The sequence below is a fragment of the Perca fluviatilis genome, chromosome 11, assembly GCF_010015445.1.
Source record: "Perca fluviatilis chromosome 11, GENO_Pfluv_1.0, whole genome shotgun sequence".
NCBI classification, from domain to species: Eukaryota; Metazoa; Chordata; class Actinopteri; order Perciformes; family Percidae; genus Perca; species Perca fluviatilis.
The window spans coordinates 5,694,533-5,838,711 of record NC_053122.1 but is presented as its reverse complement, the minus strand read 5'-3'; the positions used below and the strand labels follow the sequence as shown (position 1 = coordinate 5,838,711).

At 39.8% G+C, this 144,179-nt stretch overlaps 5 protein-coding genes and 3 pseudogenes across 5 annotated transcripts in view; 7 read left to right on the top strand and 1 right to left on the bottom strand.

Annotated features, from left to right (window-relative positions):
* Positions 1-1,695: 1,695 nt before the first annotated feature.
* LOC120567976 lies at positions 1,696-10,173 on the top strand (annotated as a pseudogene).
* Positions 10,174-26,349: 16,176 nt separating this feature from the next.
* Positions 26,350-28,386, top strand: LOC120567975 (GTPase IMAP family member 4-like). Its single transcript, XM_039815118.1, has 2 exons — positions 26,350-26,405; positions 27,488-28,386. The coding sequence occupies exon 2, from the start codon at positions 27,661-27,663 to the stop codon at positions 28,255-28,257; it is 597 nt and encodes a 198-aa protein (XP_039671052.1). The 5' UTR covers positions 26,350-26,405; positions 27,488-27,660; the 3' UTR covers positions 28,258-28,386.
* Positions 28,387-45,127: 16,741 nt separating this feature from the next.
* On the top strand, positions 45,128-45,943 carry LOC120568548 (annotated as a pseudogene).
* Positions 45,944-49,294: 3,351 nt separating this feature from the next.
* LOC120568547 lies at positions 49,295-50,489 on the bottom strand. Its single transcript, XM_039816132.1, has 3 exons — positions 50,449-50,489; positions 50,066-50,348; positions 49,295-49,933 (listed from the first exon to the last, which is right to left on the bottom strand). Exons 1-3 carry the CDS (start codon positions 50,475-50,477, stop codon positions 49,295-49,297), a joined length of 951 nt encoding a protein of 316 aa, XP_039672066.1. The 5' UTR covers positions 50,478-50,489.
* Positions 50,490-53,705: 3,216 nt separating this feature from the next.
* Positions 53,706-97,984, top strand: LOC120567972 (annotated as a pseudogene).
* LOC120568546 (reticulocyte-binding protein 2 homolog a-like) lies at positions 92,644-114,979 on the top strand. Its single transcript, XM_039816131.1, has 6 exons — positions 92,644-92,668; positions 102,998-103,071; positions 105,995-106,057; positions 107,731-108,641; positions 112,920-112,977; positions 113,686-114,979. The coding sequence occupies exons 2-6, from the start codon at positions 103,020-103,022 to the stop codon at positions 114,618-114,620; spliced, it is 2,019 nt and encodes a 672-aa protein (XP_039672065.1). The 5' UTR covers positions 92,644-92,668; positions 102,998-103,019; the 3' UTR covers positions 114,621-114,979.
* Positions 114,980-120,494: 5,515 nt separating this feature from the next.
* znf622 (zinc finger protein 622) lies at positions 120,495-133,108 on the top strand. Its single transcript, XM_039815113.1, has 7 exons — positions 120,495-120,626; positions 124,143-124,716; positions 125,767-126,054; positions 126,237-126,399; positions 127,603-127,718; positions 128,040-128,183; positions 131,829-133,108. Exons 2-7 carry the CDS (start codon positions 124,149-124,151, stop codon positions 131,954-131,956), a joined length of 1,407 nt encoding a protein of 468 aa, XP_039671047.1. The 5' UTR covers positions 120,495-120,626; positions 124,143-124,148; the 3' UTR covers positions 131,957-133,108.
* Positions 133,109-139,471: 6,363 nt separating this feature from the next.
* march11 (membrane-associated ring finger (C3HC4) 11) overlaps positions 139,472-144,179 on the top strand; it is a 15,025-nt gene continuing 10,317 nt past the window's right edge. The window contains exon 1 of the mRNA XM_039814557.1: positions 139,472-140,503. Within this exon, the coding sequence (XP_039670491.1) occupies positions 140,156-140,503 (348 nt within the window). The 5' untranslated portion in view covers positions 139,472-140,155. The remainder of the gene's footprint in view (positions 140,504-144,179) is intronic.

The window sequence follows — 144,179 nt, the reverse complement described above, 5'->3', positions numbered from 1 at the left end:
ACTCGAGTCTAAGCCAGACTGGAATCAGCTGTGGTTGGCCTCACTTTAACCAACATAAATCAGCTGTGTGTCAATTTTTCAATTGTCTTTTTTTTTGCTTAGGATATGTTGTTTTTGAACTAATATCATTGCAGAAGCAGATGTTTTTATACTGTATCTAAGGTTTGGATAATTGTTTTTCTATTGTGGGATGTTGTGTGTTAACATTCTCAGAATACTACACAAACAATCCATCATTTTGTTGGGAGGTATAGCTTGTCTGTTAAGAAAATGGTGCGTTGTGGGAAATGTGTTCAACTGACTGCATATTGTGTGAAAAAGACATGAAATATGTGAATTGTATGGCCAAAAAAGACTGATGCTGTGCAAATTGTCTTTAGAGTTTTGAAAATGTGACAAATGTTTGGACAAATGCTTGTTAGCTACTGAAAAACTGTAATATCTAAGACAGCACTGATCTTTTTGCAAAACATGCATTCAGGAAATTATATATGCAAGTCAAAGGCAAGACTAAAACTGACTGTTTGGCTATTTCAAAAGAATGGCATTTCTATATGAATCATTAAAATGAAAACTACATGAAACTCTCTGTATAAATGTTCCACTATGTCTGCACCAGGTAGTCTATAACTGTGTGTGTCGGCTTTGCTGCTGAATAGATAGTGAACAGTGGCTTTTACAGCTTTTTCTTTGAAAACATTGTCCTGCTGCTGCTTAAAACCATGCTTTGAAAGTGGTGAGAATCAATCTAAAAGTGTTTTAAAACTAGCATCTGTTGAACTACTGACTGGGTTTGCAGCACACATGTTCATCTCACATCATGTTGTGAACAGAGACTAAGAACTACAATTCAAACGGATGGCTAAACTGTATATGCACACCTTTATTTTTTCCATTAAAAGAACAGGTGGCATTTCTTGTAAATGCTGATGAGAGGGTGAACAGGGTTTGCCGTTTACAGTGAACAGAAGGGGAGAGTGAAAATGCAGGAGGACTGGATATTCAAGCTGTGCTAGATTATATAAATAAAATGGGACCACAAAGGGTGTAAAGCATTTTAGCTCAGTCATTGAAAGGTTGAACAAGAACACAACACGCTTAAAGGGAAAAGAGGAAAAAAGGGGGAAGAAATAGCGAAGTGAACAAACACAGTTCACAGTTTGCAAATTCCCTCGTTCTGGGAAAAGAATCAATCCGCAAGTTCTAACTAGATCATCGCCTTACTATTACAGCACAGAAAAACAAGGAACAATGAAAATGCAGTAGTACATATCCAAACTGTGCTGGATTAAAATGATAAAGCAGCAGCTGACTAGCTGAATGTACTAACTAACTGTATATTGTTAATTAAATGTGACACTTGAATTTGTATTTGTCTGTTCCTGAAAACAAAAGTGTCTCATGTTGTGTGTTGTGTGTAGACTGTGTAGACCTACTGTAAGTGACATATACACTGTTTTGAATAAAATTTGTTTAAAATTCATACATTACATAAGTACAATTATATTACACTATAACTTTGGGCTAGGAAAAGGGGCTAAATGACAAACTTTGCTTTATTCAATGTATGATGAATGTATAAAGCAGCCTGTGAACTAAGCACATAAACACCTCATGTTTTGGGATTTTATGGGTGTGGTTTGCTGTAATGAAGTTTTCAGATAAGAAGCATTGTCGCAAACAGACTCTCAGCCTTCTTTCTGTACTGACTTCTAAAGCAGCACATCTGCATCTGCTCTCTACAATCCAAACATGGGAAGCCTATTCAGCCTACTCATCCTATTCAGCTTATTCAGCAGATATGGTAAGTTAATATCTAACTGTAGGCTATTTATAATTTCTAATAATCTATTTATAATCATCTACTGATGACACAGGTGACATTGGGGCATGTATATGTATCTCTTTTGCAGTCTACACTCTAAAATAAGCCAATCGAAGCCCAAGTTATAAACTTAAGTTAGTCTTGAGTTAGTAATTTAAACTCACAATAATCCAGATTCATATTTTACTCACCAAATATCATGATTACAATATGATGCAATAACAGTCATTACATTATCCAGCATTATATTTATTAGAATTTAAAGTCTACCTTTTAATAGATGCAAGTTGGTTTGGTTAAGTACATTGTGCTGATAATGACTCTTTCAGGACCCCTCTTCATTAATCGCTGCATAGTGTTTATACTGTGTACTAATAGGTTTTACTTAAGATTTTTGTTTGAGTAACTTGTTCTACCACTGTCAATACCAACATCAACAATTTAAAATGATTTAGTTATATAGTTTACATTTAAGTTAACCTTTAGTCAAAAAAGTTGGAGAATTTTGTCCACTCTTTTTTTAATGTAGCTTCATGTCCTGTCAAAATATATATTTGAAAGTTCCAATTAATCTAGTCTCGCCAAAACGCATTTTTATTTGTAATTTTTGTCCAACCGATTTCGCATACAAGATTTCATCTGATATATTTTACTTTTATCTGTTAAAAGATCCTAACAACTAAATTATTTTCACTTTTTTAACTGTTCAACTGATGTGGCAGTTTAGATAAGAGACATTCAACTTTTCAGCTATATCATCACCCAACGCAGCGTACCTCAAACCAAAACGGTCCAGAGGCAATACGTGCTGCTCATTACGCCTCATATTTGTTTGTTGTGAAGCAGGAGATCCCCACCGGAGGCGCCCGAGCAGGACGCCTGGGGACCCGCCGGAGGCGCCGAGCGCGATCCATAAGCCGGGAGGCGCCCGCGAGACGGCCCGCCAGGTGGCCCGCTGGGGACGCCTCCCCACAATAACGGGATGGCTGAGGTTAGGTTTAGGAAAAACTTACGGGAAAGGGCGCCTTAAACGCCGGGAGAGCGCCACAGTAACATGCGGGGACAAAACGCCACACGCAGTTACGCCATCCCCGGAAACAAAGCGCCGCACGCGGGAGCGCGATCCCCCGTTCGCCGAGTTAAAGTCCTGTGTTGTTTGACCCATCCACCACCTCGACCAACCTCCCTTGCGGGGATTTTCGGCTTTATCACTCACTACTAAATTGCTGGGCACACAAATATGCCTCCGTTTGAAATGACATTAGTTCACATTTTCGTGTTGTCCACCACGTAAAACCGACAAAAACGTCTCCGTGAACACGTATCAATAGATTCAAATAACGTCACATCTACATGAACTGGAGACTGTGCTGAATGATCCAACTTCAACTGTTCCTTGTTGAACAGAACGTTTCTCAAATCCCCATCTGACTTACTCTGTATTATACAAAGAAGTGCTCCTGTTATTTAGGATTTTTTAAAGATTTGTTTTTGGGGCATGTCAGCCTTTAACAGAAAGTAACGCTAGATATGAAAGGGGAGAGAGAGGAGGAAGACATGCAGGAAATCATCCAGGTTGGACTCCAACCCTGGACCTTCTGGTCGAGGCATACACCTCTATATATGTTTCGCCTGCTCTACCAACGGAGCTAACCTGGCCACTGCTATTTAGGCTTTCTAAGCAGCTTACAGTCGTAAATGTTTTTGAAGACCCAACATGTGATAACTAGATAAGGTAAACACTAAAATTTCAAATACCAACTAAGTTGCCCATGTTGAAGTTGCACAATACCGTGCATGTTGAAAGAGCTGAGTTTTCCATCCCATCAGAATTGACCAAATATAATAATAAGGAGCTCAGGATTGTGATGGTGGGGAAGACCGGAGTTGAGAAGTCATGAGTAGCCCGCTGCAGATGGCTTTGTGGCTGAATTCAGGTTCCATGTTTACTCTGTAGAACAGAGTGCTGCATGCCCATTCAGGCTCTGGTTCAGTTTTGTTTTATTCACAGAACATTAATATTGAAGTGCATCCTGGTTTATGAATTGACTAAATTCACTGTGCTGGTACCCAGCACTTCACCTATGTAGCCAGATCGATGAACGATCTCGAGATATTCGAATGACAGATGGCCGCATGGACATACCCACAGACAGAGATTCCTTACTTTAATAGAATTACAGTAATACATAAAACATTACAAACATATATTCAAATCTAACCTAGAAACATCCCACTATAGCAAATTAAAGACACAGCTTTCATTTCACTCTAACAGCAACATTGTTTTTATAGATGATTAATGTCTTCATATCAGGAAGTGTTGTTGCAGAAACTGACTTTACTTCAATTCTTTCAGCTCAGCAGCAGCATCTGCTTCTCTCCAACCCAAATAAGGACTGCAAGGAGCCGAAAATGGTAAGTCAACTGTATTCATAACTGTTTGTAGCTCCTTGTCTTTGACTGTTTTCACTAATCTCTTTTATTTAACGGAGACACAGGTAATTTAGCTAGACGATGATCTGTCTCTAAATGTGAATGGTGGGAAGCCCATAGACATAGCAATGAGTAACATCTCGTAGTCCATAAACTAATCCAAGACATTCCTTCTAAATCTGAGCGTATCTTGTTTCCAGTCTTAGTCAAGGGACCTAGAAACGTAAGCAACTTGGCTTCCAGCTATCAGCTCTGAGTCCATCCTTCGACACATCTGTTGAAATCTTCTGTCTCTGTTGGGATCATAATACTTCAGCAGCACGGGTGCATTTGTCAGTGCGACCTTTAGAGCATTCCATTCTCGCCATTTCTCGATGTCCACTTGAACTCATTGGAGTCATGGAGAAGTTCTCTCAGTTGGCTGTTTCACTGATAGCTTCGTATGAACTCTACAAAGCTGATCATTCCCATTATTCTGAGCACACCTTTCGTCAGCGGGGCGTGCCCAAAATGGCTTTTATTTTCCTTTCATCTGGCTCTATCCCCTTGAGGGAATACTTATCCTTGAATACTTCGCACACCAAATTGGTGTTTCCATTTCCATGGATTAGTCCATTCTCACGCACCCCTAAGCACTTAGTCGGCCTTCATTGTGCTCTAGTAGAGTGCAGCCCCAGGACGTCATGCATCATTTCCACATGGCAACGGACCCTTTCTAGGCCCCATCAGGCCGGGCTGGTCCACGTTCGGGATGATATATTTCAGATGCTGAGATTGTTAAACGGCATTCTCAGGAATCTATACCTGAGGGAGACACCAACGGTGCGTGACTCCCCTTGCCCTCGTGATACAACACACACAGAGAACAGTACGCTTTTGTCCTTTACTGTCACTTCCAGTCTCCACTGATCTTTGCTTTCTATCTTCTTTTTCCGTTGTAGTCTTTAAAGTGGTACTGTTTTTCTTGATTATTTTTAGCTTTTCTTTCATGGCCTTTAATTTCCTCAGTCGTGCTGATGAGTTTGCTTGTGCCTGTGTCAATCTTAAGCATAAGAACTAAAGCTCCATTAATTGTCAATGACTTACAATCCATGCACTCTTCTTTTTCTAAGTGCCTAGCATTTTCCTCCATGGCATAATTTTTATATTGGGTTGTCCATGACACCCATGCCGATAAAGAAAGTATCACTTAGGTCAGTTTCTTTCAACTAGCCCTTCACTGACTTGTCCTTTGACATGCATTGTCTTGGTAAAAATAATTTTTCCATTCCAATTCAGTATCTTTCTTCATAGGACAGGGCACCTGCCAGTCAGCGGTCTTCGCTACCACAACATTTGCAGGAGTATGCTGCTGCATCTTCAACCACGTTTTTGTGGTTGTATGCCTTTTTCATCTTATTTTTTGACAACAGCTATCTAGGCACTGTCATGCCATGGCATTCCATTCATTAAACGTCTTTGCGTGCTGTTGGGCTACATCTTCACTTGTATCATAGGGCTGGGGCATTATAGACCAAAAGTCATATCCCACAACACACAAATTATAAATGAACCCACGAGATACAACCTCAAATCTGTAAACAAGGGCACCCTCATGATATTTTGTCTTGACCAACCTGCCCCTCTAAATACACCCCAGCTGTCTTTAACCAGGATCTCATGGGGGTCGGTTCAATTTTGTTTTTATTCACAGTATATTAATAATGAACGATTATACTGTTTACAAATTGACCCAAATTCATTGCATCATACCAAGCACTTCACCTATTTAGTGTAGTGAAGATATCGGACGAACGGTTCCAGATATCCAGATGGACAGATGGCAAATGCACATACAGTACAGGCCAAAGTTTGGACACACCTCTTCTACTCAATGCGTTTTCTTTTATTTTCATGACTATTTACATTGTAGATTCTCACTGAAGGCATCGAAACTATGAAATGAAACATATATATGGAATTATGTACTTAACAAAAACGTGTGAAATAACTGCGAAAACATGTCTTATATTTTAGATTCTTCAAAGTAGCCACCCTTTGCTTTTTTATTAATAAGGGAAAAACTTCCACTAATTAACCCTGACAAAGCACACCTGTGAAGGTAAAACCATTTCAGGTGACTACCTCATGAAGCTCATTGAGAGAACACCAAGGGTTTGCAGAGTTATCAAAAAAGCAAAGGGTGGCTACTTTGAGGAAGTGTGTCCAAACTTTTGGCCTGTACTGTACCCACAGTCAGAGATTCCTTACTTTAATACAATTACAGTAAATACAGTAGTTAATTTGTAAAGTGGGAGGTCCAGGGAGCGCAGAGGGGTAAAAATTCCCCTAAAAACGCATCGAAAACGCGCCAAGATTTTTGTGGAACTCTCGGAATGGGAATAAAGACTAATAAGACAGATAACAACATTGAACACTACACAAACACAATTTATTATTTTTCATTTAGGCCGATTCATTTTTCATAGTGACAAAGAGGTGCGGATCCATAAAAAAGGTTCCGATCCAACCGGTCGAGTTGCCGCAACATGTTCGCCTCAAATTAAGCCCTGAGTAAATACATAAAAACATTAAAACATATATTCAAATCTAACCTGTGAAACATCCCACTATAGCAAAATTAAAAGACACAGTTTTCAGTTCACTCTAACACCATTGTTTTATAGATGATTTAATGTCTTCATATCAGGAAGTGTTGTTGCAGAAAAAACTGACTTTGGTTCAATTCTTCAGCTCAGCAGCAGACCTGCTCTTCTCTCCAGAACCCAAATATGGTCTGCAAATATGCGAAAATGGTAAGTCAACTGTATTCATAATGTTGCAGCATGTATCTGAATTTTTATTTAAAGATGTATCGCATGTTATAGCTCAAAGTAATAAATCAACTTCAACAGTTCTTAGTTGAAGAGAATGTTTCTTAAACCCGAACATTTCTTTGACTCACTCTGTCTGCACAAGTCCTCCCAACCATAACGGACGATATGGGTTCGTATGATCCTACCATCAGAAAACGACCCACGAGGGAGTGTTTCATAAATTTGCACCCCTAGCAATGGTGGAAATACGACAACCTCATATCTAAACCAGAGAATGTTGCTCGAACTAGGGTTAGGGTTTTGAATGTAAAGGTCACGATTTTAAACACGTCTTTAATGTGAAATAGTTGCAGCTTGGTTATGTTTAGGCAATGAAAACTACTTGGTTATTTTCAGGCATCACAACTACTTAGTTAAAGGTATTGTGGAGGATTTTCCCGAATTTTAGAAAAGAACCCGCCTCTTGCTTTTGAAAAAATGCACATACGCGCCACACTCTACCTGCTCCCCGAGGGAATGCCTATTAAACGTGTGCACGAGTGCACCGTTTACAAGTTGCTGTCGGCATGGCTCATACAAGCTACTTTCCAAAAGAAGATTTACACTTTTTCACAAATTGAGATGTTTACCGGTTCTGCTGGGTGCGCACTTTGTGCCAGGGCTAGCATCGCTAATCATAGCTTACATCAACTTTCACTAGCAGTGATTTTAAATGGATTTCTCCAAATAGCACGCCAAACTTTACCTGTCGAAAGGTAGAAACTTCACGACTGAGGCATCAGTGGGAAGCGCCAACCTGTGCTTTTAGCGCACGCCCGTGTGAAATATTCTCCCAAAAGCTTCAATGCTTCAATGAATGGCTGAAAACCGAGCGCAAAGCTCACAACACATATACACCTGAAGGCATAAGGGACGTGTAATGTATCACGGCCTTACGTACACATAGCACCAGAATGATTGACAACTAGGAGGACCAATAGTCTTGACTATACCTTTAAGTTTAGAAGAAGATAATGGTTTGGGTTAAAATGATGATACTTCACTTGATGGAGGTGTGGGGTTTGATGCTGTCCCTCATCTCCTACTTCATACGCCTGACGAACCTATCTTTTCTCTTCCTGCTTTCACTGGTTGAAGCCTGAAAAATACTGTAAAACAAATGAATAACATAACTAATTCCACTGGTGGGACTGTTGAGCTCTGTCTCAGACCGATACCTCGGTTCAGCCTGGTCCTCATCCTCAGCACGTACCTTTTCAGTCGTGGGAAAATACTTTCAATACTCATCTGGATTTAAGCAGCAAACATTCAGTGTAAGAGTAAAAAATGACATAACATTTATAATACGTTTATTGATTCACAGCTGCTACATATAGTGTTTTGACCCGACGCCAACCCAACTGCATTTTACCGCAAACTTGCGCATCAGTTCACTTTCTAAAGCTGGGCGCAATCGCTTGTTTGCTAAGAGTCGGTCGGGATTATGAATGTAAGATTGTGTAAAGGTGAGATAGATACCAACCTTCGTGGACTTGTGAATTTCGCCTAGCGGCTTCTCTCCATGATGGGGACAGAGCTGTGTGTGTGTGTGTGTGTGTGTGTGTGTGTGTGTGTGTGTGTGTGTGTGTGTGTGTGTGTTTGTGTGGGGCGCGAGACATCAAGTGACAGAGAGACGGAGGAGAGCAGGGAAAGGAAATGCAAAAGAACGTATTTTAAATAGCGTTAAAAAAAAAAAAGAATAACGAAACGAATCGCGGCGGCCGATGTTGATATTGAGGCGGACCGCCACACAATAGTCCGTGGGGGAAACACAGCATATTTATTCCCTTACTTTCTTCTTTGCTCCCCCTATATAATTACGTCATTAGAAATGTAAATATAACTCATAACTGCTGCTAACAAATGGCCTCATGGCCCTTCGTCTGCATTATAAAAGTAGGTGCTTCTGTTACATAGTCTACCTAGGCAACTTACAGTCTTAGAAGTTTTTCAAGGCTCTATGTAGTCGACTCCATCAGGTAAAAAATGTACTTCAACTGTCCATGGTCAGAGTTGCCCATGTTGAAGTTGTATAATCTGTTGAATATCAAAACGTTTTGAAATTTGTTTTTCTACCATCAGAACTGACCAGATACAATAATGAGGAGATCAGGATTGTGATGGTGGGGAAGACCGGAGTTGGGAAGAGGCCACAGGAAACACCCATTCTGGGAAAACCGTGACTTTAAATCAGAGTTTTCATTTGACTCTTTGACTAAACACTGTGTTAAGGCCATCGGTGAAGTGGATGGACAAATGGTTGCTGTAATTGACACCGGGTCTGTTTGACACCAGCACTGATGAAAAGGAAACCATTAACAATATTGCCCAGAGCATTTCTTATGCCTCTCTCTGGACCTTACATCTTCCTGGTTGTTATCAAACTGGGCAGATTCACAGAGGAGGAAAAGAAGACGGTGCAGAAGATTCAGGAAATCTTCGAGGAGGAAGCAAACAAATACAGCATGGTTCTCTTTACCCATGGTGACCTGCTCAAAGGGAAACCTATTGAGGAGTTATTGAAGACTAACAAAGAGCTGCAGGAACTTGTGGACAAATGTAACGGCCAGTACCACGTCTTTAATAATGAGATCAAGGATCATTCTCAGGTCAGGGAGCTGCCTGACAAGATCAGATATATAACAGAGAAGAACGGGAGGAAGTCATTACACCACTGAAATGTTCCAGGAGGCAGAGAGGAAGATAGAAGAGGAGAAACAACGCATCCTTAAAGAGAAAGAAGAGCAAACGGCAAAAAAGGGAAGAGGAAATGAAAAAGAAACTAGAGGAAAAGTATGAGCTACAAATAAAGGAAGCGGAGGCTGACAGAGAGAGGATGTAAGTGTTAGCTGCGGCTCGTGAGAGAGAGTTGGAGGAGGAGAGGAAACAAATATAGAGAAGAGCAGGGAAATGGCCAGAAGGGAAGCTGAGAACAGTAATCCAATAATCAAACTGATAAAACGTTTCTTCAAATTTTTCTTTGGGTAAAATAAGAAATTTGCTGGTTTGCAGGTGAAATTCTGACTTGCTGAAAAGCAGCAGCTTTACCAAACTGTTCTCTCCCAGCCCTTTTTTGATTTTCCTGTGTAGTGCTTCAATGTCAAATGAACACAACTAAATTCCACAGGTTAATAATTGTACAAGATGATCGATCCATATTTAGAAGTGCCACAGCTTGGAAAGATCATGTTTCTATGGTGATCGTGAAATAAATCTGATAATAAATGACATACTGACATCAGTCAGAGGTTAAAGATACTAAATACAGGACATGAAGGTCTCCTTCCATTTAATGTGACACAGAACCAGGTAGAAACATACAGAAGGAAACAGATTTTTACACACAAACTTCTTCATTCATTTTATTTCATTTTATGTAACTGTGAAACAATAACTGTAAATGGATGCCACCGAGCTGCACTCCTGTGACGACACAACCTTTGTACAGTAGCCTCCTCCACTGGCCTGGAAGAACTGTAAAGTCTGAACGATACAGCTGGTGAGAAATTAATTAAAGGACAGAATATGTCCAAAAATAAAATAAGAGGGGGCTTTTTGAAATTACTTTAAAATCTATTCAAAAAATGTTAAAGTCATTGCTAATTTAAACTCTCAATAACACAATCAAATTATTAAATCTCACATTAAGGTGTAGTTTTATTTTTAAGGTGAAATGTTAAAGTATATATTTAATTAAACCAAAGTAGACCGGAATACAAAAATTCACATTTCTATTCCATTTATTCTTCCACATTGCCATTTTGGATTTTGTTGTTTAAAAAATATTTTTACAATATTCTAATGTAATATTTAAACATCAGACATTTATAAAATGTGATGCCATCATATCACAAGACATTGAGACTATATTTCTCATTGTTATGTTTTCCTTTCATTGCAGCTTTGATTTTTTTCTTTACTTATTTCATTATATTTTAATATGTCCCTCACTGACTTACTGTTTTTCTTTAATGGAGCCTCCCAGCATTAGCATTTTATACATATATTCGTATAATCAGTTTGACAATAAACATCAAGACTCTTTGTTGTCAGCAGTGTTTTATAGGTGTGGTGTTTTTACATGAAGTCTTTATATAATGAAGTTTCTCTTCAGACAGACTGACTTTACTTCTTCAGCTCAGCAACAAAACTGATCTTCTCTCCTTAACCCAACAATGGCCAGCAAATATGCCAATAAGTCAATCAAATTTATTCATAATGTTGGTTGTAACTTGTATCTAAACAAACATTTATAGATGGATTGTATGTCATAACATGAACCAATCCCAACAGTCTTAAAGGGGAAAGTGCTTGAATTGAAAAATTCTTTTTGAAATTCTCAGTTTTTTGTGATTCATTCTGCATTATTTATAGAGGTGCTTCTGTTGTTTGGCCTACCCTTGCCTAAAAATTATAACATTCATGAAGGAGGATTTATTGCAGTACTGCTGTATTAGACTGTGTTAGTTTGTGGCAGGTGTTCCTAATAAACAGTCAACTGAGTGTAATTTAACTAGGTAAGGTAAAAACCAAACTTCAACTGCCCACTGTCAGAGTTGCTCATGTTGTAGTTGTATAAACTGGTTCAAAAAGTTTTGCAATTTCTTTCAGCCTTCCCATCAGAACCGTCCAGATACAATAATGAAGAGATCAGGATTGTGATGGTGGGAAGACGGAGCTGGAAAGAGTTCCACAGGAAACACCATTCTGGGAGAAGTATATTTTAAATCCGAAGTTCTCCCCTAACTCTATGACTAAACACGTGCGCTTAAGGCCATTGGTGAAGTGGAAACACAAAAGGTTTCTCTTATTGACGCTGCGGGTGTTTTTGACACCAGTATTAAGAAAAAGGAAACCAAGAAAAATATTTCCCAGAGCATTGCTTATCCTTCCCGCCCTGCCTACATCTTCCTGGTTGTTATCAGACTGGGCAGATTCACAGAGGAAGAAAAGAAGACGGTGCAGAAGATTCGGAAATCTTTGGAGAGGAAGCAGACAACTACAGCATGGTTCTCTTTACCCATGGTGACCTGCTCAAAGGGAAACCTATTGAGAAGTCATTAAAGGACAGCGAAGAGCTGCAGGAACTTGTGACCAAATGTAACGGCCAGTACCACGTCTTTAATAATGATGAGTTGAAGGACCGTTTCAGGTCAGCGAGCTGTTCAACAAGATCAGAAGTATAACACAGAAGAATGCAAAAATGCATTACACCACTGAAATGTTCCAAAAGGCAGAAAGGGCGATAGAAAAGGAAAAACAACGTAACCCTTAAAGAGAGAGAAGAGCAAAGCACCCAAAAGGAAGAGGAAATGAAGAAGAAACTAGAGGAAAAGTCAACAAATGGCAACAAATAAAGGAAGCAGAGGCTGACAGAGAGAGGATGAAAGTGTTAGTTGCAGATCGTGAGAGAGAAATGGAGGAAGAGGTAACATTTTTAGAAATGAGCAGGAAAATAAGACCAGAAGGCAAGCTGAGAATAGTCATCCAATACTTAAACTGATAAAAGTTTTTGGGAAAATATTGTTATACCCTTTCTAGGGATGAAATAAGAAATTGCGCTGGTTTGCAGTAGAGATTCTGACTTGCTGAACTGCAGCAGATTTACCAAACTGTTCTCTTCACAGCCCCTTTGGATTGTCCTGTGTAGTGTGATTTATAATATTAACAGTTAGTTTATGGGTGTTAATAACTGTGTGAGATGACCATTAAATGTTCAGCAGTGTCTCAGAAGGCGTTGTACAGGTATGGTAAAATGATTCTGTGATTGGAATTAACTTTCATTGTTCAATAAAGGATGTACAGGATAGCTTCTGATTATTCAAGTCTTTCTAAATACAATATACACATGCCACATATGCTTTAAGAAATTAAGTTTTTGGTCACTGTAATAATTCCTTCAGCATCATACCCGGAATTTGAGGCAATCTGTTGTAAAGTGACTAAACTATTAGTGATGGGGGACAAAATCCTTAATCCTCGATCCATTTAAAAAATAAAATAATTTATACATACATATATATATATATAACTACATTTCACAGGTTAATAATTGTAGAAGATGATCGATACATGTTTAGAAGTGCCACAGCTTGTAAAGAACATGTTTCTATGGTGATCATGAAATAAATCTGATAATAAATGACATACTGACATCAGTCAGAGGTTAAAGATAATAAATACAGGACATGAAGGTCTCCTTCCATTTAATGTGACTTATGTGTCACACAGAACCAGGTAGAAACATACAAAGAAAACTGATTTTTACACACAAAACTTCTTTATTCATTTTATTTCATTTCATGTAACTGTGAAACAATAACTGTAAATGGATGCCACCGAAGCTGCACTCCTTTGAGAAACAACCTTTGTACAGTAGCCTCCTCCACTGGCCTGGAAGAACTGTAAAGTCTGAACGATACAGCTGGAAAGAAATTAATTAAAGGACAGAATATGTCCAAAAACTAAAATAAGGAGGCTTTTGAAATTACTTTAAAATCTATTCCAAAAATTATGACCTCATCGCTAAATTAAACTCTCAATATCACAATCAAATTATTAAATCTCACATTGAGGTGTAGTTTTATTTTTAAGGTGAAATGTTTAAGTATATATTATATTTAATTAAACCAAAAGCAGACCGGAATACAAAAATTCACATTTCTATTCCATTTATTCTTCCACATTGCTATTTTGCATTTTGTATGTAAAAACTATTTTTACAATATTCTAATGTAGTATTTAAACATCAGACATTTATAACATTTAATGCCATCATATCACAAGACATTGAGACTATATTTCTCCTTAGTTACGTTTTGCTTTCATTGCAGTTTTGATTTTTCTTAACTTATTTCATTATATTTTAAAATGTCCCTTACTGACTTACTCTTTTCTTCAATGGAGCCTCCCAGCATTAGCATTATTGTATACGATATACTTGTATAACCAGTTTGACAATAAACATCAAGACACAGTGTTTGATGCTCTTTGTTGTCAGCAGTGTTTATAGGTGTGGTGTTTTTTGCTGATGTCTTTACATAAGGAAGTTTCTTTGCAGACAGACTGACTTTACTTCTTCAGCTCAGCAAGAAAACTGATCTTCTCTCCTTAACCCAACAATGGCGGCAAATATGCCAATAAGTCAATAAACTGTATTCATAATGTTGGTTGTAACTTGTATCTAAATAACCAGATTGATTGCATGTTATAACATGAACCAATCCCAACAATTTTAAAGGGGAAAGTGCTTGAATTGAAAAACGTTTTTTGTGATTCATTCTGCATTATATAAAGAGGTGCTTCTGTTTTTTGGCCTACCCTTTCCTAAAAATTATAACATTCATGAAGGAGGATTTATTGCAGTACTGCTGTATTAGACTGTATTAGTTTGTGGCAGGTGTTCCTAATAAACAGTCAACTGAGTGTAATTTCTATGCCTCTGTTTAAGGCCCTATATAAAGTCAACTAGGTAAGGTAAAACTAAACTTCAACCCACTGTCAGAGTTGCTCATGTTGTAGTTGTATAAACTGGTTCAAAAAGGTTTGCAATTTCTTTCAGCCTTCCCATCAGAAACCGTCCAGATACAATAATGAGGAGATCAGGATTGTGATGGTGGTGGAAGCTGGATAGAGCCCCACAGGAAACACCCATTCTGGGGGAGAGAATATTTTAAATCAGAGTTCTCCCCTAAATCTTTGACTGAACACTGTGCTAAGGCCATTGGTGAAGTATTGTTGGTGAAGTGGAAAGGGTTTGTGTTATTGACACTCCGGGTACATTGTAAAATAGCCCCCTCTACTGGTCACTGTAAAGTCTTAACGATACAGCTGGAGAGATAGTTATTGGCGAGCATAATATGTACATAAAATTAAAAGGCTTTTGAAATTATTTTAAATTTATGTAAAATTGATAAATTTAAGTATAATTTGATGCTCAAAATAGAATTTTTCTCATGTTGAGGTATAGTGTTTTATGACACAATGTTAAAGCACATATTTAAGTAGACCAAAGTAGACCAGAATACAATAATTCACAATTTAATTTCCATTCCATTTTTTTTTTTTTGGATTTTGTGTGAATACTGATTCTAAAAAATCTACACCATTCTAATGAAGTCTGTAAAAACCAAAATATATAAAATCTGATATAATGAGACAATAATCAAAGGTTAAAGTTTCCCTTGTATTGTTAATTAATGCAGGGCAGGCTTTGAAATGGTAGAAAAATGGTTTAATCTGGTAATCAGTATAGTGTTCAATGCATTTAATGTCAATGGAAAACAGAAAATTTCTCAAATCTCCAGCATTGTTTTGCCCCCTGTTTAAATTATATTAGGGCTTAAATTTGAGAGCGGGAAATTTGATGTCTTCCAAACTTACAAAAATACATACGCATTTTCACCAGAATCTCCACTGGCTCCCTGTTCCCTTAACGCATCCAATTTGAAGTCCTCCTCATTACTCACAAAGCCCTCCGTCACAGGGCGTCAGTTTGGTTTGTAATGTGCTGAGGACAGAGACGCATTCGGAAGTGCATTTTCAGAAGTGCTGGGTAGGCTACAATGACGCATGTAGCTTAATAATGTAAATTAATAAAAATGTATACAAAAATGTGATTATGTCTGACCGCGTTCTATGAAGAAGAAAGCCTTTAGTTTTCAAAAAAGAATTAAACATATGACCCACTATGTTCTGCTTCATGTATCCATGTTGACATTGTGACATGTCGTGCCATCAGATTCAGAGAGAGAGGAGCTGCGCAGGATTAAAAAAAATTGAATCTGACAATCTTTGAGAAAGACAAACACAAACAGCAAAAAGTCCCTGGCTCCTTGGAGATGTGTAGGAAAAAGACAGTTTATCCGGGTTAGCGCCAAGTTAGTGGTGTTGAAGTGCGAGCAGGCGGCTGAGCTACACGCACCATCCCGTGGAATAACGGTGCAGGTGCTTCAGTCATATTGTGCAGCACAATATTTGTAGTTCTGCACCACAGAACGGGGGGCCTCTGGGCAGGGATAGAGATTGTTGTGGATTTGTTGGAATCTGTCGTCAAGAATTAGATGTTATGAACTTTTTTTTTTCTTCTTTTTTTTTTTAACTAAATTGAGCTCGAGGTTTTCCAAAAAAAAAATTGGTGGGTACAAAATTACTTATGACGAAATGTATGCATGCCCACGTCCCCCCCCCCAAAATCGATGCCTTTGCCCTCCGTAGAACCAGGGATCCTACCCACATCACAGACCTGCTCCACCACCACAATCTCCTCCGTAACCTCTGACACAAACCTCTCCCCACAATTTAGGGACGGACCATACCTGGGGAGACAGAGCTTTCACCATGGCAGCCCCCTCCCTCTGGAACTCTCTAGCCATACACATCCATGACTGCACTGACCTGGACACTTTCAAATCACTTCTCAAAACTCATCTCTTTAGAATAGCCTTCACCCTGTAATAACATCACACTTAACCTACTGTTAGCTGCTGGTTTCATAATTTTTATCTGTGTATTATGTTTATTTTTGTGTTTTGTGTTGTTTTATTGCTTCGCCTGCTTTTATTATACTACATGGCTTTACTGTAAAGTGTCTTTGAGTACTTTGAAAAGCGTTATATGAATAACATGTATTATCATTATTATAATTATTAAAACACATTAAAGCATTTTTATAATGACTTACAAGTTTAAGTATCATAATACTCGGATAATTGCTTGTCAATCACTGAATACCATTCGTAACACATTCTCCAGTTTCATTACCTTGACCTCAGTGTGTGTTTGTAATCAGGAATTACTACTGTTGTGAGGAGCTGCTGACTTTTTGGGGGACAAAATTCAAGTCCCGACAAAGTGATTTATTTAAATCTAGTTTCAAGACTTGATTTAAAGTCAGGGTTAGGCAGATGTTAGGATTAGGATTAGTCTAGGTCTTAGGGAATACATTCAATTTAATACAATGTCCCCTTAAGTGATGGAAACGTGTGTCTGTCTATCTGTGTGCGTCTGTGTGTGCGTGTGTGTTGTGGAACATGAACTAAATTTCTTTAAAATTTCATTTGTTAGCAGTGGTAAGTTGTAACTGAGTACATTTACTCACACAGATGCATCAGTAATAATTATCCCATATTATAATATAACACTGACGGGGTACTTCTGTCACCTAATGAGTATTTTTTAACATTACAAGTACATTTTGCTTTTCTGTATTTCTTCTTCATGAATGCAGAACTTTCTGTTTTCTTTCATCCCTGGATTATCAGCCACATGGAGGTGCTTTAATTCAAGGTGTTATATCAACTATGATCTTAAGCCTTTTAACACTACCTGGCCAAAATTAGGTCACACATTTAAACTCACATATAATATCTCAGAAAACAATGATCTTTTGTAAAACATACATTTGGCATTTAAGAAATGTCTGCAGTTGGCTGCAGTCCGGCCATTTGAGCAGTTTAAAGAAAAGAGTAATTTTAGTGAAACTGACAGTTAGGCCATTACAGGCTTTTTAAAGAATAATACATTTCTACATAAATCCATAAAATAAAAACTACTTAAAATTGCCAATATCAATGCTCTACTATGTTCACCAGCTAGTCTAACCGTGAGTGTCTGCTTTTTGCTGCTGAGAATGCCGTGAACAGTGGCTTTTACAGCTTTTCTCTGAAAACACCTGGCTGCTAATGCTGAAACGATGCTAATAAGAGGGTGACAGTCAAACTCAGTTGTGTTTTCAAAGAAGCATCTGTTAAACTGCTGACGGGGTTTGGAGCACACATGTTCATGTAACATCATGTTGTGAACAGAGGCAGACTACAATTCAAAGGGATGGCTACACTCTATATGTGCACTTCATTCAAAGTTGTGTCATTTTTGGTAAATGCTGATGGGAGGGGTGAACAGGTATTCCTGAAAATAGAAGGGATGATGAAAATGCAGGAGGACTGGACTTTCAAGCTGTGCTAGAGTATAATAATGAAATGGGACACAAAGGGTGTGAACCGTTTCAGTCAGTCAGAAAAGGTTAAACTAAATCATAACACAAGAGTGAAACGTAGCAGGGGAAAGAAATAGTTAATCAATACAGCGTGCAAAATCTTCCACTTCTGGGGATAAAACTCAACTGTGGGTTCTGTCTGGATGGGTGATTTACTTGTACAACACTACTATCTGTGATATTTAGATGATTGCTGTTGTTTGACAGATGTACAATACATATACTGTATGTGTAAAGTTATAGCAAACTACTGTATAACTTAACTTTGGGCTAAGAAAAGGGGCTCAAGGACTTAAACTTTGCTGTCAATACTTTAGCTTCTATGTATAAAACAGCCTGTGAACAAAGCACATGAACACCTCTAGTCTGCAATCATAGTGTTCTATGGGGCGTGGTTATTAGAATTTGGTTTTCATATAAGAATATTGTTGCGCAAACAGACTGTCAACTCAGAGTTTTTGACAACATGTGATATAATAACTCCCAAAACAACATAATGGAGCCTTCTATTTGACTGTGATACGGGCCGCATCATGTCGTTTTTTGAGAGTAGCATTTGTTGAACTGCTGATTGAGTTTGCAACACATATGTTGTGGACAGAGACTAAATACTACAGTTCAAAGGGCTGGCTACACCCATGTGCATTTTTTATTTTTGGCAACTTAAAAAAGAACTGGTGGCATTCCTCCCATGATGGGAGAGGTGAACAGGGTAAGCTGTTTATAGTTAAGACATGGAACAATGAAAAGGCAGTAGGACTGGATATTGAAGCTGTGCTAGATTACAAAGATCAAATGTGACAATCAAGTGTGTGGACCATTTAAGGTTTGAATTAAAACAGTAAATAAAATAAATATAACTATAAGTTAGCCAATAAAGAGAGTCAGCTCAAACACAATTATGTCCAATACAGAAGCAGCCTGTCTATAGTCTGATGTTGGAAACACTTTGACAAAGTTCAGGCTGAACTGTAGGTGCTGGTGGGATCAGTGCCGCACTGACTTTGGAGCAGTTATAACACATTAAAATTAAGAGAAGAAGCAGCTGACCGCTGAAGGTGCAGTCTAACTGTAAATTGTCAATAAAATGTAAACAACTAAATTTTTACTTGACTTTATGGAGTGTTTGTGGCTGAAAATACACACTTTCCCACCAATTTATTTCTATATTAATTGTTTTAAGATTAATTGTAAATAACCTACATATAAAACGTTCTGATGTAAAAGCATTTATTTAATCAGTGAAACATTGTAGCAGAACACAGTGACTCAGTGTAAAGGCACTTTGATGTCAGCAGTGTTTTTAGGTGTGGTTTGTTGTATGATGTCTTTCTAGTAGGAGGTGTTGTTACAGACTAACGTGAATTTACTTTTCGCCCAGCAGCAGACCTGCACTTCTCTACATAACCCAACAATGGCCAGCAAATACTCCAAAAATGGTAAGTCGACTGTTTGCATAATGTTGATTGTAACTTGTATCCAAATATATGTTTTTTGTGGTTAACATGTTATAGTAATTGACTGATCTCAACAGATTTTAAAGGGGGCAGAGCTTACATGGAGAAATGGAATATTTCTTGAATCCATAGCATTTTAATGAGTTTAGATTTCAGTTTTTGGGAGGTGCAACATTGCTTATATTTGTTTTAAGTAATTTATCATGATGCTACATGTTTTTTCCTTAACTAGTTAATGATATTAAGATGATTCAGAGCTAGCCAATCACAACCCTGTGGGGCTCCTGTTAAAGACTAAATTTAACATTTTTTTTTTTATTTAAAAACAAACTTATAGTCTTAAATGTTTTTAAAGAGCAACGTGGAGTTAAATTTGTTTTACAACTGTTTACACACGTTGTCAGAACTGTCTCCCCTTTTCAAAAGTCTACACACAATTCCCAAAACTGCACACAAAATGCAAAATGCCTCATATCTCCTTCAAAATGAGGTTTCAAAAATCGTGTGACACGTAAAGATGTTGTGTGTAAACTGTAATATGTAGGGTACAAGTATGTAAAGTACAAACTAAAAGTGCAATTGATTTTTCAGACCATCTTGAGCCCATCCCCCAACTGCCCTGTCAAAGTTGCCCATGTTGTAGTTGCACATTGTAAGGTGAACCTGAAGCACTTAATTTGTTTTTGTCCTTCCCATCAGAACTGACCAGATACAATAATGAGGCACTCAGGATTGTGATGGTTGGGAAGACCGGAGTTGGAAAGAGCGCCACAGGAAACACCATTCTGGGAAAACTTTGCTTTAAATCAGAGTTTTCTTTTAACTCTTTGACTGAAGAATGTAAAAAGGTCTTTGGTGTAGTGGATGGGCAATTTGTTTCTGTTATTGACACCCCAGGTCTGTTTGACACCAGCATTGATGAAAAGCACAGGACAGATATTGCCCAGAGCATTTCTTATGCTTCTCCTGGACCTCACATCTTCCTGGCGTTGTTATCAAAATAGGCCGATACACAGAGGAAGAGAAGAAGACAGTTCAGAAGATAAAGGAACTTTTTGGTGAGGATGCAGAAAAATACAGCATGGTTCTCTTTACCCATGGTGATCTGCTCAAAGGGAAACCTTTCGAGGAGTTATTGAAGGACAGCAGAGACCTGCAGGAACGTATGGCCAAATGTAACGGCCAGTACCACGTCTTTAATAATGAGGTCAAGGATCGTTCTCAGGTCAGGGAGCTGCTTGACAAGATCACGAAACAGAACAGAGAAGAACGGAGGAAGTCGTTACACCACTGCAATGTTCCAGAGGGCAGAAAGGGCAATAGAAGAGGAGAAACAAAGAATCCTTAAAGAGAAAGAAGAGCCACGCGCAGAGAGAGGGGAGGAACTGAAGAAGAAACTAGAGGAAATGTTTAGAAAACAAATGAGAGCAGAGAAGGCTGACAAGGGGAGAGAGAGAAAAGCTAATGGTAGCTCATGAACAAGAAATGGAAGAGGAAACAAAGCAACTGATTGAAGTGCAGGAAAAGCAAGCTAGACAAGAAGCTGAGGAAAGCACTGGGTGCTTCGAAAATATAGTTTTGGTTGCATCAGCATTAGCCTTGGGTGCTGTTTTTATTGTGAAAGCAATAATATAGCTGTATTGATAATTGGCTGGAACATGCTGCATCTTATCCAGTGAATCCTCCTTTTTGTTACAGTTTTGAAAATGTTACTGGTTAATGGTAATTTAGATATTTAAAGTGTTGGTTTGTTGTGTATGATGCCACTTAGTCACCTGGATACTGGCTCTCTTTTCTCCAAGAATCACAACTGAAATATGAGTCTGACTTTGTGGACATTTTATCGTTAATATCATGGGTGTGGCTTAATGTCCTCTGCTGTTAATAATTGTACAAGATTATCCATACATGTTTAGTGGTGTCACAGAGTGTAAAGACTTTGTTGCTAAGCTGATTATGAAATAAAGCTGATAATAAATAAGTAATGCTGTACTGACATTATTCAGAGGTTAAATATAAACACAGGACTTGATTCCTGCAGTTTAATGAAGCTTCAGTGTATGAATGAACCAGGTGACAGAAAGGAAAACAGAATTTTATAGATAAGCTTGTTTCGTTTATTTAATTTCGTTTTATGTAACTGTGACACATTAACTGTTCATATATGCCACGAGCTGCACTCCTGTAAGGACACAAACACTGTACAACAGCCTCCTCTACTGGCCAGGAATAGATGTGTAAATGACAGCTGGAGAGAAATTCATTGGACGACAGAATGTGTACAAAGAGTAAAATTAGAGGGCTGTTTTTATTTATTTTTTAAATCTATGTAAAAATGTGAATTTATGTATTATTTTAATGTTTATCGTAACATGTTTAAGTACATATTATAGCTACAAGTACAGTTTGTGTGAATATTGATTATAAAGTACTTCTATACTATTTATTTCTATACTTAATTCTCAATACTATCCTAAATGAAAACTGATATCCTAGAACGTATGTAGTAAACTGTCACATACATGAGACAATAATCATATCTATATTCTTTTTCCAATGTTCTGTTTGTATTTAAAATGATAATTATTAAACTCGTTTAACAGTTTAGAACATTTTGGTGGCTTGAGCCACCAAACCATGTTTCACAATGGCCGCTCTATGGCTCTTCAGAGTTCTGTCGGTGACATCAACAAGACTTTGTCCATGTTTTAAACAGTCTATGGGTGTATCTTGGTGGCTTTTACGCGCACTTCTTAAGTGAGAAATTTTGACATTTGGTTAAAAAACATGTTGTTTGGGAACGGAACCAACATCCATTAATAAATGTAGGCTAATTAAACTCAAGAATGTGAGAACAGTTTTTTAACTCAGTCCGAAGTTTCATTTATTTGACCTCAGTGTGTGGTTAATGTATTGCCCATGTATGTAGAATTTTTTTTTGTGATAAAAAAAAAAAAAAATAAAAGGAGTTGTCTGGGTTATTTTTGTAGAAAAAAAAAAAAAAAAAAAAAAAAAATAAAATATATATTAAAAATATAAAGGGGGGCAAAAAAAAAAAAAAAACAACCCAAAGACAAAACATAAAATATTTTTTTTTCTAAAAACAAAAAAAAAAGAAAAAGGTTTTTTTTTAAAAGTTTGTTCACAACTTTTGGAAATGAAAGTGACATAGAGGCAGAGGTGGGTAGAATAGCCAAAAATTGTACTCAAGTAAAAGTACTGTTACTTCAGAATAATATGACTCAAGTAAATGTAAAAAGTAGTCATCCAAATAATTACTTGAGTAAGAGTAAAAAAGTACTCGGTGAAAAAACTACTCAAGTACTGAGTAACTGTTGAGTAACGTCTGATTTATTTTTTAACACAAGCATTCAATCAGACGGACAAAAATACAAAATAATCATATTTAGGGAAATTATAGTTCATCCAATCAATAAAATAAATTTAAATTAATTAATTAATTATAAAATAGCTTAAATTAAAATAATCCAGGTAAATTCAAGTACTTAAAAAATAATATCAATAAAATAATAATACATAAATATAAATAAGCACAAGTAACACAAATTTCCAAACCTTTACACTTTATTTTACCAGACTCTGCAGGCAGAACTAGAACAAGGTAATGGAGCTGCTGTTTGGTACTTTTACTAAGGTAAACATGCTTTCAATCACAAAGGTGGATCACTTGTTATCGGGTTCAATCGCCGTGGTAACTTATGCTGGACGCCTAACCTGGTCGGGAGCAGGTTAAGTTGGAGATCAGAGATCAACCGCCTACTGACCAATCAATACTCCTACACTGATAACGGCTTCACCGTTCTTAGAAGATCAGGTGGAGCTCGGTGCGCGGAAAAAAAGAGAGAGGGGGGGAGAGAAAGAGAGGGGAAAAAAGAGGTGCGCTCATACAAAAAATATTTAGAGCCCGACCGCCCCGTTATCATTCCCTGATGTCGATATTTGCCGTGTGTAATGCGCACAGCGGTTTTATGTTTTTATATTTTTTATTTGCTCTCACGATCGCTTCTCACTGCCAGGGTTGCAACTGAAATAAAAAGCTAAAGCAACGACAGTTTATGGAAAGCAAAGTGTAATTATGGTCAGATCTTGTGCCTGACTGATGGGGAAGTGATATTGATAAGAGTTGTGCGCATCTACAGCGTCGCCTATTTTTTTTTTTTTTGCCAGCTTTCCTGTTTTAAGAAGCAGCGACTGGATTGCGTTTTGCCTGTAAAACCGTGTCTGTGTTCATTTTTATGTAGAATTATAGTTTGCTCTTCTTATGTAAAATATGTGGCTATTGTCGGTCATGTTGTGCAAACATCACCTCTTGTGAACAGGCGCCGCTGGATCGGGAAACCCTGGGTTGGTTGAACTGGTTGATAACCACCGTCATGACACAGTTTATGCGGGACCGCGGTGGTTAGGTTAGTGAAGCCGGGGAACTGAAAGAGATCCAGGGCATGTTGATCTTGCTTCGTAGTACAGGGCTCGGTTCCTCCTCGTCTGTGACGTTTCTGTCATTGCCATTTTTGTTTTGCTGCGACTGTAAAAGCTAACCCATCCCCATTGCCCATCCCGCTGCTAAGTTTGAGTATGGTGACGAGATTGCACAACTACGTTTGATTGGTGAAACACAGTCACGTGGTAGAGGCTTTAGCGGAAGTCTCTCTCTCTGTCAAAATAAAACATTAAAATGAGGCGTACGCTGGGGGATAAAAACAATGACGCGTAGAATACCAAAGAGGTAAAAAGAAAAGTAACGAGCTCATTGTAGCCTAATGTAGCGGAGTAAGAGTACAGTTTCTTCTTCACAAATCTACTCAAGTAAAAGTAAAAGTATAGTGATTTAAAACTACTCCTAGAAGTATATTTTTTCAAAAACTTACTCAAGTAAATGTAACGGAGTAAATGTAACGGAGTAAATGTAACGGAGTAAATGTAACGGAGTAAATGTAACTCGTTACTCCGACCTCTGCATAGAGGAGAATGTGTCCGGGACTGAGGATAATGTTGAGGAGTACCCTGATTATGAGGCATCGTCCTCTGAAGACAATGAGACTCTTGGGGTTGACCCTTCAGTTGTCTCTCAACCAACAGCCACGTTACACGTTACCTTCCAAAAATGGAAAATTATTATGATCCCTCTCCCACGTGAAACGACAGGATAGACTTAGTGCTGCTAATGTGTTGCAAAAAATGATTCCAGGCCCCACCAGATATGCTGTCAGCCATGTCCATGACATCAAATTAGCATTTGAGCGCTTACATAACACCATCAGTTGGAAAGATGTGGATGTGACAGACCTCCATGCCTACATTGGATTGCTCATTTTGGCAGGAGTAAACAAGTCAAAAGGTGAAGCAACACTGGAATGCTGACACTGGAAGGGCAATATTTCCAGCCACTATGTCTCTGAAAACATTCAATGTTTTCTCCCATGTCATCCGCCTTTGATGACAGAGAAACGAGGCAGGGCTGACAGGACCGCGACAAATTGGTCGCAATACAGGATGTATGGGACAAGTGGCTGCAACGATTACCCTTTCTCTACAATCCAGGCCCCCACGTGACTGTGGATGAATGTCTGTGCATTTCGTGGCGCTGTCCCTTCAGACAATACATACCTTAAAACACCAAAAATTCTTTCTTTTCAATTTAACTTGAATCAGTGAGATTTTGTAGTGATTTTCATGTTTCAAAGGTCACGTATTAGGTATTCTGTGTGTGTGTGGTGTGGTGGTGGTGGGGGTTATTAATTTAATGATTAAATAAGGTAATGTCTCCAAACTTATCTCAGTAATTACTTGTCTCCTGCTAGTTATACTACAGCACTTACTCTAAAAAAAAAAAGTTAAATTTAAAATGTTTTTGTTGCATCTCTTTCGGTGTTGTAATTTGTAGACGTCCCTAAGCACTTCGTCTTACTGCCGGCAGCAGCAACAACAGCAGAGAGCAGAAGCCAGCAGGCAAGTGTTCATAAACCTCTGGTGTACTTACAAACTTTCCAACATGTAACATGTTGTGAACAGAGACTAAAGAATACAATTCAAAGGGTTGTCCAAACTCGATTTTGTACATTGTATTTTTGGCAACTTAAAAGAACTGGTGGCATTTCTTATAATGCTGATGGGAGGGGTGAACAGGGTTTGCTGTTTACGGTTAAGACAAGGAATGATGAAAATGCAGGAGAACTGGATATTAAAGCTGTGCTAGATTAGATCACCAGGCAAAGTTAACCAACAAAGATCTGTTGAAACACTAGTATGCCAAATACTGAAGCAGCCTGTTTATAAGTTGTTTTTGGAAACATTTTGACAAATTTTAGAATGAACAGTTGGTGCTGACAGGATCAGTACCGCACTGACTTTAGAGCAGTTATAACACATTAAAATGAAGCAGATGCTGCTACATACAAATGTATTTCTCCCCATTTTAATTTTTGTGGACATTGTTTTATTAATTAATTGTCAATAACCCACATTTAAAACATTTTCCTGTAGTCTTTAAAACACCAGACATCTACAAAATTTGTAGACATTGAGTCACAAGATATTAGGCTACACTTCCCCTCTTTCTGTTTGTTGATAAAGGGCAGAATTTTATACTTTCATAAATGACAGAAAGAAAGGATTAAAACATCATGCTGTTGCAGAACTAAAGACACAAAGTTCAATGCACTTTGATGTCAGCAGTGTTTTCTAGGTGTGGTTTGTTGAATGATGTTTTTATATAAGGAGATGGTGTTGCAGACAGACTGACTCACATTACTTCCTCAGCTCAGCAGCAGAACTGTTCTTCTCTCCCACTATGGCCACAACATATTCCAGAAATGGTAAGTCTACTCATATTGTTGATTGTAACTTTTATCTAAATGTATATCTACATGTGGTTAGCATGTTATAGGCCAAAGTAATTGTCTGATCTCAACAATTGTAAAGGGGTAGTGCTTAAATGGGAAAACAAACACAATATTTCTAGAAAACCCAGCATTTTAATGAGTTTAGGAGATTTTCAGTTTTTTGGAGATGCAGTATTTCTTTTACTTGATTTTAAAGGTACGATATGTAGTGGTTTCCTCAAAGAACAACAATGTATTTACTAATAGTAAATGCATTTACAGAGTGCTTAATAAAGAAAACATACAAGAGGATAACATAAAGAGAATAAGCCTGTTTAAAAGTTAGGTATTTCTTTGACTTTTAAGAGTCCACAGAAACAGCAGACAGGAAGGGTGGAGGTAAAGCCATTACACAGTCTTGGTGCTACTGACTCAAATGATCAATGACCATGGGTTTGTTGGAAGCATGGAATAGTCGGTAGATTTAACATATTAGACTGTAGGAGCAAACCAACAAAAATGGTTGAAGTAGCTCAGCCACATATACAGGTTACTTACTGTGCACATGCTCTGTTGTAAATGGTTCATACAAAAGCATTCCCTTTCAAGCATCACTTATGGCCAGGTAGAAGTGTGTGGTGGTGTATGTGTCTGAAGGGAACTGGCCCTGTGGCAGGATAATCTCATTAATGTTTATTTTGGTGAAGTCGGGACATTTTGTGGGCGTGGCCAAATAGACTTTGGGCCAGTAAGGCCATACTCACTACATATTCTACCTTTGAGTGATTTATCATGAGGCACTATGTTTTTCTTTAACTCAGTTAGTTATTATTTAGGGGTAACCAATCAGAACCTTGTGGGGGCTCCTTTAAAAGACTAAATTAGACAATTTACAGTCTTAAATGTTTTTCAAGGCCCAACATGTGGTCATGTAAGGTAAAAATTAAACTTATACTAGATTTTCCAATTCATTTTGAGCCCATCCAGCCAAACCGCCCTGTCAAAGGTGCCCATATGGTAGTTTTACATTGTTTTGAATACCTAAAGCATTGTTAATTTTTTGTCCATCCCATCAGAGCGCCCAGATACAATAATGAGGAGATCAGGATTGTGATGGTGGGGAAGACCGGAGCTGGAAAGAGCTCAACAGGAAACACCATTCTGGGAAAACAGATACTTTAAATCAGAGTTTTCTTTTGACTCTTTGACTAAACACTGTGCTAAGGCCATCGGTGAAGTGGATGGGCAAATGGTTGCTGTAATTGACACTCCGGGTCTGTTTGACACCAGCATTGATGAAACTGAAACAATTAAAAATATTGTCCAGAGCATTTCTTATGCTTCTCCTGGACCTCACATCTTCCTGGTTGTTATCAAACTGGGCAGATTCACAGAGGAGGAAAAGAAGACGGTGCAGAAGATTCAGCAAATCTTCGGTGAAGAAGCAGACAACTACAGCATGGTTCTCTTTACCCATGGTGATCTGCTCAAAGGGAAACCTATTGAGGAGTTATTGAAGACTAACAAAGACCTGCAGGAACTCGTGACCAAATGTAACGGCCAGTACCAAGTCTTTAATAATAATGAGGTGAAGGACCGTTCTCAGGTCAGGGAGCTGCTCGACAAGATCAGAAACATAACAAAGAAGAACGGAGGAAGTCATTACACCACTGAAATGTTCCAGAGGGCGGAGCGGGCGATAGAAGAGGAGAAACAACGAATCCTTAAAGAGAAAGAACAGCAAATATGTAAAGAGAGGGAGGAACTCAAGAAGAAACTAGAGGAAGAGTTTGAGCAACAAATGATGGAAGTTAAAGCTGACCGGGAGAGAATGAGAATCGATTAAGGGCAGCTCAGGAAAGAGTAAAGGATGAGAAAATAACACAACTGAGAAATATGCAGGACGTTTTGGCTAGATCAGAAGCTGAGGGCAGTGGTCAAGTGATCCAACTGCTAACTCAAGTAATTTTACAGATAGGGCTTCCTTTTTTATGAAAAAAGTTTTTAATATGTGATTCTGCACTGCAGCAGCTTAAGTAGCTGTTTTGACTAAATAATAATCACATTCCAGTTTTTGGATTTATCCATTGTGCCTGATCTGTAATATAAGCAGTTACATAATGCAAAGTTTATTACGTAAACATTTGTCCTCCAGTATTCCTTTAGGAGCTTGCTATTGTGCTCCATATTATTGTAATCAAAGAAAGTTTGGGATAAATGTCACATATTTTAAATAAAATGTTGGCCATATTTTTAATGTGTGAATTTAATACTTTTGCCATTTTACTCCTTATATGGCATCCTTGAGGAATCTGGGAGTTGAGGGTTGAGGTCATTTATCTACTCTAAGTAACATGTGCAGTGCCACAGAAGCATCCTGGGCTCCTACCATTTTTATTACATGTAAATGACCATTATAACTTTAAAGTCAATCAATAAAAATAGGATTTTATAGTCAAACCCTATTTCATTTTTCAATTTAATGCTAATACGTGAGTGGATTTCGTAGAGGTTTTGTGGTACCATGAATTGGAAAGAGTTACCTCTGTACATACAAAAACAGCTTACTGCCAAAAGTTAGATGTTTAAATTAAGTTTATCTTTCTAGTTTTTTGCTGAAAAACATATTTAACTTTGTTAACATTGTACAATACTTAACATTCTGTGTGGTTTCATATCATCTGATTCATCATGTTAAATAAATCACACTAAATGTCACAGGTTAAAACATGTGCAAGAGAATCCATGAATGTTTAGTAGTGATGCAGGTTGTCAAGAATATGTTGCTATGGTGGTCAAGAAATAAAGCTGATAATAAATGAGTAATGCTTTACTGAAATCATTCAGAGCTTAAAGAAAATGAATAAAGGACTTAAATCCTGCAGTTTAATGTGTGACTGGAGTGTAAAGTCGGCCCTCATGGAAGCATAAAAAGAAAACAGATTTTTACACGTAACTTTATTTCTTAAATTCAATTTTCCTTTTACGTAACTGCGACATATTAACTGTTTATTAAAGCCACCGTCCGCGGGTTGGTGTGTTAGGGCCTTTAGTTCCTACCTGACTGACTGACTCCATGTGTACTAAGCATCCCTTGTTGGCCAAATACTGTATCTAGTTTTGTCATTCACATAGCAATCACACTGAACTGAATTTGGCATCAACAACCAACAACATGACTTTGAATACCTTATTCTAAACCAATACATACATTTAAACAACTGGTATTGGCATTAACATGCCTCCCGAGACTACTGCTTAGACTACTTCTGTTTTGATTATGTAGACTTTTTCTTTTTCTTTTACGGACAGTTAAGTCAGGTTGATTTACTATAGTAAAACTCATAGCAAGGATTCATGCTACTTAATATTTACAACAGTTAGATTTTCCAGAGGCTGCATCTGTCCTGACATGTATCTATTCCTGTGCTAGATTCCAGAAATAGCACCAGTGAAGCAAGTCCCACCCAAGAAGATGGAGAAGCCAACTAGTGCTCAGGATTTCTTTGCCACTAGGGAGGTCCAACTTGAATGTATTAATTTTTTTCTGGCATTGTCATGTGATGCTATTTCATTTATTGTTTTTATTTTATTTTAATTTGTGTGTACGATTTTAACATGTTTGGTTGGTAAAATAAATGTAAATTCAAATCAGAGCATCTTCAGTGTCTGGAATGAATTTATTCTTGAGTCTATAAGGTAACAATAATATAAGATTACCTTGTTTGAAATGGGTTTGGCTAAAAGAAAGAATTATTTGGGTTTTGTCTACACTACTAGGTATGTATACTATGTTGCTTGGGAATAGAATTGCAGTACTAAAAGAAACTAAAATACAATTTTCATTAAGTAAAAGTCATCGGTTTCGTCGACTAAAACTAGACTAAAATAATCACGGATAATTCTGACTAAAACAAGACTAAAATCCTCAGACTTTAAATTCGACTGAAACTTGACTAAAGAGTAAGAATGTGACTAAAACTAAAATGACAGCTTGACACAAAGACTAGACTAAAATTAAAACAGGCCTACCAAAAACACCACTAGTGACTGTGTAAATGTGTGTCCCCACAACAGCAGCAATACATGTTTAGAAACTCACTGTGGTCAAATAAATGAAACTGCAGACTATGTTAAAATAATGTATTGGTGTTCTTGGGTTTAATTACATAAAGTACATTTTGATCATGCATTTTGGTTCTGACCCACCAAAATACTTTGTGAACCAAATACAAAAATTCAAAAAGTTTCTCACTTAAGACCACTGCCATCATGATACACCCATAGATTTTATAAAATATGGACAAAGTCTCTGTGACATTACCTAGAAGTATCTGAAGAGCCATGGTGACATCTTGGCAGTGTCTGACTCTACCTAAGTCCTGGCAAATTCTAAAATGGGCAAAGATTTGGCGCTGGATGCTATAAGTAGTGAAGTTCACATTGCCTTTACTGAACAGTGGATGTAAAATATACAGCATGTTATCCAGCCACACCAGAGCTGTATTAGGTTACTGCTAAAGGTAACTAAACATTTCATACTACTGCTGCTTCACATTAAAAGCATTCATAATGGCTTTTATTGTGAATCAGTCACAGGAAGGCAATGTGTTTGTTGTTATGGTTAGTGCTAACTGTGATCATTCAAATGTGTCTACAAAGCCATTTTTTGACAATAAATCAGTTACGATAGCAAGCTACTAAAGGATGGTTCTACATCTTGGAAGACAAATGTCAAACATTACAATCTAAATGAACTGCTAATGTTAGAAATCAGGCCTAATGATAAAAACCAAACTGGAATGTGAATATCAATTCAGCTCAAACTACACCCCAGAACAGGATGCGTGTATCAGCCAGTACACTAAACACTGAAGCTACAATGTCAAGTACATCATCTCTTTTCCGGCCTCGTCTCTAGCTTGCTTTTTCTGGTTCTCTTTTAGTTTCTTTATTTCCCTTTCCATTTCTCTTTCATGAGTTGCCCTTAGCTCATCCAACCTCTTCCCATCAGCCCTTTCTTCCCTAATTTTTTCATTAAACTCTTCCTCTAGTTTTGTTTCCAGTTCCTCCCTCTCTCTGCGCATTTGCTCTTCTTTCTCTTTAAAGATTTGTTGTTCAGACTCTTTAATCGCCTTCTCTGCTTTCTGGGACATGTCGTTGGTGTAATGGCTTCCTCCGCTCTTCTCTTTTATAGCTTTGATCTTGTTGAACAGCTCCCTGACCTGAGAACGGTCCTTCAGATCATAATTAAAGACGTGGTACCTTCCGTTACAGTTGGTCACAAGTTCCTGCAGGTCTTTGCTGTCCTTCAATGACTTCTCAATAGGTTTCCCTTTAAGCTGGTCACCATGGGTAAAGAGCACCATGCTGTATTTATTTGCATCCTCTCCAAAGATTTGTTGAATCTTCTGTTGTTTGACGGATTAATTCAAGATGGAAATGTACTATGTTTTTAACACATTTCTATCATGCTATAAAAGGAAGGAATCTTTGTATGTCTGTCGGCAGAATGCTATTTTTAATATCTGGAGAATTGTTCTTCTGATCTACTTCATACTTCATACATACAGAACTATATTTTGCAAACACATTACATTTTGAACACGAATTAAAACTCGCAGAAAATTATTTTGTTAGAGCAAACAAAAACCTATTCTGTGCTCAATAAATGTAATTGCATGTTTGCTATTATCCATGTGAACATGCAATAATACATTTTGTGCCACAAAACAACCAATCGGAGACTTAAAGGTTAATTATGATTGGCTGTTTGTCTCTAATTAGATTGCAAGTAGCAGGAAACAAAAATCTAGGAGGAACAGTCTTTTTCAGTCAACACCTGTTGGTCAGAATACTGGTACAGCAAATACTGACTAGAGTGGAGCTGTTTGACTAACATAACTGGATTAAAAAACATTCAGTCAGTATTTTGTGACTTAGATATATCACAGAAATGTTTTAATATTTGTGTACTATAATGTCGCTTTTATTTGACTCATATCACCTTGTGTGACTAACGTTAGTTTGACTCATCCTTCACAAGCAATCTAGCTAACTTAGCACACAGCAGCCGACATTTCATCCGAACAGGCCTCGTAGCACTGTAGCTAAGTTAGGTCTCGCAATGTGAGATTGAACATTATTAAGCTTGTCACACTATAGCCACATGTAAAGTAGTTTTTAATACTTTGGTTAAATTACCGTGTTTTATTAACCTGAATTATGTTGATATATTAGCTTGTGAAGGAGCTATTCATTGCTAACGCTAATTTATCTAAAAGCAGAAACTTTCACCAACTACTGCCAAGATATGGTTTCACTGGAGACCAGAGAGGTGTTGACTTGCCACGTGTTCTCATGTGTTTGCACTGTGCATAGTATATCCTTATTTTTATAAATGAAACCATATCTTGGCAGTAACGCTTAGTTAGCTACTGCTTTTTGACATAAATTAGCTAACGTTAGCAACGGATAACTACTTTGCAAGCCAATAAAATATGCAGTGTAATGTGCTGGCAAAATATACAGTAGTTATCTGTGCTCAAAACATAAACTTTTCGCTCAGGAATGAGGCACATATATAACACCATACTTAAGGAGATATGGAAAAACACGTAGCTGCGTTATAAATTACTTAAAATCAAGTAAAAGCAATGTTGCACTTTCCAAAAATTGATCTCCTGAACTCATAAAAATGCTGGGAAATTAAGAAAATATTCAGTTTTACCATTTAAGCTCTGCCCCTTTAAAACCATCATTTATATAATGTAAATAGATACAAGTTACAATCAACATTATGAATACATATGACTTACCATTTTTGGCATGTTGGTTGCCCATAGTTGAGTTGTAGAGAAAAGAGAAAGTCTGCTGCAGAGCTGAAAAGTAAAGTCAGTCTGCAACAACACCTCTTTATACTGTGTTACGACCCCTCCCTTTTCTGCTTGCTGTTGACTTCTCTGGCTTCCCTGACTGATGGGCCATTCACATTGTATGCGCGGCATGCGCTGCGCTTGCTGCTAGGTTGCGTCCTATTCCCAAAATATCATTGTGGTGCTTGTCGCCGGGCTCAGCCAATATTCTCCAATATGGTCCGCTGCGGCTTGTGGCCGCTCCGCCCCGCTCACTTTTAATTTGCTAATATATAATACATTGAACTGCAAACAAAACAAAACTTCAAATATGTATTTAAAAAATAAATAAATATCCGTAGTATAATTTCAATCCCTCTCACCACTGCATAGATGCTTGTAAATGTATGCATTTGACTTTGTTTTAAAGATGTGGGGTCAGAAGTGGAGGAAGAAGAAGATATTCGTGACAGGAGGAAGGAAATAACAGGATTATTTGGCAATGGGAAAGAAACAGGTGACAATGCCTTGGTTAAGGGAGTTTTTCCCTCGCCACTGTCACACTAAATGCTTGCTCTTAGGGGAATGACTGGAATTGTTGGGTCTTTGTAAATTATAGAATGTGGTCTAGACCTACTCTCTATCTATCTAAGTGTCTTGAGATAACTCTTGTTATTTTATACTATGAATAAAATTGAATTGAATTCAATCATTTGTTGCTAATAACATTTTATTTAAAAATAAAATCAAAACATACAGTATGTATGTCACAAAAGCCAATTACTTACAGTAAGGCTTAAGCAGAACATGTTTGGCACAGTTAAAACCAACAAGTAAGTGTTTTTTTAAAGTGAAGTTAGAAAGAATATCAATCAATAGAGAGTCAATAGACAGAGCTGTTAACTTTCTCCAGGTCAAACACAGAAAATTGTTAAGAGTCAGGAAATAATGCAGGACTGCCTGATTAAAACTACTTGATAAGACAAAATAAAGCAGATAGGTTTTATGCTTTGGACTAAATAATATAACTTTGAGTTTATTCTCATTCTGCTGTAAAAACATTTTAGTCAACCAGGCGCCTGGAGATGATAATAATTGGTTAGTTTATGGTAATTATTAGGCTCCAAAGGTACATACTGTAGGTAAATCTGTACCTGTCCCTGTCTATTCTTGTTTTGCACAAGATAATATGTTGTGCGCACAACTAGGATAGTAAATAAATGAAGGGGAAGGACCGAATCAGAGGATTGGTGAAGTCACAGTAATTAACAACATAATATCATTATATTTTGATAACGTTTTGACTTATATTATACTAATGAGCTATAACACTATTTAGGAGAAGATAAGTGAAGCTGGACAGGCTTCACAGCTACAGACTGTTTAGATTCACTGTTTCACCTGTTGAACATGTCTGGACTGTGGGAGGAAGGAAGTAAACCCACACGGACATGGGAGAGCATTGACTGTACTGTAAGTAAACACAACCACATGCAAACACATGCTGCTGAACACAGAAAGACCCCCGCTGGTTTGAAACCAGAACATTCCTGCGGTAAAAGTGCTGAACACTGAGTCAACCAGTGATGAACCTGCTCTTCTCTCAGGAATTCCCATCTCTCTTAAGGTCACTCAGTTCTTTGTGCTTCTGCTCACATAAGAGTTACCTGGGAGGGTTTTGAAGGTGCTGAGATTGTTGCTGGTTTGCCTCACCTTTTTTCACACAGCATGATGTTCTGAGAGGTTGGGTATTGTATGCAGCTTTAACCGGCAAAACAAGTTTGTCTAAGCCGCGCAAGCTTGTGTGTGTGGCATGCACTCCCACCATGATCCTGCATCACTTGGAGTTGTATAATGGCTGCTGCTGCTGGCAGCTAGTGTGTCCACTTTTATTTCTTGGGCTTTTGTCTGGAAGGAAGAAATATTGTAGTGTTTGGCTTGTCCCACCCTAACTTGTTTTAACCAAGTGTTATACTTGGAGAGTTAGGGGAATTCTTACACCATATTCAAACAACTGAATGCAGAGTGGCTCTGTGGATGGCAGTAACATTCAGTCGGTACTGTAAACTGTCCAAACGGACATATCTCAACAACTACTAAATGGAATGAAATGTGGTATGGTTCCCAGAAGATGAATTCTAATGACTTTGGTGATCCCCTGACTTTTTATGTTATTATGTTTATGATTGACACGTTTGGTGCACACATAGCTCAGGGTGTCTCGAAGGTCACAGCAAGGTCACAGCTTATTGGAGGACAAAAAAGGTGGGTGACAGCACCTGTGTCTGTTGCATGGGTGAGTCCTGGTAATGCAACTACTGTCTGTGTGTGTTCTCCTTTTCCTGGGCTGGTCACGATAGAGTACATTTGAGTAGAAGGCTCTCTCTAGGTCGAAGCACTAAAAGAAAAAAAGAGAGTAAATAAATTCAGCAAGTACACATTAATTACACCCCTTGTTCACACAAAAGAATAGTAATTGTATTATTTATTTGTTACATAAAACTAATTTGCCTTTTTCAGATGCTCAGAGCTATTTGTCAAAAGTTCAATGACAAAGTAAATGTCCTGGGGACCATGTATCAGTGTGTACATACAAAGTAATCAGTTCTGTTTCTTCTGGTGTTTAAAATACATCTGACAATGCAGTAATGATGTTGTGAAATGTCATGTAGCAATAATAATAAAGCCAGATATGCCAGACTGCATTATTATTTACGTCCTCTGTCCCAGCCCTACGTGAGTTCTATTACAGTATTATCACACTTATGAATGCAGAACTTTCTGTCCTTGTTTATCAGCCACCTGGAGGTGCTGTAATTCAAGGGTTTAAAATCAACTATGATATTTATCCATTTCTCTGTAACTGGCCAAAATTAAGTCACAAATTTCCACTCCATATCTCACTGATCTTGTGCTAAGCATACATTTGGCATTTTAGAAATGATTGCAGTTGATGGCGATATTTCGTCTACTTTGGTTTACTTCAATATGGACTTAAACATTGTGTCATAAAAACTAGAAATGCTCTGATACCATTTTTTGCTTCCCGATACTGATTCCGATACCTGAACTTGCGTATCGGCCAATGCCAATACCGATCGCGAATACCATTGTGTCATATATTTTATTATGTTTTAACAACTGTATACTACTATCCCTGTATGGATGTGTTATGATTTCTATCTTTGTTGTCGGTCTGGCTCAGGTTAAACTCTTTGTGAAACATGAACAAACACAAACAATGAATGCCCCAGAACTTTCTTTTATTCTCACTGTACAGTCATTCCTGGCCAGTGGAGGGGGCTATTCTACAATGTCTATGACCTCACAGAAATGCAGCTTGGTGGCATTTAGTTTGGTTTATTTAAAACAAGTACATCAAACTAACAGGTCAGACAGCAGGTCAGACAGCAAAACAATAATAGTATAGAAATTATACATAACTGAAAACTAGGAAGATACTTAAACTTCTAACTTTCCTAAAAAGCAAGTTGTGACTTATTTCAAATTGCGGCAGCGGTTTTCTTATGTACAAAGGCAAATTATTCCAATTCCTGCTACTACAGAACTTAAAGCAACAGGCACTCGTATTGGCAACATATTTTATAAATCCTATTCCTATTGACCTGTTGACATTAAAGTTATAATATTTTAGATTTTTGTGAAATCAAACACTGTTTTTGATAATGTGTCAGCATATTTTCACCATTCAACGTATTAACATTCTTCACCTCTCTCGTATTTTCCCCTATTAGTAGTTGAGTTCACATTTGTTCAAACTGCCTTTACAAACATAGTGGATGAAAAATATACAGCATGATGTCCAGCTCTCCTCCAGCCACATCAGGGGTCTCATTTATAAAACTGTGTGTAGGATCCTTACTATAAGTGTATGCGACGCGAAAAAAGTCAGATTTATAAAACCGTGTTATGCGCACATCTGTAAGCAATGTTCTCGTTATAAATCAGAGATTACCTACCCGATGCGTACGTGGATCAGCCTCTTATCCCGGCCCTGCACCCATGTTTAACCATAAATAGTCAATGCAAAGCACCTCGTGAATGCTGATCAGTATGTTAATGACCCTGGCAGTTGTTACACCGAATCATGATGACTGGTGGAGAAAAGCTAAATACTTCTCAGACGTTCAGGGAATTGCTGCAAATTTAATTATAATTTCGGCCTGTTCTTGCATAGCCTGGGAAACCTCATCTATAACTACATTTATTAATAATACGTCTAAAACAGCAGGCGTTACTGCACTCGGGGACAGCTTCGATATACCAGACGTATTAACAGAACTATATATTATATCCAAACAAGCCTTAGTGATAAAGTTGAAGATTATATATAATATTTATTTTTTAAAAAACACTTAGCTGTCTGACATTTTCAAGGGCGTAAATCCAGGGTCGGGGGTCAGGACCCCCATCTAAAGGTTGTCCCTCCCTAGAAATATCATTAAAACAATACAAACCCCACAAAATGCTTTCTAAGTTTAGAAACATTTTGAGTCCCCCCTCCGTTGCCTCACAGTGGTTTGGTCCACTGCCCGCTGTAAGTTACCGTGCGTTCATGGACATCGGAAAAAGCGGAAAAACGTCACCATTCACATAACGTCCTGTGGGAATCAGAGGTGGGAAACTCGGGCTGGATTTTGATACCGAGTTTCCCAGTTGGTGACGCGTTGTTGACAACTGATGTCTGATGGAGGCGACTTTGGTTCACTGAACATATTTTAATGACAATAAACTGTTTATTGTGGACAAATGCCTCTGCCAAGAAACATACACAGACATAATAAGTTTCAAATTATTCACAAATAGGCCCATGTATAAAAACAACACATTATCCGTGTCTTTTCCCGTTGGTTGTCCTGCAGATAACACAAACAAACACCTGGCGATGTGCTGTTTGGATGCTCAGCTCGTATAAGAAAACAGCAGAAAATCTTTTGTTTTTGTGGCCTCCATGTTTTCACACACCTGATGCTCGTCCTCGACGCAACCGTTGGTGGCAGTCATGCAAAAAGTTGTTATGCCAAACGCCGATATAACAGAAGAAGAAGAACACGCATCCCGACCATGTAAACGCTGCCAGTCGGAAAAACAACGTAACCCGGGGAACGGTGCCTGTTATTCCGAGGTGGCATGAACGCAGAAGTTAGGCTCTGCAATCGACTCACAGTCAGATCGATAGTGACAGGAACGTAGTAAGTAGGCGGTTCAAGGCTATTTTATTAACATGAAACATCGGATGAAGTTTTTCTTTCTCAAATAGAAATAATGCTGGGTAATTAATGAATTAGTCATGACAAAAAGTTCTCCATATTAGTGTAATATAATGTAACATTACCTGGCTAGCTTATAGCTTGTTGGATAGAAATGCAACCACTACACTACAAACGTTACCACGGCGATGAGCCTAACGTTATGTGTGTGAACTGATATTAGGGTTAATATTGTAGATCTACAGTTGTGTTTTGCTCCATATGATGTTAAGTGGCTGATCAGTTAAGTATATATCCTCTGTCCCAGACGAAATCTAATATTTATGTGGAGGACGCAGATCATTTTATTATTATAATATGACCGCGTGGTGAACCTATGAACCTAACTCATATTTAGACATCTGACGTTAGCTAAAGATTTGTGACAGAGAAAAGAAAAACAGAGGCCTACACCAAAACGCCAAGTAAGTACAATAAGTCCTCATATCAAGACAATTTGGTAACATCTGTATAAGAATGGGTACTATGGAAATACTAACATCACTATGTTACAGGCAAAGGAGACAGAAAGAACTGAGGAACAGGGAGACCAGAGACAGTCAGGTGGAGAGTCTCAGGGAGACCAGGGACAGCCAGGTGGAGAGTCTGAGGTAAGTGTGTTGAGTTTAGTTCATATTTTTGGAGGTGTGTGGCTGTCAGGGTTACCAGATGAGCTTTACCAGTGGCTCACTCATTTACATTATGATCAGCTAATTTAACAAGTGTACAAAAGCATTGTATTTCTTTTATATGGGGACACTTTTTCAAAATAAGTCATTATGTTTTAAGGTATTTTTGTGGCTTGATTACAAACCACTTAAAAATAAATACATGGTTTTAAAGAAGAATATTTTGGTCAATTTAGTCAGCTTTTTTATCGAATCAAGAGAAACACTGAAAAGAAGGATAATCGTACGTCTCCATGCTACACTAATGATAGTATTAAGGCTTCCTCTGTGTACACATGTCCTCTCCAAGTATAATTGAGGCTGTATTAATTGTGTCCCCTTCAACAATTGCTCTTCAGAAATTTTATGTTTATTGTCCCCCACTACTGTTAGATCAGATTTAAGCCCATGGACATTTCCCTCTAGAAACAGCCGGTTGCCCCCAGAGTGGCGTACCTGTATTTGGACCGTGATAGCATGGTACCGGTGGGTTGCCCTCTCTACTGGACCCAATTCAGTACATAGATCCAAGAGCTCAGCTTTAGAAAATCTAAGTCGGCATATTAGCCAGTCATCATCATGGTCCCTGAAGTCTCTTTTTCTCCTGATTCTTCCATTGGCGTAGTCCTCCTGCAGGGCCAGCAGTGCCATCATGCAGCATTACGCACAGGTTCACGCAGTATTTATACGTTTACAACAATTTGTGATTGTTAACACCTTGCCAACTAGGGGTGTCAAAGCAGCCGGATTATGTTATCTGTATTTGTATTTGTTGAGGGGGAAAAGTATTTGTATTTGTATTCGAGTAAAATTCCAAAATAGGCGTGAAAATTCCAGTTTTTTGCATTACACTTCTAATTTACGTTAAAGTGTAAGTATTCTTTAATTATATCCATTATAATAATTATGCCAGCTAATATAGGTGATTGAAATTGACTTGCAGGGCAGAACATGGCTGTGATGATGATTTGGTGCTGGTGGGGGATTTGTGCTTGTGGGGGTTGGCAGACAGTACCAGGAGGAGAGGATGCTTTAAGTACATGTGACTATGCATAGCAGATGTTGACAGATGTTTGATATCTCTGCCTCTGCTTATTTGACTTTTGCACACATTACATATTACTTTGGTTTGATATGCAGCACTGACTGTAAAATGCTTCCACACAGAACAAGTTTTTTGGCTGGTGGAGGACCAAGAGATGGCTCAGCAGCAGCCACACTCTTTCTATTTGGTTGCCCAAATCCATGTGGGGAAGTTTCAGCTAAGTTAATGAGTGACGGGTAGCTATGCTAAGGTTAACTAGCCTAGCCTATAGTCTACATTTTGCTGTCTGCAAAAGACAGAGTAAATTAAACGTACCATATAACTCCCACAAGTGCATACAATTCGACACAACTACACAATCATTTTTTAACCTTTTTAACCGAACATTAACGTTACTCTGTCAACAGACTATTGTCTAAATGACCGAGGCTAACAGAGCTACGTAAACAGAGCGAACATGAGAGCACCCGACTGCAGACGTCAATAACGCAGCGGTAATGGAATAATCTCTCGATCAAAACTCAGCTTCCCGAAAGTTATAAACTGCCTCCGGAACCCAGTTATTGTACGAAAAATCTATTCAACAAAAATAGTGATGCAGTGAAGTGTTTTTCCCTCCGCCGAGCCCTCTCTGTTGCTGTGTGGAGCAGCCTGTGTCAGTCACCTCTTTACTCTTTTTCCCCGACTCCTGAACGTCACTCACTCATCCGGCATGCACTGCCGTCTCATGAGGAAACGCATTTTTTCATATAAAGTTTTTCTTGTTCCCGAATACAAATATTTTTTAAGTATTTGTTCGAAATAGAATATCGTAAAAACACGTTATTTGTGCTTTTCCGAATACCGCATTCGGGTTCGGCTCCACCCCTATTGCCAACACAGCATCAACTAGTGGTATCCCCCCCCCCGAGATACAATTTGAAGACGAAAGAAAGTGTAATAGGCAAACACACTTTTCTTTATCGAGGTTTTGTCACAAACAGTATTAAAGTTCGGACTGATAACGAGGACATTAAGGGTAACGATTGCGCGAGAGCTTAACAGCTGTATTTTCAGTCTTTGACATTTGATGATATATGCAGAGTTTAGTTATTTACACTGTGCTCTGCCGTTATCTAATGCTAGGGTATTTGATGCTATCCTGTATTCCATGCAGTCGGGCCATCTCCTCCTCCTGTGCTCCGTAGCGGACAATGTGGCGAGACAGCGCCGATTAAATATTAAGACCAAATTTTTATTAAAGATTTGAGTTGAAGGTGTTTATGGAACACATTTTCAGCCCCGTTTTGTGCGTATGCCACGTTTATAAATGAGACCCCAGGATTTCTTTGCCACAAGGAGGTACAACTTGAATGTATTAATTATTTTCTGGCATTGTCATGTGATGCTATTTGATTTATTTTTATTCTGTTTTTATTCATTTAAATTTGTGTGTGTACTTCTAACATGTTTCGTTGGTAAAATAAATGTTGCAAATTCAAATCAGAGCATCTTCTGTGTCTGGAATGGATGTATTCTTGAGTCTGTAAGGTAACAATAAGATAACCTTGTTTGAATGGGTTTGGCTAAAAGAACATTTTGGTTTGGTCTATATTACTAGATACATATACTATGTTGCCTGGGTTAAATAGAATTGCAGTACTAAAAAACAAAACTGAAATACAATTTTCATTGACTTTAAAAAATAAAAAATTAAAAATAAAAGTCGGTTTTCGTCAACTAAAACTGTACCAAAATAGTCATGGATAATTCTGACTACAATGCTCAGACTTTTAGTCGACTGAAACTTGACTAGACTATAAAGAGTAAGAACGTGACAGCAGCAATACATGTTTACAAACACACTGGTCAAATAAATGAAACTGCACCATAAACTATAAACTATAAAATAATGTATTGGTGTTCGAGTTTAATCACATAAAAGTACATTTTGATCATGCATTTTGGTTCTGACCCACCAAAATATTTTGTGAACCAAATTTAAGAAAAAAAAAAAAAAGTCTGTGACATTACCTTTAAGTTTCTGAAGAGCCATGGGGACATCTTGGCAGTGTCTGACGCTACCTAAGTCCCAGCAAATTCTAAAATGGGCAAAGATTTGGCGCATGGATGCTATTAGTAGTGAAGTTCACATTTGTTCAAATTGCCTTTATAAACATAGTGGATGAAATATATACAGCATGTTATCCAGCTCTCCTCCAGCCACACCAGGGGTCTCATTTATAAAACTGTGCGTAGGGATCCTTACTATAAGTGTATCGACGCAAAGCCCAAATTGGCATACGCCAAAAAAAAAGTCAGATTTATAAAACCACGCGTACGCACACCTGTAAGCAATGTTCCCTTTATAAATCACAGATTGACTACGCGTGCGTGACGGGATCAGCCTCTTATCCCGCCCTGTACACGCCCATTTTTAACCATAAATAGTCAATGTAAAGCACCTCGTGAATGCTGATCAATATGTTAATGACCCTGGCAGTTGTTCTTCGTTACACCGAAACATGCCGAATCATGACGACTGGCGCGAGAAAAAAGAAAAGAAAAAACTCTCAGACGCCGGGAATTGCTGCCAATTGAATTATAATTTCGGCCTGTTGGCACAGTGTAGGGAAACCGCATCTATAGACTACCTTTATTAATAAAATCTTCCAAAACAGCAGGCATTACGGCACTCGGGGACAGCTTTGATATACCAGACCTATATAAGATTTAACAGAACTATATATTATATCCAAACAAGCCTTAGTGATGAAGCTGAAGATTATAAAATTTATTTAAAAAACACTTAGCTGTCTGACATTTCCCTCTGGAAACAGCCGGTTTCACCCAGAGTGGCGAGGAACTGTATTTGGACCGGGATGGCCACGGTTCCGGCGCCTTCTCTACTGGACCCAATTCAGTACATAGATCCAAGAGCACAGCTATATTACTATTACAGCTACATTAGGGAATTTAAATCTGCATATGAGCCAGTCATCGTCATGGTCCCTGAAGTCTCTTTTTCTCCTGATTCTTCCATTCCGGTCCTCCTGCAGGGCCAGCAGGGCCATCATGCAGCATTACGCACGGGGTCACCGCAGTATTTATATGTTTAGTCTACAACAATTTGTGATTGTTAACACCTTGCTAAAATCACAGCAACAACTAGTGGTATCCCCCCCCAAAAATACCCAATTTGAAATCGAAATGTAATAGGCAAACACACTTTTCTTCATGCAGGGTTTGTTATAAACAGTATTACATTTTAGACCGATAACAAGGACATAGAGCTTAACGATGTGCGCGAGAGCTTAACGGCTGTATTTCCAGACTTTGACCTTTGATGATATATGTGTAACGGAGTAGAATATACTTGGTTTAATTAATGGCAAAAGCGGGCAACAATGCCACCTATTGGCACGGTGGTAGTTATGACATTGTGTTTACGGAACTACACAGAGTGATGCGGAAGCGCCAGTGGTAGGTCACGCCGTCTCCGTCCGGGTTAAATTAATAATTTTGTGAGATTTCAAATGTTCATACTTTGTATTTTACCATGTAATGTACATATATTGACGTTAGCTATCTGTCTTGAGCCCAGACTATAAACTATCTAGTCTTTAAAATGATATTTTAGAGACTTACTGAAACGTATACTTGTCAGTGTTAGCCTAGCATAATCATTTGCATCTGTTCCGTGTTTTGTTTAGACGGTTATCCTGAGACCAATGCGATTGACATACCACTGCTGTACTGTGTTACAGGTAATATCCTATGCATTTCTGTGTTAGTTTTCATGATGTTTCATTGCAATTATTGTCCGTTCGCGTGGAGCAGCTCTTTCTAACTGTTAAGTAGCTCACGCTAGTTTGCGCGCTCATAGTTAGTGAAGCGGCCTGTTGATTAGGTGTGTATGACGTATACCTGTGCTGTGTTTATGCTTACCTCATGTTAAATGGCGAATGGGTTTTTCTGCCTTTTGCTTATATTATAAAATGGATTACTGGGTGTGTTTTCACCAATATAATGTCAGTACATATGGAGATATATTTGATTGTGCAAATGTGAATACAATGTAATCCAAGGCATTGTAATGTATTAGAATATATTAGGTAATATCCACTATACGATCACATCCAGTTATGAAATCACACAGAGTGATGCGGGAAGCGCAGTGACTGTTATCCTGAGACCAATGCGATTGACATACCACTGCTGTACTGTGTTACAGAGCAATAAGGAAGATACAGTGCAATAAAGACCCCTGTAATCCACCTGGCTGCCTGTGATGTGTAGGAGCAACAGTAGTGTGGAGCTGCATTTCATCACATACAGTTGTGACCCGTCACATATGCACAGTTTTAAAGATAGATATTTAGTTATTTACACTGTGTTCTGCCGTTATCTAATGCTAGGGTATTTGATGATATCCGGTATTCCATGCAGTCGGGCCATCTCCTCCTCCCGGCTCCGTAGAAGGACAACGGACGGCGGCGACAGCGCCGATTAAATATTAAGAACAAATTTTCATTTAAGATTTCAGTTAATGGAACAGTTATCACTGAGTACAAGCGAAAATAACACTGCTGGATTTAATCTTCATGGTAACGTGCGATGATATGGAGTGAAAAAATGTGCGAGGCATCAATATTTTTATTTTTTTTACCTCTTATAGTTATTCCCATTTACTTTTTGCAGTCTGACTTCAGTTCACCACCTCACCATCTGCGTCGCCAATTCCTATTTTGTCTCCATAATGCGTGCGCATGGTTCAGAGTTTGCGCGTGGAGGACCGCACATTCTCCCGCCAAGTTTGTTTTTATAAATCACAACCTTTGCGTGGATGTGTGCGCACGCACGCTTTCAGCCCCGTTTTGTGCGACGCCTACGTTTATAAATGAGACCCCAGAACTTTAAATCAGAGTTTTCCCTTAAATCTTTGACTGAACACTGTGCTAAGGCCTCTGGTGAAGTGGATGGACAAAAGGTTGCTGTTATTGACACTCGGGTCTGTTCGACACAAGGATTGATTATAATAAAACCAGTAAAGATATTGCCCAGAGCATTGCTTATGCTTCTCCTGGACCTCACATCTTCCTGGTCGTCATCAGACTGGGCAGATTCACAGAGGAAGAAAAGAAGACGGTGCAGAAGATTCAGGAAATCTTCGGAGAGGAAGCAAACAAATACAGCATGGTTCTCTTTACCCATGGTGACCTGCTCAAAGGGAAACCTATTGAGGAGTTCTTGAAGGACAGCGAAGAGCTGCAGGAACTTGTGGACAAATGTAACGGCCAGTACCACGTCTTTAATAATGAGATGAAGGACCGTTCTCAGGTCAGGGAGCTGCTTCGACAAGATCAGATATATAACACAGAAGAATGGAGGAAGTCATTACACCAGTGAAATGTTCCAGAGGGCAGAGAGGAAGATAGAAGAGGAGAAACAACGCATCCTTAAAGAGAAAGAAGAGCAAATGCCAAAAGGAAGAGGAAATGAAGAAGAAACTAGAAGAAAAGTATGAGCAACTAATAAAGGAAGCAGAGGCTGACAGAGAGAGGATGAAAGTGTTAGTTGCAGCTCGTGAGAGAGAGTTGGAGGAGGAGAGGAACAAATATAGAGAAGAGCAGGAAAATCGGGCCAGACAGGAAGCTGAGAATAGTAATCCAATAATTAAACTGATAAAGCTATCTGGAATTTCTTCTTTGGGTAAAATAAGAAATTTGCTGGTTTGCAGGTGATATTATGACGTGCTGAAAAGCAGCAGCTTTACCAAACTGTTCTCTTCACAGTCCCTTTTTGATTTTCCTGTGTAGTGCTTCAATGTCAAATATACACAACTAAATTTCACGGGTTAAAAATTGTACAAGATGATCGATCCATATTTAGAAGTGCCACAGCTTGTAAAGATCATGTTTCTATGGTGATCATGAAATAAATCTGATAATAAATGAGTAATGCTTTACTGACATCAGTCAGAGGTTAAAGATACTACCGTATTTTCCGGACTATAAGTCGCACTTTTTTCCTACTTTGGCTGGTCCCGCGCGACTTATAGTCAGGTGCGACTTATATATCAAAATATATATAATTTAACATGTTTTATGTTAATTCATACTGAAAACATTACCGTCTACAGCCGCAAGAGGGCGCTCTAGGCTTGTGACAACTAGAATGCTTCTCCTGAAGACAACTGAGAAAGAAAAGAGATAACAAACTGCAGGTAGTAAAATATGCAGCCGAAAAACGGTAATCGAGCAGCAGAAAGAGAGTTTGAAATGAGGGAGAAACTTGTGAGGGACTGGCGAAAAGGTGACTCTTACTGCAATGAAGAAATCAAAGAAAGCTAATCGGCTAATCGTGGGCTGAAAGCAAGACGGCCAGAGCTGGAGGAACGAGTCGGGAGGGGCTCGTTCACGGTGCAGTTACTTCTCCACGCCTTTTAATCCATCCATGCTCCACGCCCTGGTAGCTAGTTCTGGGTGCTATTGTATAGTTCAATAACTGTTAATGTGTTACGTTAACATACCGGACACCTACCGTATTCAGTGTATTATTCTGTGTGCTATTGAGTAGTTGAATAACTCTTGTATTTATATTCTAAATAAATGCGACTTATAGTCCGGTGCGACTTATATATGTTTTTTTCCTCTTCATGACGCATTTTTTGACTGATGCGACTTATACTCCGGAGCGACTTATAGTCCGAAAAATACGGTAAATACAGGACATGAAGGTCTCCTTCCATTTAATGTGACTTACGTGTCACACAGAACCAGGTAGAAACATACAAAGAAAACAGATTTTTACACACAAACTTCTTTCATTCATTTTATTTCATTTTATGTAACTGTGAAACAATAACTGTAAATGGATGCCACCGAGCTGCACTCCTGTGACGACACAACCTTTGTACAGTAGCCTCCTCCACTGGCCTGGAAGAACTGTAAAGTCTGAACGATACAGCTGGAGAGAAATTAATTAAAGGACAGAATATGTCCAAAAACTAAAATAAGGAGGCTTTTGAAATTACTTTAAAATCTATTCAAAAAATGTTAAAGTCATTGCTAATTTAAACTCTCAATAACACAATCAAATTATTAAATCTCACATTGAGGTGTAGTTTTATTTTTAAGGTGCAATGTTTAAGTATATATTTAATTAAACCAAAGCAGACCGGAATACAAAAATTCACATTTCTATTCCATTTATTCTTCCACATTGCCATTTTGGATTTTGTATGTAAAAAAATTTTTTTACAATATTTTTTTCTTACTTATTTCATTATATTTTAAAATGTCCCTTACTGACTTACTGTTTTTCTTTTAATGGAGCCTCCCAGCATTGGCATTTTATACATATATTCTGTATAATCAGTTTGACAATAAACATCAAGACTCTTTGTTGTCAGCAGTGTTTATAGTTGTGGTGTTTTTACATGAAGTCTTTATATAATGAAGTTTCTCTTCAGACAGACTGACTTTACTTCTTCAGCTCAGCAACAAAACTGAACTTCTCTCCTTAACCCAACAATGGCCAGCAAATATGCCAATAAGTTGATAAACTGTATTCATAATGTTGGTTGTAACTTGTATCTAAACAAACATTTATAGATGGATTGTATGTCATAACATGAACCAATCCCAACAGTCTTAAAGGGGAAAGTGCTTGAATTGAAAAACGTTTCTGAAATTCTCAGTTTTTTGTGATTCATTCTGCATTATATTTAGAGGTGCTTCTGTTGTTTGGCCTACCCTTGCCTAAAAATTATAACATTCATGAAGGAGGATTTATTGCAGTACTGCTGTATTAGACTGTATTAGTTTGTGGCAGGTGTTCCTAATAAACAGTCAACTGAGTGTAATTTCTATGCCTCTGTTTAAGGCCCTATATCAAGTCAACTAGGCAAGGTAAAAACTAAACTTCAACCCACTGTCAGAGTTGCTCATGTTGTAGTTGTATAAACTGGTTCAAAAAGTTTTGCAATTTCATTCATCCTTCCCATCAGAACCGACGAGATACAATAATGAGGAGATCAGGATTCTCATGTGGGGACTTGCTGACCTTTTGGGGACAAATTCAAGTCCTGACAAAGTAAAGTATTAAAATCTAGTGTTAAAACTTGTTTAAGGTCAGGGTTTCGACTTCGGCCCTTTGCTGCATGTTATTCCCCCCCCACCCCCCTCTCTCCCCTTTCATGTCTTTAGCTGTCCTATAAAAATAAAGGCCTAAAATGCCCAAAACATAATCTTAAATTTTTCTTTTTACATTTATTAGCAGTGGCAAGATGTAACTGAGTATATTTACTCACACAGGTGCATCAGTAACAATAATCAAATTATAATAACACTTACAGGAGTCATTCTGTCACCTATAGACATTTTTACATTTGATTTTTCATTTCTTGCGAAACATTTTTGAATGCAAGACTCTTTCACCTATGTATCAGCCACATGGGGTGCTGTAAGTTAAGGTTTGAAATCAACTATGATCACAAATTTAAACTCACATATACAGTTTTTTCAATCGCACAACGCTTACCCATTCCCTCGGATACTTTTTCTAAACTCTTAACACAGACTGACACCTACAAAACACAACTGGCCAAATGGATAATTTTTTTTCTCAAAACACATTTTGTTAAATATATACTAACTCCATTTCAAGACAGAACACATGTTTCTCTGCACACACTGACTTTACCAAAACACTGGAAATCTGACTCAAAATGAAATTATTCTGTCAAAGAATAAAACTTGTTTTCACTTCACAAGGTACATGCAGTCAGTTAGACTAAAGTTCTTGGTTGGGAACTGTGTGTCCACATGTACAATAATGTTCACATTCAAACACATTTCAGTAAAAAGCAAATTAGGTTTTTTTTCCTTACTGTTTACTAAAGGAAGTACAGTAGAAAGACAGTATACAGTAATAGAACAGAACAAGTTTTACAGTAATGCTTACAGTGAACAAAATATCCATGAAACACAAGAGCATTCTGTAAAAAAAGAACCAGCAAAAGCCCAGATAAAAAAGGGGAACAAAAAGCACAAAATGACTGTATCTAATCCCTGCGATCTTCAGGGTTAGGCCACATGTTTTCATCAACATCACAGCTGATATCATCCAAGGCGATGCACCTGGGATAAAACCACTTGGCGTGTCGGGTCCACCCTTGGCAATCATGACCTGTGATATCCCTGCATCCAGCATCCATGGCTTCAAGGAGGGACATCTGGTCATAAACCTTCCACCTCCATGCAGAAAAGAACTCCTCTATGGGGTTGAGGAAAGATGAATAGTGTGGAAGGAAGAGACTTACCAGTCTTGGGTGGTCTTCAAACCATGTTGTTATTGCTTGTGAATGGTGGAAAGCAACATTGTCCCAGGAAATGACAAAGGTCCTCATGTTTTCACCCTCCTGATCCTGCTCTGGTACCAGGCGCTGGTGGAGATCATTGAGAAAGGCGAGGAGGCGCTCGGTATTATAGGGTCCAACCTGACATTGGTGAAGGAGTAATCCTGCATTTGCCATTGCTGCACACATGGTAATGTTTGCCCCTCTCTGTCCTGGCACATCAACTGTGGCCCTCTTTCCAATTATATTTCGTCCACGTCGACGCCTTTTGGACAGATTGAATCCTGCCTCATCCATGTAAATGAATTCATGAGGGGCCTGGTTGGCCTCCAATTCCATAACTCTCTGAAACAAAGTTTATGTATATCATGTCATTATTGTATATCATACTGTACTGTAACCTATTACTGTGTAGGTTATCTACTTGCAAAGTGCAAAGCTTATAGGACTGGACATTGAGTTGAATATACACTATACCTGGACATATTGTGGTCGTAGCTCCTTGACTCTCTCACTGTTCCTCTCAAAGGGAACAGTGTAGAGCTGCTTCATCCGCACTCTGTGTTTAGACAATGTCCGCGTAATGGTTGGGAGGCTGATGCTTTCGATATTGTTAAATATCTCATGGTCCTCCACAATTCGAGCTTGAATTTCACTCAGTTTTATTGCATTATTTGCAACAACCATTTCTACAATGGCAAGCTCTTGATCATTATTGAGGAGCTCTCCTCTTCCCCCAGAGGGTGGAAGACGTTGCATTCTTTAGAGGGACAAAAGAAATTCAACATATGCATTATTGTATGACCTTATTGACATGTCAAGTGAGAATAGAAACAATCCATGTAAAATGCAATACTTACCTGTTGGTTTGTTGAATGATTGCCTCCATATAATGGAGGCAACCGTTGACTGCCTCAACTTGGGTTGCCCTCTTTCACCAGCCTCTCTTAGTGAAAGAGCGTGGTTGATCACATGGTCAGTGATAGTGGCTCCAATCTCATCACTGACTACTGTTCTTGCAGCGCTTGGAATGGCACCACCACGCATTCTTACACCTCTACCTCGCCCTCTCACTGGGCCTGCTCTTCTCCCCAGCCCTGCTCCTCTCACTGCTCCTCCCACTGCTCCTCTCACTGCTCCTCTCACTGCTCCTCCCACTGCTCCTCTCACTGCTCCTCTCACTGCTCCTCTCACTGCTCATCTCACTGCTCCTCCCACTGCTCCTCTCACTGCTCCTCTCACTGCTCCTCTTACTGCCTCACTGCTCCTCCCACCGCTCCTCACTGCTCCTCCCACTGCTCCTCCACTGCCCTCCCACTGCCCATCTCACTGCTCCTCTTACGTTCTCCTACTGCCCCTTCACTGCCCCACTGTCTCACTGCCCTCCTCACCGCTCCTCTCACTGCTCCTCCTCACTGCCCTCTCACTGCCCTCCCACTGCTCCCTCTACTGCTCCTCTCACTGCTCCTCTCACTGCTCCTCCCACTGCTCCTCTCACTGCTCATCTCACCGTTCCTCCCACTGCTCCTCCCACCGCTCCTCCCACTGCTCCTCCCACTGCTCCCTCTTACTGCTCCTCTTACCGCTCATCTCCACTGCTCATCTCACTGCTCCTCCCACTGCTCCTCTCACTGCTCACTCACGCTCCTCACTGCTCCTCCTACTGCTCCTCCCACGCTCCTCACTGCCCATCTCACTGCTCCTCTTACTGCTCCTCTTACTGCTCCTCTCACTGCTTCTAACTGCTCCTCCTCACTGCTCCTCTTACTGCTCCTCTCCACTGCCCCTCCCACTGCTCCTCTCACTGCTCCTCTTACTGCTCCTCACTGCTCATCTCACTGCTCATCTCCGTCTCTTACTGCTCCTCTCACTGCTCCACTGCCCTCCTCACTGCCCTCCTCACTGCTCCTCTACTGCTCCTCTTACTGCTCCTCTCACTGCTCTCTCACTGCTCCTCCACTGCTCCCCACTGCTCCTCTCACTGCTCCTCTCACTGCTCCTCTCACTGCTCCTCTTACTGCTCCTCTCACTGCTCCTCTTACTGCTCATCTCACTGCTCCTCTTACTGCTCCTCTTACTGCTCCTCTCACTGCTCCTCTTACTGCTCCTCTCACTGCTCCTCTCACTGCTCCTCTTACTGCTCCTCTTACTGCTCCTCTCACTGCTCCTCTCACTGCTCCTCTTACTGCTCCTCTCACTGCTCCCCTCACTGCTCATCTCACTGCACCTGCACCTCCTTCTGCATCTCTCACTGCTTCTGGACCTCTCCCTCCATCTCTCACTGGGCCTGCTCTTCTCCCTGGGCCCCTTGCTCTTCCTCTTCCTCGTCCAGACATTACAGTGTTTGTATTTTTCTGTTTCTGTTTCCAAACACATCACTCCTCAAAGTCCTTCTTTTATAGTAATTGAAAGAAATAACCCCTGCCACTGAGTCTAAGCCAGACTGGAATCAGCTGTGGTTGGCCCACTTTAACCAACATAAATCAGCTGTGTGTCAATTTTTCAATTGTCTTTTTTTTCAGCTGAGATATGTTGTTTTTGAACTAATATCATTGCAGAAGCAGATGTTTTTATACTGTATCTAAGGTTTGGATAATTGTTTTTGCTATTGTGGGATGTTGTGTGTTAACATTCGTAAATACTACACAAACAATCCATCATTTTGTTGGGAGGTATAGCTTGTCTGTTAAGAAAATGTAAGCGTTGTGGAAATGTGTTCACTGACTGCATATTGTGTGAAAAAGACATGAAATATGTGAATTGTATGGCCAAAAAAGACTGATGCTGTGCTAATTGTCTTTAGAGTTTTGAAAATGTGACAACTGTTTGGACAAATGCTTGTTAGCGACTGAAAAAAACTGTAATATCTAAGACAGCACTGATCTTTTGCAAAACATGCATTCAGGAAATTATATATGCAAGTCAAAGGCAAGACTAAAAACTGACTGTTTGGCTATTTCAAAAGAATGGCATTTCTATATGAATCATTAAAATGAAAACTACATGAAACTCTCTGTATAAATGTTCCACTATGTTCACCAGGTAGTCTATAACTGTGTGTGTCGGCTTTTGCTGCTGAATAGATAGTGAACAGTGGCTTTTTACAGCTTTTTCTTTGAAAACATTGTCCTGCTGCTGCTTAAAACCATGCTTTGAAAGTGGTGAGAATCAATCTAAAAGTGTTTTAAAACTAGCATCTGTTGAACTACTGACTGGGTTTGCAGCACACATGTTCATCTCACATCATGTTGTGAACAGAGACTAAGAACTACAATTCAAACGGATGGCTAAACTGTATATGCACACTTTATTTTTCTCCATTTAAAAGAACAGGTGGCATTTCTTGTAAATGCTGATGAGAGGTGTGAACAGGGTTTGCCGTTTACAGTGAACAGAAGGGAGAGTGAAAATGCAGGAGGACTGGATATTCAAGCTGTGCTAGATTATATAAATAAAATGGGACACTAAAGGGTGTAAAGCATTTTAGTCAGTCATTGAAAGGTTGAACAAGAACACAACACGCTAAAGGGAAAAGAGGAAAAAAGGGGGAAGAAATAGCGAAGTGAACAAACACAGTTCACAGTTTGCAAATTCCTCTCGTTCTGGGAAAAAGAATCAACTGCAAGTTCTAACTAGATCATCGTCTTACTATTACAGCACAGAAAAAACAAGGAACAATGAAAATGCAGTAGTACATATCCAAACTGTGCTGGATTAAAATGATAAAGCAGCAGCTGACTGCTGAATGTACTAACTAACTGTATATTGTTAATTAAATGTGACACTTGAATTTGTATTTGTCTGTTCCTGAAAACAGTGTCTCATGTTGTGTGTTGTGTGTAGACTGTGTAGACCTACTGTAAGTGACATATACACTGTTTTGAATAAAATTTGTTTAAAATTCATACATTACATAAGTACAATTATATTACACTATAACTTTGGGCTAGGAAAAGGGGCTAAATGACAAACTTTGCTTTATTCAATGTATGATGAATGTATAAAGCAGCCTGTGAACTAAGCACATAAACACCTCATGTTTTGGGATTTTATGGGTGTGGTTTGCTGTATGAAGTTTTCAGATAAGAAGCATTGTCGCAAACAGACTCTCAGCCTTCTTTCTGTACTGACTCTAAAGCAGCACATCTGCATCTGCTCTCTACAATCCAAACATGGGAAGCCTATTCAGCCTACTCATCCTATTCAGCTTATTCAGCAGATATGGTAAGTTAATATCTAACTGTAGGCTATTTATAATTTCTAATAATCTATTTATAATCATCTACTGATGACACAGGTGACATTGGGGCATGTATATGTATCTCTTTTGCAGTCTACACTCTAAAATAAGCCAATCGAAGCCTAAGTTATAAACTTAAGTTAGTCTTGAGTTAGTAATTTAAACTCACAATAATCCAGATTCATATTTTACTCACCAAATATCATGATTACAATATGATGCAATAACAGTCATTACATTATCCAGCATTATATTAGAATTTAAAGTTCTACCTTTTAATAGATGCAAGTTGGTTTAAGTACATTGTGCTGATAATGACTCTTTCAGGACCCCTCTTTCATTAATCGTGCATAGTGTTTATACTGTGTACTAATAGTTTTACTTAAGATTTTTGTTTGAGTACTTGTTCTACCACTGTCAATACCAACATCAACAATTTAAAATGATTTAGTTATATAGTTTACATTTAAGTTAACCTTTAGTCAAAAATGTTTTTCGCAGAATTTTGTCCACTCTTTTTTAATGTAGCTTCATGTCCTGTCAAAATATATTGAAAATTTCAATTAATCTAGTCTCGCCAAAACTAATATTTATTTGTAATTTTTGTCCAACCGATTTCACATAAGATTTCATCTGATATATTTTACTTTTATCTGTTAAAAAGGTCCCTAACAACTAAATTATTTTCACTTTTTAACTGTTCAACTGATGTAAGCAGTTTAGATAAGAGACATTCAACTTTTCAGCTATCATCACCGACCACAGCGTCCTCAACCCATAAAATGTCCGTATAGGTCAATTGTGCAAGCTGCTCATTACGCCTCATATTTGTTTGTTGTGAAGCAGGAGATCTCAGGGCTGCAGTAATTATTAATATATATTTATAGATGGATTACATGTCATAGCTCAAAGCAATGATCCAACCGTCTCACGCAGTTCGTGTAAATGTACACGTTATTTTAATCTATTTGTGTTCACGGAGACGTTTTCTTGTTTTTACGTGTAACTGTAATGTTATTTTTACGTTAACTGTCACGTTATTTTACGTGTAAATGTCACATTATTTTCGGGAAAGGATGCCGGAGGCGGCAAAAGGTTGCTCCATAAGCCGGGAGGCGCCAGACGGCCCGGCTGGGGACCCCGGGGCGGCCAAAAGGACGCTCCATAAGCCGGGAGGCCCGGGACGCGCCGGAACGCGCCACTGGGGACGCCCACAATAACTGGATGGCTGAGGTTAGGTTTAGGAAAAACTTACGGGGAAAGGGGCCGTTAAACGCCAGGAGACACGCCACAGTAACATCGGCGGGACAAAACGCCACACGCAGTTACGCCATCCCCGGAAACAAAGCCGCGAACGGACGCCGATCCCCGGCCCGCCGCGGTTAAAGTCCTGTGTTGTTTGACCCATCCACCACCTCGACCAACCTCCCTACGCGGATTTTCGGCTTTTTATATCACTCCCTACAATTTCGTGCTGTGGCCACGAAATATGCCTCCCATTGAAATACATTAGTTCACATTTTCGTGTTGTCCACCACGTAAAAAACCGACAAAAACGTCTCCGTGAACACGTATCAATAGATTCAAATAACGTCACATCTACATGAACTGAGACTGTGCTGAATGATCCAACTTCAACTGTTCCTTGTTGAACAGAACGTTTCTCAAATCCCCATCTGACTTACTCTGTATTATACAAAGAAGTGCTCCTGTTATTTAGGATTTTTTTAAAGATTTGTTTTGGGCATGTCAGCCTTTAACAGAAAGAACAGCTAGATATGAAAGGGGAGAGAGAGGAGGAAGACATGCAGGAAATCATCCAGGTTGGACTCCAACCCTGGACCTTCTGGTCGAGGCATACACCTCTATATATGTTCGCCTGCTCTACCAACGGAGCTAACCTGGCCACTGCTATTTAGGCTTTCTAAGCAGCTTACAGTCGTAAATGTTTTTGAAGACCCAACATGTGATAACTAGATAAGGTAAACACTAAATTTCAAATACCAACTAAGTTGCCCATGTTGAAGTTGCACAATACTATGCATGTGTAAAGAGCTGAGCCATCCCATCAGAATTGACCAAATATAATAATAAGGAGCTCAGGATTGTGATGGTGGGGAAGACCGGAGTTGAGAAGTCATGAGTAGCCCGCTGCAGATGGCTTGTGGCTGAATTCAGGCGTCTCCATGTTTACTTCTGTAGAACAGAGTGCTGCATATTTTGCCCATTCAGGTCGGTTCAGTTTTGTTTTATTCACAGAATATTAATAATGAACGTATCCTGTTTATGAATTGACCCAAATTCACTGTGCTGGGTACCCAGCACTTCACCTATTTAATGAGAAGTAGATCGGATGAACGGTTCCAGATATTCGAATGACAGATGGCCGATGGACATACCCACAGACAGAGATTCCTTACTTTAATAGAATTACAGTAAATACATAAAAACATTACAAACATATATTCAAATCTAACCTGTGAAACATCCCACTATAGCAAAATTAAAAGACACAGTTTTCATTTCACTCTAACAGCAACATTGTTTTATAGATGATTTAATGTCTTCATATCAGGAAGTGTTGTTGCAGAAAAACTGACTTTACTTCAATTCTTCAGCTCAGCAGCAGACCTGCTCTTCTCTCCAGAACCCAAATAAGGACTGCAAATATGCCGAAAATGGTAAGTCAACTGTATTCATAATGTTGCAGCATGTATCTCAATATTTATTTAAAGATGTATTGCATGTCAAAACACAAACACAGGACTTTTACCCCGTGTCCCCATTGTGACGTTTTCCTTCGTGTCCCACGTGTGGCGTTTCCTAAACTCAGCCGTCGCTTCCTTCTTTTACTAAAGCCAACCCGCGTGTCAGGTTTCATAAACTCAACCATAGCGATAACCAGTCTTGGGAACGTTACTTTAAAAAAGTAATTAGTTATAGTTACTCACTACTTGTTCCAAAAAGTAACTGAGTAACTGAATTACTCTATAATAAAAGTAACTCGTTACCAGGGAAAGTAACTATTAGCGTTACTGTTAAAAAAAAAGTTGCTATATGTCAAAGAATTTGGATTTTTTTGAGCAGTTTTCACAACTCAGTTGAAATAAGTAAAACAGACAGGTGTGTGTACATAACTTTCGATATTTATTGCACGTCGACAGACAGCAAGAGGTTTATCCTGCACTTCAAGTATTATCTTTGTAAGAAAAGTAAACAGTTACACCATATAAAGTGCATTTAACTCTAGCAAATTAAATCAAACTCTCTCAACCTGAGACAACTGGTCAACAACCTGTACTTCCAAGGGTTTTGTTCACAACAAAAGTAAACTTTCCTCCGAGTCCTTCTTTGCTAGTGGACGGGGCTATGCATCTGTGGTGGAGGTATCGGTGTTTTTGGCCACTAGCTTTGTAGATGCGGTTCGTTGCTTCATTAAATTAGAGTTGCTTACAACAGAAGTCGCACAAAGTTTCGCCGTCCTGGACATAATGTACACATTACATGCACGTTCTTGCCTTTGACCACAATGAATTTGAAGTAGTGCTTATATCTCCACCTTGAAAACGCCAACTTTTCATCGGATTGCTCCTGACTCGCCATCTCTGCTGCTTCATCGAATCTCTTTTAGCTGTTGTGTGTGTGTGTGTGTGTGTGTGTGTGTGTGTGTGTGTGTGTGTGTGTGTGTGTGTGTGTGTGTGTGTGGGCTGGCATGTGTGTAAAAACACTGGCTCTGATTGGCTACCATGAAACATGACTCTGCTTTATCCAATCATAATCGCTTACCTCGTTATTAACCCACCTCCTCACTAGCTGTGAGCCAGTGGTGCGTTCGGATTACACAGTTTATTCAATCAATGCATACTAACGCACCGCATTTAACGTCCAGTAACGTTAACGGCATTGTAACGACGGGAAAAGTAATTAGATTACCCCGTTACTGAAAAAATCACGCTGTTACCTAACAACGTTCTTTTAAATGGCGTTATTCCAAACACTGGCGATAACACGTTCTTCTCGCGAAAACACACAAGTGGAGTGTATGTTTACGTGTATACAGCGTAGACATTCAGAGGGATAGCTCAAAATGCGTACAGATAACACGCCACTTGGCTTAAGAAAGTCGGCGTGCATGTTTGCGTGAAGTCAGGATGTCACGTTGCTGTACAAGTCCTCCAAACCATACGACGATATGGGTCGTATGATCCTACCATCAAAAAACTCGAAAGAGTGTTTCATAAATTTGCGCCCCTAGTGATGGTGGAAATATGACCTTATGAGGTTAGGGTTTTGAATATAAAGGGTTATAAAATATAAAGGTCACGATTTTAAACACGTCTTTAATGTTGTGAAAAAGTCGCAGCTTGGTTAAGTTTAGGCAATAAAAACTACTTGGTTATTGTCAGGCACCACAACTTCTTAGTTAAGTTTAGAAAAAGATCATGGTTTGGGTTAAAATCAGATGTTACTTCACTTGATGAAGGTTACACACGTGGCGCTTTTTTTTCTTCGGAACTTGAAGTCCTTTGTTTGTTTGACCCATCCACCTGCCCATCCTACCACCTTATTCCTTAAAATTTCTGCTGCCGGGGCGCCTGGTAGCTCACCTGGTTAAGCGTTCGCCCCATGTATGGAGGGTCAGTCCTTGCTGCAGCGGCTGCAGGTTTGATTCTGGCCTGCGGCCCTTTGCTGCATGTCATTCTCCCAACCCAGTCTCACGTCAGTTCGTGATGGCATTATAAAAAAAAATTAATTTTGGTTTTATACTAATGTATTTCAATGAGAAGCATCTTACGTAATCACATCACGAAACTTTCTGCCACTCGGCTGCAGCAGAGAAGCTGGATACAGCTTTGATATTATTGTTATTTTTAGCCCAATAATCGCTGTTTTAATGAACATTTATTCACCAGATCTTATCACGGTTTATATGTATTTCTTTTAATGTTATTATTTCGGTCTATTTCGGCAAGGGAAGCTGGATTGCTTTGTTGTTTATTGATATTTTTAAAACTATAACGCTACATCTTTCATCATGTATTTAGCTGTTATCATGGTATGCATTTCTTTATTTTAATAATATTATTTCGGTCTTATTACCGGTAAATATTACAGTAAATAAGACAGAACAGTAAGCTACGATATGAGCCGAGCTGGGCGCATTCAAAGCCGATGTCCCATGATGCAATGCGGGCATTCATTCTCAGAATCAGACGGCGATCAGCGGGTCTATAACGCCAGTATCGCTTCAATGTACGTTAGGGATCATGTAGAGCGTTGTTATAGCGACTACAACAACGACGGGGTGATCAGGACCCCGACGCCAATCTTCTTCTAGCGGATTTATTGATAGCTCTCCTCCAGAGGGAACAGAACTGCGTCCATGGCAACGCTCTGCTATGCATGGCAACGGTGTGTTATACTTAGCAACGGTCTGTTATCAAGAAAATAACAGACCGCATTCTAAATTAGAATATAAGCAAGCCATGTAATAAATATATATAATCAGTAGTTTTGTCACCAGCAACAACAAGTTGCTCAGTTTTGTTCCAGTAAGTTATGCATCGTAATAACGTTTAAAGAAAATCAGCTGTCAGCATTCAGCATTTGCCTATAGCTTGCAAAATGGTCCCTATGATAAGTGAAAATTAAAACCTTGTCGTAGGACTATAGCAAACAAATCTTTGGAAAGGTCTCAACCTGGAGAGTAACATATGTCAGTCTGGAGCGCATACATTACTCCTGCTTTGAAATATTGACCTCTGAACCTTGAACCCAGTCCATGTTTGAAGGCTTGTCATTTAGCAACAGAAGGTGCTATACACATAAAACCAGCTGTTACAAAAAGCTCTGGACCTCAGCTATCATGTAGATATGGTCTCCAAAGTTTATCCACTGTAAGCACTGTCAAATAAGGTAACAAGCTATTTTCACCTATTTAACGATTCTATTTTTAAAATCTGATGACACCAGTGTGTTCTCCATCGCAAAAAACCTTAGGGTGTATCCAGAATTCTACACTACCAACTTCTACTTATGAGAAATATACCAATATATTTAAACACTAGGGGCCCTATCTTGCACCCAGCGCAATTGACTTTGTACACCGACGCATGTATCATTCCTATTTTGCACCCGACGCACAGCGGACTTTTCCCTCCACAGACGCACGTCGGTAAATTAGGGAATGTATTTGCGCCCCCGGGCGGTTCAGCGAAAAGAGGAGGCGTGTTCGGCGCAAAACGTTCTCTCATGCTATTTTGCAGTTTCAGAAAACAAATCCGCCACTGACCAGGAAAAACCTGGTCTAAAGTAAGTCAGCGCGCAATAGCGTTATTCAGATTCTATTTTAGGGGCGCATGCTTGGCCATAATGTAGCGTGTACACAACGCGATACCCTTCTCTCATCTAAACAAACGCAGCAGTTCCCATTTTTGCAAACCATACATAATTACAAGGAAAAATATTACTGAAAATGCGCTTCAGGTGTTTGGATAGATCAGGAGGCACTTTTACAGTACAGTCCTCAAAAAGTCGCAGCATTCTTTGTGGCTTGTTGTGTTTTACACATTTCCATGAATCATGGATGTGTTGATGACATAAATGAGGAAATATTAGAGGACTTAAGGAGACGTGATGTTGAACTAAGACGGGATTGGACACTCCGCCGGAATTCGGCCTGGGAGTAATGGCGACGTGCACTCCTGATGGAGCGGGTGGACGGAGATGGAGTGGGGGAAGAGGAAGGGCACAACAGGAGCGCAGGTGCGTTTTGGAGGCCCACGCTCCATGGCTGCAGCAATCCTCTCCAGACTTGAGGAGATGCGTCCGAGACGCCGCAAGCAACCGCCACCCGGTCAAGATGGGCATTTATTACTTTGCCACATCCGGACAGCTGCGCTGGCGTGCGCCAGGCAAATCCGCCGTCATAATAGCAATCCGCCATGGAACAATACGCCTGCTCTTAAAGGGAATGTGAGATGACGCTCTGATTGGTTATTTTCACGTTACGCCCAATCCACACCTAGCTACTTCAGACCAACCCATTTTAGATTTGCGTGGGGCGAAGAGTCATTTATCCCGCCGGTAAAATAGCAACAGCGGCCGAGATCCGCCCACAAAGCTACGCGTTTTTTGCGTTTGCTACTTGCGTTTCCGATCGTTAAAATAGGGCCCTACAACTCCCACTATAGATGCTGCCCAGAATCTGTTACAAAGCTTGAGCACTTGTAGTTCTTCCGGGTGAGTGGGAGGACGTGTTCGGCTTCTGTTTCTGCCGTCTGCCGTGAGTGGGCTTCGTTCCATTTCAGATTGATGCGCCCTCCGGCCGAGCCCACCAGTACATGAGACAAATACATGAAACTGTATTTTATTATTGATGCTATCTTTATTGTTTAACTCCTCAAATACAACGTTAGACAAAAACATCACTTACGAATATTATGTATTTGTATCTTTTCTATCTGCCCGAACGTTAATTACGACGTCACTTCCGGAGTTTTCAGCTGATTTTTTAAAACGTTATTGCGTTGCATAACTTACTGGAACAAAACTGAGCAACATGTTGTTGCTGGTGACAAAACTGATTATATATATTTATTACATGACTTGCTTATATTCTAATGTAGAATGCGGTCTGTTATTTTCTTGATAACAGACCGTTGCTAAGTATAACACCATGCATAGCAAAGCGTTGCCATGGACGCAGTTCTGTTCCCCTCTGGAGGAGAGCTATCAATAAATCCGCTAGAAGAAGATTGGCGTCGGGGTCCTGATCACCCCGTCGTTGTTGTAGTCGCTATAACAACGCTCTACGTGATCCCTTATGTACATTGAAGCGATACTGGCGTTATAGACCCGCTGATCGCCGTCTGATTCTGAGAATGAATGCCCGCATTGCATCGTGGGACATCGGCTTTGAATGCGCCCGGCTCGGCTCATATCGTAGCTTACTGTTCTGTCTTATTTACTGTAATAATTACCGGTAATAAGACCGAAATAATATTATTAAAATAAAGAAATGCATACCATAATAACAGCTAAATACATGATGAAAGATGTAGCATTATAGTTTTAAAAATATAAAAACAACAAAACAATCAAGCTCCAAAAATAAAATTAATAAAAAAAATACATATAAACCGTGATAAGATCTGGTACTAAATGTTGATTAAAACAGCGGTTATTGAGCTAAAATACCAATAATATCAAAGCTGTATCCACTTCTCTGGCCGGTAATTTGAGAATGATGATGTTTACGTAAGATGCTTCTCAATTAAAAATACATTATTAGTATAAAAACGTGACCCCAACACGTAAATCTTCACAATAACGTAATGGCATCACGTTCTAATAGATTTCATTTCGTAATCACATCACGAACTGACGTGAGACTGGGTTGCATTCTCCCTCTCCCCACTTTCCTGTCTTAATCCTAAAAATCCCACAAAAAATCATCTTAAAAAAAAACAAATGACGCTCAATATTTATTCCCTTACTTTCTACTTTGGTCCCCTCCTAATTACGGTAACTAGAAATGTAAATATGGGTCATAACTGCGCTAACACAAATGGCCTCAGGGCCTGTTTCTTGAGGACAGTCTCGTCTGCATTATGAAAGTAGGTGCTTCTGTTACATAGTCTACCTAGGCAACTTACAGTCTTAAAAGTTTTTCAAGGCTCTATGTAGTGCGACTCCATCAGGTAAAAAATAAACTTCCACTGTCCACTGTCAGAGTTGCCCATGTTGAATAATCTGTTGAATATGAAAACGTTTTGAAATTAGTTTTTCTACCATCAGAACTGACCAGATACAATAATGAGGAGATCAGGATTGTGATGGTGGGGAAGACCGAGTTGGGAAGAGCGCCACAGGAAACACCATTCTGGGAAAACCGTACTTTAAATCAGAGTTTTCCCTAAATCTTTGACTGAACACTGTGCTAAGGCCTCTGGTGAAGTGGATGGACAAAAGGTTGCTGTTATTGACACTCGGGTCTGTTCGACACAAGGATTGATTATAATAAAATCAGTAAAGATATTGCCCAGAGCATTGCTTATCCTTCTCCTGGACCTCACATCTTCCTGGTTGTTATCAAACTGGGCAGATTCACAGAGGAAGAAAAGAAGACGGTGCAGAAGATTCAGGAAATCTTTGGAGAGCGAGACAAATACAGCATGGTTCTCTTTACCCATGGTGACCTGCTCAAAGGGAAACCTATTGAGGAGTTATTGAAATACAGCGAAGAGCTGCAGGAACTTGTGGACAAATGTAACGGCCAGTACCACGTCTTTAATAATGAGATGAAGGACCGTTCTCAGGTCAGGGAGCTGCTCGACAAGATCAGATATATAACACAGAAGAATGGAGGAAGTCATTACACCAGTGAAATGTTCCAGGAGGCAGAGAGGAAGATAGAAGAGGAGAAACAACGCATCCTTAAAGAGAAAGAAGAGCAAATGCGCAAAGGAAGAGGAAATGAAGAAACTAGAGGAAAAGTATGAGCAACTAATAAAGGAAGCAGAGGCTGACAGAGAAGAGGATGAAAGTGTTACTTGCAGCTCGTTGAGAAGAAATGGAGGAGGAGAGAAAAAATATAGAGAAGAGCAAATAATTAAAGTGATAAAATATCTTTTGGGGTAAAATAAGAAATTTGCTGTTTGCAGGTGAAATTCTGACTTGCTGAAAAGCAGCAGCTGTACCAAACTGTCTTCACAGCCCCTTTTTAATTTCCGTATGTAGTGCTTCAATGTCAAATAAACACAACTAAATTTCACAGGTTAATAATTGTACAAGATGAGTGATACATGTTTAGAAGTGCCACAGCTTGTAAAGAGCATGTTTCTATGGTGATCAGGATGCAAGTGTTAATTGCAGCTCGTGAGAGAGAAATGGGAGGAGGAGAGGAAAAAATATAGAGTACAGCATGAAGACCCGTTTAAAGTTATCGCCAAATTCCTTAAAACACTAAATGTCAAATAAACACAACTGGTTAATAATTGTACAAGATGAGTGATACATATTTAGAAGTGCCACAGCTTGTAAAGAACATGTTTCTATGGTGATCATGAAATAAATCTGATAATAAATGACATACGGACATCAGTCAGAGGTTAAAGATACTAAATACAGGACATGAAGGTCTCCTTCCATTTAATGTGACTTACGTGTCACACAGAACCAGGTAGAAACATACAAAGAAAACTGATTTTTACACACAAACTTCTTTATTCATTTTGTTTCATTTTATGTAACTGTGAAATAATAACTGTAAATGGATGCCACCGAGCTGCACTCCTTTGAGAAACAACCTTTGTACAGTAGCCTCCTCCACTGGCCTGGAAGAACTGTAAAGTCTGAATGATACAGCTGGAGAGAAATTAATTAAAGGACAGAATATGTCCAAAAACCTAAAATAAGGAGGCTTTTGAAATTACTTTAAAATCTATTCCAAAAATTTTGAACTCATCGCGTAATTGAACTCTCAATAACACAATCAAATTATTAAATCTCACATTGAGGTATAGTTTTATTTTTAAGGTGAAATGTTTAAGTATGTATTTAATTAAACCAAAGTAGACTGGAATACAGACATTCACATTTATATTCCATTTATTCTTCCACATTGCCATTTTGGATTTTGTATGTAAAACTATTTTTACCTCAGACATTTATAAAATTTAATGCCATCATATCAATAGACATTGAGACTATATTTCTCCTTGTTATGTTTTTCCCTACATTGCAACTTATATTTTTGTCTTTACTTATTTCATTATATTTTAACCCTGTTTACAAAAACTTTCTATATCATAAGTATGAAAAAGAACGTTGAAAAAAGTGACAAAAACGCATGGGACAAAAATCAACAAGATTTTTTTTTAAACGCTGAAAAAAGTGACCAAAAAATTGAAAAAAACATCAAAAACATCGCCAAAGGTGACAAAAATAGTAAAAGAAGTGATACAAAAATTGGAATACAATCGACAAAACCGTTGGGAAAAGTGTCGAAAAATAACAGCTAAATGTTGAAATTTCGACTCAGAAAAACACAAAGTTGCATGCTTGATAGGAAGTCAACACAAAGGTTAACATGTCCCTTACTAACTTACTCTTTTTCTTCTTCAATGGAGCCGCCAGCATTAGCATTGTACACGTATACTTGTATAACCAGTTTAACAATAAACATCAAGACACAGTGTTTGATGCTTTTTGTTGTCAGCAGTGTTTATAGGTGTGGTGTTTTTACATGAAGTCTTTATATAATGAAGTTTCTCTTCAGACAGACTGACTTTACTTCTTCAGCTCTGCAGCACCAAACTGAACTTCTCTCCTTAACCCAACAATGGCCGGCAAATATGCCAATAAATCGATAAACTGTATTCATAATGTTGATTGTAACTTGTATCTAAACAAACATTTATAGATGGATTGTATGTCATAACATGAACCAATCCCAACAGTCTTAAAGGGGAAACTGCTTGAATTGAAAAACTTTTCTGAAATTCTCAGTTTTTGTGATTCACTCTGCATTATTTATAGAGGTGCTTCTGTTGTTTGGCCAACCTTTGCCTAAAAATTCATGAAGGAGGATTTATTGCAGTACTGCTGTATTAGACTATATTAGGTTGTGGCAGGTGTTCCTAATAAACAGTCAACTGAGTGTAATTTCTATGCCTCTGTTTACGGCCCTATATCAAGTCAACTAGGTAAGGTAAAAACTTCAACTGCCCACTGTCAGAGTTGCCCATGTTGTAGTTGTATAAACTGGTTCCAAACGTTTTGCAATTTTTTCACCATTCCCATCAGAACCGTCCAGATACAATAATGAAGAGATCAGGATTGTGATGGTGGGGAAGACCGGAGCTGGAAAGAGTTCCGCAGGAAACACCATTCTGGGAGAAGTATATTTTAAATCCGAGTTCTCCCTAAATCTTTGACTGAACACTGTGCTAAGGCCTCTGGTGAAGTGGATGGACAAAAGGTTTCTGTTATTGACACTACAGGACTGTTTGACACCAGTATTAATGAAGAGAAAACCAAGAAAAATATTGTGCAAAGCGTTTCCTATCCTTCTCCTGGACCTCCCATCTTCCTGGTCGTCATCAGACTGGGCAGATTCACAGAGGAAGAAAAGAAGATGGGTGCAGAAGATTCAGGAAATCTTTGGAGAGGAAGCAGACAAATACAGCATGGTTCTCTTTACCCATGGTGACCAGCTCAAAGGGAAAACTATCGAGGAGTTCTTGAAGGACAGCGAAGAGCTGCAGGAACTTGTGACCAGGGTATGAAATTAACATTTCTGCTTGTTAATTTTGCAATTAGCAGGTAACACTGTCAATCAATGAGAATTGAGTGATTCAGATGGGAAACTATCGGTAAGCAGGGTACGCGGCGGTTGCTTATTTTAAAGTATTTTATTCCAGACGTGAGCATCTTGTCAGCTGTCGCAGCGGGCGGGGCTGTTGCTGCGTTTCCCGCGACTGACGCGCATACACACACACACACTCACAAAACAAACACACACAATCACACACACACACACACAATAACCACACGGTGAATGCAGGAAAAAACGCAGATGAGACCTACAGGATGACCTAAATTGAGGACAGCTACTTTATTGTAAGTGCAATGATAAGTTAAAGTCCAATATGAAACCGCATGGTGTGAGTCCCAGCCCAGGATAGGAAATTAACTAACAATGTAAAGATCAACAAGCCACTGACACATATGTTCATATTTGATTCATTCAATAAATTATTATTTTGTGTCTTAAATCCACCAGCCGTTTTCATATTATACCAACATCATCATCCTGAGCCATTTTGGTAAGGTTCCTAGAAAATCTCAACCCAGAGTAATTAATTAATAGTACTAATTATTATTCTCCCCAAAAACAAGTTTCCTTTTTATTTATTTTTTTATTTTTAAGAACTATACAAAAAAGTTGCAACTTTTTGCAACAACTCATGTGTCATGGTCCACATTCACCAGTGTGTTGTTGTTGTGGTGCGCGTAGGGCTACTCCCTGAGGCCCGTTCCAGGTAGGAGGTTTAACAAACTCTGAGTCTAACCCTGATGTCTGAGTTGATTTACCCTGAGATGGGAAACTCTGAGTTTTCGGTTCCAGAACAGCTGATATGAGTTGGTTCAATCAACTCGAGTATGTTCACTCAGAGTTACGCGCATGCACATAAGGCAGTATGAATGGAGCCATGATTCTACGATTCACCATGGTAACAACCACAAACAAACGGTCGGCGGAAATACCCATGCGCACAAACAGCGAGTTTGAACCATAGATATTAACTGTCTATGGTTTGAACATGTATTTCGTTAAAAAGCAAGACAGCGGCTGCTGCTGCAAAAGAGAGAGAATTGGTGTTGGAGAAAATTGTTGCTCGAAGTCAATGCGCGCGCGCATTAACAGTGTATTAATTTCATATTTAATCACAGTTAACTTTACTGGTGAAAACTGGAAATGTAGGCTACACCTATAATTTTATTTAGGTGCAATCCTGCGGGCGAAAAAGTAAACTATACTATTCCCATTCTGAGGCTGCAGGACCATGATCATTAACAGAATTATAAGTATAATCATTTATTTCTTTTTATTTGCTCTCACTGGTTTGTGTCCAGGGAACAAGTTTAAAAAACGTTTCAGAGCGATCACACTTTTCTGACGGCTCTACATACAGTGGCTTTACTATTACAGTATGATCCGCTGCTGTTATAGGCCTAAAGAAAACTGCTGTTTGCAAAAAACGTAATGCGACACAAAGAATCTGCTGGGATGTTAAAGCCTGTCCACGATGTTGAACTAGTGGAAGGATAAGGTATCATATCTAATAGACTGTGATAAAAAATACCTCTCAAATCGGTTATGTGGAAATGAACAAAACATCCAGTCGGGACTCAATATCATCTCCCGACGTAAACTCTCTGTGAATTAATACAGCTTTTTCATCAACGGGATCGTCGACAAAAGGACATGACATGTTTGAAAAAAAAACATTTTAGTCTGCCTAACATAAACCAATACGTTTTTTTTATTCATGCAGATAAAACTGCATTAAAATGCGCCTGATACAGACTGAATGAATGAATGAGGAAATGAGTTTCTCCTCCCTCTGAGAGGGTGGAGACTGAGAGAAACTCGAGGTTTCTTGAAGAAAACCTGCTCCCGACCAGGTTAGGTTCACAGACTCAGTTACCATAGTAACTGACTCCGAGGTTAAGTTACCTCTTTTTCTGGAACGGAAAACCCAGAGTTTCCCTCATCTCAGGGTTAACCAACTCAGAGTTTTCACTAAACCTGCTTTCTGAACGGGCCTCTGATTTTGTCAGTCCTCTCATCTCTTACAGTGCCTTGCGAAAAGTATTCGGCCCCTTGAACGTTCGACCTTTGGCCACATTTCAGGCCTCAAACATAAAGATATAAAACTGTAATTTTTGTGAAGAATCAACAACAAGTGGGTCCCAATTATGAAGTGGAACGAAATTCATTGGCTATTTCAAACTTTTTAACAAATAAAAACTGAAAAAGTGGGTGTGCAAAATTATTCAGCCCCTTTACTTTCAGTGCAGCAAACTCTCTCCAGAAGTTCAGTGAGGATCTCTGAATGATCCAATGTTGACCTAAATGACTAATGATGATAAATAGAATCCAGCTGTGTGTAATCAAGTCTCCTGTATAAATGCACCTGCTCTGTGATAGTCTCAGAGGTCCGTGTAAAGCGCAGAGAGCATCATGAAGAACAAGGAACACACCAGGCAGGTCCGAGATACTGTTGTGGAGAAGTTTAAAGCCGGATTTGCATACAAAAAGATTTCCCAAGCTTTAAACATCCCAAGGAGCACTGTGCAAGCGATAATATTGAAATGGAAGGAGTATCAGACCACTACAAATCTACGAACACCGGCCGTCCCTCTAAACTTTCAGCTCATACAATGAGAAGACTGATCAGAGATGCAGCCAAGAGGCCCATGATCACTCTGGATGAACTGCAGAGATCTACAGCTGAGGTGGGAGACTCTGTCCATAGGACAACAATCAGTCGTATACTGCACAAATCTGGCCTTTTTATGGAAGAGGTGGCAAGAAGAAAGCCATTTCTTAAAGATATCCATAAAAAGTGTCGTTAAAGTTTGCCAAAAGCCACCTGGGAGACACACCAAACATGTGGAAGAAGGTGCTCTGGTCAGATGAAACCAAAATCGAACTTTTGGCAACAATGCAAAACGTTATGTTTGGCGTAAAGCAACACAGCTCATCACCCCTGAACACACCATCCCCACTGTCAAACATGGTGGTGGCAGCATCATGGTTTGGGCCTGCTTTTCTTCAGCAGGGACAGGGAATATGGTTAAAATTGATGGGAAGATGGATGGAGCCAAATACAGGACCATTCTGGAAGAAAACCTGATGGAGTCTGCAAAAGACCTGAGACTGGGACGGGAGATTTGTCTTCCAACAAGACAATGATCCAAAACATAAAGCAAAATCTACAATGGAATGGTTCACAAATAAACATATCCAGGTGTTAGAATGGCCAAGTCAAAGTCCAGACCTGAATCCAATCGAGAATCTGTGGAAAGAACTGAAAACCTTAAGTATTAACTTAAGGGGGCTGAATAATTTTGCACGCCAATATTTCAGTTTTTATTTGTTTAAAAGGTTTGAAATATCCAATAAATTTCGTTCCACTTCATGATTGTGTCCCACTTGTTGTTGATTCTTCACAAAAAATTACAGTTTTATATCTTTATGTTTGAGGCCTGAAATGTGGCAAAAGGTCGAAAAGTTCAAGGGGCCGAATACTCGCAAAGGCACTGTATATGCAGTGGCGTAACGAGCCAACACAGGACCCCTATGCAGTATTATCAAGGCTGAACCCCTTACTACAGCACGTGATGACGGGCGCATGTCCACGGTAGGCTTCCATGAACAGGACAGGACAGGATCATAGAGACACAGCAAGTCCTGTTTTTCACCTTTTATGAGGCAAAAAAAGTGGCTGGTAAAAGCCAAAGTGGCTGGTGGTCAAAAAAATTAACTTCATGCCCTGCTTGTGACCAAATGTAACGGCCAGTACCACGTCTTTAATAATGACCTGAAGGACCGTTCTCAGGTCAGCAGAAATTGCCAAAGACAATGCAACAATCTCTTATTTCGTTAATACCAAAAGATCACAAGGATCCAGAAAACCCCTGCATCATACAGACCATTATCAATTCAAAATACAGATTCAAAGATTTTAGCAAGTGTTTTGGCAATAAGATTAAACAATGTGATACATAAATTAGTTTCTAGCGATCAAACAGGCTTCATTAAGACGTGACAGTCTAGCGACCAATGTAAGGCGAACTGCTTGGGATATTTACAGTATGTAGCCAGAGGTGGGTAGAGTAGCCAAAAATTGTACTCAAGTAAAAGTACTGTTACTTCAGAATAATATGACTCAAGTAAAAGTAAAAAGTAGTCATCAAAATAATTACTTGAGTAAGAGTAAAAAGTACTTGGTAAAAAGTACTCAAGTACTGAGTAACTGTTGAGTAACGTCTGATTTATTTTTTAACACAAGCATTCAATCAGACGGACAAAAATACAAAATAATCATATTTAGGCAAATTATAGTTCATCCAATCAATTAAATACATTTAAATTAATTAATTAATTACAAAATATCTTAAATTAAAATAATCCAGGTAAATTCAAGTACTTAAAAATAAAATCAATAAAATAATACATAAAAAATAGTATCACAAGTAACACAAATTTCCAAACCTTTACACTTTTTTACCAGACTCTGCAGGCAGAACTAGAACAAGATAATGGAGCTGCTGTTTGGCACTTTTACTAAGGTAAACATGCTTTCAATCACAAAGGTGGATCACTTGTTATCGGGTTCAATCGCCGTGGTAACTTATGCTGGACGCCTTAACCTGGTCGGGAGAAGGTTAAGTTGGAGATCAGAGATCAACCGGTGTAAAAGCACCGCCTACTGACCAATCAATACTCCACTGATAACGGCTTCACCGTTCTTAGAAGATCAGGTGGAGACTGGTGCGCTGGAGAGAGAGAGAGAGAGAGAGAGAGAAAAAAAGAGAGGGGTGCGCTCATACAAAAAACATTTAGTGACCGACAGCCCGTTAAAGCCCATGTTGCAGTTAACCACCACTGTTGATTAATAGGTACATATAGCACTCAATATATGTATATCATTGTTAAAAATGTCTCCAAATAGTGTTAAAGGCCAGTTTTTGTCAGGTTTTGTCGTTTTTGGTATTAGTGTTTTTCTTCCGCATCGGCGGTATGACGTCACGTTGGGGAGACGTGTATCAGCCTGGTACTGTAACTATGGTGACTGACTGGGATGAGGAAGAGGGTTTTACTGTCCGTGAATAGCACCAAGTGAAAGTCAATGTTTTATTTATATCTAGTGACAGTGATCATGTCGTTAGTTCAGATAAGTACCGGTAAACTTATCTAGATCCAGAAAATACAAGGCATCATGCTAGTTATGTGCTAACTTGCCAGTCCCACCTGGAAATCCCGATGGTTGTAAACACATAGATATGATTGATATCATGATTAAATATCTCACGTTTTGATGGTAGGCTACTAGCTCCAGTAACAACATATTTGCCTGGTGTTTATTTATTCAGGGCTCTCAAGTTTTGAACAGAGTTCAGAGTGAGATTTTGGCGGCAGGGGTTTGGGGGGGGGACGGAGTCTGATCTGATAAATGACATAAATGTAGGCCTGTGTTCGATTGAAGAAATTCTTAGTCGAATAACACTCATTCAATTGTATCGACTAATCGATTAGTTGATTTAAACGACAGATCTGTAAATCTGAGTTTCTCTGCAAAGAGTCATGCAAAATGATGCATATATTTGCATATTTAAACATAACATTTCAGAAACCGTGTAATACAACAAAAAATTGCCTTAATGAAAGTAATCAAAGTAGGTTTCACAGTGATATCTCTTAGGTAAAATGTCAACCCTTAATTCTTGTGTTTACTAGAGATGTGCTCGGACGTTTCTTGGAAATAAGTCATTCAGCATGAAAAAGTATCAAACATGACTAATGGACTAAAGAGATCTAAGTTGACTAAGACCAAAACCACCGATTAGTCGACTAATCCACTAACAGGGTTTCTGCAGGTATCAGCAAATCTCATTTCATGCTTTTTCATGCCCTTTTCATGCCACTTTAAACTAATTTCATGCCCATGTCCAACTGCAGATTAGGGCTGCAGCTATCGATTATTTTAGTAATCGAATATTCTACCGATTATTCCATTGATTAATCGAGTAATCGGATAAGAAATACTTAGTAAGAAATACTTACCAAACAGCAACAGTAAATATTTATTATTGCTGTTTACTAAAAAAGGAAACCTGTCGCTTGTATATATACAAAAGACTGGTTTCCTTTTAGAAAAAAGCAAACATTTTTATTGCCAAATTCCAAGACCCTTAAAAGAAATACCAGGGCTCCACACTAACTTTTTGCCTTGGTTGCACTGGTGCGCCTAACTTTTTATTTAAGGTGCACCAGCACAAAATTTAGGTGCACCCAAATTTTTCCTCGCGTACGCCCGTAGCGCTGAATGGCGATACACGATATATAGCTCTGTATTTTTTTTACAAAGTGGGCTAAATGTTCAGTTTTAAGTCAAAGCCACTTTTCACAGGCGCTCTTTTATTAAAACCGATGGTGATTAAAATAAAAATCAAAGACAGGGTTTCCTTTACCAGTTTGAAAATATACACCAGCAACACATGTAAATGAAAGTTATCTAAAATAAATAGCCTAGGATATATATTAAAAAAAATTATATCTGAGAAAGCTCCTTCATAAGCTTTCAACAACAATAACAGACTGATTAAAAGAGAAAGAGGCCCGGATAGCTCAGTTGGTAAATATAGAGGTTTGACTCCGACCTGCGGCCCTTTCCTACATGTCACCTACATTAGCGCGTTGCACCAGTCTTGTGTAGGCTATGAAATGTCTGTCTCGTCACTGCGGCGCCATTTTTATGAACTATGATCCAGCAGGCTCCGTCTCTTACACGCTATTACTCAACCAACTGAAGCTAGTTGCATTTAATAACTTCTATATGTGTGTTTCGCCATGGCTGCCGCAGGTAACAGAGTTACCAGCGGAAACACTGGTACCAATACAGGTTTCCCTCTCATACATAACAATATACAGCTGTGTTAATAACAATTAAAACTGTAGACAAATGTCGGAGTTTAGGGAGTTTGACGCGGACCGGCGTGGGTCTCTCCATGTTGCAGGTGAGCCGGCCGTGTGTGTGAGTGAATGGGGAGGGGGCTGCGTGGAGGAGAGATCCAAACAGAGGCACGGCTTTCCAGAAGGAACGGGTCATGTATCGCAACATTAAACCATATCCATATAAACGACATCGGCTCCGTTAATGGAGAGGCAGCGGATGCGAGGGACGTTAGGTGCACCGGTGCGACCTAGGAAAAATCTTAGTCGCACCCTTTCAAATTTTGTTCGCATTTGCGACCAAATTGGTACTCTCGAGCCCTGAATACATTACAATAGTACATTTTGTGGCCATAATGTTAATATTTTCACCCAATTCCCCCTTCTTGCCTCTGGCTCTTTACACTGGATATGCAAAAGAGCTGTTCACTGACCAGAGGGTTTACAGCAGGGCTACTCAACTACACTGTTCTGGGGGACACATTTTCAGAAGCCTAATACACAGTGAGGAGCCATTATAGATATATCTATGGTGAGGAGAAAGAATAAAGAATGCATGATGACTTCATTATTAAGTAGCCATGCTGGGGAGGAGCCGGTTTGTCTCCGCAGCAGCGCTACATTTCCAAAGATTAGAAGCAAACTAATAAAAGTTACACTACCAAACCGACAGCTTTCATTTTAGCTTGGTAAAACATGGCTATTAGCAGAGTAGCATGCTGTAGGCTAGTTGTGTAAACAGCGGGTGGACGAGAGCAGCAGACGTTAGCTACCTTGTGTCGGTTAGCTCCGTGGAATGGATGAGTACACTGGAGGTTTGTTACAGAGGTGATGTAGCAGCATGTTTGCAGCTTAAAATGATCCCAAACTTTCTGTTGTTTTCTCTCGTCTGTCTCGTCAGTCAGTCTTGTGTTTATGTACTGTCTGTTCTTGTGTTGTGTCCGCAGAAGCACACACACCTCTTGTGCGCTAGTAATAATCATCCGTGCGGAAGATTTACGACTTCGTGCACCAGCCGTAAAAAAAAAGGCAATTAAAAAGGTTTCGCCTGTCAACCATTATGCTATACTTCTGATCGAAATTAGATTTCGATGTTTATATAATCAAAATAAATCGTGAAAAACAATGGTTTTTATTCCATCAAGTTTACATATTTTTTAATGCCTTTGAACATCGAAGTTCATGCTTTTTCATGCCATTTCAGGCCTGAATTTTCACAAAATCTATTTAATTACTTTTCATGCTTTTTAATGACCCGCGGAAACCCTGACTAAAGAGGGAGCAGCCCTACATAAATTGCGTACAAATAATTTTTATTTGTATTAATTCGAGTATGTCTGTGTGTGTGTGTGTGTGTGTGTGTGTGTGTGTGTGTGTGTGTGTGTGTGTGTGTGCGGCGCCAATAATTAATACTATCAATTGTCTGGATACAATATAATGAAATAGCCTATAGGCCAAAGGTTTTCACAATGGAGCCAGGGAGGTTGTGCAGTAAAAATAAAAGGAAAGAAAAACTAAAAATATTCCAAATTATTATGGGTACTGTTATAAAGTATTATTGGTAGGCCTAAAATGGGTATCTTTATAATAATATAAAACTGTCAGAGTAGCCCTGCAGCCGATTCAACATGTAGCTATAATAATAATAATAATAATAATAATAATATAATAATAATAATAATAATAAAAGCTACCCAGTGTTTCCTCTATGTTGATTTCTGCCGCCACAGTATCAGAAATAGGGCAGCCACACAACAGGGTTTCCTGTTCCTATGTACATGTAGTATATAAAGTCATAATTCCACGACTCTACAGAGCCGTGTGCTCTACTGAACTCAAGCCAACTGTCATCCGCTCTCTCTCCCTCAACTGGAACAGTGACAGGACGTCATCACTCGCCAAGTCATGGCAACCAGATAAACAACAGGGCGAGTACACCGAGTACACTTGTCAATCAATCTCAGGCAAAGTCAGAAACAGCGACGAAAGCCGTAACAGAAAATCCGCACTCACTCACTCAGCTGAAGCGTGGCAGGCACTAGCAGCGCCAGGATTTTGATTGTAGGTGGGCCTCCAGAAAACTGGACGGGCCAATTAAAATAAGCCAAATGTATTCAGGTTCCCCCTGCTTACAGACAGCCAGACACTAATAACGTTAAGACACTACTTGCCTTGCTGGTGTGACGGTGTGGCTACGGGAGGACTTGATGGGGAGAGGGCGCCGAGCAGGATGGTAAATCGTCATGTAACCGCAGCGTTACTTAAAATGTCCTCCTCCTGCTCCCCCGGAGAGTTTCTTGCTGAATTTAGATGAAAACAAGCTGCTTTGCTTCGCTTTGCGTTTCATATTAGCTAGCTAATAGCTACACTCTGTGTCTGTCTCATTGAGCTTGCTTGAAAAGCTTGCGCACAAACGTCATTCATTTCATTGGATCACTTGCTGGTAACGACGCAGCCTGTGGGCAGGCGGGTAGAAGCTGCTGATTGGCTGAGAAGCTTTCACTCAAAGCTTTCCTCAGGCTGCTTATTGGATGAACTGCTAGATGGGTCAAAATGGGCGGGCCCGGACCTAAAATGACCAATGGTAGCGCCGCGGATGGTGGCAGGGCGTTCTGAACTCTATGGGGAACTCACTTGATTCCTCTACCTGTTCCACTGTTAAAAATAGCGCGGCGCAACTTGGTTGGCGTTATCCTGGTAATTTCTCTGCGTGAGAAATACAAGGTGTGGCGTGTGAACGGGTTGAAATGCGTGAGACTTGAGAAGCCCCTGATTTATTACTTGGACGGGGATGCTGTTCAGCTTTTCACAAGTTTAGACAGCTAGCTAACGCTACGCCGACGTTTCGCTAACGTTAGCGCGCAGCGTCAGCCTAGCCGGCTAGGTAAATATTACAACTGCCTTCAGAGTTTCCTATATCTGCGTCCACGTTGTCAACATAAGACTTGTGGCGTTACTGCTTCTTTGTACCATAACTTTATTGAATGAAACGTTAAACAGATTGACTGCTTTTAACAGCAGATGTTGATTGTGGGCAACATACTGTTGCGGTTAGCTCCCCGAAACTACTGCCGATTGCCGAAGTTGCTGGCTGGCTACGCAACGTTAGCTAATCCCGCTAGCATACCTACAGGCTAACTATAGCCAGTTAGCTTTGTGTGTAAGGTTACAAAAAACACCTATTTCGTAAGAGCAAAGCTTAAAGTGATGGTTCGGAGTAGTTTCACCCTAGGGTCCTTTGCACCATGACCTCGAGCCAAACACCCCCCCAGAAGCTTTTTTCACCTGGGTCGAACATTGGGAGAGTTAGCGTAGAGTAGCGTTATCAGCTGAATAGCTTAGCGCAGAGGCTAATGGATCCGAAGTGTCTCTTAACATTACCCAACTAATAATGCCCGAAATGATACCAAACGTCTACACTAGTACAAATAGGTTATGCACTCATAAAACGATGGATTGTAAAGTTTGTAAGTACACCAGAAGTTTATGAACACTTGCCTGCTCTCTTCTGCTCTCTGCTCTCTGCTGCTGCTGCTGTTACTACCGGGCAGTAAGAGTGCTTAGGGACATCTATAAATTACTACACCGAAAAGAGATGCAACAAAAATATTTATTAATTTAATGATTAAATAAGGTAATGTCTCCAAACTTACCTCAATTATTACTTGTCTCCTGCTAGTTATACTACAGCACTTACTTTAAAAAATAAGTTAAACTAAAAAATATTTTTTGTTGCATCTCTTCGGTAGTAATATTGTAACGTCCCTAAGCACTCGTCTCACAGCACAACAACAACAGCAAGAGAGCAGAAGGCCAGCAGGCAGGTTATTTACATAAACTTCTGGTGTACTTCAAACTTTCCAATCCACCTTTATAGTAACCTTTATATACTAGTGTAGACCTTGGATCATTTTGGGCATTATTATGGGGTAATGTTAAGAATTTGACACTTCGGTATCCATCTACCTTCAGCGCCTGCGCTACTCAGCGGCTAACGCAATACGCCTAACGCGCCCCAATGTTAGACCCAGGTGAAAAAGCTTCTGGGGGTGTTTGCCTCGAGGTCATGGTGCAAAGGACCCTAGGGTGAAATTATCTCGAACCATCACTTTAATATTTCATTCAATAATAGCATGATACAAAGGAGCACTAACGCACCGTCTTGTGTTGACAACGTGGACGCAGTCTCAAGGCAGTTGTAATACTGGTATTTAACTAGCAGTCTAAGTTCGGCTAACGCGCGTTGCGTTAGCAAACGTCGCGAGCGTTAGCTAGCTCTTTAAACTTGTGAAAAGCTGAATAGCATCCCCTGCCCAAGCTGCCTTTCACTTCCCCCAACATTATTATACACACAATAAAGACACATGGACTCGGTCGAGACCAAAAGCCATATTTTGCCAGATCAGCGGCAGAAACCGTGGACCGGACAGTGAACCGAGACGGGGCTTTCGCTGTCGTCTCCCTAACGTGACGTCATGCAATGCATTGTGGGGGAAAGACAAACCTGTAAAATAGTACCTACTTTTCGTGTTATATTCTGTTTTTGGTGATACCTACTAACATCAAATACATGAATAACAGTTTAAATGTTTATTACCAACAAGCGAATTATCACAAATTCGTTGGAAAATTAAACTTGCAACATGGGCTTTAACATTCCCTGATGGGTATATTTGCCGGTGTGTGAATGACGCTACCGGGTTTGAATTATGTTTTTTATATTTTTATTTGCTCTGGGGATCGCTTCCACTGCCAGGGTTGCAACTGAAATAAAAGGCTAAAGCAACGGCAGTTTATGGAAAGTACAAGTGTAATTATGGTCAGATCTTGGTCCTGACTGATGGAGAAGTGATACTGATATATAGCCTAAGAGTTGTGCGCATCTACAGCGTCCCGGGCTATTTTTTTTGCCAGCTGTCCTCCTGTTTTGGGAAGCAGCGACTGTATTCGCGTTTTTCCTGTAAAACCGTGGTCTGTGTTCTTCGTATTTATGTAGAATTATAGTTTTCTCTTCTTATGTAAAATATGTGGCTATTGGTCATCCCGCTGGATTGGAAAACCCTGGGTTGATTGAACTAGTTAACCAGCGTCGTGACACAGCTTGTGGGACCGCGGTGGTTAGGTTAGGTGAAGCCGGGGAACTGAAAGAGATCCAGGACATGTTGATCTGGCCTCTGGCGTGTTCCTCCTCGTCTGGGTCTGCATTGCCGACAGCTGATTGTGACATTGCCATTTTTGTTTTGCTGCGAATGTAAGCTAACCCATCCCGCCGCTGAGTTTGAGTATGGTCAGCGACGGCAGACTGCACAACTCCGTTTGATTGGTGAAACACAGTCACGTGGTAGGGGCGCCTTTAGCGGAAGTCTCTCTCTCTTCTGTCAACATAAAACATTATGAGGCGTACGCGGGGAATAAAAACAATGACGCGGAGAATACCAAAGAGGTAAAAAGAAAAGTAACGAGCTCATTGTAGCCTAATGTAGCGGAGTAAGAGTACAGTTTTTCTTTACAAATCTACTCAAGTAAAAGTAAAAAGTATAGAGATTTAAAACTACTCCTAGAAGTATCATTTTTTCAAAACTTACTTAAGTAAATGTTACGGAGTAAATGTAACTCGTATTACCCACCTCTGCATGTAGCATATAAAAAGAAAAAGCAGTGGTCATTGCATTGGACGCAGAAAAGCTTTTGATCGTGTGGAATGGAAGTACTTATTTAGGGTTTTTAAAAGAATTTTCATTTAATGAAAGTTTTATCAACTGGATTAAGCTATTGTATACAAACCCTCAGTCGCTCTTTTGATTAACGGAACTACATCTGAGACATTCTTGCTGGAGAGAGGAACAAAACAAGGATGCCCTCTGTCCCCTCTCTTATTTAATTTAATTATTGAACCATTGACGGTATTGATAAGAACGAGCGAGGAGATAGAGGGCATTGAAACAGAGAGCCGTTCCCACAAGATATCGCTTTATGCCGATGATGTACTTTTATTTTTGAAGAATCCTAATAAATCCATCCCTTCACTAATAAAAATGATTGAAAACTTTAGTAAGTTTTCAGGATATAAAATAAATTTCGACAAAATCATTAGCCTTTCCGTCGGCGAAGAATAGGCTCATCAAGCTATCATCCTTTAAAAGTGACCAAAAAGGATTTACATATCTTGGTATATATTTTAGTGCAGATTCACTTTCTCTTTTGGACCGTATAGCTATAATTAAAATGAATGTTCTCCCTCGCCTTTGTATGTTATCCAAATGCTACCTATTTATATTCCATCCAAAATATTTACAAAAATACATAGTGCGGTAGGAGTATTTGTGTGGAATAATAAAAGGCCAAGGATGGCACTTTGAAAGCTTCAACTACCAATCAAAAAGGGAGGACTTGGCATCCCAAATTTCAAATTTTATCATTGGGCCGGACAATTAAAAATTCACGGCAGAGTGGATTAAAAAAGCCATTTCTGCTTTCCAGATTTAGAAGGTATAGGTCTGGATGGGGTTCAGAACACCTTCCGTTTATATGTTTCACAAAAGTATATACCAAGATTAAGCACAATTATATACTGAAAAATATCTGTCAGTGCGCTGTTCGAATATTTTGGGCTTGACAAATACCCATTATTGGCTCCTATTGCTAATAATCCAGATTTTAGACATACCTGTATTGATGCTGGCTTTAATGAGTGGAGAGAAGCTGGAATCATAAGAATATTAGATGTTTATGCAGATAATGCTCTGAAGTCTTTCCAACAATTACAGTATGAGTATAATATCTCTAGGTCCACTTTTTCGATATCTACAAATAAGAAGCTATCTTATTTCTATTGAATACTATAAACAAGGCGGGAAATTAAATGTGCTTGATAGCATTTTATTAAAGGCAGCTGCATTGAAAAATAAAACAATGACATATATTTATGACCAAATTACAGCAAATAATAAAGTTTTAATAAATATTAAACAAAGCTGGGAACTTGACTTTGGTGTTACACTGGAAGACCAGATATGGACCAAAGTATTAAATCATGCAAGACAAATTACTAAATCAAACAAATCATATGAAGTACAATATAAAATTATCAATAAGCTGCATGTGACCCCCTTTAACTCAAGTAAATACGCCACACGTACAAAATTTTGTCTTAAATGTAAAAAGGGATACAGGAACCTATTTCCACTTAATATGGTCCTGTCCTTTAATTGTATTATTCTGGTCTTCGGTTGTTTATGAAATTGAAAAATCTTTTGGGATTAAAGTGCCACTGGATCCCAGCTTGTGTATCCTTGGTGTAAATAACTGTGTGCGGAAACAAAAATAATGTCTATAATGCTATATGCTGCCCCTTTCCATTCTTCATGTTTGGATTAAAGAACACTCTCCTACTTTAACTCTTTACGTGGAAAAAACTTCTGTCACTGCTACCATATGAAAGAAGGTATAATGTACTGGATGGAAATCTGGATACTTTTGTAAATGATTGGTCTCCCCTTAAAGATTATTTTGGCCATGAATGGCAAGCAATAACATGCATTAATATGGATTGAGAAGAAGAAATCCCCCAAATAATGTACTTAAATATGGTCTACGGTCTGTATAAAACCTGTGTAGAGAATGTATATATATATATATATATATATGCGATGTCTGTGTATACATGAAGTACAACATTTACACTGCTAATCAACTAAACGGCAAGTGTAGTAGACCTGTAAAAATTATTATTATTATTATTTTCTTTTTTTATTTATTTATTTATTTATTTATTTATTCTTTTTTTTTGCTCTCTTGTTTTTTTGTTTATGGTAAGAAGAAAAATGTGAAAATAAACAATTTAAAAAAAAATAATAAAAAAGAAGTTCACTAAAGAGTCTAAAAGCTACTTTGCTGTGTCGGAGTTTTATTCTAGAACATTACAGAGAGAAGTTAAGAGGCAGCTCATGCACGGGCGTCGGGACTGGGGGTAACACCCGATACTGATAACCAGGGCCCAGGGGGAGAGAGGGCCCTTGAAAAGTCTGTAATATATTTTATTTCACCTGGATATTTGCATTTCCTAATTAAATTTCATAATGCGTGTCAGATGAAATGTAAAGTTAGTGTATAGGCTGAATAACTTGCTTGATTGACTGACTACATTTTGTATACAAAAAACACTATCTAAGGTCTCACCCACCCCTTGCTAATGCGAAAATGGTTTAGTCCATCTGCACACATTTTGTTTACGTTAGCTTGTTCAGTTGAGCGTCTGGTGGAGCGCAAACTTCTGCTGTATAAATGTCTTTCTCAAAGAGAGCCAAATCATGCTACCAAAAAGAAAGGAAAGACAGGAGAAGGAGAGAAACAAAATAAGGGAAAACAATTGGTAACTGACTTCTTTTCAAAGAAAGGTGAGCACAAACTAGAAAACAAAATCCATGGTGCTAAACTGCTGGAATATCTCTGCGACTGTTAGCTAAAAACAGACTGAGACAACCCATATAAAGAGCAGAACATACACTTTCAGATGATAATTTGGTTATTCTTGTAATCTGGAGGTAAAGGCTAAATAAATAAACTACACTAGCAATGCTATTTGCATATAACACACCATTGTTATAGCCTAATTTAAAACATGTTTAATTTTAAATTAATTGGCTATAATGTCTATAATTAGCAATAATAGGCGAATCAGTGTCATAGCTTGGTAGCTCATCGGTAGATACATATCATGTCAACATTATAGTTTTGTCAGATGTAGTAGAAGCAGATGTTAACATTGTGGAACACATGGCCCTCAGTTTCAGAAACTGTCACAGCAGGGGAGCAACAGACCCCTCAGCCTCCTTTTGGATTTGAAACAAGGGAAGCTTATATCAAAATTAAAGCAAACCATGTTTAGCCATTTTGACTGAAAGGTGTTAAGTAACACTAACATCTTAGTGTGGTTTATTATATTAGGTTACAATTAGGATAAGAGGTTAATATCAGGCCCATCAGGACTGCCTATGCATAGGGCCCAGGTTCTGGTGCTACCCTGAGCTCATGAAGTAGAAATGGAAGAGGAAATAAACAAACTGAAAGGAATGGCACGGAAAGCGAGCTAGAGAGGAAGCTGAGAACAGCAGTTCATTACTTAAAACCTTAGCTGAGTTTATATTGATGGTTGCTTTTGTTTTTCTTATATAACTTCTGTAGCTGTTGTGACCAGCTCTGGAATTTCACCTATTTCAGGGTGAAAGGCCACTTGACGTTTAATATTGTCACTTTTTGAGACGAGGGACAAATGACAGGGCAGCAAGGCCATCAAATAAAACAATGATTACAAGTTCACGGAAATAATGATTTTGACCTAAAGGTTAAAGGGTGATTTTTCAACATACTATAACTATTACTGGGGAATAGGGGAGCTATTGTTAAAAAATGACTTATCTTTTACAAACTCTTCTTAGAAGTTCACTCAGTCACATTTCAATTATAATCTCTTTGTCAGTTTAACTGATATTTGTTATTATTAGCAGGCTACACAGCGTTCTGTGAAATATAAAAGGCAAATTTATAAACTTAATTTAAAATTATTTATGAGTTTAACATTTGAGCATCCCTCTCTGTTAATGATGGTTTAACTTGATCCTGAACTGTGAAGCAAATTATAAAGCCAGTTTAAAAATATATTTAAATATATATTATATTCAAACTCATTGAACTGTTTCTTTAACATGCATTGTACATTACAATACATTGATATTATGAAAAACACAAGTCTCATGTGGGGACTTGCTGACATTTTGGGGGGTCAAATTCAAGTCCTGACAGTAAATTATTAAAATCTAGTGTTAAAACTTGTTTAAGGTCAGGGTTCGACTTTGGCCCTTTGCTGCATTTCATTCCCCCCTCTCTTCCCTTTCATGTATTTAGCTGTCCTATAAAATAAAGGCCTAAAATGCCCAAAAAATAATCTTACTTTTTTTAACATTTATTAGCAGTGGCAAGATGTAACTGAGTATATTTACATATACTATACACTCACACAGGTGCATCAGTGATAGTAATCAAATTAGAATAAGTGTCAGGCTACAATGGCGGACGGAACCACACGACTCAGGAAACAAGGATAAAGGTGATCGGTTTATTGCTCCCAGAACAATGCAAGCAATGGTACAGATCCAACAGGCAGGCAAACGTGGTCGATGATACAGGCAATAGGTCAGGGTACACGGGAAACAAAACAAGGGAACGCTGGAAAGTGAGTCAACATGGAGCTACAACAATCTGGCAGAGAACAAGTGAACACAGGTGAGTATAATATACGGGGAAGGGGAAGACAACCAGACACAGGTGAATAACATTAGGGCAGAGACAGGTAATCAAAAATGGGGGGGAAACAAACAAAGGCAGGAAGACAAGTGAAGTTGAATGAAGACACACAGTGGATGCAAAATAAAACAGGAAGCTCATGAAAACAAACAGAAAACACAATAAGAGCGGAGGCAGACGTGACAGTACCCCCCCTCGGGGCGGGCCCCCCCCCCTCTTTCCCCAGGGACGGCCCAGGCACGGCCAGGATGCAGTCTGTAAAAGTCCTGAATGAGACTAGGGTCCAAAATATTGCTGGCCGACACCCATGACCTCTCTTCTGGACCATACCCCTCCCAGTCCACCAGAAACTGACGCACCGCGCCCCTCTTCCTGACCGCCAACAGGTTTGTGGACGGTAAACAGGACCCCGCAATAAGACGAGGAGGAGGAGGAGGCAGCATGACAGGTACCAGTGCGCTCTCCTGGACTGGTTTGACTCTGCTCACATGGAATGTGGGGTGTACTCTCATAGCCCTGGGCAGCTTCAACCGGACAGCCACAGGATTGATCACCTTAGAAACAGGAAACGGTCCCACGAACCGAGGGGCCAACTTCCGGCTCGGCACGCAGAGGAAGATCCTTCGTGGCCAGCCACACCCTCTGGCCCACCTGGTAATGGGGCGGCGCAGACCTCCGTCGATCAGCTTGTCTCTTGTAGCGGTCCCTGTTGCTCAGTAGAACCTGTCGAGCCCTCGTCCAGGTCCGTCGACAGCGTCTGACCAAGGCCATAGCCGAGGGCACCCCTACCTCTCTCTCTAGAGCAGAAAACAGCGGCGGTTGATAGCCGTAGGCGCACTGAAAGGGCGACAAGCCGGTGGATGAGCAGGGCAGGGTGTTGTGGGCGTATTCCACCCACAGAAGAATCTTGGACCAAGATGCAGGACTCCGAGAAACCAGGCAGCGAAGACCCTTCTCCATCTCTTGGTTAAGTCGCTCAGTCTGTCCATTGGATTCCGGATGATAACCCGAAGATAAGCTTACCGTGGCCCCAATCAACGTGCAGAAGGCTTTCCAGAACTGGGAGATGAATTGAGGACCACGAGCAGAAACCACATCAGTAGGCAAGCCATGGATCCTGAACACATGGGCGAGCAGAACCTCAGCCGTTTCTTTTGGGCAGGGGTATAAAATGTACCATTTTGGAAAACCTGTCCACAGCTGTGAGTACCGCAGTATTACCATCAGAAGGAGGCAAACCGGTAACAAAGTCAAGAGAAATGTCCGACCATGGCCGCTTGGGAATAGGCAGAGGCTGCAGGAGACCAACAGAAGCTTGACATGAGGTCTTGTTTTGGGCACAGACTGGACACGCAGCCACATACTCCCCAACACCTTTCTCCATAGACGGCCACCAGAACCGTTGCCGTATCACAAAAACGGTTCGCTTGACCCCCGGATGACAAGAGAGAAGTGAAGTGTGAGCCCAATGGATGACCTGAGCCCGAAGGTCAGCAGGAACAAACAGGCGGTTGGGAGGGCAACCTGCAGGAACACTTAACCCATCTTGAGCCCTCTTAACCCGTTCTTCCCAGGTTATGGCCCCAATAACACAGGACTCAGGCAAAATGTTCACGGGCACCTCGGAAGAGGGGTCAGGATCAAACAGACGGGACAGGGCATCAGGCTTCACATTCTTGGACCCAGGACGGTACGACAAAGTGAAGTTAAATCTGTTGAAAAACAGGGCCCACCTGGCCGGGCGAGAGTTCAGTCTTTTAGCAGAACGCAGGTATTCCAAATTCTTGTGATCTGTCCAGACGAGAAATGGTTGTTCCGCCCCTTCCAGCCAATGCCGCCACTCCTCCAAAGCTACTTTCACTGCCAACAACTCCCTGTTGCCAACATCATAGTTTCTCTCAGCTCCAGACAGCTTACGGGACAGGAAAGCACAAGGATGGAGTCTCTCATCTTGCAAGGAACGTTGAGACAGGACAGCTCCAACACCCACATCAGACGCGTCCACCTCCACCACAAACCGCCGTGTAGATCAGGCAGCACCAACACAGGGGCGGTGGAGAAGCTATGTTTCAAGCGGGAGAACGACCGGCCGGCTGCAGGAGACCACTGGAACAGCGTCTTGATTGAAGTGAGGTCGTGAAGAGGAGCCGCCACCGTACTGAAATTCCTGATGAATTTCCTGTAGAAATTAGCAAAGCCCAGAAACCTCTGGACTTGCGCGCAGTAGTGGGTGTAGGCCATTCAGCAACCGCTCTTACTTTTTCTGGGTCCATCTGGATCACTCCTTCCGACACCACAAAGCCCAGGAAGGAGACAGTGGACACATGAAACTTCGCACTTCTCAGCTTTAACATAAAGCTGGTTGTCCATAAGTCTCTGAAGCACGCAGGCGAACATGTTGCACATGAGAGTTCTGTCGGACGAAAAGATGAGAATATCGTCCAAGTAAACAAACACAAAGATATTTAACATGTCTCTGAGAATGTCATTAACTAACGCTTGAAACACAGCTGGAGCGTTAGTAGAAGTCCAAATGGCATTACAAGGTACTCGTAATGACCTGTAGGGTGTTAAAGGCGGTTTTCCACTCGTCTCCACTCCTCATTCTCACCAAGTGGTAGGCATTACGAAGATCCAACTTGGTGAAGATTGTGGCTCCCTGAAGCAGTTCAAAGGCGGTGGAAATCAAAGGTAAAGGATAACGGTTCTTTTACCGTAATGTCATTGAGTCCCCTGTAATCAATACAGGGCCGTAAAGACTTGTCTTTCTTTCCCACGAAGAAGAAACCGGCCCCAGCCGGGACGAGGAAGGACGGAATAATCCCCGTAGCCAATGATGCCTCCACGTAATCCTTCATAGCCGCCATCTCAGGAGGAGACAGAGAAAACAGTCGCCCTTAGGTGGTGACGTACCAGGCAACAAGTCTATGGCACAATCATAAGGTCTATGGGGCGGCAACGATGTAGCCTTTGTCTTGTTAAAGACGTCCTTTAAGTCCAGATAATCCTCGGGTACACCCGAAAGATCAGGAAAATCAACTGAATCCCTCTTCCTGCTGAACGGTAGGGGCAATGATGTCATTTCCCCCACCTCCAACTTAGCGGAAAACAGGTCTGTTCACAATTCCCTCCCCAGCTGAATATCGTGCCTGAAACCCAGTCCATGTGAGGGTTGTGCAATGTAAGCCACGGAAACCCAAGAACAACTGGGTGAACCGGGGAATCAAACAAATGGAAAGTCAGACTCTCTGTGTGGCCATCAGGAAAAGTCATTGACACAGGAGAAGCGATGAGTAACTCGCCAGAGAAGACTTCCATTCAATCCTGTAGCGTCTAAAGGTTTGGGAAGACAAATAGAGTTCAGCAACAAATCCCTGGCAAGAGCCGCATCCATAAGACTAGTGTCCGCATCCGAATCCACCAACACAGTCTGAATCCGAGAGACCGATCCGTTCACCAGGGTAACTTCCTGCTTGGGTCGAGAGGCAACCAGAAGCAGGTGTGCGGCTCACCAGCCCCGCCCCTCTCCTACTGGTGAGCCTCTTCTTTTGCTGGACAGGAAGCAATGAAATGTCCCAGCTGAGCACAATAGATGCAGCGGCCCTCTCTCCTGCGACGGTGATGCTCCTCCGGGCACAGACGAAGTCCTTCCCAGTTGCATCGGCTCATCAGAAGGGAACCCACAGGACCACGAGGATCAGATGCCGGAGATTGAGTGCGATGAAATTCTCTTGATGAGTCAAATCTCCTCTGCTGGCCAATAGACGAACTGCTACGTAGCTCAGACGTTCCCAGGTTGAGTACGCTGGAAGACCCTAGATGACTGGCGCCCTCGACTGGTAGGTAGAGAAACCTCTCCTCTGTAGTCTCTCCCTCTCTCTTTCCAGGAGACGTTTATCAATCTTCACAGTCAGTGCCACCAGCGCATCCAGATCGGGCGGGTAAGTCCAAGGAAATCAGTTGATCTTTCATGACAGGTGACAGTCCATGTAAAAAGCATCACACAGGGCGGATGAGTTCCAGCCGCTTTGCTGCGCTAGAATACGGAACTCAATAGCATAGTCTGAGACTCTTCTCTTCCCTTGATGCAGACCCACCAGGGCTCGAGCAGCCCTTCCGAAGAAATTTTGAAAAATTCGAGTGAAAGTCTGAGTGAAACTGACGAGGGAATCACATACCACAGATTTGCGGCTCCATTCCGCAGCAGCCCAGGATTCAGCTCTTCTGGAGAGATGGGAGATAACAAAAGCCACCTTGGCTCGGTCCGGGGATACGCGCGCTTGTAATTCGAAATGCAACTCACATTGCGTCAGAAATGCCCGGCAATCCCCCGATTCTCCTGAAAACCCTCTCGGTCTGGCGAGATGTGGGAATGGTGAAGAAGGGACCGTCTCCCCTGACAGGATCACCTCCGAAATTGCCGGGGCTGGAAACGGCTGTGGAACTGCTCCCGGTGCTGGGTACAGCAGTGGAATCCCTCGCTGTCAACCGCTGAACATGGGTGACCAGCTGGCTGACTTGCTCACCCAGTCCGACCACCTGGCTCTCCTGTCGACTAGCCATAGCCAGAAGCTCATTCCGCAGAATGGCAATCTGCTCCTCCTGTTGTTGCAGACGCTGACCCTGCGCCCGCAGGTCTGCTCACCGCCTCGAGTCGGCTGAGTCCATCTTGGCCAGATTGTACTGTCAGGCTACAATGGCGGACCCAAATGCACGACTCAGGAAACAAGGATAAAGGTGATCGGGTTATGTTGCCCCCAGAACAATGCAAGCAACGGTACAGATCCAACAGGCAGGCAAACGTGGTCGATGATACAGGCAATAGGTCAGGGTACACGGGAAACAAAACAAGGGAACGCTGGAAAGTGAGTCAACATGGAGCTACAACAATCTGGCAGAGAACAAGTGAACACAGGTGAGTATATATACACGGGGAAGGGGAAGACAACCAGACACAGGTGAATAACATTAGGGCGGAGACAGGTAATCAAAATGGCGGGAAACAAACAAAGGCAGGAAGACAAGTGAAGTGAATGAAGACACACAGTGGATGCAAAATAAAACAGGAAGCTCATGAAAACAAACAGAAAACACAATAAGAGCGGAGGCAGGCGAACAATAAGACACTTACGGGAGTCATTCTGTCACGTATAAAAAATTTTCATTGGATTTTTCTTTTCTTGAGTAAAAATGATGAATGCAAGAATCTGTCTTCTTTCACCTGTGTATCACCCCATGGGGGTGCTGTAATTTGTGGTTTTAAATCAACTTTGATCACAAATTTAAACTCACATATAATATCTAAGACAACACTGAGTCTTCAGGGCTCTCAAGTTTTGAACAGAGCTCAGAGTGAGATTTTGCGGGCATGGGTTTGGGTGGGGACGGGGCTTTGATCTGATAAATGACACATAAATTGTACAAATAATTGTTTTTTTATTTAATTCAGTATTTCTTTGTGTGTTGTGTGTGTGTGTGTGTGTGTGTGTGTGTGTGTGTGTGTGTGTGTGTGTGTGTGTGTGTGTGTGTGTGTGTGTGCAATAATTAATACTATCACGGGAGATTCTAGGATCTGACCTTTGGGGTGGCCTAATGAAAAGTTGATAGCAGTTAAGCTAGGGAGGTCCGGGGGCATGCCCTCGTAAGATTTTAATTTTTTTTAAATCCTTAAATCATGACTTCTGGTGAGTTTTGGGGGAAAGAAATAGACAGATTGAGACATACAATTATGACAAACTATCAACAGAAAAGAAAAAGATGGAAACTACAAAGCATGATTATGGCAGCACACTAGCTGTGGATGCAGGGAAGGGCCCATAGGAAATGCCTTTCTACAGGGCCGAGAATCTTGAGCTACGCCCTGCACATACCTTGAACTGGTAAAATAAGCCTTAACATATTTTTAGACAGGAGTATTCATATTTGTTTCTGCTGTTAATTTTCAACTTTTCATTTACATAATTGATAGAAACTGATATGGTTATACAGCTAAATGATGAATAATGTAATCTAATAATGCCTCTGAACAGATAAAAAAATCCAACATCTCTTTTTATTAAGAGCCTAGTCCTCCATGAAATGCATATGTAAATATGATGAAATGGAATATTTTAAGTGTTTATAATATATGTCCACTTTCTCACCTGGTTCTTCCAGGTCCCTCTCTTTGTCCACTCTCTCTCCATCCTTCTCTCTCTCTCTATCCATCCTTCTCTCTCTCTCTCTATCCATCATCCTCTCTCCTTCTATCTCCCTCCCTCTGTCATATCACTGACAATCACATACAAAACATTTTGTAATAAACTAGAAAATAATCTTGAAATAAAAGAGAAAACAAAACACAGTAGTCCTACTATATATGTCTTATAGGCTACCTAGCCATTTTCTCACCTTGTTCATCTTGCTCTCGCCCTTCTCCCTCTCTATTCTCCTCACTCCTTTGTGCTGTCAACCAGAAGCCAAATGTAATCAACTAATCAACAGATAATGTATGTGTAGGCTACCAAAGGTTATAAATTCACCTATTTATAACATAAGTGAATATGGTTCAGTGCAGTGGGATCATGTTAAAGGCTTCTTTTATACTTTCTCACCTGAACCTCGCTGTTTTCTTTTAAAAAGAAATGTATATATCCATCTATGGGGAAACAGACTGTGGGTCAGGCTTTGTTGTTCCAGTGTTTCAGTTCTGATATGAATGAGTCTGATGATCCGTCAGGTCGAATTATTTATTTTTCATTTGCATTGACTGTTAAAAATAAGAAAGTGTCTGGTAGGAGCATAGGCGGTGTTATATGCTATTTTTAGCGGTGCTCAAGCCGTTACGGCAGGCTATTAATAGCACACTTGGGACTCGTTATGGGCTAATTCCTAAGCTACATTTGCCTACAGTTAGCAATTTTGTCTAACGTTGCACAACAAAATTGGACTCCGTGGTGAATAAGCTAGGCTAATTCAGATAGAATTGCCATCATTGTGATCACGGATCACAGATTGGTTCCACAAATACTACACCTGTAGCCTACTTAACGTGTTCATTCGATTAGATTTAATTTTCACTCCATTAGCCATACAGTTTTAGTGGTTGAAAGTAGCCATACTCTGACGACCCAATTCCCCAAAGTTATCTGCGCAGATGGAACAATAGGCTGAGGTGCCCTCGTTCAGGGAATGAGGGCACTTCAGCACCCCTAAAAATAGCCTGGCGGCCGCCTATGAATACTATGCATTGTCTGGATAAAATATAATGAAATAGCCTAGGCCAAAAGTTTTCACAATGGGGGCCGGGAGGTTGTGCAGTAAAAATAAAAGAAAGAAAAAACTAAAAATTATTTAAGTTATTTATTAATTATTATGTATATTGTATATAATAAAATGGGTTTCTTTATGAAACTATAAAACTGTCAGAGTAGCCCTGCAGCCCATTCAACATGTAGCTATAATAATAATAATAATAATAATAACAATAGGCTAAAAGCTACCCAGTGTTCTCCTCTATGTTGATTTCCGCCATCAGTATCAGAAATAGGGCAGACACACAACAGGGTTTCCACTATGTACATGTAGTATATAAAGTCATAATTCAACGAATTCTACAGAGCCGTGCGCTCTACTGAACTCAAGCGAACAGTCATCCTCTCTCTCTCTCCCTCAACTGGAACAGTGACAGGACGTCATCACTCGCCAAGTCATGGCAACCATATAAACCAGGGCGCAGTACCACTTGTCACTCAATCTTAGGCAAAGTCACAAACAGCGATGAAACCCGCAACTTGAAAATCACACTCACTCAGCTAGTGCGTGGCAGCCTGGCAGGGCCTTGTGAACTCTATGAGGAACTAACTTGATTCCTCTACCTGTTCCACTGTTTAAAAATAGCGGCGCCAACTTAGTGGGCGTTGTCCTGGTAATTTCTCTGCGCGAGAAATACAAGGTGTGGTGTGTGAGCGCGGAACGGGTCGAAATGCGTGTGTCTCATGCCCAATGCGTGAGACTTGAGAGTTATGAGTCACTGATATTTTGCAAAACATGCATTTGGCATTTAAGAAATTATATATGCAGGTCAAAGGCAAGACTGAAACTGACTGTTTGGCTATTTCAAAAGAATGGCATTTCTACATAAATCATTAAAATGAAAACTACATGAAGCTCTCTGTATAAATGTTCCACTATGTTCACCAGGTAGTCGAACTGTGTGTGTTGGCTTTGCTGCTGAATAGATAGTGAACAGTGGCTTTTACAGCTTTTTCTTTTAAAACGTTGTCCTGCTGCTGCTGAAAACGATGCTCTGAAAGTGGTGAGAATCAATCTCAGTTATGTTTTAAAACTAGCATCTGTTGAACTACTGACTGGGTTTGCAGCACACATGTTCATCTCACATCATGTTATCAAGTCTTAGAGACTAAGAACTACAATTCAAAGGGATGGCTAAACTGTATCACTTTATCTTTCTCCATTTAAAAGAACAGGTGGCATTTCTTGTAAATGCTGATGAGAGGTGTGAACAGGGTTTGCCGTTTACAGTGAACAGAAGGGAGAGTGAAAATGCAGGAGGACTGGATATTCAAGCTGTGCTAGATTATATAAATAAAATGGGACAATAAAGGGTGTAAAGATTTTTAGTCAGTCATTGAAAGGTTGAACAAGAACACAACACACTAAAGTGAAAAGGGGAAAAAAAGGGGAAGAAGTAGTGAAGTGAACAAACTGGTTCAGCTGAAACACAGTTTGCAAATTCCTCTGGTTCTGGGAAAAGAATCAACTGCAAGTTCTAACTAGATCATCGTCTTACTATTACAGCACAGAAAAACAAGGAACAATGAAAATGCAGTAGTACATATCCAAACTGTGCTGGATTAAAATGATAAAGCAGCAGCTGACTGCTGAATGTACTAACTAACTGTATATTGTTAATTAAATGTGACACTTGAATTTGTATTTTTCTGTTCCTGAAAACAGTGTCTCATGTTGTGTGTTGTGTGTAGACTGTGTAGACCTACTGTAAGTGACATGTACACTGTTTTGAATAACGTGTTTAAAATTCATATATTACATAAGTAAAATTATAGTATACTATACATTTGGGCTAGGAAAAGGGGCTAAATGACAAACTTTGCTTTATTCAATGTATGATGAATGTATAAAGCAGCCTGTGAACTAAGCACATAAACACCTCATGTTTTGGGATTTTATGGGTGTGGTTTGCTGTATGAAGTTTTCATATAAGAAGCATTGTCCTAAACAGACTCTCAGCCTTCTTTCTGTACTGACTCTAAAGCAGCACATCTGCATCTGCTCTCTACAATCCAAACATGGGAAGCCCATTCAGCCTACTCATTCTATTCAGCCTATTCAGCAAATATGGTAAGTTAATATCTAACTGTAGACTATTTATAATTTCTAATAATCTATTTATAATCATCTACTGATGACACAGGTGACATTGGGGCGTATATATGTATCTCTTTTGCAGTCTACTCTTTTCATCTAAAATGAGCCAATCAAAGCCTAATTTATAAACTTAAGTTAGTCTTGAGTTAGTAATTTAAACTCACTATAATGCAGATTCAGATTTTACTCACCAAATATCATGATTACAATATGATGCAATATAAGTCGTGTTGATTTATATTGTCGTGTTCGAAGTTGAAAGCTCTACCTTTTAATAGATGTAAGTTCATTTAGTCATTTAAGTTACATTGTGCTGATAATGACTCTTTCAGGACTCCTCTTTCATTAATAGTGCATAGTGTTTGTACTGTGTACTATTAATAGTTTTACTTAAGATTTTTTTGAGTACTTGTTCTACCACGGCCATTACCAACATCAACAATTCAAAATTGTTTAGTTACATAGTTTACATTTATGTAAACTTTTAGTCAAAAATGTCTTTTGCTGAATTTTGTCTGCTCTTTTTTAATTTAGCTTTATTCTTGTGTCACATGTCCTGTCAGAATATATTGAACATTTCAATTAATCTAATCTCGCCAAAACTAATATTTTACTATTATCTGTTAGAAAGGTGCCTACCAACAAAACTATTTTCACTTTTTTACCAATTCAACTGACTTTAGTAGTTTAAATAAGAGACATTCAACTTTTCAACTATCATCACCAAACACAACATCCTCAACCCATATAACGCGTGCCCATGTTGAAGTTGCACAATCATATGTATATGAAAAGTGCTAAGTTATCCCATCAGAATTGACCAAATATAATAATAAGGAGCTCAGGATTGTGATGGTGGGGAAGACCGGAGTTGAGAAGAGGTATACATTTCCAAATAGTCATGAGTAGCCCGCTGCAGATGGCTTGTGGCTGAATCGCGCGTCTCCATGTTTACTTCTGTAGAACAGAGTGCTGCATGTGACATGTTTTGCCCATTCAGGTCGGTTCAGTTTTGTTTTATTCACAGAATATTAATAATGAATGTATCCTGTTTACGAATTGACCCAAATTCACTGCACTGGGTACCAAGAACTTCACCTATGTAATGAGAAGTAGATCGGATGAACGGTTCCAGATATTTGAATGACAGATGGCCGATGGACATACCCACAGACAGAGATTCCTTGCTTTGATAGAATTACAGTAAATACATAAAATCATTAAAAATATATATTCAAATCTAACCTGTGAAACATCCCACTGTAGCAAAATTAAAAGACACAGTTTTCAATTCACTCTAACAGCACCATTGTTTTATAGATGATTTAATGTCTTCATATCAGGAAGTGTTGTTGCAGAAAAACTGACTTTACTTCAATTCTTCAGCTCAGCAGCAGACCTGCTCTTCTCTCCAGAACCCAAATATGGACTGCAAATATGCCGAAAATGGTAAGTCCACTGTATTCATAATGTTGCAGCATGTATCTCAATATTTATTTAAAGATGTATTGCATGTCATAGCTCAAAGTAATGAACTAACTTCAACGTTCGTACTTGAAGAGAATGTTTCTTAAATCCTGAACATTTCTCACTCTGGCTGTACACAGACTGATCTCATGAAATGGCGTATGTATGACACGCCAATTCATTTGCCATTGGCGTGTTATCAAGACGCATACTCGCTGTTTATTGTGTTTATCAACTTATTTATTAATAATTTAAAATATATACAAGTTGGGAATAAAACTGTACAACTGTTTAACTAGTATTGATAAAGCTGTACCCGCGCTCTCGCCCCCTGAATATGTATACCAACTCCTACTCCTAAAACTACTAACGCCATGTAATGAGTAAGCAAGAATCAGTGAGAGTTGAAACATTAAATACTTCAACAACCATTTATTAATACACTAAAACTGTATACTCCTAATGAATCATAAAACAAGCTCTATATATCATTTCAAGAGGCCCTGTGCTTCAATTTGAAGAGGTCTATCATGAGTTTTTGTCTGTCAATGCAGATACAAAAGCTACAATTTCGTTAAGAAAGTTTGCATGATGTGCAACGTTTATGCTACTAATGCAATCATACAGTAAAGCATGGCTACTTTTTATTGTTGTAGTGTTATCATCAACAGCTTGTCCACTGAGTTTTATCAAAGGGCCAAAGTGTTTTAAGGGAGTTTAAAACACTTGAGGATACAGTTTTAAAACACTTGAGGATACAACCTGCTTACCGCAGGTTGTATCCCTCCCTCCCTCATCTCTGTCCATCTCCTCCTGAGTCTCCTCCTCACTGTGCACATGCCACTGCTGCCGGACTGACACCACTATCATGGGCCACGGGAGCTGATGAAGGTCCTGCTACTGCCGAAAACATGTCTTTCGCTTTTTCTTATATTTGAGCCGCTGGGTAACTTTGTTTCATTTTCGATTTTGGCACCATTGACATAAAGAAAGGTTTAGACTCGTCTTGCCCGGCTCTCGGTGTACTTCTTAGTTCTCCGTTCACTTTGTGTTTAACTTTGCGTGCGCGGTGTACTGACAAGCGGCTCACTGTTACGGACTAGTCCATTTCATTGTGAAAGTAGGGGGTGTTGACCTCTCTCAGCAAGTAGGGCGCCTGCAGCTGCTGGGGCGCTGATCTGCCAATTATTCCACACAGTGAAATGATAGAAAACTGAAAAACACTTCGCGGGCGCAGACGATTTTTTATTTATTTATTTTTTAAGTTCTCGTGGACGCCCCATGTGACATGAAAAATGCTGCCCCGGGCGAATGCCTGGTTCGCCCATACCAAAACAGCCACTGAGAACGGGGATCGTGTCCCGGGGTCATGTTCCCATTGTGTCCCATGCGTTTCCTAAACATAAACGTAGCTTTTTCTTGCGATAACATGTTCAATCTATGGCCTTTATTCTTTAAAATTGCCTGGTAGCTCTCCTGGTTAAGTGTTCGCCCCATGTACAGAGGGTCAGTCCTTGCTGCAGCCCTTAGCTTGATTTCGTTTTGCCTCTCTCCACTGTCCTGTCTTAAGCCTAAAAATGCCCCAAAAATCATCTTAAAAACCCAAATTGACGCTCCCATATTTATTCCGTTATTTTCTTCTTTGCTCCTCACATAATTTCGGTCACTAGAAATGTAAATATGGGTCATAACTGCAGCTAACAAATGGCCTCAGGGCGTGTTTCTTGAGGACAGTCTCGTCTACATTATGAAAGTAGGTGCTTCTGTTACATAGTCTACCTAGGCAACTTACAGTCTTAAAAGTTTTTCAAGGCTCTAAGTAGTTGACTGCATCAGGTAAAAAATAAACTTCCACTGTCCACTGTAAGAGTTGCCCATGTTGAAGTTGTATAATCTGTTGAATCTCAAAACGTTTTGAAATTTGTACCATCAGAACCGACCAGATACAATAATGAGGTGATCAGGATTGTGATGGTGGGGAAGACCGGAGTTGGGAAGAGCCACAGGAAACACCATTCTGGGAAAACAGTACTTTAAATCAGAGTTCTCCCCTAAATCTTTGACGGTAGACTGTGCAAAGGCCATAGGTGAAGTGGATGGACAAAAGGTTGCTGTTATTGACACCCGGGTCTGTTCGCACAAAGGATTGATTATAATAAAACCAGTAAAGATATTGCCCAGAGCGTTGCTTATGCTTCTCCTGGACCTCACATCTTCCTGGTCGTCATCAAACTGGGCAGATTCACAGAGGAAGAAAAGAAGACGGTGCAGAAGATTCAGGAAATCTTTGGAGAGGAAGCAGACAAATACAGCATGGTTCTCTTTACCCATGGTGACCTGCTCAAAGGGAAACCTATTGAGGAGTTCTTGAAGGACAGCGAAGAGCTGCAGGAACTTGTGGCCAAATGTAACGGCCAGTACCACGTCTTTAATAATGAGATCAATGATCGTTCTCAGGTCAGGGAGCTGCTCGACAAGATCAGATATATAACACAGAAGAATGGAGGAAGTCATTACACCACTGAAATGTTCCAGGAGGCAGAGAGGAAGATAGAAGAGGAGAAACAACGAATCCTTAAAGAGAAAGAAGAGCAAATGCGCAAAAAGGAAGAGGAATGAAGAAGAAACTAGAGGAAAAGTATGAGCAACTAATAAAGGAAGCAGAGGCTGACAGAGAGAGGATGAAAGTGTTACTTGCAGCTCGTGTGAGAGATATGGAGGAGCAGAGGAAAAATATAGAGAAGAGCAGGAAAATCGGGCCAGACGGGAAGCTGAGAACAGTAATCCAATAATTAAAGCGTGTAAAAGCTATCTGGAATTTCTTCTTTGGGTAAAATAAGAAATTTGCTGGTTTGCAGGTGAAATTATGACTTGCTGAAAAGCAGCAGCTTTACCAAACTGTTCTCTTCACAGCCCCTTTTTGATTTCCGTATGTAGTGCTTCAATGTCAAATAAACACAAGTAAATTTCACGGGTTAAAAATTGTACAAGATGAGTGATACATGTTTAGAAGTGCCACCGCTTGTAAAGAGCATGTTTCTATGGTGATCATCAAATAAATCTGATAATAAAGGAGTAATGCTTTACTGACATCAGTCAGAGGTTAAAGATACTAAATACAGTTATGAAGGTCTCCTTCCATTTAATGTGACACAGAACCAGGTAGAAGCATAAAAAGAAAACAGATTTTTACACACAAACTTCTTTCATTCATTTTATTTCATTTCATTTTATGTAACTGTGAAATAATAACTGTAAATGGATGCCACCGAGCTGCACTCCTTTGAGAAACAAACTTTGTACAGTAGCCTCCTCCACTGGCCTGGAAGAACTGTAAAGTCTGAATGATACAGCTGGAGAGAAATTAATTAAAGGACAGAATATGTCCAAAAACTAAAATAAGTAGGCTTTTACTTTAAAATCTATTCCAAAAATTATGAAGTCATTGCTAATTTAAACTCTCAATAACACAATCAGATTATTAAATCTCACATTGAGGTATAGTTTTATTTTTAAGGTGAAATGTTTAAGTATATATTTCATTAAACCAAAGTAGACCGGAATACAAAAATTCACATTTCTATTCCATTTATTCTTCCACATTGCCATTTTGGATTTTGTATGTAAAAACTATTTTTACAATATTCTATTGTAGTATTTAAACATCAGCCATTAATAAAATGTGATGCCATCATATCACAAGACATTGAGACTATATTTCTACTTGGTACGTTTTTCTTTCATTGCAGCTTTGATTTTTTCTTTACTTATTTCATTATATTTTAAAATGTCCCTTACTGACTTACTGTTTTCTTTAATGAAGCCTCCCAGCATTAGCATTTTACACGTATACTTGTATAACCAGATTGACAAGTTTTTGTTTGTATAAATTGTGATAAAAGTTGCAATGTCTTTTGTATAGTTCTTTAAAAATAAAAGGAAACTTGTTTTGTCGACAATAATAATTATTATTATTAATGAATTACTCTGGGCTGAGATTTCCTAGGAACCTTACCAAAAAGGCTCAGGATGCTGCAAATGTTGGTATAATATGAAAATGGCTGGTGGATTTAAGACAAAAAATAATAATTTATTGAATGAATCAAATATGAACATATATGTCACTGTCAGTGGCTTGTTGATCTTTACATTGTTAGTTCATTTCCTATCCTGGCCACACACACCCACACACACACACACACACACACACACACACACACACACACACACAAACACACACACGAACACACACACACACACACACTCCTGGACTGGGACACACATTTTGGGACACATATTTAAAGGACTTATTGGACTTTAACTTATCATTGCACTTACAATAACGAGCGTAGCTGTCCTCAATTTAATTTATCATGTATCCACTGTGTGTGATGTGTGTGTGTGTGTGTGTGTGTGTGTTTGTGTGTGTGTGCGCGCCAGTCAAAAGGGGGAACAAGCAGAGCAGCCCCGCCCGGGTACAGAGAGCCAACAGGAAACAGCAGCGCTTTCAGCGATTTTAGAGTGAGAAATCGTTACAGTACATTAATGTTAAAATGTCTACAAGTTGGCAGGACGGTCTAAAATGTTTTGACGGACTTTCGCTGTACCTGCGTTTTGTTGGTAAATGTAAGATGTTCGGAGTCACACACACGCCTTCGTCTTTATAACAGAAACAAGGAAATTAATTTGACCCGTTCTTACTCCCGCTTGGTCAGTGGCTGCACGTGGACTGCTGGGATTGTCGCGAGTAATAAAATGCGATAGGGGGGCCCGGCTGTCAATCAATGTCTCCCAGTGATCTGGGCCCCTGATTGGTCCGGGCCCGTAAGCGAACACCGCACACCCTGCTTACCGATAGTTACGCGTCTGACATCAAGACACAGTGTTTGATGCTCTTTGTTGTCAGCAGTGTTTTATAGGCGTGTTTTATGCATGAAGTCTTTATATAATGAAGTTTCTTTGCAGACAGACTGACTTTACTTCTTCAGCTCAGCAACCAAACTGATCTTCTCTTCTAACCCAACAATGGCCAGCAAATATGCCAAAAGGGTAAATTGATGAACTGTATTCATAATGTTGGTTGTAACTTGTATCTAAATAAACATTTATAGATGGATTGCATGTCATAGCATGAACCAATCCCTGTTGGGGTTTTGTTTGTTTTCTTTGTGGTTTTCTGTTTTGTATATTTATTCTGTGTTTTTCTGTTCTGTGGACTGTGTGTTTTGTGGTGTATGTTTCTGTTCCCTGTTTGAATTGTGTATTCCTGTTTCCTGTTTTATTTTGATAGTCCTGGTTTTCCGTCTTGTCTTGTCCAGTTACTTCCTGTGTTTTCCCGCCTTTGTTGATTACCCTGTCTCCCCTTGATGTGTTTCACCTGTTGTCTCACCTGTTCCTGGTTAGCTGTTTCCTAGTTTATTTAGCCTCTGTGTTTCCCTCTGTGCCTTGTCAGATTGTTTTTGTATCCTCTTGTGTCAGTTTGGTCCTGCCTGTGTTTTGCTCACCAGTTTGTTCATGTCATCGCCTGCTGCTGTTACTTTTGAGTTCTCCCTGTGTTACTTTGTGAGTTTTCCAGTCGTTGTACTGCTGTTTTTGTTGGATTATAGCCTGAAGTTCAAACCTTCTCCTGCCTGCCTGCCTCCTTGCGTTTGGGTCCATTTTCTAGTGATGGTGAACTGAAGCTTTCTGAAGCAGTGAAGCTTTCAATCCAATTGTATCAAAAAAGTTTCACTACTCGAAGCTTCAGAACTCTATGAGGACATCTGGTGGTGAAGTTAGGGATAGCATTGTGTCATAAACTGTTTCACAGTTATTAGCCATGAATGTCTTTAGAGTAAGCCCGAGCCTGTGCACGTTGTGTCCGGAGCCCGGCCTGGCCCGACACATTAATTGTAATTATGAGCCCGATTTCAACCCGGCTACTTTTTAATACGGGGCCGTTATAACTGATGTTCTCATACTCATAGACTCATAGAGTTGTTTGAACTGCAGAAATCTGTTTAAAATGACTTTAATGAATAATGCAATAGGAGCGCGAAGCATGTAAACGCGCTGTTTGTTTATTTAGAATGGAATAGATCGCAAATGGATCTGAATGAATAAACGTAAAAAAAAAAATGTATTTCTCTCTGAGGGCTTGTCTCTCATCACGCTATAAACTATACTTTAGAGTTGAAGATTAATACATTTTGAGTATGAATTCATGGATAAATAAATAATGACATAAATAACTAAGCCTATGTGGGACCTTGCATAAATATAAATGTAATTGCTGTCTCCGCCAAAAAATAATCAAACTATAAAGTTAGGATTTTGGTTGTGAACTGTCTAGGTTTTGTAAACAAATACATTGATTTGGGAGGGAAATGAATGAAGAACACATTGCACACACATTTCTGTGATTGTATTGAGTAGGCTACGTAGCCTAGAGCAACATTGTCTCCTCAGCCAAATAGGTGAGATAGGCAGTGCAGAAGGCCTCTAAACTCTCTTTTATAAACTCTCTACTCAATATAAACTAGGCTACCGCTATGAACTTTCTACTGGCTATACACTTTCTACTGCTATAATAATCTCTCTATTCACTAACTCTCCTGACTCTGTTGACTCTCCTACTGCAACAACCCAGCCCCGTGTCGCTGCTTTTGAATTCAACTTCGAAGCAGTGACGTGGGTGTGTGGAAACGAAGCTTCGGACGTCACTGGTCACGTGATTATCTCCTAACGAATCAAGCTCCGATACAAAGCTTCATTCCAAATTGGTTCATGTTTTCGATACATGCCTCGAAGCAGGGGGTTCATGGGTAACATCACTACCATTTTCTCCCGCTACCCATCAGAATCCCAACTGTTTTAAAGGGGAAAGTGCTTGAATTGAAAAACCTTTCTGAAATTCTCAGCATTTTTGTGATTCACTCTTCATTATATAAAGAGGTGCTTCTGTTGTTGGGCCTCTTAGCCTCTGTTTAAGGCCCTATATAAAGTCAACTAGATAAGGTAAAACTAAACTTCAACTGCCCACTGGTGGGGAAGACCGGAGCTGGGAAGCGCGCGCCACAGGAAAGCAGCACACACAGAGGAAAAAACGCTATTCTAAGAGAAGAATATTTTAAATCCGAGTTCTCCCGGAATTTTTGACTGAACACTGTGCTAAGGCCATTGGTGAAGTGGATACACAAAAGGTTGCTATAATTGACACCCGGGTCTGTTCGACACCACCCATTTGATGAAAAGGAAACAACTGAAGATATTACCCGGAGCATTCTTTTTTGCTTCTCCTGGACCTCACATCTTCCTGGTCGTCATCAGACTGGGCAGATTGACAGAGGAAGAAAAGAAGATGTGCAGAAGATTCAGGAAATCTTTGGAGAGGAAGCAGACAACTACAGCATGGTTCTCTTGACCCATGGGGACCGGCCAAAGGGAAACCTATTGAGGAGTTCTTGAAGGACGAGCAAGAGCTGCAGGAACTTGTGACCAAATGTAACGGCCAGTACCACGTCTTTAATAATGACCTGAAGGACCGTTCTCAGGTCAGGGAGCTGCTCGACAAGATCAGAAACATAACAGAGAAGAACGGAGGAAGTCATTACACCAGTGAAATGTTCCAGGATGCAGAGAGGAAGATAGGAGAGGAGAAACAACAAATCCTTCTAAGGTCAAACTCATTGAATGGTTTCTTTGATATGCATTGTACATTACAATACATTGATATTATGAAAAACACAGTCTCATGTGTGGACTTGCTGACCTTTTGGGGACAAATTCAAGTCCTGACAAAATAAATTATTAAAATCTAGTGTTAAAACTTGTTTAAGGTCAGGGTTCGACTTTGGCCCTTTGCTGCATGTCATCACCCCCCACACACACACACACTCTCCCCTTTCATGTTTTTAGCTGTCTAAAAGGCCTAAAATGCCCAAAAAATAATCTTACATTTTTTCTTTTACATTTATTAGCAGTGGCAAGATGTAACTGAGTATATTTACTCACACAGGTGCATCAGTAATAATAATCAAATTATAATATGATACTCTTGAGAAAAATTAAATTAGTAGACGCAAGACTGTCTTCTTTCACCTGTGTATCAGCCACATGGGGGTGCTGTAATTTAAGGTTTGAAATCAACTATGATCACAAATTTAAACTCAAATATAATATCTGACAACACTGATCTTTTGCAAAACATGCATTTGGCATTTAGGAAATTATATATGTAGGTCAAAGGCAAGACTGAAACAGACTGTTTGCACAAAGAATGACATTTCTACATAAATCATTAAAACTACATGAAACTCTCTGTATAAATGTTCCACTATGTTCACCAGGTAATCTATAACTGTGTGTGTCGGCTTTGCTGCTGAATAGATAGTGAACAGTGGCTTTTTACAGCTTTTTCTTTGAAAACGTTGTCCTGCTGCTGCTGAAAACGATGCTTTGAAAGTGGTGAGAATCAATCTCAGTCGTGTTTAAAAACTAGCATCTATTGAACTACTGACTGGGTTTGCAGCACATTATTTGAAAAATAATCAACTGCTAACTAACTAACTGTATATTGTTAATTAAATGTGGCTACTAGGAAAAGGGGCTAAATGACAAACTTTGCTGTCAATTTATGATCAATGTTTAAAGCAGCCTGTGAACTAAGCACATAAACACCTTGTGTTTTATGGGTGTGGTTTGCTGTATGAAGTTTTCAGATAAGAAGCATTGTTACTAACAGACTCTCAGCCTTCTTTCTGTTCTGACACTAAAGCAGCACATCTGCTCTCTACAATCCAAACATGGGAAGCCCATTCAGCCTACTCATCCTATTCAGCCTATTCAGCAGATATGGTAAGTTAATATCTAACTGTAGGCTATGACACAGGTGACTCTGGGAAATGTATATGTATCTCTTTAAGTCTACACTTTTCATCTAAAATAAGACAAACAAAGCCTAATTTATGACCTTAAGTTAGTCTTGAGTTAGTAATTTAAACTCACAATAATGCAGATTAAGATTCTACTCACCAAATATCATGATTACAATATGATGCAATATTCTGATTCTGATTCTTTATTTATTAAGGACAACACACATTAATCAACATTTCTGTAAATGTGCCAGTTTTAGCCAGGCGCTAATTTCCAACTGTAGTCCTTTGGCCAGATGATTTTAGACCAGAGCAGCAGGAAACAGCAAGACATCAGTTCAGGTTAAACTATACAGACAGAAGTCAACAAGACACCACACAGACAGCAAGAGCAACAAATAAGCTCTCTCAGTTATCCATGCAGAGCCGACAGGAAGCAGCAAGACATTAGCACAGTTACACATCAACAGTATCCCCATTCAGTATAAGAAGCCATGAAAGCATCAGAACACAGCCAAGCAGCACAGAGCCGAGCCATCTAACAGCAATAATGAAAATATGAACTAGGCTACATCACTCTAGGTATGCGTTAACATAGCACAGATTGATAAGATGGTAAAATATTTTAAATACAAATTAATTATAAATACATACCCAAGAAATGCAGGGCGAGCTAAATTTGATACCTGGCAAGATATCAACACATCAAACATGTTAGCAGCAGTTCATCAGTAGTAATAACAACAATAATATAAAAAAATGTTCACAAGTCTGACCATGCAAGAGCCAGGCCTTGAGACTTTGTGTGAAGTTATGGTAAGGCCGCAGATTCTTGTTTCATTTGGTAGGAGTGTTCCACCTTATAGAGGCTCTAAAAGAAAAGCACATATACATATTCGGTATACACATATATAATTCATTACAATATCCAGCATTATATTAGAGTTGAAAGCTGTACCTTTTTAATAGATGTAAGTTGATTCAAGTAAATTGTGCTGATAATGACTCTTTCAGGACCCATCTTTTATTAATAGTGCATAATGTTTGTACTGTGCACTATTAATAGTTTATAAAAACATAGTTTGAGTACTTGTTCTACCACTGCCAATACCAAAATCAACAATTCAAAATTATTTAGTTACATAGTTTACATTTAAGTAAACTTTTTGTCAAAAATATTTTTCGCTGAAATTTGTCCGCTCTTTTTTTAATTTAGCTTTATTCTTGTGTCACATGTCCTGTCAGAATATATTGAACATTTCAATTAATCTAGTCTCGCCAAAACTTATATTTTTTCGTAATTTTTGTCTAACTGATTTCAGGTAAGATTTCATCAGATATATCTTACTATTATCTGTTAAACAAAATAGTTTTCACTTTTTACCTGATTTTAGCAGTTTAGATAAGAGACATTCAACTTTTCAGCTATCATCACCAACCACAACGTCCTCAACCCATAAAACATCCGTATAGGTCAATTGTGCAAGCTGCTCATTACGCCCATATTTGTTTGTTGTAAAGCGGGGAGATCTCAGGGCAGCAGTAATTGTTAATATTTATAAATATATATATTTATAGATGGATTACATGTCATAACTCAAAGTAATGATCCAACCTTAACTGTTCCTAGTTGAACAGAATGTTTCTCAAATCCCCATCTGATTTACTCTGTATTATACAAAGAGGTACTCCTGTTATTTAGGATTTTTGTAAATACTTGTTTTGGGCATGTCAGCCTTTAACAGAAAGAACAGCTAGATATGAAAGGGGAGAGAGGAGGAAGACATGCAGGAAATCATCCAGGTTGGACTCCAACCCTGGACCTTCTGGTCGAGGGCATACACCTCTATATATGTTCGCCTGCTCTACCAACGGAGCTAACCTGGCCACTGCTATTTAGGCTTTCTAAGCAGCTTACAGTCTTAAATGTTTTTGAAGACCCAACATGTGATAACTAGATAAGGTAAACGCTAAATTTCAAATACCAACTGTCAAAGTTTCCCATGTTGAAGTTGCACAATCATATGCATATGTAAAGTGCTAAGCTGTCCCATCAGAATTGACCAAATACAATAATAAGGAGCTCAGGATTGTGATGGTGGGGAAGACCGGAGTTGAGAAGTCATGAGTAGCCCGCTGCAGATGGCTTGTGGCTGAATTCAGGCGTCTCCATGTTTACTTCTGTAGAACAGAGTGCTGCATGTGACATGTTTGTGCATATGAGGCAGCACAGTGGCTCAGTGGTTAGCACTTCTGCCTCACAGCAAGAAGGTTATGGGTTTGAACCCAGGTCGTCCCAAGCCTTTTTGTGTGGAGTTTGCATGTTCTCCCCGTGCTTGCGTTGGTTTCCTCCGGGCGCTCCGGTTTCTTCCCACCATAAAAACATGCATGCAACTAGGACTGCAGTTGAAAATTAGCCGTCTGGCTAACACTGGCGCGCATTTACAGAAATGTTGATTAATGTGCATTGTCCTAATATAAATAAATAAATCTTCTTCTTCTTCTTTTGCCCATGCAGGTCGGTTCAGTTTTGTTTTATTCACAGAATATTAATAATGAACGTATCCTGTTTACGAATTGACCCAAATTCACTGTGCTGGGTACCCAGCACTTCACCTATTTAATGAGAAGTAGATCGGATGAACGGTTCCAGATATTCGAATGACAGATGGCTGATGGACATACCCACAGACAGAGATTCCTTACTTTAATAGAATTACAGTAAATACATAAAACATTAAAAACATATATTCAAATCTAACCTGTGAAACATCCCACTGTTGCAAAATTGCAAGACACAGTTTTCATTTCACTCTAACAGCACCATTGTTTTATAGATAATTTAATGTCTTCATATCAGGAAGTGTTGTTGCAGAAAAACTGACTTTACTTCAATTCTTCAGCTCAGCAGCAGACCTGCTCTTCTCTTCATAACCCAAATATGGTCTGCAAATATGCCGAAAATGGTAAGTCAACTGTATTCATAATGTTGCAGCATGTATCTCAATATTTATTTAAAGATGTATTGCATGTCATAGCTTAAAGTAATGAACCAACTTCAACAGTTCTTAGATGAAGAGAATGTTTCTTAAATCCCGAACATTTCTCTGACTCACTCTGGCTGCACACAGACTGATCTCATGTAGTAGTGTATGTATGACATGCCAATTCGTATGCCATTATTACCGTGTTATCAAGACGCATACTCGCTTTTTAGCGTGTTTATCAACGCCGTTTGACTTCCATCGACTTCCATTACCTTGTGATTGCGTGTGAATGTACCTGTGTGTCAGGTTTCCTAAACTCAACCGTAGCTTTCTTTTTGTGATAACACGTTCTTCTCGCGATAACAAGTAACAACGAGTAAGTAATAACAAGTATACAGCGTAGACATACATGCGGATAGCTCAAAATGCGTACAGATAACACGCCACTTGGCTTAAGAAAGTCGGCGTGCATATTTACGCGAAGTCAGGATGTCACGTTGCTGTACAAGTCCTCCAAACCATATGAAGATATGGGTTGTATGATCCTACCATCAAAAAACAACCCGCAGGAGTGTTTCATAAATTTGCGCCCCTAGCGATGGTGGAAATACGACCTCATATCTAAACCCGAGAACGTCGCTCAGGCTAGGGTTAGGGTTTTGAACGTAAAGATCACGATTTTAAACACGTCTTTAATGGGAACTAGTTGCAGCTTGGTTATTTTTAGGCAATAAAAACTACTTAGTTAAAGTGCCCATATTATGAAAAAATCACTTTTTCTGGGATTTGGGGTGTTCTTTTGTGTCTCTGGTGCTTCCACACACATACAAACTTTGAAAAAAATCCATCCATGCTGTTTTGAGTGAGATACGGTTTCTGAATGTGTCCTGCCTTCAGTCTCCTGGTGAGCTGTGAGCAAAATCGGCTCGGACTGTGTAGTCACAATCCGAAATGAGCTGGCTAACCACAACCGTTAGCTCGTAGCGTTATCGTTCTCAATAGCAAAGCACTGCTACAACACACACAAGTTCACCATAATCTACAAAAGAACTACTTACATGTGCGCCCTCATTTAGAAGTCTCCCAGCTGATCCTGCCTTGTAACTGACCAAAGTTGGAGAAACAGGCTTTCTTTTACTGTCTCTAGAGTTAGCTAGCTGACATGCTCTACATCTGAGCTACTGAGCATGTGCGAGTGCAATCAAAGATAGTACAGAAGAAGAAGAAGATAAGAGGTCTCACTCTGTAGCTAAAACAGAAACCAGGTGAAAAGAGGATCTGCAGCAGTGAGAGAGAGCTGTGCAGTACAACAACAATATGGTGTTTTTTGAAAATTAAACCATGTAAACCTATTCTGGTACAACCTTAAAATACAGTTATGAACCTGAAAATGACCATAATATGGGCGCTTTAAGTTTAGAAGAAGATAATGGTTTGGGTTAAAAATCAGATGTTACTTCACTTGCTGAAGGTTACGCTGGCGCTGAACGTGACGTTTGTCAAGTAAAAAAAATAAGTTATTTTATTTTTTTCCGGAATATGAAGTACTGTTTGTTTGACCCATCCACCTGCCCATCCTGCCTACTTATTCCTTAAAATTGCAATATGAAAAACGTATTAAAATGTTTTGCAATTTGTTTTTCCACCATCAGAACAGACCATATATAATAATGAGGAGATCAGGATTGTGTTGGTGGGGAAGACCGGAGCTGGGAAGAGCGCCACAGGAAACACCATTCTGGGAGAACAGTATTTTAAAACCGATTTCTCTCCTAAATCTTTGACTAAACACTGTGCTAAGGCCAATTCTAAAGTGGATGGACTAAAGATTGCTGTTATTGACACTCCAGGTGTGTTTGACACGAGAATTGATGAAAAGAAAACCATTAAAGATATTACCCAGAGCGTTGCTTATGCTTCTCCTGGACCTCACATCTTCCTGGTCGTCATCAAACTGGACAGATTCACAGAGGAAGAAAAGAAGACGGTGCAGAAGATTCAGGAAATCTTCGGAGAGGAAGCAGACAAATACAGCATGGTTCTCTTTACCCATGGTGACCAGCTCAAAGGGAAACCTATTGAGAAGTTCTTGAAGGACAGCGAAGAGCTGCAGGAACTTGTGGACAAATGTAACGGCCAGTACCACGTCTTTAATAATGAGATGAATGATCATTCTCAGGTCAGGGAGCTGCTCGACAAGATCAGAAACATAACAGAGAAGAACGGAGGAAGCCATTACACCACTGAAATGTTCCAGGAGGCAGAGAGGAAGATAGGAGAGGAGAAACGACGCATCCTTAAAGAGAAAGAAGAGCAAATGCGCAAAAAGGAAGAGGAAATAAAGAAGAAAATAGAGGAAAAGTATGAGTATGAGCTACAAATAGGAAAACCAGCTGAGTGGATGAAAATGATAGTTGCAGTTCGTGACAGAGAAATGGAGACGAGTGTAACCATATATAGGGTTGCGCAGGAAAATTATGCCAGACTGGAAGCTGAGAACAGTTGTTTAATACTTTACCTGATAAAAGTTATCTTCAATTTTTTTAAAAATGTTTGGGGGAAATAACTATTATGGTTATTTTCTGTAGAAATTCTGACTTGCTGAACAGCAGCAGGTTTACCAAACGGTTCTCTTCACAGCCCTTTCTTATTTTTGTGTGTAGTGTAATTTATAATAAGTTAGTTTATGGGTGTTAATAACTGTGTGAGATGGCCATTAAATGTTCAGCAGTGTCTCAGAAGATGTTGGTACAGTATGGTTAAGTTATTGTGTAATGTATTAATTCAGATGTTGGGATTGGAATGAAATTTTATTGTTCAATAAAGGATCTAATGGATAGCTTCTGATTATTCAAGTCTTTCTAAATACAATACACTCATGCCAAACATGCTTTAAGAGAGTTATTGGTCACTGTAATCTTTCCTTCAGCATCATGCCTGACTTGGGGTAATCTGTTGTAAATTAACTAAAATATTAGTAATGGGGAAAAAAACCACAATCCTCGATCCATGATAAAATTAATTTTATCTTTCAGTTAATGTAAATATGAGGCTCCAGCAATTTAAGTTTATTTAAAGGGGTGATAGAATGATTATATAGGGTATTTCACACTGTTCCTTATGGTCTCCTAATGGGGTATGTAACATTAGTTGGGCTGAAAATGGCCTGGTTGATATTTTACTGGCCCTTATGCATCCCGGTGTTTTGGCCCTATTTGTAACAAGAGCTTTTCTTCCAAATATGTTATGGTCATGAATATTTAGATGAGCTGCGTGCTGATTGGTTGAGCGACTTGCCATACGCACACATTAGAGACGCGCGCTGATTGGTTGAGCGAATCCCCAATACACATACATTACAGAAGCGACAGAATCTCATATTCCAGAAACTGCAATGTTTCATTACCAAATTCACTTCTGAGACTTTTTTAAGCGAGAAATCAACTATATAAAGCTCAAATATGGGCCGTTTTACAAAAATTGATGGCTAATTGCAAATTTGGTAAGACGTGTCGGACTTTAGGAGCTCCGCACAGTCTGACGAGAAAGGGGCTCCATACCCAGGGCAAAGTAACCCTTTGTGGATACTGCACGGGGCTCCGCGGCCAGCTGCGCGCATAACTATAATATATTTACGGTTTGAATTTCGTCACGCCACTTTATATAACATCATTCCCCAATGTCTTATAAAGCTAACCGTTGTGTCCGGTTTTTGATTTTAAGGCATTTTTATGAACGCGGTGGCGCTTTGTAGGACGAGCGCTGCTTGCTATATGTCCCATTCATTACAATGGGGAAATACCGCAGCTTGCTCACTTTCGGATAACTAAAGTATATTTACAGTTTGAATTTCGTCACGGCATGAATATTACAGGTTCCTCAAGGTCTTACAAAGCTTAGCTAACACTTGTCCGATTTCGGATTTCAATTGAATGTATTTTTGTGAATGTCAGAGTTAGGAGGAGGCTAGCGCGCTCATTGATGGACTCCATCTCACCGCGGCTCTATCAATGAGACTCGCGGACAAGAGGCGTTTATTTCCCGATTGTTTGTTTAAATAACTCAACACACATACCCATTATAAGATTAACTGGAACCTGCGGGCGGCGCGGTAAAAGATTGCGGGCATAACAAGCTCGCTGACACTGGCGTCAGGGCGGCGATGTAGCAACCCAGGCAGCACCAACACCGGCACTAAACTCCGACACACAGTCGGAGAAAATTTGCAATTAGCCATCCATTTTCGTAAAGCGGCCCATATTTGAGCTTTATATGGTTGATTTCAAGCATAAAACAGTTTCAGAAGTGAATTTTGTAATGGAATAGCAGAGATCTGCGTGACCTAGCTAGATTCAGAAGACTACCTGATCTCAGGTCAGTTGTGTAGCCTATGTAAATGTTGGGGCGTGACCGTTCTCTTAATACACCCATGGCTGTGACAAAGGTTCCGGTTTTTGGGAGGTTGATGTCAACTTCCAGCTTTGTTGAGATTTGCCCGTTTTCAGCGGCAGTTTCAAAATATGAGATTTTCATAGTAAAGGGGTGTCAGTGGGATTTTGAGCTTCTATGTATGTCCTATTTACCCACCGAACTGTCGTTATTCAACTATGACAGGGTAAAATCGGTTTTGCATTCTATCACCCCTTTAAGAAACAGTACAGTATCTTAGTTTATTTTAAAGCCCTGCTAAATGTCAAACTCAGAAGTGCACAGTATGTTTTGGCATCTTCAAAGAAGTGGTATGTGTTCAATACATTTGATGTCAATGGAAAACAGAACATTTCTCATATCCCCAGCATTGTTTTGCACCTGTTTAAATTATATTAGGGCTTACATTTGAGAGTGGGAAATTTGATGTCTTCCAAACTTACAAGAATACATAATTCCACCAGAATCTCCACTGGCTCCCTGTTCCCCAATGCATCTAGTTTAAATTCCTCCTCATTACTCACAAAGCCCTCCGTAACCAGGATCCTACCCACGTAACAGACCTGCTCCACCACCACAATCCCCTCCGTAACCTCCAACAGAAACCTCCTCTCCCCACCATTTAGGACCAAGCACCATACCTGGGGAGACAGAGCTTTCACCATTGCAGCCCCCTTCCTCTGGAACTCTCTAGCCATACACATCCATGACTGCACTGACCTGGACACTTTCAAATCACTTCTCAAAACCCATCTCTTTAGAATACCTTTCACCCTATAATAACATCACACTTAACCTACTGTTAGCTGCTGGGTTTATCATTTTTATCTGTGTAATATGCTTATTTTAGTGTTTTGTGTTGTTTTATTGCTTCACCTGCTTTTATTGTACTACATGGTTTTACTGTAAAGTGTCTTTGAGTACTTTGAAAAGCGTTATATGAATACAATGTATAATTATTATTATTATTATTTTAACACATTAAAGCATTTTATGACTTACAAGGTCAAGTATCATAATACCCTATAATTGCTCGTCAATCACTGAGTACCATTCGTAACACATTCTCCAGTTTTATTACCTTGACCTCAGTGGGTGTTTGTAATCATGTATTACTACTGTTGTGAGGACCTGCTGACTTTTTGGGGACAAAATTCAAGTCCCCACAAAGTGAATTATTAAAGTCTAGTTTCAAGACTTGATTTAAGGTCAGGGTTAGGCAGAGGTTAGGATTAGTCTAGGTCTTAGGGAATACATTCAATTTAAAACAATGTCCCCTGAAGTGATGGAAACGTGTGTGTGTGTGTGTGTGTGTGAGAGTCTGTGTGTGGGGTGGTGACAGTCAAACTCAGTTGTGTTTTCAAAGAAGCATCTGTTAAACTGCTGACGGGGTTTGCAGCACACATGCTCATGTAAAATTCATGTTGTGAACAGAGGCAGACTACAATTCAAAGGGATGGCTACACTCTATATGTGCACTTTATTCAAAGTTGTGTATTTTTTTGTAAATGCTGATGGGAGGGGTGAACAGGCTTTCCTGTAAACAGAAGGGGTGATGAAAATGCAGGACTGGACTTTCAAGCTGTGCTAGAGTATAATAATGAAATGGGACACAAAGGGTGTGAACCGTTTCAGTCAGTCAGAAAGGTTAAACTAAATCATAACGCACAAGAGTGAAACGTAGCAGGGAAAGAAATAGTTAATCAATACAGCGTACAAAATCCTCCACTTCTGGGGATAAAACTCAACTGTGGGTTCTGTCTGGATGGGTGATTTACTTGTACAACACTACTATCTGTGATATTTAGATGATTGCTGTTGATTGACAGATGTACAATACATATACTGTATGTGTAAAGTTATAGCAAACTACTGTATAACTTAACTTTGGGCTAAGAAAAGGGGACTTTGCTGTCAACTCAGTGTTTTTTGACAACACGTGACATAATAACTCCCAAAACAACATACATGAGCCTTCTATTTGACTCTGTGATACGGCCGCACCATGTCATATTTTTGAGAGCAGCATTTGTTGAACTGCTGACTGAGTTTGCAGCACATATGTTGTGAACAGAGACTAAATACTACACTTCAAAGGGCTGGCTACACTTATGTACATTTTATTTTTTGGCAACTTAAAAGAACTGGTGGCATTCCTCCCATGATGGGAGAGGTGAACAGGGTAAGCTGTTTATAGTTATGACATGGAATGATGAAAATGCAGTAGGACTGGACTAAAACATTGTGATGTAAAAGCATTTATTTAATCTGTGAAACATTGTAGCAGAACACAGTGACTCAGTGTAAAGGCACTTTGATGTCAGCAGTGTTTTATAGGTGTGGTTTGTTGGATGATGTCTTTCTAGTAGGAGGTGTTGTTACAGACTAACGTGAATTTACTTTTTCGGCTCAGCAGCAGACCTGCACTTCTCTACATAACCCAACAATGGCCAGCAAATACTCCAAAAATGGTAAGTCAACTGTTTGCATAATATCGATTGTAACTTGTGTCCAAATATATGTTTATATGTGGTTAGCATTTTATAGGTCCTAGTAATTGACTGATCTCAACAGTTTTAAAGGGGAATGAGCTTAAATGGAGAAATGGAATATTTCTTGAATCCATAGCATTTTAATGAGTTTAGATTTTGGGAGGTGCAACATTGCTTATGTTCATGCTCATGATGCTACGTGTTTTTTTCCTTAGATAGTTAATGATATTAACATGATTCAGGGCTAGCCAATCACAACCCTGTGGGGGCTCCTGTTATAAAGACTAAATTTAACATTTTAACATTTAAAAAAAAACGTATAGTCTTAAATGTTTTTTTAGACCCAACGTGAGTTACATTTTATTTTTTACAACTGTTTAAATGTGTTGTCAGAACTGTCTCCTTTTTTCTAAACTGCACACAATTTCCAAAACTGCACACAAAATGCAAAATACCTCATATCTCCTTCAAAATTAGGTTTCAAAAATCGTGTGACACGTAAAGATGTTGTGTGTAAACTGTAATATGTAGGGTACAAGTATGTAAAGTACAAACTAAAAGTGCAATTGATTTTTCAGACCATCTTGAGCCCATCCCCCCAACTGCCCTGTCAAAGTTGCCCATGCTGTAGTTGCACATTGTAAGGTATACCTGAAGCACTTAATTTGTTTTTGTTCATCCCATCAGAACCGACCATACACAATAATGAGGCACTCAGGATTGTGTTGGTGGGGAAGACCGGAGTTGGGAAGAGTGCCACAGGAAACAGCATTCTGGGAAAACTTTGCTTTAAATCAGAGTTTTCTTTTAACTCTTTGACTGAAGAATGTGAAAAGGTTTTTGGTGTAGCGGATGGGCAATTGGTTTCTGTTATTGACACCCCAGGTCTGTTTGACACCAGCGTTGATGAAAAGAAAACGAGGACAGATATTGCCCAGAGCATTTCTTATGCTTCTCCTGGACCTCACATCTTCCTGGTCGTTATCAAAATAGGCCGATACACAGAGGAAGAGAAGAAGACAGTTCAGAAGATAAATGAACTTTTTGGTGAGGATGCAGAAAAATACAGCATGGTTCTCTTTACCCATGGTGACCTGCTCAAAGGGAAAACTATTGAGGAGTTATTGACGAACAGCAGAGACCTGCAGGAACTTGTGGCCAAATGTAACGGCCAGTACCAAGTCTTCAATAATGAGGTCAAGGATCGTTCTCAGGTCAGGGAGCTACTCAACAAGATCAGAAACATAATAAAGAAGAACGGAGGAAGTCATTACACCACTGCAATGTTCCAGAGGGCAGAGAGGGCAATAGAAGAGGAGAAACAACGAATCCTTAAAGAGAAAGAAGAGCCACTGCGCAGAGAGAGGGAGGAACTGAAGAAGAAACTAGAGGAAATGCTTAGAAAACAAATGAGAGAAGAGAAGGCTGACAAGGAGAGAGAGAAAAAGCTAATGGTAGCTCATGAACAAGAAATGGACGAGAAAACGAAGCAACTGAGCGAATTGCAGGAAAAGCAAGCTAGACAAGAAGCTGAGGAAAGCACTGGCGTTCTCAAAATTATAGTTTTGGTTGCATCAGCATTAGCCTTGGGTGCTGTTTTTATTGTGAAAGCAAGAAAATAGCTGTATTGATATTTGGCTGTAACATGCTGCATCTTGTGCAGTGAATCCTCTTTCAAGTGTTTTTTGTTACAGTTTGAACATTTTACTGGTTAATGATAATTTACATATTTTAAGTGTTGGTTTGTTGTGTATGATGCCACTTAGTCACCTGGATACTATATGCTCTTTTCATCAAGAATCACAATTGAAATATGAGTCTGTCTTTGTGGAAATTTGTTTTAATCATTGTTAACATCATGGGTGTGGTTTAATGTCCTCTGCTGTTAATAATTGTACAAGATTATCCATACATGTTTAGTGGTGCCTAGATTGTAAAGACTTTGTTGCTATGCTGATTATGAAATAAAGCTTTTAATATTTAATGCTGTACTGACATCATTCAGAAGTTAAATTTAAGTTTAATGTATCTTGAGTTTCAGAACAAACCAGGTGACAGAAAAGAAAACAGAATTTTATAAATAAGCTTGTTTCGTTTATTTCATTTCATTTTATGTAACTGCGACACATTAACTGTTCATATATGCCACGAGCTGCACTCCTGTAAGGACACAAACACTGTACAACAGCCTCCTCTACTAGCCAGGAATAGATGTGTAAATGACAGCTGGAGAGAAATCCATTGGAAGACAGAATGTGTACAAAGAGTAAAATTAGAGGGCTGTTTTTATTTATTTTTTTAAATCTATGTAAAAATGTGAATTTATGTATCATTTTAATGTTTATTGTAACATGTTTAAGTACATATTTAGGTCAACCAAATTACACCAGAAAACAAGAATTCACTTTTTCATTTCCATTTCTTCCCCCATTGTCATGTTTGGATTTTGTGTGAATATTAATTGTAAAAGATCTATACTAATAATTTCTATACTTAAAATATTCCAGTGAAGTCTGTAAAACACTAGAAATGTATAAAATCTGACATCATGAGACAATAATCATAGTTTACATTTTCCAAAGTTCTGTTTGTATTTTAAATGATAAAAAATCATTTAAAAGTATAAATTCAAATTCATTTTGCCGACGGCTGGAGCCACCACACCAAGTTTCACAATAACTCTATGTCTCTTCAGAGTTCTGTCGGTGACGTCACCAAGACTTTGTCCATGTTTTAATAAACGATAAATCTCCTCGGGCATTAACCCTCATCCTTAATCTCACGGGGGTCATTCTGTCACCTAATGTATTTTTACTTTTTAAACTTTAAATACATTTTGCTAGTAACACGTCTTCATTTCTTCTTGAGTAAAAATATGAATGCAGGACTCTGTCTTCATTCAGCCACATGGAGGTGCTGTAATTTAACGTTTTAAATCAATTATGATCTGTCTCAATTCAACACTACCTATGTACTCCCTTGGCCAGAAGTAGGTCACACATTTAAACTTGCATATGATACCTTTTAGAAAACACTGGTCTTTTGCAAAACATACATTTGGTATTTTAAGAAATAACTGCAGTCCTGCCATTTGAGCAACTTAAAGAAAAAAGTGAAACTGACAGTCTGGCTATTTTAAAAGAATTGTCATTTCTACATAAATCTTTAAATGAGAACTACTGAAACTTTAACTGTGTGTGTCTGTTGTTTGCAGCTGGCCAGGTAGTGCTTTTTTTTTAAAGCTTCCTCTGAAAACATCTGCCTGCTGCTGCTGAAAACAATGCTATGAGAGCAATGAGAGTCAAACTAAGTTGTTTTGAAAGTAGATGTGGAACTGCTGACTGGGTTTAAAACACAAATGTTCACGTAACATGTTGTGAAGAGAGACTAAGAACTACAATTCAAAGGGTTGGCCAAACTCTATTATGTGCATTGTATTTTTGGCAACTTAAAAGAACTGGTGGCATTTCTTATAATGCTGATGGGAGGGGTGAACATATGGAGCCAGGACAGTGACAGTAACCTGTAGTATTGAAAATAAAAATTGGCATTGAAACAACAAATATTGGAACTGAAAAATGTTGAACTGAAATATAAAACACAAACATCAAAAAGTATTAATCTCACAATGCTATTATTTTATTTCACTTTGACATTTGTTTGGATTATGATAGGTTTTTCAATGCCAATCTACATTTTTTCTTGATGTCTGACTTTTTTCAGTGACGTTTTTTTTTTACGCTGTCAGGATTTTTACAATGTCACTGGTTTTCAGTTTCAACTTTCTGTCACTGTTTTGGCGTAGGGAGGAGGGGCCTGAGAGGAGGGACAAAGGGGCGTGGTTTACAGGTAATTTGCATAGGCTACTGGGAGAGACCGCACCTCCACAGGCATCCTCACCGATCCATGTGTTATAACCACACACCACCGCAATGGCTTCCACAAGTTCACCTGGAACCTCCAAATCTATGTAAGTCTGTTTATTTCTGCCATTTTATTTCACGTAGAAGCAGGCTGGTTTACTGTTAACTTTAAATGTAGGCCTAATCTGTGCTGTTTTGACAGAGGTTAGAACTGTTCTCTTAATACATCCATGGTTAGCACACGTCAGCTAACGTGTGGCTAATTATAGATAATTCTCCCGCCGGGGATGTCAATCTATCTTTTATAATCTAGTATTTATAATAACAGTAATTCCTGTCCTTTAGGAGTCCTAAGGCCAGTGTTACTGCTGGTGCACGAGGCTTGACTCGCTTGCATCTCTCATTAGCTCCGTCATGGATGTCTTAAGAGAACGAGCTCAGCTCTCTCTACCTGTCGCTAACACTGGCACGGAGCGTTAACGCCCCTCCCCCATAACTATCCTAACCACAAGTTAGCACACGGCAGCTAACTTGTGGCTAATTGTAGTAAGGCTCCCGTTGAACAAGCGCTAACGCTAGCTAATACCACATCAGCTAGCCCACTTGGGGGTTTAAGTGATATTAATAGTGCACTGATGAGTCAGTCTTGAAGAGGGGCGCCTGCTAAATCCCTCCAACAGTCTGCATTTATTTTGTACCCACTATATATTTGTACCACGCCTCCAGAGGGACCTTGACACTTTACCAGACTTCTCCAGGACCCTGTGCAGCTTCAAAATGTTCAATTAAACCTTTTTTTTCAATTTTGTTTTGGATGTTTATTATGGCCATATGTGCATAACCAATTAAATGCACACCTAAAGTGTGCATTTAATTTACAAAAAAAGTAATTGTTTAGTGAAGTATTCTAAAAGCAACTTCAGTCTTTTAACATTACTTGTCAATTACAGGATATACAAGATCTTTTCTTGGAGGGGGACCATGACAGAGTGACAGAAGAGTCTGCCAGTGGAGTACTTTTACCACCCATCCAGTGCCCTCTGAGGCCGCAGACTGTGGCAGAACTGAGGGCAGCCAATGGCGGATAGCTTTGCATGACTGCACTTAACTATGTGATTCTTTACACATAAACATGGCAGGACAACACAGGAAAAACATTTTGTTTGTTATTTTAAAATGACAAATACCACTACTACTTTTATATGGCGCACTGATTTTAATCCTTAACAGTTTTTGAAATGACATGCATTTACAGTATGGACTCCAGCAAAACAGTTAAATCTATACATTTTCAGTGAATAATAAATAAATATATTCAAGTAAGAATTTGACTCTATTTCATAACAAATTACAGTAAATGCAATGATAATGCATATGAGGGTTAATGTGTACTGGCCTATGCGAAAGGGTACAAGTCCCATTTCATGACTAAAAACAGTGTAAGTGTAAATAGTCAAAATCCACAGGCTGACGTTGCAGAACTTCCTGAAGCCTTTTCAGCAGTCTCTCCATAAGCTGCCTCCCCGTCGAAGGTGCCTGTAATTATACACAACTTAGTGAAATCAGATGAGAAATGTAAAGGTTATGCCTTTAAGCCAGAAATACTACAGACATACTAGTTTTTGTTTACAAACAAGTTTATACATGTATGTCCAAGTAAACCTTTAACCGATAATATCAGTTTAACAGTTATAAAATATTGTACTGGACTGTTTACATGATAATGTTAACTTATGTTCAGCTAAGGCAGTTTTTCAGTAACTGTGTTTTCCCAGTTTTAGGAGATGTCAGTAAACGCGTTCTGCCTGTGTGATTTGCCTAGAAACCTGTCAGTCAGCAGCTATACTTGTGATTGGAGGATAGTTATGGGGGGAGGGGCGTTAACGCTCCGTGCCAGTGTTAGCGACAGGTAGAGAGAGTTGAGCTCGTTCTCTTAAGACATCCATGACGGAGCTAATGAGAGATGCAAGCGAGTCAAGCCTCGTGCACCAGCAGTAACACTGGCCTTAGGACTCATAAAGGACAGGAATTACTGTTATTATAAATACTAGATTATAAAAGATAGATTGACATCCCCGGCGGGAGACTTATCTATAATTAGCCACACGTTAGCTGACGTGTGCTAACCATGGATGTATTAAGAGAACAGTTCTAACCTCTGTCAAAACAGCACAGATTAGGCCTACATTTAAAGTTAACAGTAAACCAGCCTGCTTCTACGTGAAATAAAATGGCAGAAATAAACAGACTTACATAGATTTGGAGGTTCCAGGTGAACTTGTGGAAGCCATTGCGGTGGTGTGTGGTTATAACACATGGATCGGTGAGGATGCCTGTGGAGGTGCGGTCTCTCCCAGTAGCCTATGCAAATTACCTGTAAACCACGCCCCTTTGTCCCTCCTCTCAGGCCCCTCCTCCCTACGCCAAAACAGTGACAGAAAGTTGAAACTGAAAACCTGTGACATTGTAAAAATCCTGACAGCGTAAAAAAAAAAATGTCACTGAAAAAAGTCAGACATCAAGAAAAAATGTAGATTGGCATTGAAAAACCTATCATAATCCAAACAAATGTCAAAGTGAAATAAAATAATAGCATTGTGAGATTAATACTTTTTGATGTTTGTGTTTTATATTTCAGTTCAACATTTTTCAGTTCCAATATTTGTTGTTTCAATGCCAATTTTTATTTTCAATACTACAGGTTACTGTCACTGTCCTGGCTCCATACAATTCACAATAACGGTTTAATGAGACACACAAGCAAGGATATATACATTTTCTAAAGACTGCTCCATTCACTTAGATCACATGAGACTAGAGAGATAAGAAACAGGCTCCAGAGGAAAGTGGGATTTATTTAAGGTTGGTACATGCAGATAAATCTTTAGGAAGGAAAAAAGTGTTACAATTTCTGATACAAATTTCTGATAGCAATTAAAACTGATAAAAGAGGATTTGTTCAGAGTTTTTTGCGGAATATAAAAATAACATATTCTCAAACCTTTGGTAAATGTACTTATTCTCCACCACTGTTGACCAACTAGGTTTCGACCCAGTGGGGATTTTAGACCCTTTTTAGGGGGGCTCAAGCCCTAAATTTCATCTCAGCCCCTCTAAAAATTATAATAATAAAAAAAGTAATTAAAAAAAAAAATCCATTTTATAGCTTCAAGTGAGAGTTTGCGAACTTGTCTGTTAGTGACAGAGGACAAACAATTACAGGTTCAAAGAAACAGGTTTAATAACCTGTGTCTCTGTCGCCAATGCTTTTCACCTGTAACCCAGCCAAAGAAAGTTTTATTTTTGATAAATTTATTGTTTACACCTCCTTATCATTTCATTTGATTCTGGTAGTCCATGAAGGAGCTTTCTTCGTTTTTTCATAGGCTATGTTCAATATTTTGCATTTATTCTCTGTTATAATAATAAATACATATATTCATTGTTATCCAGTGAAATTGCTGATTTAGCAGGGGGGGTTACCGTTTTTGCAAGGCACTGTATCTGTGTCACATTCTCATTAGGGGCTGAGCCCCCCCTAAAAGTCTGATCCTAGAATCGCCCTTACTCCGCAGCAGCAGGGGGCGGTAATGCGCCGGAACAGCTGGTTACCAGCCGCCAAAAAAAACGTCACGAAGACGAAGAAGTTCACCAGGAAGTGACCCTCGTGTTGTGGTGTAAGCTAAAGGGAGACAGGAGCACACTTACACACAGAAAAGAGATTAAAAGTACTATTTTTTCCAACGGAGACAGTTTACTGAATAAGTAAGTAAACATTTGACGTTCGTTACTTCCTCCTGTCGTTGTCGCGAGCGTTATGAACGTCTATCTTTTAGCTGTTGTTGCGATGTTTACACTAACATGCTGCTTGCTAGCCGATGTTAGCATAGTTCGTCTCAGACTGGCGCAGCACCACAATTCAACTGTTATAACGTTCTTAAAATATAAAAGGATGTGTGAAACATTGATATATTTGCCTGTATGAAGAAACCTAATTAAGGTTGACTGCAGAGAGGTGATAGTGTAATATTTAATTATTAAATATTTAATAATTTTTACGTATTATCAATACAGCCTAGCTGTTTAAAATATTACATTACTTGTACATTATATTGTTTTTGAGGAGTGCAAACTCGATATTCCTATGAGACAAATTACAGAGGAATTACAAAATGTTTTTTTAAACAAAGTTTGGGAAAACAACCCAGAGTTTTTATTTATTCAAGAAGGGACAATGCACGTCCATCAAAAACTAGCACCTGTAAATGTGCCAGATTTAGCTAAACAGGCTAATTTACATCTGCAGTCCCGGGCAGGCTGAAGAAAACATACAAGAGCAAATTAACACATTTAAACACTGATACATAAACACAGATAAAATAGGGCTGGGGCGATATGGACCAAAAGTCATATCCCGTTATATTTGGCTGAATATCGATATATCATATATCCCGATATTTTTTCCGCGAATTGAGAGCAAATGTTCAGTCAAAGCCCAAATCAAATATGACATGTCACAAGTAGTTTCATAGAAACAGTTGCAAAATCAAATAAAAAATAAACCGTTTCTTCACCTGGTTCATGATTAAATGCTCAGCTGTTCAAATAACAATAAAATGTAAACCTAAATACTGTATAACAGGAGTAACTTTTTGAAATCAAAGCTCCATAGGCTATTTGTGATTTCGTTCCAAAGGTCAATTAAGCTTTTGATATTAATATAATCTACTTTGTTCAAAATGTAATGCCTCATGCCTGTAAGCCTAGGGTTATAGTCCCATTCTTCCACTTGATACTGCTTCCACTTAAGTAAACTAAAAGAGACTATCGACTTACAAAACAAAGAAACTAATTAATGTGTTAATACAAAGAATATTTATTATGATCGGTTCACAGATCTGAGTTCAAACGGAAACTTCACCCTTCTGAACTAAGAGTTTCTGCTTCAAGGTGAAGTTTAAACAGACTGAAATGTCCAGGCTCATTCCTCCACTATTTATTTCTGTATTTAGGCTGTTACATGTAATTTTAACGGGCACTGAGCTCCAGATCCTGCAGCCGCAGACGGTCGCTGCCCCGGCTGTAGCCTTCCTCTCTCAACCGCCTGCACGGGAAAACTTAGTGGAACTTTCCACCGAGCATCGACATTACGTTCGGTCCCTGGACTACTGTAAGATCCTACCGATCACCACTCTGTCTTTGGCTGGTCCGATCTGGATCAGCGGGACCGCGCAGCAGCGAGGCAAAGCTGTGTTTTGCCCGGAAGAGACGCTATGGGCCCGCCACGGGCTTCTCCGCCTCCTGCGCACCGGAGCTCAGATTGCTGGTTCAAGGCATATATAATCATAAAACACATTGTCACCTGTTAAATGTTATCCATTGCGGTTTGTTCTTTTCATTTCCTCTATCGAACATAATTAAGCAGTACAAAAGTCCGGCATCTTTAGCGTTGATCTGAATGTTCGGACCCCTGTTCCAAGATGGCGGGCGGGTTTTGACGTATGTTTAGAACCTCACGGGCATATATCTATGGGAGCAAGGATCACATTTGAACTATATCGATATATGCGATATGGTCTAATTCCATATCTCATTTAAAAATATATCGATATATTTGTTTATATCGATATCGCGCCCAGATAAAAGCACATAGGCAAAAACTAGGGGTGGTACGGTTCACAAAACACACTGTTCGGTTCGTATCACGGTTTTAGGGTCACGGTTTTCGGTTCTGTATGGCTATTGTTGTTGTTTTTCTTTTAATCTTTAACACTCCAGAAATATACTTATGCATATTATATATAAAAATGTTCCCACACACCAGACTTATATGACGCTGGCGCAGCCTTCCTTATCTCTCCCACTTGCCATTCATACACGTGACGTGACCTGCAGCACTGCCCACTCCACCGTTCTCTTAATACATCCATGCACTCCACTTGAGGAGCGGTCGGCTCGGCGCCTTCAAAATCTGACAAATCTTTCAGACTGACCATTGTTGATCTGAACTGAAGACAGATTCAGCAACTGCACGGCCTATTTCTCGCTTAAAATGTTTTTTTGTTTTTGTTAGAAACACGTTTCGGTGAACTATTTTCGTAAAATACGAGATCGTATTCTGAACGAGCCGCCGTTAGTCTGTTTTGAAATTCGAGCGCAGCCAGACCCACGTGACGCATTCGTCCAATCAGCTGTCGAAAGTGGGCACTACGGCAGTAAGCGGTTAGTGCACATTAACAGTGTACTGACGAACCGTGCGACCCACAGACGCTCCAAACCGAGACAAGCGAACCGAGTGCTTCGGATGTTTTTTCATGAACCGTACCACCCATATCATACGGACATTGATATATGAGACTAGATATCGACTTTAATTTTGGATATTGTAATATCGTGATATGACACATGTTGTCTTTTCATAGTTTTACAGGCTGCATTACAGTAAAGTGATATTTTCTGAACTTACCAGACTTACTAGCTGTTCAGTTTGTTTTGCTTTTATCCCCTTAATCATTGTATCCATATTATTGGTGATTATTTATCTAAAATCTCATTGTGTAAATATTTTGTGAAAGCACCCATACCAACAATATCGCGGCAGTATCGACACCAAATGTATTAGGTCTAAAATATCGTGATATTTGATTTTCTCCACAACGCCCAGCCCTTAGAGGGTTTCACGTGGTAAATTTGATAAGAACTCAGAGACAAATTTGTTGTTAATTTGACTCCCCCTACCTCTAGACCATGATGACATTATTTTATCATGCCTTTATCAAATCCATCATATCTTTCTCCTTAGTGTCATTTCATCTAAATCAAATTGTAAGATGGTCAAGTAAGCTGACTGGTGAGTCCCAGCTGCACCCCACATGCTTGTATGCTAAACAACTACAGGGGATAGCTACGGCCATCTTAGAAGATAGCCTCCACCCTTTGATTAGGGAATTCCAGTATCGCCCGTCTGGACGGAGGCTACTAGTCCCTGGTTGTAGAACTACAAGATTTAAAAAACGTTTTGTCCCAGCGGCAATCACTCTGTTGAACAAACTGTAGAATTACTTGCACACAATGCACAAGCACCTTGGTCATGTACTAGTTGTAGAATTTCTGCATATAACTCCACAAGTCAGTGTTCTACTGTCTGTTTTATATGTTTTAATGTTTTGTGTGTTGCATGTTATGTGGTGGTCTACAAAGTTTTAAGAATGTCCTGCCTCTTAGACTGTAAACCTAGTTTACCTAAGGGTACCAATAAAGTAACCTGAACCTTACCTTCAGGTTGCCATGGCCTCCTACACCTGCATCAGCTGCAGAGTGGCTTTCACAGATGGCGAGGTGCAGCGAGCGCACTACAAAACCGACTGGCACCGCTACAACCTGAAGCGCAAGGTCGCCGACATGCCACCGGTCACCGCCGAGAACTTCCAGGAGCGCGTCCTGGCCCAGCGGACGGCCGCCGAACAGCAGCTGAGCGACGCGGCAGCCACCGAGGGCTGCGCCGTCTGCAACAAGAAGTTCTCCAGCGCCAACGCCTACCAGAACCACCTGCAGTCACACAAGCACCAGCAGGCCGAGAAGCAGGCCCTGCTGGCCGCCCAGAGGAAAGTAGAGATGATGAACGAGAAGAATCTGGAGAAAGGGCTCGGGGACGAGAAGGTGGATCACGATGCCAAGAACGAGGCCCTGCAGCAGGCCCTGAAGGAGCAGCAGAGGCCCAGCCCGGCCAAGCAAGGCTCATCAGAAGGAGTGACGAGGAAGAGGGCGGAGAAGCTGGAGAAACCTCCCAGGCTGATGTGGCTGGAGGAGCAAGCCAAGAGGCGAGAGGGAGAAGATGGAGCCACAGCTGTGGAAGGTAAGAGGGAGAAATAAAACCATCATAGACATCACTGAATAGACTTTTTAAAACCACAGTCTGTTTATAAAGGAACACGCTGACTTATTGGGACTTTGTCTTATTCCCCGTATCCCCCAGAGTTAGATAACTCCACACATACCCTTCTCATCTCCGTGTGTGTCGTAACTCTGTCTGACGCCCCGACCGCTAGCCTAGTTTAGCACAGATCCTGGAGGTAACCGGCTCTATCTAGCCTACGGCTCCAAATAAGTGACAAAATAACACCAACATTTTCCTATTTACATGTTGTGATTTGTATAGTCACAGCGGCTCCAAATAACAAGGTCACATGAGACACAGCCATCTTCTAACCGTATACATACTGGGAACTATATTCTCAGAAGGCGAAGCACTGCTACTTCTGCTACTTGGGCGGATTGATTTGCTTGCAGCACCCGAGAAGCCCAGCAAATCACTCCGCACTCACACATCGCACACATCGCACTCTGTTTTTTTTTCATGGTCGAGGGAAAGACAACACAAGGGTTAACTATAGTTGCTTGGAATCATACAGTTATATAACAGAATTTAATATGCTAACATTGAATTATTGCCCTGCTGTAAAGTTGTTTTTGCAGTTGTCTGTAACATTTTCTCAGAGTAACAACAACTTGCCTTTTTCTCTGCCTCCCTCAATAACTGTTTTTAATGTAATTAAGTTGTTAGAGACTTAGAGATTAATTAGAGTAAATAAACTTCCATCAGTTGCAAATTCAAGGTACAACATGTCAGGTAGTTTTTAAGGCTGTAACGATTGTCTTAATTGTCGAATGTTGATTAATTTGTAGATTACTTTTCTTGATTAATCGATTACTTGTTTGCTCATTTAAATGTCAGAAAATAATGAAAAAGCTTACTGTCATACCAGTCCAACCAGAAAATATTCACATTTAAGACGCTGTAATCAGAGAAAATGTAAGTTTTAGTTAGTTTAGGATCTTTTATTAGTTTTTTTTTTGTGTGTGTTTTAAAAACTGACACCATGTTCCAATCATACCAATCTTCCAGAAGAGTGGGAGGACGTTCAGGAAGAGGAGGAAGATGACGATGAGATGGAGGAGGAGGAGGAGGAGGATGAAGAGGAGACGATGGATCAAGAGGAGGGAGACTCGGCCGCTGCGTCTGACCCCCGACCCCCTGCTCTGCCGGGCTCCATCCCCGTCACCGACTGCCTGTTCTGCTCCCACCACTCCAAGTCGCTCATGAAGAACATCGGCCACATGACCAAAGTCCACAGCTTCTTCATCCCCGACGTGGAGTTCCTCGTCGACATTAAGGGCCTCGTCCGATACCTCGGTGAGTGTTTGGGCTGTCATTTTTTTAAACGATTCCAAGTAGGAATCGGTTCTCAATGCCCAGTCGTGAACTGCAGGTGGCGTTGAGGCAGATAATAGAGAACAGAGGTCAGCACTCTTGATGTGTCGATTCTCAATCCACTCAACCCCAGCCGTACGTTGTTTTGTTTTTTTGTGTTACAGGAGAGAAAGTCGGTGCTGGAAACGTGTGTTTATGGTGTAACGAGAAAGGCCGCTCGTTCTACTCGACAGAAGCGGTACAGAGTCACATGACAGACAAAAGCCATTGTAAACTCTTCACAGACGGCGACGCTGCCCTGGAGTTTGCAGACTTCTACGACTTCAGGTAATGAAGTAATTCACGTTTAAAGGTGCTCTAAGCGATGTTGGGTGACGCCACTTCTTGTTGATGTTCGAAGTGTCGTCAAACAAAACGGAGGCTAGGCTTGTTGTCGTTAGCCAGGGCAGCTCTCCTCTAGCTAACTTCCCTCTTCACGCTTCTCTCTCCTCCACTCCCCACACCCCCCTCCACAACGCGTAGCTCCTATGGCGCCATTTTGATGCTAACTAGCTATCACCCGCCGTTAGCATTCCACTGACTGACATTAATTTTGACATCACTTTGACAGCGAATAACTTTACATCTGAATTGTTTAAAGACTCTATTTGTCCGTTGTTTTTTTCTAAAGAAACACGACAATGTATAAAAGGCTCCATTACCTTGTACCTCACGTTATGGCTCCGTAGCAGACGCTTTTATAACAATAGGCTAACGATTGTGTCATAACCACGAGAGTTACTGTCGCATAGTAGAGGAATTACCGTATAGTACAGGAGAAGCTCACAGGCAGTTTGGACTTACATTAGCTGTTTAAGTTTAATTACTAATGTTAACTAGCATGTTAGTGATCAGTAATTAGCCTGTGCCTATGTTATCTCCTTACATATACCTACGCTCTCCGTCTCTGTAAGATTGGGAAGGATGAGATTTCTCTCGGCACAGCTACCAGAAGACTTCACACTTTCAGACAGGTTGCTCACGTCACATCTATGTCTGCAAGCTCAGTTGGAGGCTGCTCAGTAACGCTCAGCCAGCACCGGGAAAGTGCTTCTAATATCCTTCACTGGTCTCCGTCCAGAGCAACGAGATCTGTTGGTCCATTTATTTTACTGTCTACTTGTCGGCAGGAACACGGTTTGTTTGGTGGTGCAGGTTGGCGCAGTTTGTTGTTGTTGTTGGCGTTTGTGGAGCCTGGGCTGTCTACAGAGACCGTGTTATTTTTTTTATTTTTTACAGTGTGTTCAGGGGACAGGCAGCTAGCAGATAATGAGGAGATGTTTTCTGTATGTGACAAAAGATGTTGTAGCCTAAAAAACGCGTGACATCGCTTAGAGCACCTTTTAACAACCTGTGATGTATTTAACTGCGTCGGGTTATATTAAAGTCCAGTGGTAATGTAGGTGAAGTTTATCTAAACGCATAAGAAAGTCATTTATGCTGCATCTTTGTCATCTGAGTCACACTTTTTGTGTTATGTTTTGCGAACAGGAGCAGCTACCCAGACAGGAAGGAGGGAGAAGATGCTGAAATGGCCGAAGAGGAGCTGCCTGATGACAAAAACCTGGAGTACGACGACGAAACGCTGGAGCTGACTCTACCTTCAGGTGAGTTAAATTAGTTTTTACAATCGGTAAAGGTCAATTGTGGAACATAATTGAAAGTAAAGAATACGTGGCTCCTGTAAAGGTCTTTATAAAAAAAAAAAAATCATGAAAAATAAAGTTTCTAATGTGTGGGTGAAAACAAGCAATGAGAATTTGTGAGGGAAATCTTTCACCATATTATATTTTTTATTAACTAAACAAATATTAGATGTACGGATCATGAAATTAGTCAAAATGGTAGTTTGTAGACATTAAATTGTGAATTTAGGTTGGCTTTATTGTTTTATGTTCATACAGTAACAGAATGCAATGTCTCTTCAGGTGCTACGATCGGCCACCGCTCCCTCATGAGGTACTACAAACAGCGGTTCGGCGCTCAGAGAGCGGTCGTGCTCACCCACAATAAGAACGCTGTGGGCCGAGTCCTGCGGCAGTACAAAGCTCTGGGCTGGGGCGGAGACGCAGGTAAGAGTCAACCAGGAACGCATAACATCAGAATCATTTCCTTGGTGTCATTTGGTTCATATTCAACAGTTTAATGAGAGATAAAGGGAGGAGTTGTTTTGGACCAGTCTGACAGTTCACCTGAACATTCAAACCAAATTCTTTATTTTTCCTTTCCTCTTAGTTGTCTCATTTACTAAGCTGGGCCGCCATTCAACCTGTATTTTACTCAGTTTCTTATTTTACTCAGTTGTGCAGCACTTTTCAGCTCTTTACATGCATGTTATACTATACTACCACCACAAACAGAAATAGTATTACCAAGCCAGGGATGAACTTTAATGTTCAAACCAAATAAAATATTCAAGTAGGTCAAGGAGAGAAAGAAATCTATTATGAGCAGTTTTAAAATTATAAATCTTAAGAGGGGATTTACATCTTTTAAGTAAATGCTATAAGTCTAAAAATAATGAGTCTTAACAAGTGATTTTAAAGTGCTCATATTATGCTTTTTGGGCTTTTCCCCTTTATTGTGTTGTATATTTTTTTGTGTGCATGTTATAGGTTTACAAAGTGAAAAAGCCCAAAGTCCCCCCCCCCCCAAAGGGACTTACCATCTCCAACAGAAAACACTGTTCACCAACTGCTCCAAACAGCTCTGTTGTAGTCCAGCCTTTACTTCAGAGACAGACGTTATAATGCTCGCCTAGCTGCTAGCATGGCACGCCCTCATACTCTGCTTCTGACTGGCTAGTAGTCCTTACCTAGGTACTGTCAGGAACCCTCATACTCTGCTTCTGACTGGCTAGTAGTCCTTACCTAGGTACTGTCGGACGCCCTCATACTCTGCTTCTGACTGGCTAGTAGTCCTTACCTAGGTACTGTCAGGACCCCCTCATACTCTGCTTCTGATGGCTAGTAGTCTTACCTAGTACTTGGCATGCTCGTACTCTCCGCTAGTGCTTACCTGGTACTGTCAGGGCACCCCATCTCTGCTTCTGACTGGCTAGTAGTCCTTACCTAGGTACTGTCAGGGCACACCCTCATACTCTGCTTCTGACTGGCTAGTAGTCCTTACCTAGGTACTGTCAGGGCACACCCTTACTCTGCTTCTGACTGGCTAGTAGTCCCCACATTTCAGCACCGGTTACATCGCAGGACCCTCCGCTTCTGCTGGCTAGTAGTCTTACCTAGTACTGTCAGGCCTCATACTCTGCTCCTGACTGGCTAGTATCTACCTGTACTGTCACCCCCTCTTCTCTTCTAGTTCTAGGTCTGTCATCGGTACTGAGCTGTCTCAACAAAGATGGAACAGAAGTGAGATGTCTCACTCTGTAGCTAAAACAGAGAGCTCAACACACAGGGTGAAAAGAGGAGCTGCAGCAATGTGCAGTGTAACAAAAATATGGTGTTTTTTGAAAATTAAACCATGTTAACCTATTGTGATATAACCTCTAAATACAATTATGAACCTGAAAATGAGCATAATATGAGCACTTTAAATATTTTAAGTAAATGTGCTTACTTACAGAATCAGAGTCAAACTTTATTGGCCAATACGTTGACTTATACATGGAATTTGACTCTGCGTAACTTAACTATAACCATGTGGAGATTGTTCATGGCTAAGGTGGAAATAATACAAAGCCAATAGGGTTATTTGTACTCTGCATTTGATGCATTAAGCATTCTTTATACCTAACACATATTATCGGGGGTGGGAGGAAGGAAAAACTGAAAGGGGAAAAAAAATCCTCACTGGTGGGTTTCAAACTCAGTGAGGTGAAAGAGTTGACAGCTCTCAGGACACACACACAGCCCGACTTTATTGCTATGGGGATTATCAAATACGCTCTTTCATCCTCATTTAAATTCAAATGTATTCCCTCTGTATTTATTTTGAGGTGTAACTAGAGTGCAGGTTCCCACAGATAAAGGAGGATTTCTCCGTATTAACTGTGTTCTCGCTTTGAGATGATGCTGCAGAAGAATGTAGCAATGAATATTGTTTCCACACAAATATGTATATGAGGCAACTGTAATGTGAAGTGTACTTACCTGAACAGGCTTAGTTTTACCAGAAAGGAAGCTGCACGAAAAGACAAGGCTGTAGAAATCTCTTTAAATGGAACTTAACTGGAGTTATTGTATTCAAAAAAGAAAGAAGGGGGTCCATTTAGGGACGTGCATTGCAAATTAGCTTAGGCTATAAATACTGTGGTGTTTGGCATAGGTCTATGCTACATACTTGTCCTTATACAAATAAACATGAATTGCAAATTACTTTCGGTGCCGAGTTGCATTTTCCTCAGTTCATGAGATTCTGAGCCTCCAGTGTTGCCTTATCCCAGTTTTGATTTATTGTGTTTACTTATAGGACTTTGGGGAATCTCTTATCACTTCTTGGGAAGTCTGACTCTTGTAGTCGGCTCTTTTCGTGTGGGTGTTTGGGAAATCTCTTAACACTTCTTGGGAAGTCTGACTCTTGTAGTCGGCTCTTTTCGTGTGGGTGTTTGGGGAATCTCTTATCACTTCTTGGGAAGTCTGACTCTTGTAGTCGGCTCTTTTCGGGGGTGTGTGTGGTGGAGAAGGCATGTTGTTTTTTTTTTTTGTTTTTTTTTCACTTAAAGTTTATTGATTTGAGCTATTTCCGTTTATCGGTTCCACAAGCTTCCTCATTCAGCCTTTTTATTTATTTCCTGTGTGGTAGAGTAAGGCATTATCACCGTCAGGGTGAGTGTGTACCCTCCCATGCTTTACATCGGATTAGTTACTTAGATAAACGGTCTTCACTGTAGGAAAAAAGGCCCACATATTTTATTTATGTCAGGTGTTTCTGCAGTGGCTGGCAGCAGGAAGTAGAGCTCTGTTCAGGCACAATGTCATGTTAAAGTCATAGCACTAGTGATCACTTATACAGAGCTTTAAACACAACACAGTTCCTGCAACGTGCTTTACACTACAGAGAGGAAAAGGGAAAGAAGAGGCAGAGTTATAAAAAAAATAAAAAAATCATCTTCATGCTAATGCAAACCGAGACAACAAACTCCTACAGAGAGACATTGAAAACATATGGCTCAGAAGAAACCTATTAAAACTAGGGCTGCACCATATGAGGAAAATATGTAAGTGCGATTATTTTGACCGATATTGCTATGAGGGAATGATCCTTTTTGTATCATTTTCATAAAAAAATATGAAAATTGAAAAGTTAAAATGATCATAGTGTGCTTTATGTGAGGAGCTGTACCAAACAATTGTGTTGAACACGATTGGGAGGCTGGGACGTCTCTGCAGCACCACAATACTTCATTCAGAATAGTGTGACACATATTTTTGGCTCCCTTCTCTGTTTCCTGGAGTTGGTCCAAAACATCCTGGAAACTAAACATTTTTAGCCATGTTTGATCCAGACTGAAATATTAAAATTGTGATTAACTGTGCAGCCCTAATTAAAAGGCAATACAGGATGAATTCTTTAGTTTTGGGCCAACGATTGAGAAAGCCCTGTCCCCAAAACACTCGGTGCTGCTGTGTCCAGTGCACAGTGAGCGGTGTAGAAAGAACTCCTCCCCCTTGTTTTGTTTGCTTTTCCCCCCCACCCCCGTAATAACTGAGGAAACTGCTCCTGAACAACATTGTCCCCTCTCTCTCTCTTTCTCTCAGGCTCCCTCTACCAGAAACAGAAAGACATGCAGTACGTACAGATGATGAAGTCAAAATGGATGCTGAAGCTCGGCATGAGCAACAACGCCACCAAGCAGAAGCACTTCAGAGCCCAAGTGATGTTCTAAACTGGGACCGGAGGGAACTGAACGTCAACGAAATGTGACGTGGACTTTCAAATTTAAGCTCTTTTGCTACAAGACTTTCAGTACAGCTGCGAGAATGGCGGTTCCTTGGCACAGCGGCGGAAAGAAAAATCAAACGTGACGATCACGTCACGTCAGCAGTGCTATTGTGTTTGAAGGAAACGCAGCCGTGTTGATGTGAGGTTTAAAAACGATAGCAAAAACCTTGATGTGGAGAAACCTTTACCTACTTCTTGGAATTCTCACATGAACTTCCAACTCTGTTGTCTCTGTAAAGCTGTGTGGAAAGTGTACGTCGTCTGTAAATCTGCTTGAGAATGACGCGGAGGCTCAAGGAGAGGAGATCAAGAGCATGAATCACATTTATAAAATTATTTTGAAACCGTTAAAATCAAGTCAAAGCTAAAGTAGATCAGTATTAAGGAGGTGATTTAACTATTTGCGTTTTGTAGGGCTGTCCTCGATTTTAAAGAAGTTCTTATTCGACTTTAAAAATGAGTTTCTCCACAAAGAATCAAGCAAGAGCACAACATTTCTTGGAAATAACGCATTCAGCATGAACACAGCATAAAACATTACTAATTGACTAAAGAAATCTTAGCAGACTAAGACCACAATGGCTAGGATTGGGCATCGAGAACCGGTTCCAACTTGGAATCGTTCCAAAAATTACGATTCCAATGGAATCGCTTCTTTATTGGAATCATTTGGAAAATTAGTTTTTTTCTATTGGCGAGGTCGCTTATTGTGTTGCAGCCGCAGAGCACAGTAAGCGGTGCTCTAAAGTGTGGCTGAAAAAGCTGTAAATCACCATTGAATAAAAATGTCCTTAAGCCTGTGATCCCGTTTCAACTCCACCACTCAAAGAATCGGAATAGAGAATCAATAAGAACCGGAATCAGAAGGAAGAATCAGAATTGGAATCAGAATTGGAACTAGAATTGTTAAGATTAAAATGATGCCCAACCCCAAAAACAGCTGATTTGTCGACTAAGAGGGGGCAGCCCTACTATTTTGGACTCCGTCAGTTACGTTACACATTTTATTTTCAAACTTAACGACCAGATTAAAAATGTAAGATTCAATGTCCAACCAACATCCAACCAAATAAATGTGTTTCATATTTATTGGAAACATGGCAGTCTTCCTTTTTAATAACTTTTTTTACTCATTGTTTTCAGGTAGAAAGAAGAACATGATTTAGTGCTAAAACTCTCCAGCTATAATCAAATCTTATTTGCTCTTTGTTTATTGTTCAAATATCGGCAGGATTCACTGCAGACCGTTTGTTAACATGACTGGAAGAGTACAGCCACACTAGCTGTACTGTGAGCCGGTAATTCTCTATTCACAAGAGAAACATTTCCCCCGAGGTTGGCGCCTGAAGAAAGCCATGTTATGTTCTGGCTGTATATATTGGTATGGTCTTTATTTCACCCGAAGTTTGGCTCATCACATACATCAGTCGTCAGCATATACTGTGTGTTTGTTGATAAATAACAAAAGCTTACAGTAAAGAAATGAGGTCTTTGAGAAACGGTGTCTTCGTTACATAGTTTTTCCACCAGCGAGTGCTGTCAAGTTTATTATTCAGTATAATGTCTCTCTTAACAAACCTAGGGCAATCAGACTTTTTAAACTGTCAAATATTGGATCAGTATTGACCCTAAAAAGGTGCAGTACATTTGTTGGCACCAGAGTATTAGAATGAATATATACCTACAGATAGCATGTTTAAATGTTAATTAACTGCATGACAACATACTAAAGTTTAGTATGTAATTTTCAGCACATTAGCTTGTTAGCTAGCATCATGTCAACGTGTTCTGGCACTTTACAGTTCGTGAAATTGCGTTTCCTACGAGGGCTAAGGAATGTCCCGCCCTACTCTGCCTTACTCTGCCTCTGATTGGCTTACCCTTGTATTCTTACTTGCCCTGGAATTCTTACACTAACCCAACTAACCAAGCTCACTCTTCATTCCTAAACTTAACCAATCAAACCAACAAAGGTAAGGCGTAGCCAATCGGAGGCAGAGTAGGGCGGGACATTTCTTTGCCATCCTAGGAAACACAAATTTGCATACAGTTGGCATGTTTTAAATGTCCAGCTGAGCCTGAAAAGACTTCTGTTGTTGGACGTATCCGGTTATGAATTGAAGTGCCAATATCACGAATAACAAAACTTAAATTAAGTATCACATTGTTATCATATTGTTATGATTTTTCTCTTCTGTCCTTCCTTCATCCATCTGATTGGAAACCACAAAACTGTAACGTTTTCACCCACCTACAGAACTACACCCTAATCTCCTTCACAGTGAGTACTGGAGTACGTTTTACTGGTAATGTGTTTTCACTTTTACGAAGTAAACCTTTAAAAACAGGATTTTTCCACTGTGGGGTTTCCACTTTTATTGAAGTGAAATATTGAATCTTCACCATCCCTGTAGTTCTCTTCAGGTATGTCAGATTTATTTTATTTGTTTATTTATTTTTAATATTTCATCATCTTTATTTTTTTTAATTTTTGACAAAATGCAGTATACAGAGAATCAGGTAAACAGTAACAGCATGAACATCAAGTGTACAAACTTATGAAGATAAAAACAAAAAACATACTAAGCAATACAAACGGTGAAATAACTAATCATTACATAGAAAAAATAAATAAAAAGAGGTAGGCCTACATGAAAACAAAGGTTTCAGGGAAAAAAGCTCTACGGTTTCCACAATTTTAATACTTTTCATGTTATCCAACGATCTTAGATCAGTGACTTCAGTAGAGATTTAAATTCTATGAGAAAATTAAAGATGAATTAGAGAATTTCTGCTTGTAAATATAAAATTTGGCATACAGAATGATGAAATGAATTCGATACTTAAGAGCTCCATTTCCTGAATTATGGTATAAAACAGATGCTATCTTTAAGGTCAAAGGTGTAGACAAAGTTGGTGGGTTCAAAAAAAAGTAAGACTCCAAATCTGTCCAAAATCTTGTGGATATTTCACAATAAAAAAAGGTGATATATTGTTTCAATATTCTGTTTACAAAATGTACAGGAAGAGTCGGTGTCGGGTACGTCAGATTTATCAATGACTCAGCCTCGTGCAGGTGATGTCATCGAAAGCCGATCGGGCCTGGAGCAGGATGCTGACCCACCACTCCGCCTCCTTTAATGAGCTCAGTTACTCCATTTGTTTGTGGTCCTTCACTTTATCTTTTGGCAGGCTGTCCCACTTCCTTTTTTGCAGGCTGCGAGAGTGTTTGTGGCGTGATGGTTTCAGGGCGTCTATGGCACTCTGCCCCGTGCAGTACGCACTGTTTGACAGAGTTGACAGGAAAAACCGAGAAGGGGGGGAGGAGAGGAGGCCCTGCAGACAGGCCGACGGCGAGAAAGAGGCTAATTGATCAGGACAACTTGGGGAGAGAAACAGGGCGGATGGCTGAGAGGCATTAGCACTGTGGAAGTCGTGGGAGGAGGTCATTCCTATAACGAGAGTGACGGTTTGACCGATGCGTTTCTGTAGGCTGATGCTGGTCATTTTGAACACCGGCTGTTTTATTTCATTTGCTCACATTCCGTTTTTATATTAGTTGCCTTGAAATCTACTCCAGCCTCATGCTCTTCATGATATTTTGCTAAATAAATGTAATAAAAAGACAAATTGGGGTTACACTTTACTTGAAGGTATCTACATAAGTCATTAACGTGTCATAACATTAATACATAGACATAACGCTTCTTTTAGTTTGTGTCATTCGGTTTTTGTTGTGACAAGTTAGGGTTCATGTGTCATGACAGTGTCATGTCACTCTTATGTAGATACCTTCAAGTAAAGTGTAACCCAAATTAGACAGACTGAAATAATGTATCGACTTAATTTTCAGATTAATATCTTAATTTTTCAATTGCAGACTAATGTCAATCTCGTAAAGCAGCTGAGAAGAGTTTTTTTTTTTTATAGTCTGAGCTGCTGGAAACTAGCCTGATTGGATCAATTTGAGTAATTAGATCACAGCAGGACTTTGTCCTGATTGGCTCCCTTCTCTGTTTCCTGGAGTTGGTCCAAAACATCCTGGAAACTAAATATTTTTAGCCATGTTTGAGGCGTGGCTGTCGGATTGGCAACAAGTCCACCACTTTTGGTCCAGACTGAAATATCAACAGCCATAGAGATCTAGTCCTCACATTCTTGTTGCCCAGAGAATGAATCCTGCTGACTTTGGTGATCCTCTGACTTTTCCTCTAGCGCCACCATTAAGTCAAATTTATTTTTTGTCCAATTCTTTGGTTAATGACCTGAAAAACTAATAATATTCGCTTCAGCTTATGAACACGGCAGACATAATAGCTGCTAAATATCATCATGTTAGCATGGTGATGTTAGCATTTAGCTCAAGGCACATTGAGCAATAATACCTTTTTATAGAGCACTTTTCAAAAACAAGTTACAAAGTGCTTTTACATTGAGTTAAAAAGTAGTCTCACAGAGCTGAAGACGTCTGTAGACTCAGTCTTGTTGAAAATGCAAAGATTGAAAAATGTTGGTTATACATTGCAACTGAAAGCTTTATTCGTTAAATCATTTAATAAAGCTGTAGACATAATTTATATGACATTTATAGGAAGGTTTAGTGGATAGGATATTAGGACGTTTTGTTGCCAGATTGTAAAATACGTCTATGTTTATTCTCCACCGTCACGACATATTGATATTTTTGGCTCTTTAATTCATGAGGAAGACCGCTCCAAAGGACTGTTGACCCCCCTAGAGCTGCAGTGCATCTGAAGCCATTTAATTTGGATTTTTATAGAAAATGTATTACTGGCCAGGGCTAAAACAAACGATTGCCATAATCGTTTATTCTGCCAATTATCGTCTCAATGAATAGTTTTTGTCAACCAAATGTCAGAAAATAGTGTAAATATGTCATATTTGTTTAGCAGCCTGAAGCACTGTATTCAGATGGACTGTATTAATGGACCCAGATATTCAGTGTACTATCAGAAATGACAGACATGAGCCTTTGAATACTCACATCTGAGAAGCAGGAATGAGCAAAAGTTTGTAATTTTTTTCTTGATAAATGACATCAAAAGAACAATGGATCATCAAGTTACTTGACTGATTTATCAATGAATCATTGCCACTTTATTACTTGCTTATAAACACTTATGGCTACTGAGTTGTTGGCTTATTAAAAAGTGAGACACTCATAACTTTATTAACATTTCCGACTGAAGACTGCAAAATGGATTTTTCACAACATGGCAGCACAAAAGCTGTTCTAATGGCTTATAACTGATGTATAAAGCATCAGTCAATGATAATGAAGCGATGACTTGCCAAAATTATTATTATCAGACAATTCAAATCTGTTTTGGTTACATTAACCATAGTTGAGTTGATGTATGTTCTGTATAAGAAGAGTAAAGCCTGAATTCTTTTAAATATGTATTAGATGGGTGGGCGCCACACTATCAGACGGAAGGTAAAATCCAAAAGTAAATTCAGAGACAGTCCATCTCACACACCCTTCCTAAAAACAAAACGAAGCCGTTCGCCCCGGCTCTCGCTGCTCTCAGCACGATCCCGGTCTCCCTCCGAGCCCTGGGGACCTGCTATTGATCGGTGCCTCCTAGGTAGTGATTGGACATGAGTGGATAATTTCCTTTGCTGCATTAGAGTCCATTACTGGCCTGCTCCCTGGGAAGCGATAGACATCCTCAAAAGAAAAAAATGAAAAAACAGAAGAGAAGATTCTTCTTGGAAAAGCTGTCTCCTCCGGCAAATGATTCACCGGCCGAGGCTCCTCCAACTTTATTATCGGGTCCATTTGCAGGCAGATAATAAGATACGAAGGAACGGCAATAATTTAGACTTTTTTAGTCCTCTTCTGAAGCCTTTGACAGAAGTGGACAGCTCTAACACGTGTCTTAAGTCCCCCTTGTTTAGCATTTAAAAGCAGAATAGAATAGAAACATTTAATACATTCTTTATTTCACACTTTGATGTAAGCAGATAGATAGATAGATAGTCTTTATTTTCACCTGTGGAAATTTGTTTTCGCAGTCTGTACAGGCCCTCACAAATAAACATAAATATACAGTATATATATGCATACATACATACATATGTATTTGTCACCAACCTATAACTCCACCTATGGGCACCTAATAAGAGTGTAATGGCTGTATAAACAGATAATTACTGACCATCTAGTAAAACAGAGATGTAATAATATAAATGATGTCCTTTTATAGGTGAAGTTGTTGAAAAATACTATATATTTATAAACTATATATAAAACCGAATGACACTTACTAATAGAAGTGTTATGTCATAAACGTTTATGACTTGTTTATAATGTTTATGACACGTTCATGACAGTGTCAGGTCACTCTTATGTAGATACCGTAGATATACGTGAAGTAAAGTGTAACCCTAACTTGCCTACCCCCTCAAAGACTCATAGCTAACACTGTGACCCGTTTGGCCCCTATGATCCCTCAACAAGACCAAGAACTCCCTAACCCAAAGTAAAAACTGGTCTCAGTGCTTTAGAAGCAACAACAAACCAAAGTATTCAATGAGATAAATGAAAGTACAGACACAGTTTATAAAGGTACAGAAAAGTTTGTCTTTGACTTGGCATTTAAGATGGCCACAGTTGGGGCATGTCTTAGTTCCAAGGGGAGTTGATTCCGGCAGCTTAATGGCTAAAAGCCATTTCACCACACTTGCAAAGTAAACTTTGCCAAACATGTTCTGGTAATAAACTCACAGAGCCCTCCTGAATTCCTTAAGAGAACCACAGGCTAGTTAATATCGCTATAATTTTTATGCCTTATTTAAAATTCAGACACGTTAAGCCACCACCCTTGATAATGATGGCATCTGTAACCCAGCAGGTGACCCTTTTTTTTTACCAAAGGGAGGGTGCTGCAGGTCTCCTCACCTCTCCACATAAAGTGTTCTCTGTGGCAGGCTGCTGCTGCTGTGAATATGGTGCAGCTCATCTCTCTCTTACAGCCCGCTGTGCACAAGGGCAGGGGCGATTCTAGGATCAGACCTTTAGCTCGGCCCCTAATGAGAATGTGACACGGATACAGTGCCCCCCAAACAATTTTAGTTGTTTACGTTTTTAATTTTCTGCGCCATGAAATGACCAACTTCTTCTCTGGTGACAACCAACGTTAAACTTCAGAACCTCACTCCTGCTCTCCCTCTGACAGATCAGATAGAGACTCAGCCAAAGGCGGGAGTCTGGCACAACGTCCTCTGATTGGCCAACACTACGTTTCTGTTAACCCTTTCCTTGACTGGGTTACAGGTGCATATCAGCGACAGACACACAGGATATTAAACCTGTTTCAAGACCTTTGAATTTGTAATTGTTTGTCCTCTGTCACTAACTAACTAATTATTATTATTATAATTTTTAGGGAGGCTGAGATGAAATTTGCTTGGGGTTTGAGCCCCCTAAAAAGGGTCTAAAATCGCCAATGGCGCACGGGTCTGGAAAAGTTCTCTCCTTCATCATATTAATGGAATAATAATGTGATTGATTGCTCATCTCCCCGGGGAAATGAGCTTTTCTGCTTCCTGAGAGTGCACAGAATCTGAGAATTTGCAGGTGGTGATTCTTGCTCAAGAGCCCATCAGCAGGGTGAACAGTACCCGGCTACATCAGAGAGGGATTTCAACCCGGGTTGTCCCGTTTGGAGGACGGTGTTCCTCACGCCACAGCCGCTGCTCTATAGCTGTGAGCTTCCTCAGTTGGGAGCAAAGAGGCGGAGGAGGAAGAGGAGGAAGGGTGGGGAATCCGGCGCTTCAGGACGGCTGAGTCCTGTTGCGATGCATGGAGGCTGCTTGGAAATGCTCCCCGGGTCTCCGGAGCGCATGAGGCGGTTCCAGCAGAGCAACGGGCCGCAGCACACAGGGGATCCGGCCGCTTATCTCTGCCAGGGCGCCACACCATAGGTTCGGCTACAGGAGGGAGCACGTCTTGGCTCGGTATCCACGAAGGAGCGGAGGCATATTCGCCGACAGCGCCGTGATCTTTGAGCCTAAAGGCTGCATCGCTTCACACCCCTGCGTCGCAGCGGTTGCTGGATAACTGTGTAAAGCTGTCGGGTGGCATCTATGCAATTTTTTCTCGACTTTTCATTGTATTATGAACACAGAGGAGGGAGAGGCGGGTGCAGCTTGCGGGGAGGCGAGGGGATGCACCGGCATCACCCACCGCCACACCTGGGATGAAGGCGAGCCGCTGGGCTGCCAAGGACGTCGGCACCCCGAGGATGAGGACGAGGCAGCAGTGCAGGGAGAGGACGGAGAGGGCTGCCTGGAGGGCCGTGGCTGCAGGGAAGCAGGTGAGGGGAGCAACGGGGGGACTTTTTCCAGTGAGGAAGGGGCGGTCGGGGGAACATCGTGCAAGGAGCAGGCGATGCATTCAAACTGCAGCAGCGAAACCTGCATCCCCACTCCCAGCTGCCGGATCTGCTTCCAAGGCGCAGAGCAGGTAAATGTAAATACTACTGACATGTATGTGAAATAGGTCTGATATATATATATATGTCACATTTCTGTCATCAAATATCCTCTCTCTCTTATTTGCGTTATTCGGTTTAAACTCCTGTTTTTTTTGTGTGTGAATGGGGGAAGTTGATTTAAATTGAATGATAGCGAGGGCACAGAGATCATCACAGACCTGCACTTTGATTGGTTGACTGCTGCAACATGTGAAAATACCTTTTTTTCATTTAACCTTTATTTATCCAGGTAAGTCGATTGAGAACAAATTCTCATTTGCGACGACCAGTGTCACATACACACAGTTACACATTCAAACCTGAAAGCTGCCCAGTACAACCACAGTCTGATCTGCTGGCCACTGAGCAGCTCCACTGGAGCGGTTGGGGTTAAGGGCCTTGCTCAAGGGCACCTCAGTGGTGGTAATGAGGGAGGGACAAGCACTGCTCTTTCACTTTCCCCACCCTGATTTTATCCTGTTGGTCTGGGGATTAAACCGGCGACCTCCCGTTCACAAGCTCGCTTCTTCAACCTTTACGTCACCACTGCCCCTAAAGACCTCTGCTCAGGTTGTAGGTGTGCCAGGGCTTAGATGGAAATGTATTAGGTCACAAAAACAGCTGTCATTTGTCCTGTTCTATCAAGTGCAACAGAGCTAACAGAAGACTCAGGAAGATGTCAATCAATCAGTCCATACACACACCCACACAGACCTGATCAGCCAGCTTAACTGAAACCACCTGGGCCTTGAAGACCTTATATCGTCACTGTCAGGTGAAAATTTTGTACGTCCAAAACTGTTGCTTTTCAGGAAATGAACAACAATATTTTGAAAATATTATATTGAGCTATTTGCCTTCCACAAAGTCAGATGAAATCGCCTCGTCGCTGTTTAGATATTTGCGAAACCCACAGACAGACGTAACGGGCGATAACACAAGAAATTTAAATGACAAAATATGGAGATACAAGGTTTCTGTCTGACTGACAGCAGCAATATGTAACAACTTCAACAAAATCAAACATCTATGATAGTACAGACAAGTTTCTTTTGAACAATACAGCACGTTGAACTGCTGCAGTGACTTCAGCACCATGGACAGCTACAATGAGGAATAGCATCATTTGACTGTTAAACAGCTGAGTTTCTAGTGATGAAAAGTGACCAATACATTTCTTCCACTCTGCTACATTTCAGGGAGAAATAGTGTCAACTCTACCGAGAGTTCAGTGCATTATTTTTTTATCACAACCAGTTGTAATCTATGCACACATATATCGATTTTTACCCGATTCACAATGCATCGTTACATCCCTAGAGATTTTACAAACAAAACATATGATCATCTTCTGACAACATCAAACATTTTTCAATTCAACAGTATATTAGTATAAAAGTCATAGTATAAAGGTACTTTATTGTCACATACATGTAGTGAAATTCATTCTCTGCATTTAACCCATCCCCCAAGGGAGCAGTGGGCAGCCATTTACAGCGCCGGGGGACCAACTCCATCTTAGCCAGTGCCTTGATCAAGGGCACTGACTGACTGGAGAAGCTAGTATGTGTTTTTTGATGGTGGGGGAAACCGGAGCAACCGGAGAAAACCCACACAAACATGGGTAGAAGATACAAACTCCACACAGAAAGGCCCGACCTGGATTCAAACCCAGAACCTTCTTGCTGTGAGGCCACAGTGCTAACCGTTGCTGCACAAATTAAACACTTAAAGTCAATCCTTTCTTGACACGCTACAACAGGAACATGCAGTAATAATGTCAGAAAAGACTAAAAGCACCTGTAACCATTTCCAAACATAATGGATCACCAGTGCTTTAAAATCTGAAACCACAGCGAGCCAGAGGGAGTGTGACTCGTAGCCACATTATGCTTCCTCTGTGACCATAGAACCTTCTCACAGAAATTACTAATTGCATTTAATGTTTTGTAAATATAAAGTCAGTAGTTAGTTATCTGTAATTAAAGTATTCCTCATTATGCTTGATGACCACTTGGAGACTCCCTGGAGGTAGGAAGTAGTTTAAAAGACAATCACAGTTGTGTAACTGTCCAGAAAAGTCACACTTCAACACCAAGGACAGCTCACATCGTCGGGGTCAGGGTTTACAGCAGTCTGAGGCCAACAGGAAATATCTTTTTTTATCTCATAGGCTTCTCACCAGTTTCATTAGAAAATAGATTAGCATTTTAAATGTGTACAGCTACTAAAATACAAATGACATTACATACAAATGGCTGGTTCACAAAGACAGAACTACAATTCTAACAAGTTTAAATTCTAACTGTTGAGTAATTGAAAAATATCTGTTGTCAGAAAATGATCATATGTTTTGTTTGTAAAATCTCTAGGGATGTAACGATGCATTGTGAATCGGGTAAAAATAGATATGTGTAAAGATTACAACTTGTCGTGCTAAAAAATAATGCACTGAACTATTTCTCCCTGAAATGTAGCAGAGTAGAAGAAATGTGTTTAGTCACTTTTCATCACTAGAAACTCAGCTGTTTAACAGTCAAATTATGCTGTTCCCCATTGTAGCTGTCCATGGTGCTGAAGTCACTGCAGCAGTTCAAGGTGCTGTATTGTTCAAAAGAAACTTGTCTGTACTATCATAGATGTTTGACTTTGTTGAAGTTGTTACATATTGCTGCTGTCAGTCAGTCAGAAACCTTGTATCTCCATATTTTGTCATTTAAATTTCTTGTGTTGTTGCCTGTTACGTCTGTCTGTGGGTTTCGCAAATATCTAAACAGCGACGAGGCGATTTCATCTGACTTTGTCGAAGGTACACAGCTCAATATAATATTTTCAAAATATTGTTGTTCATTTCCTAAAAGCAACAGTTTTGGACATACAAGGTTTTCACCTGACAGTGACGATATAAGCTCTTGAAGGCCCAGACATCAGATATATGACTGATTGGTTAGTTATCTGCTCATGAGTTTCTTGAAAATAAGTCATTCTGCATGAAATAAAGCATTGACGACTTATTGACTAAAGACATCTTAGTCGACTTAGAACAAAACGACTGATTAGTCGACTACTTGACTAGGAGGGGCAGCCTATACACACATAGATTTGTTTTAAATTCCTGTGTAGTGTCCATTTAAGTTCAGATCTTCCCAGTTATACAATCAATACACAATGAAACAAGTCGCTTCACATCAGACGTGGATGTCAAAGACATAGAATCTATAGCATCCCCAAGTGATGCATCGGTCTGTCTGCGTGTCTTCCTGGAGGTGGATGGACAGATGTGGACCTTTCAGGGACAAATGGACACTGTGTCCGCTCTTCTCTGAAATCTGACACTCTGCAGACCTATTTGGCTCGTGACAGCGAGCCTCGGTGAGGGACCATTCATCCTCGCCAGAGCTAAAGGGGAAGAGAGGAGTCAGGGCAGCAAATGCCTAAGTGAATATCCTGTCTTTTGAATGTGGGCTATAGCTATTAGCAGAGCTAATCTAATAGCTCTGCCTCCGGGTCCAGACTGATATTTGATTTTGATGCAAGGCCGCAGGCCGGGCCAGCTCGCCAATTATCAAGAAGATTGCGAAACAGAAATGTGACACTTTAAAATAGTCACATCTGAGCTGATAAGAGCGAGAAAGGGAAAAGGCCAAATCAGCATCAGTGGATGGC

Coding starts and splice junctions, on each gene's coding strand:
- LOC120567975 (XM_039815118.1), top strand. CDS start 27,661: ATGGTTGCTGTAATTGACACTCCGGGTCTGTTTGACACCAGCATTGAT.
- LOC120568547 (XM_039816132.1), bottom strand. CDS start 50,477: ATGGAGGCAATCATTCAACAAACCAACAG. Junction 50,349..50,448: donor ATCATTCAACAAACCAACAG/GTAAGTATTGCA, acceptor GTCCCTCTAAAG/AATGCAACGTCTTCCACCCT. Junction 49,934..50,065: donor TACGACCACAATATGTCCAG/GTATAGTGTATA, acceptor ACTTTGTTTCAG/AGAGTTATGGAATTGGAGGC.
- LOC120568546 (XM_039816131.1), top strand. CDS start 103,020: ATGGGAAGCCCATTCAGCCTACTCATCCTATTCAGCCTATTCAGCAGA. Junction 103,072..105,994: donor CAGCCTATTCAGCAGATATG/GTAAGTTAATAT, acceptor TCAATTCTTCAG/CTCAGCAGCAGACCTGCTCT. Junction 106,058..107,730: donor CTGCAAATATGCCGAAAATG/GTAAGTCAACTG, acceptor TTCCACCATCAG/AACAGACCATATATAATAAT.
- znf622 (XM_039815113.1), top strand. CDS start 124,149: ATGGCCTCCTACACCTGCATCAGCTGCAGAGTGGCTTTCACAGATGGC. Junction 127,719..128,039: donor GGAGCTGACTCTACCTTCAG/GTGAGTTAAATT, acceptor ATGTCTCTTCAG/GTGCTACGATCGGCCACCGC. Junction 128,184..131,828: donor GGGCTGGGGCGGAGACGCAG/GTAAGAGTCAAC, acceptor TCTTTCTCTCAG/GCTCCCTCTACCAGAAACAG.